Source organism: Tasmannia lanceolata, unplaced genomic scaffold (genome assembly GCF_043159265.1).
Source record: "Tasmannia lanceolata isolate RefF3 unplaced genomic scaffold, GAP_Taslan_0.1 ptg000002l, whole genome shotgun sequence".
Taxonomy (NCBI): domain Eukaryota; kingdom Viridiplantae; phylum Streptophyta; class Magnoliopsida; order Canellales; family Winteraceae; genus Tasmannia; species Tasmannia lanceolata.
This window is the reverse complement of record NW_027518679.1, coordinates 32,199,431-32,320,210: the sequence shown is the minus strand read 5'-3', so window position 1 is coordinate 32,320,210 and position 120,780 is coordinate 32,199,431. Positions and strand designations below refer to the sequence as shown.

At 38.9% G+C, this 120,780-nt stretch overlaps 10 protein-coding genes, 1 long non-coding RNA gene and 1 pseudogene across 13 annotated transcripts; 5 read left to right on the top strand and 7 right to left on the bottom strand.

Moving 5' to 3' along the window:
- Positions 1 to 1,406: 1,406 nt before the first annotated feature.
- On the bottom strand, positions 1,407 to 2,226 carry LOC143884223 (glutaredoxin-C1-like). Its single transcript, XM_077387673.1, has one exon. The coding sequence runs from the start codon at positions 1,957 to 1,959 to the stop codon at positions 1,648 to 1,650; it is 312 nt and encodes a 103-aa protein (XP_077243788.1). The 5' UTR covers positions 1,960 to 2,226; the 3' UTR covers positions 1,407 to 1,647.
- A 12,715-nt stretch (positions 2,227 to 14,941) lies between these two features.
- LOC143884217 (glutaredoxin-C1-like) lies at positions 14,942 to 15,420 on the top strand. Its single transcript, XM_077387662.1, has one exon. It carries the CDS (start codon positions 14,942 to 14,944, stop codon positions 15,251 to 15,253), a length of 312 nt encoding a protein of 103 aa, XP_077243777.1. The 3' UTR covers positions 15,254 to 15,420.
- Positions 15,421 to 23,681: 8,261 nt separating this feature from the next.
- On the bottom strand, positions 23,682 to 24,404 carry LOC143884207 (putative calcium-binding protein CML23 pseudogene; annotated as a pseudogene).
- Positions 24,405 to 28,759: 4,355 nt separating this feature from the next.
- On the bottom strand, positions 28,760 to 32,090 carry LOC143890626 (uncharacterized). The gene is made up of 4 exons (XM_077395328.1): positions 30,906 to 32,090; positions 30,202 to 30,792; positions 29,900 to 30,036; positions 28,760 to 29,654 (listed from the first exon to the last, which is right to left on the bottom strand). The coding sequence occupies exons 1-4, from the start codon at positions 32,088 to 32,090 to the stop codon at positions 28,760 to 28,762; spliced, it is 2,808 nt and encodes a 935-aa protein (XP_077251443.1).
- A 5,925-nt stretch (positions 32,091 to 38,015) lies between these two features.
- Positions 38,016 to 59,096, top strand: LOC143869958 (putative chromatin-remodeling complex ATPase chain). The gene is made up of 25 exons (XM_077376499.1): positions 38,016 to 38,402; positions 40,863 to 40,994; positions 41,087 to 41,193; positions 44,423 to 44,535; positions 46,578 to 46,675; positions 46,820 to 46,999; positions 47,096 to 47,317; positions 47,968 to 48,102; positions 48,205 to 48,487; positions 49,131 to 49,204; positions 54,761 to 54,981; positions 55,070 to 55,157; positions 55,256 to 55,349; positions 55,466 to 55,654; positions 55,844 to 55,875; positions 55,967 to 56,043; positions 56,136 to 56,225; positions 56,315 to 56,384; positions 56,549 to 56,606; positions 56,693 to 56,751; positions 56,826 to 56,991; positions 57,132 to 57,310; positions 57,424 to 57,639; positions 58,140 to 58,247; positions 58,719 to 59,096. The coding sequence occupies exons 1-25, from the start codon at positions 38,166 to 38,168 to the stop codon at positions 58,734 to 58,736; spliced, it is 3,246 nt and encodes a 1,081-aa protein (XP_077232614.1). The 5' UTR covers positions 38,016 to 38,165; the 3' UTR covers positions 58,737 to 59,096.
- A 4,543-nt stretch (positions 59,097 to 63,639) lies between these two features.
- LOC143869950 (oxoglutarate-dependent flavonoid 7-O-demethylase 1-like) lies at positions 63,640 to 66,594 on the top strand. The gene is made up of 4 exons (XM_077376492.1): positions 63,640 to 63,986; positions 64,468 to 64,715; positions 65,333 to 65,657; positions 66,165 to 66,594. Exons 1-4 carry the CDS (start codon positions 63,735 to 63,737, stop codon positions 66,420 to 66,422), a joined length of 1,083 nt encoding a protein of 360 aa, XP_077232607.1. The 5' UTR covers positions 63,640 to 63,734; the 3' UTR covers positions 66,423 to 66,594.
- A 1,617-nt stretch (positions 66,595 to 68,211) lies between these two features.
- Positions 68,212 to 68,793, bottom strand: LOC143890619 (uncharacterized). The gene has a single exon (XM_077395323.1). The coding sequence runs from the start codon at positions 68,791 to 68,793 to the stop codon at positions 68,212 to 68,214; it is 582 nt and encodes a 193-aa protein (XP_077251438.1).
- A 2,520-nt stretch (positions 68,794 to 71,313) lies between these two features.
- LOC143884200 (ABC transporter B family member 11-like) lies at positions 71,314 to 79,718 on the bottom strand. The gene is made up of 12 exons (XM_077387642.1): positions 79,590 to 79,718; positions 78,877 to 78,931; positions 77,714 to 77,889; positions 77,296 to 77,517; positions 76,962 to 77,200; positions 75,303 to 75,828; positions 74,922 to 75,195; positions 74,168 to 74,825; positions 73,594 to 73,826; positions 72,491 to 72,741; positions 72,132 to 72,395; positions 71,314 to 72,022 (listed from the first exon to the last, which is right to left on the bottom strand). The coding sequence occupies exons 1-12, from the start codon at positions 79,716 to 79,718 to the stop codon at positions 71,372 to 71,374; spliced, it is 3,678 nt and encodes a 1,225-aa protein (XP_077243757.1). The 3' UTR covers positions 71,314 to 71,371.
- An 8,247-nt stretch (positions 79,719 to 87,965) lies between these two features.
- LOC143884187 (bidirectional sugar transporter SWEET14-like) lies at positions 87,966 to 94,520 on the bottom strand. Of its 2 annotated transcripts, none has more exons than XM_077387619.1 (6): positions 94,404 to 94,520; positions 93,640 to 93,676; positions 93,308 to 93,518; positions 90,397 to 90,558; positions 90,187 to 90,306; positions 87,966 to 88,557 (listed from the first exon to the last, which is right to left on the bottom strand). In XM_077387619.1, exons 1-6 carry the CDS (start codon positions 94,453 to 94,455, stop codon positions 88,333 to 88,335), a joined length of 807 nt encoding a protein of 268 aa, XP_077243734.1. In that variant the 5' UTR covers positions 94,456 to 94,520; the 3' UTR covers positions 87,966 to 88,332. The 2 variants fall into 2 exon arrangements, with proteins under 2 accessions (XP_077243734.1, XP_077243742.1); XM_077387627.1 differs by having other exon boundaries at positions 93,308 to 93,503; positions 94,404 to 94,519.
- Positions 94,521 to 99,694: 5,174 nt separating this feature from the next.
- LOC143884182 (uncharacterized) lies at positions 99,695 to 100,382 on the top strand. Its single transcript, XR_013252768.1, has 2 exons — positions 99,695 to 100,223; positions 100,259 to 100,382. It is a non-coding gene; the product is annotated as an uncharacterized LOC143884182 (long non-coding RNA).
- A 1,983-nt stretch (positions 100,383 to 102,365) lies between these two features.
- On the top strand, positions 102,366 to 110,434 carry LOC143890610 (putative aspartic protease At2g35615). Its single transcript, XM_077395319.1, has 3 exons — positions 102,366 to 102,562; positions 103,430 to 103,508; positions 109,103 to 110,434. Exons 1-3 carry the CDS (start codon positions 102,366 to 102,368, stop codon positions 110,432 to 110,434), a joined length of 1,608 nt encoding a protein of 535 aa, XP_077251434.1.
- A 1,021-nt stretch (positions 110,435 to 111,455) lies between these two features.
- LOC143884170 (CASP-like protein 1D1) lies at positions 111,456 to 115,693 on the bottom strand. 2 transcript variants are annotated; one of them, XM_077387601.1, is made up of 4 exons: positions 115,517 to 115,693; positions 115,357 to 115,441; positions 113,345 to 113,471; positions 111,456 to 111,875 (listed from the first exon to the last, which is right to left on the bottom strand). In XM_077387601.1, exons 1-4 carry the CDS (start codon positions 115,584 to 115,586, stop codon positions 111,654 to 111,656), a joined length of 504 nt encoding a protein of 167 aa, XP_077243716.1. In that variant the 5' UTR covers positions 115,587 to 115,693; the 3' UTR covers positions 111,456 to 111,653. The 2 variants fall into 2 exon arrangements, with proteins under 2 accessions (XP_077243716.1, XP_077243707.1); XM_077387592.1 differs by having other exon boundaries at positions 115,357 to 115,693.
- Positions 115,694 to 120,780: the final 5,087 nt, after the last annotated feature.

Here is a 120,780-nt window from a genome sequence, read left to right as displayed (position 1 = left end):
TGTAGATAATTAGCCTGGTACAGCCTTTTTAGGATGTGAATTATATAGTTAGAATCAATGAAATGCAAGCGTACCTTTCGTAGTATCAATGAAAATATTTGTCATCTTTCAAAAAAAAATTATATTTAGAATGGTTTATGAGAAATTATATGGTGCCTGATCGGGCACCAACACTAACGGGGCATCTGCCCTTATATTTGATCCAACAACAGCCTCTTAAAAAGTTGAAAAGGTTGGGCGGCTGTTCGATCAAATATCAAGGGTGGATGCTCCGCTAGTGTATGTGCCCGATCAGGCGCAGAGTATAAAATCTCATAGTATATAATCATGATCTGACTATGGAATTGCAAGTCAGTTCTGACGTTATGTTTCTTGAAATGATAAAGACTTGGGATTCTTCGATACCAAAATCTCTACTTCAAAATCATGTCTCTTAAGTTCTAATTATCATATTTAAATCAAACCTTATGTAATAATGTGATTCTATATTATACTAACGAGAAATTATATGGTGACCGACCATCAAGTCCCTTGTAGGTGGTACGATGGAAGTTACCATCCTCGATATTTGATCCGACACCAGCTTCCTAAAACGTGGTCTGCTGTTGAATCAAATATCCAGGGTGGTACCGCTAGCACGGTACATGATGGCGGGCACAATATAAAAACTCAAACATGCATACAAGTAGGAAACATGAAACTATATATATCTAGAACGGAGTTTTTTCTTTTTTTTTTCTTTGTTTGAAATGGTGGGATTTCATTAGAAAGGGAAGCACACAGATTTCATTAGAGAGGCAAGCACACGACCATGATAGTTGAGGTAGCAAGAAGGGAAAGAGTGGAAAAACACAACTAAGAGTCTAAGACTACAAATCTCAAGGCAGAAGAAAATAAAATGTCTCTAGTGTAGATCTAAACTACTGAAAGAGAGTGTGCTTGGTAAAAATTAATAGGGGGTCGTATCTCATTTCCTTTGTCCCTACTCTTTTTGCAAACACCTGCCGTTTGGATACAAGGATTTTGTAATCCAGGATTGTAAAGTTCTGGCTTATACGAGCTAAAACATGTATTTTATAAGAAAAAAACTGGATTATACAATTTCAGGATTGTTAAATCTAAGTTTTAGCTTATAAAATCCAGGATTTAGCTCGTAAAATCCAGGATTATAAAATCTTTGTATCTAATAGGCCGCAGCTTGGCATTGTATTCATTCGTATCATGCTACAGGCTACTGTATTTTGTTGACTTTTCCTTTGTGTGAAAATGAGAAAGTCTTATGATAAGACGGTAATTAGACTGCGTGGCACCTTATAGGGGCCTACTTCATTTGCCATCCCTACCTCTACTTCACTCTTTGAAAATACTAGTTAACGAAGAAGATAAAATAGTAAACAAATAAAAAATGTAAGCAAAGACTAACTTCCTTGTAATTTTATTCCTTTCCTCGGATAAAGCCCAAAACCTCTATACACATAACCTTATTCTTCTAACATCGTATGAGAGCATGTTCCGAATTTTATTACACTAGGATAGATTCGGGCTTATTCTTCTAACATGATATCAGAGCGCGGCCTTCGATTTTACTACATGCGGATTGCTCGAAGCTTATTTTTTAACATAGTATCAGAGCAAATTCCCATGTTACTACACCCAGATAGCTCCGGCCGCTCTAAGCAGTTCAACTAAGGCGCCTTTAACATGGAGCGACATGACCTCATTGTTAGAGCCTATCAGTTCATTGCCGATGTACACGACGGGTACAGGCGAACTACGTCCCATCAAACCGGCGAGCGCCTTAGCCATTTCCTTCCCTTTTGGTACCTCATCGAGCTCGTAAATCGCCGGGTTCACCCCGAGTTCGTAGAAAAGCCTCTTGATGGCATGGCACATGCAGCATGTGCTCATGCTGAAAATCACAACAGCGTTCTGCGAGGCCAATCTCAACACCCTATCCATCCCGACAAATTGCACTAGGTTTTTTTTTTTCTAGAAAAAAGTTGTAGGAATAGAAGAATTCCAATAGAAAGAAACTAATCAAAATGCAGAATGGTTAAGTAAAATCACTAAGTGGGCAATCAAGAAATAAAAGGAGCAGAGAAAGACTTGTTTGTTTCCTTGACTTGAAAGTACTTAGTCTTTGAAGGATGGAACTATGAGAAAGATGAAGTGGGTTTTGAATACAAAGAAGGGTTTGGTGTGTTGAAATTGAGCTTCTACAATGGCATATTTATACATGCCTTTGAGGGTGGTGGATTGCATTTTATATTAAAGGAGAATTAAAATGGATAAAGTTCAGTATCAAAATGTCCCCTCATCAATTCTTCATGATGTTGATTGAAGGAAAATTCGAAGACGGAATACTTTGCTTTGTAAGGACCAAAAGATGTCATCCAAAATCGAGTCTAGGGTTTTCCTTGCAGCTCTTTTTCTCCCCTGGTATATACACTGAAATTTAGTGTATGTTAATGTTATAATAATATTTTTAAAAGGAAATTTCTAAAAAAACACTTATTGGGATTTAGGGGTGGCAAAATTGGCCGAACTGAACCGCAACCGAGCTGAAACCGAACCGAAAATTCTGTTTCGGTTTGGTTAAACCAATCCGATTAAAATTTTGGTAGATTCAAATTTCGGTTCGGTAGAACCAAACTGATGATCGGTTCGGCTCGGTTTCGGTTTGGGGCTTTAGTTTGGTTTCGTACGGTTTGGACATATATATGTTCGGTTCGGAGTGTAAGCATGTTCGGTTCCATTCAGTTTGGGGGTGAAACCAAACCGAAACCGAACCGTTGCCACCCCTAATTGGGATCCACTTGTTTCTCATTTATGTGATCAGATCCATTGATCCGAATGGCAACCATAAGTCTGGCCTAATTCATTTGAGAAGACATTGATTGGATGATCCTGGGCCCTTGATCCATAAGCCTCACTTAGGCCCAATAAGAGTGCATATACAACAACGTAGGTATGTTTGGGCAATCAGATGCTTACATGTACGGAATATCAGAAGCCCACATGCACCTGCAAGTGGAGGAACCGTACTGAAAAGATGGAATCCATATCTCTCGGGAATAGTAGTCTTATCCAGAATCATCCAAAGAAAAGCGACGTGGATTTGAAAAATGTAGAAGATCGTTAGAAAGGTAGAAAAGGGAATGAGGAAACAAGAAAATGTAATCTTTCCACGTTCTCTAAACGTGGATTAATAAACCTTGTTTAGTAGTCTCCACACTCCTACACTCGGTAGTCCTCTCAATGTGTCTAAATATATAAGCATGATACTAGCTAGGGGAGTGATATATTGGCCCCCTTTTCGTCCACGGGCCACCCCATTTAGTGTATTTATGACTCTCTTTTTACACTATAAGGGGATGGCACGAGGAAGAAAAAGGGGTCAATGTATCTTTTGCATGATAGAAACTAGTTATTTGGTGGGCCCGAAAAACATCGTCCATATGATAATTAACTATCTTAGCAATTTAATCTTGAATGATTAAAGACAATATTTAAATCCGTTGATCAAATGATTAGGATGATTCGACGGTTTTGTTTGGTGCATGAATGTAGATGCTTCGACCGTCGACACGGGGTGGACCCCACCCGATTACTAATTCCCAATCACCTCGGTTACAAGTGCGGATTAGGGCAAGAAAAAATCTTTTAAGACGGGACGAGCATCATTTTTGTTATGAAAAACGATATCCCACGCGTTGGGTTTCAGGTCCACGAATATTATTGGCCGTCACAATCCAGGCAACTTGGCTCCAATCTTATCAGATTATTATAGACCTCTGATCAAGCATGAAAAAAAAAATAAAAAAAAATCCTTTAAGACGTCTTGAAGCTATTGATTTTTGCAAAGCTCAATCTCGCGAATGAGATCTACATTCGACGTTGAACCTAGTCCGAATTGGTCATCTAGCGACGGCCCATCAAATTAATCAACCATCCTCATCACCAAGAAAATGTGTCATTGGTCGTGTTTGTTATGTCTTAGGGTAAATCACCAACTTTGGTAGTCCTTAGAAGAACACCTAGAATGTTTTAGCCTAATTAGAATTCTTAACATCTCCTTGGATATAATGTAAGTATTCAAGTGATTGAAATATTTTTCTACCTTTAGAGGGCCTTCTTCTCTCACACTCGTGGAGTATCTCAAAAGGCAAAAGGAGAGGGAGACTCAGTGTCAGCTTTTATAAGGCAGAGGGAATAAAAAAAAGAGAGGGTTCCACCAATTTGTAGAAGAGATGTGTACCTCACTCCTCGCCTAATCTCTTGTATGCTACGATCCGACCTCGCATTCCTCTTTAATTCTACCAAACTAAAAGTTGGAATTCCTTATCCATTCATGTACATCTCACTCCTTAAATGTGTATATACTATGCTTACTTGTATATAAATGCCTATGTGCGTGTAACATATGTACCATACATACATGTAGGATCACCATACATACATGTAGGAAAATGGGATTCTAATCTATGGTCCTTGACGCAATCTTGAAAGTTCAGTTGCTTCTAATTTTAACCTAAGTATGGAAAAGAAGGGTTCCATCATTTTATTTTATTTTTACAAAATAATCCTTATTATCTAAACCGCAAATTTCGATCAGATGATGAAATCAGTGATAAGTGTTGAAGTATAAATGATTAAATAACACCAACTCTGCTTAAGCTTTTGGAGTAATTGGTTATTTCACATGGTATCAGAGCTATTGCATTAGCACGGGTCTTCCTGTGTTCTAAACATAACAACTCCTTGATTTTAAAAATCCACGTGTATGAGCAGCCCAAAAGTGGGGCCACATGTGCTGCATTACGGCAAACCAAAAAAGGAGGGGTCATAAATAATTAAATAACACCAACTCTAACAGCTTAATTAGCTTTTGGAGTAATTGGTTGTTTCACAATTAAGAGATAGACTAACCATGAAATATTTTCAGTTTGGTCAAACCTATCTCATCCCCTCTTTGTAACTCATTCTATTTATACTTAATAAAATTGGTTTATAGTCAATGCTTCCCCCTTCCCTCCCTCCTTATAAGCAATAAGACTGTTGCTTTCAACTTGATGTAAAATGGGTGTAATTAAAATAAATTTCAGACCTTTTTTTTTTTTTTTACACCCATTTTACGTTGAAGGAAACAAAAACTAGAATATGTTCCTTGGCTATTAATGTCTGTCTCTCGGTTTCGGCTATTAGCGAGACGAGTCGTCTTGCCATAGTTGGAGTTAACAAGGCGAGTTTTGGAGATTTTTTACTATTCCCACCTTGATCTTCATTTTTTTTTCATTGTATTCTTTCCTAGCTCATTTGTACTTTTATGCTAATTGAACTAGGAGTTTTCTGCTCATTGATAATTTAATTTGCACCATTTTAAAAGAAGAAGAAGAAAAAGAATACAATAAGATTGATATGATTCGAATGGATTCATATGCATACAATTATGTGCATCCATTTTTAGGGCAGTGATAAATCGACCCCTTTTAACTTAAAATGTTAGGGCGTGTGAATAAAGTTTTCATCTGCCGTTAAACACCGTACAAGTGTACAACTCACAGGCCCTAACTTTTTCTGTTCAAAGGGATCTATTTAAGATATATGGGTATATGGGGTTCGATTTATCACTCGACCCCATTTTTATTGAAATAGTGAAATTTTATTAAAAAGGCGGGGCCTTGGTATAGGCAATCAGTCATGGGTACAAAGGGAACAAGAAGAGTAGCAAACCATTACAAATAAGCTATACATTGGTTGTCCTTTTTCTAAGCTACATGGCAAATTTTCATGCACTAAATGCCATTTTATCATAAATTCGTTTTCCAATTTTGACGTTTTCATGAAAGGAGAAAAGGACAGAACTGCATGCATCCACAAGATTCGATCCATAACAAAAGGCCCACCAAAAGATAGATATTAGCCTTCTAGATTTTTCTAGAGATGATGGAAAGACCCCTTTGATCTATCATACACTAAACATATCTGTAAAATGAAATTTTACTTGAAATTTCGATATATCATGATAGAATGGCTTTAAAATTAAATTTATTAGAGATCTTATATGATGTGTAGCCTTATACTCCCTCTGATCTATCGAGGTTTCTATAATGGGCTTTCCTTCTATCCACCGGAGGGTTATGATCATCCTTTGGAAATGATTTTTGGAGCACAACCTATTTACGCTTTCGCACAGCAATAAAAGAGGATTGTTGGGAAGTTGCCTTATTTCCCACTCGGGTGAGTTACTTGGGTGGAAGGCAAAGGCAATTTGGAAAGTGTATTTTTTAGGTTTTTAGAAAACCTATGTATAAAAAGTAAAGAGGGTGATTTCTCTTTGTGCGGCAAAACAAGAGAGGGAGAGAGAGAGAGAGAGAGAAGGAAGGAGATAGTTGGTTCTTCTTTGGGTTTTTTCTTGAGTTCCTCTTGGAGTTTCTTCTAGGGCTTTTCTCTTGTGGGTTTCTCTTGGGTTACTCTTGCACGGTCTTGGGTTTGAGAGAGCAAGGAAAGGGTTGCGGCTTTGAGAGTTTGTGATTAATCTATTGTAATCCTTGTATATTGTTTTTCTTTTAGTGGAAGATCGTGTTTCTCACATGTGGAGTAGGCTTGGCCGAACCACGTAAAATCTTGGTGTTCATCTCTTGTGGCTTGGTTTATTTTACTTTCTGTTAAATTTGTGCACGATTGGATCGAATTGCCCGGCGGATTTTCTCAACATGAGGAATCATAAATACAGTAGAGGGGACTGTCCCGGGGAAGAAAAGGGGGTGAACATATCCTTCCCATTGTATTTACTCTTCCTAATCAACTATATTAAAGGTTGCATAAGTGTTTAATAAGGTAATAAGTACAATTATCAAATTAATTAATGCAGATTTGCTAGGGACCATCACAGAAGGCATTTTGCAGCAGGGCTGTTGCTTGTGAGAGCAGCCACACATGCTTAGATTTTGTATTACTCATTTAATTCATCTGAGTTGGCTGCTCTCACATGCAACAGCCCAACCGAAAAATGCCATCTGTGGTGGTGCCTAGCAAATCCCTAATTAATATTGTTGGCGTATTAGTTTTTCCATGGAATATTAGTTTATCAAGAGGTGGGAGAGGAACAAGGTGGGAGAGGGTGAGAAGTGGCTGAAAATCAGGGAAAAGAAAAAACTCCCCTCAAAATAGAGTTTTTGTTTTTCTTATTTTTCAGCTACTTTGCACCCTCTTCCCACTCAGTGCCCTCATTCTCTCCCTCCCCCACTCTCCTCAACACTTGGTATGTTAATATTCCACGAAAAAAAAAAATCATGGTTCCCAAACATGGCCTTAGTTAATTACTATCTAAAACATTTGATAATAGGAGAATTCCAACACAATGAATAAAGACTCCGAGCAATACCAAATGGTTCAGAATTTCCGTACAGTAATTTGAAATGCCTCTAGTAATAGTGGTTCAAAGATATCAATGCAAATGTATAATAGGAGATTCTATATGGTGTGAGCCTGTATAGTTCAGTATTTTTTCAAACGGTCTAGACCACAGGATGATCCAAACCGTCCATTTGATGGGCAACAACGTAGATAGGCTGTGTCCCAAAAATCATTAATTTCTATAGGATGGTCCTAACCATCCGATCTATAGAGGTTTGGACGGTTTTGGTTCACCCCTATGTCTGTATAATAGTATTTAAAATGCCTTTATTTATTTATTTTATAATTTATGGATGCAAAGTTGGCAAGAAGGGATTGACCCGGGAGTCATATATGGTATTTGCTTTTAGGAACTTATTCTGGGTAACTCCATAAGAATAAGAAAATCACTAATTTTGGAAACTCGCACTCTAGAAAGATTTTCTGAAGTCTTTTACACTTGCTCTATCGTTTATATAGTAATGTTCATAAGCTATACATTGGTTGCCTAGGCTACGCTGTGTTTCTTTCCCCAGTGACCAAACCCCAAACCATACCCTTGGGGCCGTTTGGATACGCGGATTTTAGAATCCATGTTTCTAGTTTGAGAACAGTGTAAAAGAGGGTTCATGATCAAGTAGTTGTATGCTGTGCTGACAGCGTTTCTTAGATTTTAAGTGAGAAATTCAGGTTTTAAAAATCTCTCCTGCATCCTGAGATTTCTAAAACCTGAAAATATGGGAGGATCTGCTGCTCTCTTGCTGATGGAAAGAAAGGTGAGAAGTCAAAAACGATGGCTGATCCGCTTCTTCTCTTGTCTCTTACCTATAATTTTGAAGAAATCCCAGATTCTAAAATCCGCATATCCAAACAGCCCCTTAATGTTCATTGAAAAACATGAAATCGCTTCAACGTCAACAGTTGTCAAAAGAAAAGTCCCATGTTTTTTGCAAAAATCCCTTGATTTTTTAATCTTTTTTCACTTCTTTTTCATGAGTTGGATTTGAATCTTATTACAGGAAAAGGGGAGTCCATTGGATAAACCCTATCCCCTTTCTCCACCTCAGCAGATGCTCCTCGGATATATACAAGCTAGGGCTGCAACTCGGGTCGGGCGGGTTGGGTTTTGGAGAACCCAACCCTACCCGAGAAATATCTCGGGTCGGGTCGGGTCGGGTCAGGTTTTTTTTCGGAAAACCCACGATTCCCAAACCCGGCCCTACCCATGATAAATCTCGGGTCGGATTTTTTCACGTTGACGCAATTTTTTAAGGAAAATTCTTGTTTGGCAAGGCAACTCAACTCATAGAAGTAGAAATTACACTCACATTACACTTGAATCAAACAATGATGTAATTACACTCACATGACACTTGAATCAAACAATGCTGTAATTAAACAATGTTGTAATTACAATCAAACAATGCTGAATCAAACACTTGAATCAACTCAACTACAGTCACATACAATAACAGTGGGTGCGTGGGTTTTCACTTTTAACTTTTAACTAACAATAGAAAAAAATGTACATACTATAACTTAAGTAACTCGGGTCGGGTCGGGTCGGGCCCCTTCAAACCCGGCTTGACCCGAGATTCATGCAGGCTTTTGAATGCTCAACCCGGCTCGACCCGAAACCCATGAAACCTGAACCCAACCCAGGCTATTTTCGGGTCGGGTAAAACCCGGCTCGAGTTGCAGCCCTAATACAAGCCTATATCAAAATAAAGTGCAATAAAAGTACTAAAATAATGAAAGGACGTCAATGTGAGGAATAAGTGAATAAGTATGGTTTTTAATTTCGGCCGAAATACTGAAATTTCCATGACACCGAAACTGAAATTTATACCGAAATTTCAACCAAAACTGAAATTTCAGACCTTGGAAATAACTTTGTGATTCCAAAATCAGTGCATGTTACCATCCCAGAAGGCATTTCGCGGGCTGGCTGTTGCATGAGAGAACAGAAACCTCATAGGCGTGAAATGCCTTGTGGGATTGTCCCTAGAAAGAATAAGCTTGAGGAGCAAAAATTTACAATATTTACAGGGAATTGATATCCGCACTCCATTGTTTCAATAACATCACTCTAGTCAATATTTAAAGAGTTGAGCAGCCTTTCTAAACACCTCTAAAAATTATATATTTACATATAAATTTCGGCCACTGATATTGGCACAACCATGCTTAATAATTGCACAAACTCAGCTTGTCTTTTCTACTTTAATGGCTTCTCCAAATTGATTATTGATTTTGATAGGGTTGCAACTTGGGTCAGGTTTGACCCAACCCGCATCGACCCGACCCAACCCAAAAATAACATGGGTCGGGTTTAGAAATCATGGATCTTGGGTAGGGTCGGGTTTTAAATTGGAAAAGCCGACTCAATCTTAGGTAGGGCCGGGTTTAAAGAAAAAAAACCCGAAACCCGCATCGACCTGGCCCAAAAATAACATGGGTCGGGTTTAGAAATCATGGATCTTGGGTAGGGTCGGGTTTTAAATTGGAAAACCCGACTCAATCTTGGGTAGGGCCGAGTTTAAAGAAAAAAAACCCGACCTGACTCATATGGGTGCACTGTGACTTTCTGAAATATCTCTTGAATAACATAGAAAATTATTTTCCAATATATTGATACAATTGTTTTGATTGAGGTGACATTGTCTATTATGTGAAAATAGTGTCCTTAAAGTTATATACTTGATGACATAAATTTAGAAATTTTTGGTGTGAAGATTTTTTTTTTTTTTCATACAATCTCTAAAATTAGTCACTATCCTATGCTAAAAAATAAAAAACCCGACTCGACCCGAGAAACTATCTTGGGTAGGGTCGGGTTCAGGAATCTCGGGTTTTCACCTGACCCGACTCGAGATAATTCTCGGGTAGGGTAGGGTTTTGGAAAACCCGACCTGACCCGAGATAATTCTTGGGTAGCGTAGGGTTTTTGAAAACCCGACCCGAGTTGCACCCCTAGATTTTGAGTCTAATAATTGGTTTTGGTCTTCCGTTTTTCCTGTTCTTGAAAAAAACATAGATAAAAAATAATAGATAAATAGATTACAAGGCGAAATAAAGAGATGGGTGTTAATAACAATATAAGAGGTGTGAAGATCAAAATACATAGACAACATAGTAGCCTGTGATGGAACTGATACCCACACTCCCTTAATTTATAGTAGCACTCCTACCGTTCAAAATGATAATAATAATAATAATAGCACTCCTCTTACCCTCTTCTACAAGTAAAGGCCATTAAAATTCCCAAAAGACTACTAGTTGCTATTAAGGAGTGTGATTATCAAAATAAGAACGTATCATTATTAAAAGAAAAAGTCTAAGCTAAGTGCATTTCACTCATATTATAATAGAAGATGTTACGGTCGTCGTATACTTCAGCATGTCCGTACCATAAAACTATGGGAAAATGACCAAATAGAAACAGTTTCTTCTGACTATGACATTTCAAGAGGGCTATTTTCTAAATCACCAATCAAGAGTGCATATGACTAAAATGCCCTTGACTCTCTCTCTCTCTCTCTCTCTCTCTCTCTCTCTCTCCCTATCAAATCACCTATTTGAAATGATTACATTTAGGGGAAAACAAATCCCAAAACCCACCTTTTTCCCTCTTCTTCTTCTTCCTCCCACCTACCCAAAAAACGTACGTATGAAAAACCCAAAAACCTCCATTTTTGAAACCCAAAAACCTCCATTGTTAGATGCGAAAAGCTCCATTCTATTGCTAAAAACCTCATATTTAGATGTAAAAGCCTTCCTAACCCTTCATTGCATTGCACAACACCTCCATTTTCAAGAAATATTGGAAAAAAACGTTATTGGATTTGGAAATCTGAAAAATCTTCACTAGAAACCACCATTCCATTGCAGAAAGCTTCCATTGAATGGAAAGGTGTGTATTTTTACCCCTCTCCCTTCTCTTTCCATTATAAGGCATGTTTATAAACTTGAATGAAAGTTTTTCATGTTAAACTACTGTCTTTCATTGCAGAAAGCCTTCAATCACTATTTAATCTTATTTAAATTACTTTAAACATTTTATAATCATTGTTATTTTACTGTAATCCACTAATTTCTTAAGTTAAACCACTATTTCACTACCATAAACCAGTACTGAAGTGGGTGTTTATAAGTGGTTTATATAGGTTCTTTGGGTAAGATTCCTCCGTAGTGATTTATAATCGTAAGTAGTGGTTTATTAAGGGTTACCAGTGGTTTAGAGTGTTTATAATTGTGTTTATAAATGATTTATACAGGGTAAGAAGCAGTTTATAGTGTTTATAAGGTGTTTATATAGGCTTATCAGTGGTTTAGAGTGTTTACAAGTGGTTTATATAGGGTAAACAGTGGTTTATATAGGGTAAACAGTGGTTTATATAAGTTTATCAATGGTTTAGACTGTTTATAAGTGGTTTATGTAGGCTTATCAGTGGTTTAGAGTGTTTATACATGGTTTATACAGGGTAAGAAGTAGTTTATAATGTTTATAAGTGGTTTATATAGGTTTATCAGTAGTTTAGAGTTTTTACAACTGGTTTATATAAAGTAAACAGTGATTTATATAGGCCTATCAGTGGTTTATACTGTTTATAAGTGGTTTATGTAGGCTTATCAGTGGTTTAGAGTGTTTATACATGGTTTATACAGGGTAAGAAGTAGTTTATAGTGTTTATAAGTGGTTTATATAGGTTTATCAGTGGTTTAGAGTTTTTACAACTGGTTTATATAAGGTAAACGGTGGTTTATATAGGCCTATCAGTGGTTTAGACTGTTTATAGGTGGTTTATGTAGGCTTATCAGTGGTTTAGAGTGTTTATACATGGTTTATACAGGGTAAGAAGTGGTTTATATAGACTTACCAGTGGTTTTAGAGTGGCTTATCAGTGGTTTATAGTGTTTATAAGTGGTTTATAGTGTTTATAAGTGGTTTATATAACCCTATCAGTGGTTTAAAGTGTTTATAAGTGGTTTATATAGACTTACAAGTGGTTTTAGAGTGTTTATAAGTTGTTTATTTAGGATTACCAATGGTTTAGAGTGTTTATAAGTGGTTTATATTGGCTTAACAGTGGTTTATAGAATTTATAAGTGGTTTATATAGGGTAAGCAGTGGTTCATATTTCCTTGTCATGACTTAGTAGTGGTCTAGAGTGTTTAAAAGTGGCCCAAATTGTCTTAGTAGTGGTTTATGTTGTTTTATGGAGATTTAGTAGTGGTTGAAGTTGTGCATAATTCTAAAATGGCTGCTTTACTTGTTAATTGGAATGATTTTTTTTCAATTGGTTATTTTGACAATAGTTTAATTTTGTGTAAACAGAAGAACGGTAGAACAAAGAGCTTCTTTTATCTTACACGTCGACGGCTTTGTAAAGGAAGCGGTATCATTTCAATACGTCGGCGGGAAGAAGTTGCCCGTAATTGTGGGTCGAAAAAAAATTGTGAAAAAATTGGAAGTAATTAAGGATTTAAACCAAACTTTAGAGCTCTAAACCATACAAATCTAAGAAATTAGGGGTTCAAACAAAAATTTACGACTTTAAACCATATATTTCTAAAAAACATAACCAAACTTTAGGGCTTTAAACCATAGATTTCTAAAAAAAATTAGGGTTTTAGTTGCTGATTTTCCAAACTGAAAGAGAGAGAGTACCAACTCTAACTTATTGGTTTGAGTCTAAACTGATTTGGGAAAATTATAGAGTTTTCTAAACTGATTTTCCAAAATATACGATTTTCTCAACTAATTTGGTAAAATATAGGGTTTTCTAAACTAAATTTCTAAACCAAACTTGAAGGTTTAAACCAAAAATCTGTGAAAAATTTGGAGAAAATTAGGGGTTTAAACCAAACTTTAGGGCTTTAAACCATAGATTTCTAAAAAAATTAGGGGTTTAAACAACTGAGAGGGAGAGACTACCAACCTGTGAGAGGAGGTTCACTCAGAATAAGAGGATACCGGAGAGAGGTGCACGAATCTGCAGGGCATTGTGACCCTCTAATGAACGATTGGGATCATCCCATGAGAGAAAGAGGGCATTGTGGCCCTCTAATGGACGGTTGGGATCATCCCATGAGAGAGAGAGGGGCATTGTGACCCTCTAATAGACGGTTGGGATCATCCCATGAGAGAGAGGGGGGCATTGTGGCCCTTTAATGGACGGTTGGGATCATGCCATGAGAGATAGGGGGCATTGGGGCCCTCTAATGGACGGTTGGGATCATCCCACGAGAGAGAGAGAGAGAGAGAGAGAGAGAGAGAGAGAGGGGCATTGTGGCCCTCTAATGGACTGTTGGGATTATCCCATGAGAGAGAAAGAGAGAGGAATTGTGGCCCTCTAATAGACGGTTGGGATCATCCCATGAGAGAGAGAGGGGGGCATTGTGGCCCTTTAATAGACGGTTGGGATCATCCCATGAGAGAGTGGGGGGCATTGGGGCCCTCTAATGGACGGTTGGGATCATCCCACGAGAGAGAGAGAGAGAGAGAGAGAGAGAGAGAGAGAGAGCCCTCTAATGGACTGTTGGGATCATCCCATGAGAGAGAAAGAGAGAGGAATTGTGACCCTCTAATTGATGGTTGGGATCATCCCATGAGAGAGAAGAGAGAGAGAGAGAGAGAGAGAGGTGACGGTATTTTAAAATGAGGGTATTTTTTACTAAGGGTATTTTTGTCACATAAGCATCCAAACCAGTCAACATCACTTCTATTTAGTGATTTAGAAAACACCACTCTTGAAATGTCATAGTCAGAAGAAACCGTTTCTATTTGGTCATTTTCCCTAAAACTATTTATACTGTTGCAATATTTTATTCAAATTCCCAAGTTGGGCCGCAATCAAGAAATGATACGAGTAATTTGGGTATGCACCTAAATATCAATCGAACATTACCTTCTTCTATTGTCCCATTAAAATAATGCAATCCACCATACCCACAAGCACCTATAAATAACTCTCCCTTCCACCTCGACTTCATCACACCAAAGCCTTAGTGTATTCAAAGTCTCAAACAAGCTTACTATCTCCTCCAAATCCCATACTTCCCACACTTTCCACAAAGAAATATAAGGTTGATCTCACTCTCCCAAATTTTTACTTGAATTTCTCCACAACCCATCAAAGGATTTGTATTCTCTTCCTATTTTCCTCTTCTTCAGCTCATCTTTCATTGTAGAGCTCTAGCTACTTGTTCATCCCTATTTACATAGCTAACTTACTTTCCATAGGAAAAAACCTCCAATCCAACATATTCTATCCAAATTCAAGTAGATTTTGCTCGTTTTCAATCAGTGTCGAGCTTTTTCTTGAATTTCTTCACAACCCATTTTAGGATTTTTATTTTCTTCATATCTCCTCTTCTTTCGCACTTTTTCATTGTAGAGCTTTTGCTACTTGTTCATCTCTATTTACATTGCTAACGGAAAAAACTCCAATTATATTCTATCCAAAATCATCTGTATTTCAAAGAATTTGAGTTCGATTTCTTGTAAGGGCGTCAAGAACACCACCTTCGATTTTTAGTGATGGAGAGGGTGTTGAGATTGGCCTCCCAAAATGCGGCAGTGATTTTTAGCACGAGCTCTTGTTGCATGTGCCATGCCATCAAGAGGCTCTTCTGCGAGCTCGGGGTTAACCTGGCCATCTATGAGCTTGACGAGGATAACAAAGGAAGGGAAATGGAGAAGGCACTCAATAGTCTACTAGGTCATAGCCCATCTGTGCCCGTCGTGTTCATAGAAGGTAAGCTTATAGGCTCTACCGACAAAGTTATGTCTCTCCACCTCAGCTGCGATCTCATTCCGCTTCTCAAAAAAGCGGGTGCTATCTGGTTGTAGAAAGAATGCTCTGATACCATGTTAGAAGAATAAGTTTATGTGTAGAAGATGTATAGAAGTTGGACGGTATCAACACCTGTTGCATCTTTTAAAGGAAAGAAAGTGGCTTGTGTTCGAAAACAGGGATGGAGCGTGAAAGATTTTCATAATGATTGGTAGCCATTATATCCACCACGTTCCGATGCGTTGGGAAGGATGATCAACCGATGACTAACTGTCACCGTAATTGTCGCTACTACTTGAAATACAACTCTCAACACTGATTTCAGAATGAAGAGAATGAAGATAACTGTCAATGCAACTATTAACGGGATTATTCCAACTATATTTAATATCATACATGTAACAATCATAATAGCGATTGTCACTCTTTGACCCACTATTCAGATAACTAGAATTCAGGTTACCATAATTGAGTCCTTTATGTGTCCCCTTTCCTAATTGTGATCTAAAAAAAGTGAGATTTTGAATCTTCTAAGGGTTGTTTAATAAATAATATACATTGTTGTCTCCTCAATCTCTTCACCATGGAAAACAGATTACTATAACGTTCCATTAAAAAATTAAAAAAATAAAAATAAAGGGAAATGATATTCCCCCCACCTTTTTCATCATTTTCACCCCTTCTTGTTTGTCATTTCCTAAAAATGGTTGTATGCCTCATCTTCAATTTTCAGGAGAAGACAAACAAAAGGGAGTGGATTTGCTAAGAAAGGGGGCTCCCTGTAGGCTCTGTTTCTTTCAGTGTAAAACAGACATAAAACAAATTTTATGCACATTTTAAGGCCGCATTTCTTTGAACACTAAATGGGAGTAAAACAAATTTAATGCGCATTTTAAGTGAAAAATGGATGTAAAACAAATGTTTTACACCCATTTTATGTTGAGGCTCCGTTTCTTTCTATGCAAGATGAGTGTAAACAAATTTTACGCCCATTTTTACACTTAAAAAAGAGTATAAATTTGGTTTTACTCTCATTTTACATTGACAGAAATGCAGATTATGGGTTGAAAAGTATAGAAAAAGGAGTGTATCTATCAAAGATGGTGAACATATCAGCTCAGGGCAGTAATAAGTGTAATTCTCTTTGGTGTTGTTATGTCATCTATCATTTTGCCCTTTCCGATTCTTTTTTATGGGACCACGAGTTGCAAACAAGACGAACAAGGATATAAATGTTAGAATCAACTAGTGGTATATAAAGGTAGTGTGTATGGTATAATGTTTTCAAGAATATATTAAGATTTCACAATAAAATTTTTGGTCTCTTAAAATCCCCACACCGTACATTAGCTAAAATCAGTGTTTAAAAACACGGATGCTGGTTAAAACACAACCAGAGAAAAACCTAGTCGACTCGGCATGATGCGGTCGAGTACTCGGTTGACGCGGCTGAGTACTCTGTTGATTCAGTCATAACTCAGGAGAGTTAAAGGAGTTTTGATTGACTTTGTAGGGAAAAATGTGGACACGAACAAGAATGCGGCCGAGGTAAAAGGGAGTTAACTCGGTAGAGTCTACTATAATGCGGGGGAGTTTCAAGACTATGGCTAAATCTATGTTTGTCTTCCCAATTTCATCGAAATGACCTCAATATTAATACTCTTTATTTTAGATAAGGGTTTGAGAGTGTGTGTGTGTGTGTGTGTGTGAGAGAGAGAGAGAGAGAGAGAGAGAGCTCCTTTTTATTCCTCCATATCCCTTATTGCGAAAAGGGAAAATGTCAGCTTTTTCAATGGTATTCTCTTCATCTTTAGTCTTTACTCTGCCACCTTTTCTTCCTGGGGCCACCCCCTTATAGTGTAGAAAGATGAGAAATTTAGAATTTTCACTAATTTAGTATGATAATAATGAAACACTAACTAGTGCTTATATGGAGCACTTTAGGGGATAAACAACGAAATTTAGAAATCATCCTAATCATAGTATAAATGGAATATTTTTCAGGCATGATCAGTGAAAAATATGGATCCTCTGCCATTGAAGATGTTATGCTCCTTCCTAAAGATGGGTCCCGCTTGTGAACAATAAAGTGATTGGAAAGGTTGGCTTTGTTGGGGTAGAAATCTGCACACAAATCCGACGGTTGAGGATCAAAGGGAGTGATAGCCCTAGATCTTATAACCATCACGTGAACTTTAACTCTGAACGTGTACTTCGCACGTGTAACCCATCCTGCCCCACAAGTGTTCTTCTCCCTAGGATGATTATGAGTAGACCTGGCAAAAAGTGACCCGGACCCACGGGTCCACCTGCCCCGCCCGTAAATTACGGGTCAAGGTCACCAATCAGTGACCCATTTGAAATTGACCCACGGGTCCACCCGACCTGTCAAAACTGGGCCGGGCCGGGTGGACCTACGGGTGCCCGTAGAGAAGTGCAGAAGGTTTTATTTTGGCACTTTTGACCTTTTTTTCCGTAATTGTCATAATTCTTTTTCTATGTAGTTTTATCCGTAATTGTCATATTTTAGAACATTCTTTCAGTTTTTTTTTGGTAATTTTTCTACTTTGCTTCCATTTTTCCGTAATTTCTCATTTAAAATTTAGTACACCATGATTATTAATTATTGCTATTATTTATTGCTAGCCACCTTTTCACAAATAGTACTTCTGCTGATCTTTGCAGTTTGCATCACATCGACAATAAGACAAATCTCTTAAACAGTCAACATAAATGGTTGGCGAAGGTGGCTAACAAATCCCTATACAAACAAAAAAACATCTTGAAAAATATGTCAAAAATCCGGGTGACCTGCGGGTCGACCCGGACCGTACGGGCCGGGTGTAGGTCCAAGCTTAGTGACCCGTAAAATTTTCCGGGCCCGTTTGACCCGGACCCGTACGGGCTAGGTCAAACCCAGCCCGGCCCGCCTGTTTGCCAGGTATAATTAAGAGTCATGACCCTTTGATTTTGTGAGGGTTTTCGTACCATTGTTTCTAGAATTAATGTCTCACAGGATTAAGATGATTCTATGAATGATTTTTAGGCCACAGCCTATCTATTGCGCGGACCAACAAATAAATGGTTTAGATCATTAAAATAGGCAGGGCCCATTTATTTCCCCAGTGATTTTATATGGTGCCCAAGTATGACTTCTTAAGAGACTATTGATGGATCAAATATCAAAAGTGGTACTTCTGAGGTACCGCCTACATTGGACTTCATGCTAGGGCACCATATAATGATACGTGCTAAATACAGATTCCCCAAAAAAACGGCTGTAAATCTTCTCCAAATAAATCTCCCAAGCTTTAGGCTTTTAAATATTTAATTTGAGTCCTTTAGAGTTGTGTTTGTTACTTTGTTATATGGAATCGTAGCTGTTATCACTTTTCCTAATTTTTCACTTTGTTAGTTATCTTTCGGGTCGTGCTATTACATGGGATGTAGCTCTTCTATTTAAAGGGCCTCTTTATCAATAATAAAGGGAAGAGAATTTACAGTAAAAGAGAAACTATGTTTCTAAGAGAGTTATGGTTCCTCTCAATTTGAGCCATTAGGAGGTTCGGTTGCCTCGAATCAACCTCTTTCCCCCTCATTTCTATTTTCTTTTTGTTTATTTCCGTTACGGCCGATTAGGCACGTAACATATAATTTCTCCGTACCAACACTATAATTTCTTCCAAAATTGTGATAAATTGGATGGGTCTTCATGGCATGCTTAACACTAATTTCTTCCAAAATTGTGATAAATTGGATGGGTCTTCACGGCATGCTTAATTAACAGACAAATTAATTAAGACAAGGAAGAACACTTAACCCTCCCAAGAAAGCACACAAGGATCTGAGGTGAGGTTGATCTCCAATTAAGAAACTCTTATATCAATTAACCCCATGCCAATGATAAGAAAAATTCTGAATAAGAGCTCTCATGACAATCCATTCAGAGAGAGAGAGAGAGAGAGAGAGAGAGAGAGAGAGAGAGAGAGAGAGAGAGAGAGAGAGAGAGAGAGAGAGACCAGGGGGCGGGGGGCGGTTGGGGGTCTGCTATTCACCATTTATTTTGCAAAGTAACGACTAATCGGGCCTCATGGCACTGTTTCTATGTTAGACAAAGTTATGGGAAACTGTTGTAATCAGGTGAAGACGTATATTAGGTTAGTTTTCTCTTAAAATGAGCTATTAACGTAGTAGCTAGGAGCTGAAGTTTCAAAGAGGGCCATGTGGACTAAGTTGTGTATGCTCATTCCCCATTGAAGGGAAGGAAATGGGACCCACAGTAATTTAAGGAGGACCCACATTTTCCGAATGGGAATGAAGCTAACAACCACAACAACATAACGGATCCCACCTTTGAATGATCTGAATCGTCCATCTGATAGGTCTTGCTTTGGATCTACTATAGTCCGAAAATTAGGCCAATCATGCAATCTTAACTTCCGTGTGTGAACTATTGCACTACATATAGAGTTCTCAATCATGAGTTCATGACAAAATGGTGCACACCAAGTCATCAAAGGCCTGTTTGGATGCACAAAGGAATATATATCCCCGTATTTTTCAAAAAAGTACCAACAGAGATTTTATATGATGTGTGGGTATTTTTCAAAATGTACGGTACGGCCCATTCCATAAGACGATCCAAACCTTCCATTTTGTGACCCAACCAATGGAAGGTTTGGATCATCCTATGGAATGGGCCTTACCACCCTTTTTGAAAAATACGGGTTTATACAGCCCACACATCATATAAAATCTCCCGGCCAATTTTCCTCCCTTATCTGTGTAGGGCATGAACTTGGAAGGTCTAGCCTTGTGGCACCCTATGATGTGTGGACGTTTGAAATCTCTGTTCAAAATTTTATATGCATAGCCATCCATTCATATATGGATCTTTTTTTTTGTCGGTTAGTAAGCTGGGATTGAGTTGAGGAACAAACCCTTGACACTATAGATAATCTCTTTATATTCTATTGTCATAGCCCAAAAAGTAGAGAGAAAAGTTTCCCTCCCACACAACACATACCTCATGAATTTAACCCAACCCACATGGTGTAAAGTTATTAATAACCAAACCCTCATGGTATAAGGTTATTAGTATCCAACCGTTCAAGGTGAAGGCAAAATTTGTCTATATAATTAAAAACGCAAATTAACCATGGAACACATTGAAGAAACTCCTTGCACTTTGTATTTTTCTGTCTAATTGAAATTCAAATGGAAGCTCCATTTGGTTACAAATTCATGCCATATGATGAAGAATTATTCACTTACCTCCAGATTTTTGTCTATGAAGTCCCTCTGCCGTCGAATGCGGTAACGGCGGCTGAAGTCTATAAGGTCGAACCTTGGAAGTTGCTTTCAGGTAGGCATATTTGATCTAGAGATGTGCTAGCAACTTTCGTATAAAGGCATTTTGAGGCTGGTTGTTGCATGAGAGCAACCACACAGGCTCATTTTAAGTACATTTGGTCTTATTCATTTAGTCATCTGAGGTGGCTGCTCTCACATGCAACAGCCACAGCCAGACTCGAAATGCCTGTCGGCGAAAGTGGTTAGCAAATCTCACTCACCTTGTCTTATATTATTTAACCGACTGTTAAAACCTATTACAATTCCCAAAAAGGTCAGCTCCAATTAAAAAAGTAAAGACAATGTGAGTTCTTCTCATTATCATAACGTGGTAGTCTAAATATCAATTAAAAAGGTCAAGACAATGTGAGTTCTTCTCATTATCAAAACATGGTAGTCCAAATATCAGTTTTTAGGGGCCATTAGGATCTGCGGATTTTAGAACTTTGATTTCGTTCAAATTGTAGTCGGGAGACGAGAGGATCGGAGGAGACCCGCTGTCGTTTTCTGTTTTCTCGCCCTTCTTTCTGTCGGAAAGAGAGCCGGAGGTCATTCTTCTCTCATCTCCCAACTACGATTTTGAGGAAATCCAATATTCTAAAATCCGCGTATCCAAACAGCCCCATATTGATTTCTTTTATTTTTCTCGGCGACTGTGAATGTGATTTTTAAGGGGAAGCGATATATCTGGCCCCTTTTCTTCCTGAGGCGACCCCTCTACTTTATTTATGGAACTCTTTTTACACTACAACGGGGTGGCCCGGGGAAGACCAAGAGGATGAATATATCATTTCCTAAGGATCAATATTGTGGGCCAGCCGAAACCATAGAACAATGGCTATTAGACTCCAAACCAAGATCATACACCCCCAATAAATAATTCTTGCAAATATAAACATTATTTTTGAAAATGAAGAAAATATCTCGTTTGCAATTTGTGCACATACACAGGTGTAAAAGCTAACTATGTTGATCGGAAGAGGACAAAGTGGTATCATTTGTTTGGAAAGAGAATGACATTTGGTAAGAAGAGGGTGAACCGATCTGTTGGATGTGGACATTGGAAGGTTACAAATGAAACCCGGGAAATCACCAACTCTGAAGGAAGTGTTATAGGATTCAAGACACCTCTAGTGTTCGAATGAAAGTAGATCAAACGTCGAAGAGAGAGTCTAGATGGAATATGCACGAATACACTCTGTCCAACAAGGTAAACTTGGATTTCGGCTTTGATTTGAGAGTCAATGTCTGTCAAATAGGAGATTTTATACTTAGTATTTTCTAAAAAGTAATGGAGGGCTCACTTCGTAAGATGATCCAAACCGTTCAATTGTCGGGCCACAACGTAAATAAGTTTCACCCCAAAAATCATCTCCACAGGATTATCCAATCCTCCAATCTATAGAAGTTTCAATTATCTGCAGTCCCTCTACAGATCAGAGGGTTAGGACTTAGGATCATCCTATGCAGATGATTTATGTGGCGGCCTAACAAATGAATGGTTTGTATCATCCTACGGAGTAGGGTCTGGATCATATACTTTATGGAAAAGTGAGCCCATAGGAATGGCCTAGCAAGTCCAATAAAATCAGGGAAATGTTATCAGGACTATTGTATTTTGATGATGGCACCCCTCACTTTATTAAAAGTACAGTACGGCCCACACGATAGGATGATCCCAACCGTCCATTAGATGGGCCACAACCTAAATTGGTTGTGCCCCAAAAGTTATTTCCATAGGTTGATCCTAACCCTCCATTCTGAATGTTAGAGGGTTGATCCTAACCCTCTATAACCCTCTAACACTCAGATCAGAGGGTTATGGTCAACCTATGGAAATAATTTTTTGGGGCACAACCTATTTAGGCTGTGGCTCATCTAATGGACGGTTTGGATCATCCTATGGTGCGAGCCATACTGTACTTTTAATAAATAGAGGAGTGTCATCATCAAAATACAATAGCAGTGCTTATAACATATTCAGCACTCCTGTATGAAGAGCATGAAAAGCTTCTAAAAAAAAAAAAAAAATTTAAATTCCAATTTTGTGAGTGTTTACTGTTATAAAATCTTATCTGCTCTAACTAAACCCTAATTAACACTGTTAAATTAAATTAAAATGCTTATTTTTTTGTGCAGTGTGATGAGTGGGCCCTCTGTGTAATCAAGGAGAGTAACAGGGGCCTACAAGGAGAAGGCCCATCTAACCTCCCCGTGGACCCATTTTGGGAACAGACATTAACTGGTCGTCCTAATGAAGAACAGTCATCTAATCAGTGGCCAATAGCATCTGCATCAAATTCTTTCGCACTTGGATCAATTCTAGATGCCGACATGGTTGATACATCACCATTACATTTGTATGGATCAACCTCAACATTGATCGATGATTTTTCTCATATAGACCATGATCCCATTCCAGATAGGGATATGATCGACGAATATCTGGCCGGCGAGGGACCCTTTTAAAAGAACCCATCATGGTTCTACCTCTAATATTTAGTTGCCGATGTTATTTCTAATCAGATGAAGTTCTTGATAGATTCTGGGTTATAAAAAGATTAGATGAAGTTCTTGTTTTATCCTCAGTCTTGTGAGCATCTTTTGGCCTAAGTTTTTTTAAATTTTGTTTTTTGTTTTATCTAGACCGGGGCATTGTGGTCATCCAATTCTCCAATGGGTTCAAATATTGAGCAAAAAGCTAAAAAACGGGGACTGTTTAGAACTAAAACCATGAGGAGTCGACTCAATTCAAACTGAGTTCAGTGCTTTAACAATTTCATGTGGGTAATTTTCTAATGAAAACTCCGCTATAGAGTTTTTGTCGACTCGTGAATGAGTACACCGAGTTGACTCTGACTTGGCGCTCACTTTTGAGTCCAGTCAAGTTTTTGAATCATGGAAGTTTCTACAATTTACAAAGGAAACCTTGTGTCATAAGGAAAACAATCAAAGAAAATCAAGGCAAACTGAGTTTTATATACCCACAAACAAGAAGTAACTCTTTGGGATTTGTTATTCTCTATTTGGAAGAGCTGTGAAGAAGAAGCAAGAAACTCCAATGTAAGAGCAAGAAACTTCTTGAGCAAAAATTCACTTTTTTTAATTTCACAACAGATCTAAAACAATGTAAATGGAAACCAAAAAATCATGGCATTTTAATTACAAGTATCTATAGAACAAAAGTTCACATATCAATTACAATATTTTGATCACGAAATCAAGCTCTAGTCATCATTTGTATGAACTCTTCGAAATTCACACCACCATCTCCATTCCTATCAACTCCCTCTATCATCTTCTTACACTCACCTACTGATGTTTTCTCCCTCATTGAACATAAAACATGGTGGAGCTCATGTGCAGAGATCAACCCATTTTTGTCCCTATCAAATATAGTAAAAGCATTCCTCAAATCCTCAATACATTTCCCAGAATCACTCTCCGACCTATTCACAACCATAAATTCTTCCAAATTTATATACCCATCTCCATCCAAATCCGCGGCTTTCATCATTAATTCCACCTCCTCCTTAGAACATGAACTACCTAGGCATTGTAGCATCGATTCGAGCTCCGAAAATGATATCTTTTCATCGCCATTTGTATCGAATTTTTCGAATACTTTTCGGAGGTCGCCGGAATCTTGGGTTCTGAGTGCTAAGGAAGAGGATTCCGGCCTAGATTTTGGGCTCTTTTCTAATGATTTCTCCTTCTTCTTGAACAAATTCGTACCCATTTTTTGAAATTTTTTTTTTTCTAACTCTATTGAGAGATTTCGGAATGGTGACGAAGAAATGAAACTGAGTGTTGAAATAGAGAGAGATTGTTGTTCCAGAAAGGTCTAGATTTCTAGTCTAGAATAGTCTGGGATTGGGATAAGGGATAAGATCATTTTATAGAAGCAGAGGATGCCACGTGGCTTCAAGCGTGTAACACGTGTCCGTAGATGGTAGATTACTGACAACGTATATAAGGACTTATCATATCCATACACGTGTATAAGTTGCAATCTAAATAGTTTATTTTTCGCCACGTTTCTTGGTTGGTTGGATTCCCTTCTTTGGGGAGTGAATTTTACTGGACGAATGATAGAATGAAGGGCGCACTTGCAAAAATCACCTTCAAGGACGCCCTTATTGGTTGATTTCTTCAAAGTCAACAAGGTTTCTACTTTTTTAGGCGCGTCACACTTTGCAGAAATATAGGGGTGCCGATGTTAGACTGAAGGACGCCCTTGTAAAAATGGGGTGAAAAGGGGCTCTCATTGGCTGCGCGTCTACCATTTTGTTAAGGAAACCCTTTTGATTATGTATACTCTCCCATTCGATCTGAACCATCCTATTTGGAGGGTTTTCATTCGAGGTGGGCCCTCGACTTTTAATCTTTGAAAAAGGGAAATGTTTTCAGCACTACTGTATTTTGATGGGGGCACTCCTCACTTTATTAAAAGTACGGTATGGCCCACACCCTAGGATGATCCAAACCGTCCATTAGATGGGCCATAGCCTAAATCGGTTGTGCTCCAAAAATTAATCCATGGGTTGATTCTAACCCTCCGATAGGTTAGAATCAACCCTCTAACTTTCAGATCGGAGGGTTAGGATCAGCCTATAGCCTATAGAAATGATTTTTGGGGCACAACCTATTTAGGCTGTGGCCCATCTAATGGACGGTTTGGATAATCCTATGGTGCGGGCCATACCTTACTTTTAATAATCAAAATAAAGTAGTGCTGATAACATTTCCCTTGAAAAGTCATGCTTATCATAAACGTAATATTTTTCATGCATGGTTTTTCATCCTAGGGTTGCAACTTTGGCCGGATTGGTTAAGCTTTTGCTAAAAAAATATAAATTAGAATCAACCCAATTTTAAGGTAAAACCTCTCCCCGAATTCCCAAAAATCAACCCGAGTTGAACCCCTTATTTCACATTGGGTCGAGCAAACAATTTGGATCCTCATGTCATTGAAGATGTTACGCTTCTTCCTAAAAGTATGCACGCAAATCGGACCGTCCAACATGAAAGGATATCGGTGCCTAGAGGTGATAGCCCTAGATCGTAACAACCGTGATGTGAATTTAATTTGAACTAGTACTTGGCATGTGTATCCAATCGTGCCCCAAAAGGGCCAAAACTGTTCTCCGTGGGATTATTACAATCCTTCCATTTGTGGTGGTTTTTGTATTGTTGTTTTTTGAATTCATTTATCAGGGTTAGGATGATTACGTGGGTGGGGATGAAGAAATAAACGGTTTAGATCATTAAAATAGGTGGGGTCATGTTCAATAAGTTTTGTATGCTCATTCCCCATTGGAGGCAAGGAAATGGGACCCACACCCATTCACGGAGGGTCCACAGTTTCCGAATTGGTAATAAACTAATGATTTTCATCTTGAGGCACGCCCACGCCCACGCCCACGCCCACAACAACATAGTGGATCCCACCTTTGAATGATCTGAATCATCCATTTGATAGGTCTTGCTTTGGATTCACTATAGTCCAAAAATTAGGCTAATCATGCAATCTTAACTTCAGAATGTGAACTATTTTCTATATAATACAATTACCTAAAAAGCTTATGCTGTTAGTCTTATCTAATCATTTATACTTTAAAACTTTGCTCTGATACCATGTGAAACCTCCATTTACACTTTTAACATATAGTTTTTTATGGTATGTGTTCAATGAGGAAAAAGTTAGTATTATTGGATGTTAGGATGAGCAATTGGCTTAATTTTTTTTTTCATAGGAGATCCAAACCAAAGCAAGATTTTTCAAATGAACGGTTCAAATCATTAAGAGAAAGGTGTTATATATTATAAATTATTATATTACTAATAATGTAATTGGTATTATTAATTATATTATATTACAATAATATATTTTGAAGGGAAAAGGCAAAAATTTTTTAGACTTGTGCAAGTTCCCTCCATTAATTTGAAGGGAAAAATCAAAGTCTTGAAAATTGTGCAAAGTTTCTTCCATCTTTTTCATTTGAAATCTTTTCAAATGCTTTGGTATAAATTATTTGAAATTTAGTGAATCCGACATGGAGATTTGGATTTCAAACCCCTTCACTCCTTCATCTATAAATAGGAGATGGTTTCACTCACCTCATTCAAGTTCTTTTGAGCTCTTTCTCTTTGAGAGAGCACCATGAAAGAACTTCAAGTAATAAGAAGAAGAAGAAGAAATAAAAAGACGGTTAAGGCCTAACGGCTATAACTGTCATTTAAACAAAAACGTTTTAATTGCCGAAACAGTTTTCTGTTAAATGACTATATTTGAAGAGATACGCCTCTTCTTTAAAAGGGTGCGAGTCTCTTCATGAGAGGGTCTCTTAGCACCGATTCAGAGTCTATAAAAAGACTCGATCCGAGTTTGCTAAAAATTTTACTTCTTCAATTGTTCACTTCTCTCTTTCATATAAGTTTAAACAATTTTTTTTCTGAGTGGGTTATGATTCGTGAGAATACAGGAAGTGCAGCCCTGTTAAAATTCTCAGTTGGGCATTGTATCCTAGAGATAGAATTTCAAGGGTCCATCTGCATCTATACGTGGAAAATTACTATCTTAAAGATAGGTTTCTGGAAGTGCCCTGCCCAATTAAGTCTTTTGTTCTGTCTTATTTCTACAACAAAAGGTTCAGTCCTTAATGGGAGGAGACTCGTCCATTGGAGTTCAAACAAAAATTTCAATCCTCGGAGGTTGGCATCCATAGCAGCCAAGATATTGTTTGGTTGTTGCATGCTTGGCATCATCAAGGATTTCCCGAGCTAGCCAAGAAAATGCACTTTTGATAACTATATTATTTTTTATAAGCCCAGGGTATTAGGGGTGCAACTCGAATCAGGTTCAACCCGGAAAAAAAAAATCAGGTCGGGTTCGGGTTGAGTGTTCCCAACCCGGGTTGAGTTCAAGTCGAGTCCGGGTTGAGGGTTTGGGCAACCCTACCCGTGTGAAACCCGGCATTTTTTTTTTAGTAACGCTTAAAAACTCGGTTTGGGTTGGGTTGAACTCGGGTTGGGTTCGGGCTGGAAAAAAGAGTTCCTCGAGTCAGGTCGAGTTTGGGTTGGAAAAAAGGGTTCCTAACCGACCCGAGTTGCACCCCTAAAGGTATCCTCACCCCATTTACAACATGACTATTCCCTACGGATGCGTGCAATCACCCGTAAACCGAGCATCGGGTAAGCTCGGGGGGTGTCGATTTATGGTGTTTAGTTGCCAATTTAGCATCACGATCCCTAAAGATTACCAGACAAGATTCATAGGTAATTATTGCATGTTTGATGAAGTAGCATCCATGTTCCTTCCTTGTACCTTCAATGCCAAATTTCTCAAAAGTTGTTGAATTCGTCACCGAAAATTTTGCCTTTTCTCTCTCTTTCTTTCTTTTCCCTCTCTTCTTTCTTTTCTTTCTATATTGGTAATGACACCCCCTCCCACTACTCTACGAGGTTGGCAACAAACCACTACTTCTCACTATTTTATTTTTTTTGAAATGGCAAGATGAATTCATTAAAAAGGAAGGGGACCGAGGTGGGCCTCAACCAAAATTACAAGAAAATAAAACAACAATAACAAGAAAGACAAATCTCAGGAAGGAAGGAAGTCAAACCACTCCAACTCCAACCTCCTAACCCCACTTCTAGCCAAGGAGTCCGCCTCCCCATTAGCAGATCGCCGAACATGATTGAAAACAATAGATGAGCCTGCAATTAAATCATCTATTTCATCAAAAATAGAAGAAAATCTCCAAGGAGGCGACACCAACCCCTTCAACCATTTAATCACATTCAAAGAATCTCCCTCCACAATAGTGATATCCATGCTATCTCTCTCAAGCCTTTTTATGCCATGATAAACCGCCCTCACCTCGGCCTCCGAGGCATCACAAACTCCAAGAGGGCCGGCAAAAGCCCATATAACTTCACCACAAGCATCCCGACACAACCCACCAACACCGGCCGGGCCCGGGTTCCCAATATTCGACCCATCAAAGTTAATTTTGAACATTTCAATAGGCGGAGCCTCCCATCTCTGAACAATCGGATGCCGGATCTTCCTACTAAAGCAAACAATCCTCCAACCCTCCCATAAGTCAAAGGCCGATACAAAACGGAAAGCCGGTAAACTTCTCGCCCATGAAATAGTGAGCGCAATAATTTTCATATATATCCAATACGGAGATTTTGCAACCCCTTCAAAGACACGGGAGTTTCTCTCTTTCCATATCACCCACCATGTTGCAAGAAGACACAAATTCCACAATACTTTGCCCTTCTTCTTCCATAGCACAAAGGTCCAAAGAAGAATCAACTCTGGAATAGAAAATGGAAAAATCCAACATATGACGCGTAAAGGAGCAATGCATGAAGAGATGATCCACAGATTCACCATCTTTCAAGCAGAGGGGGCAATGGTCAACAAGCATCATACCGCGCTTCCGGAGGAAGTTAATCGTTTGAATCCGATCACGACATACCGCCCATCCGAAAAAACCAACTCTAGGCGGGCAATGAAATTTCCATACCTCGGCTGAAATGGAGGATACACTGCAAGGCAACAAGCTGAAATATAAAGATTTGACAGAGAAAAAACCAGACGATTCCGCAATCCATACTCTTTTATCCATACCGCTTCTCTTAATGTAGCAACCATCTAAAAGCTTAAGAAATTGGGCAACCGACTCTAGCTCCCGATCAAAGAAATTCCTTCTAAACCTAGGGGACCAAACTAAACTACCCCCTTCTCGAGAAAAGCATTCAGAAACAAAACTCTCTTTCTCAGCGGCTACACGATATAAATTTGGGAATAAACTCATAAGAGGCTCCTCAGCACACCACACATCCCTCCAAAATTTTATTCGATCCCCCGAATACACTCTAAATCTAACCCTCAAAAGAAAAGCAAATGACATTTTCAAAATGTCACGCCAAACAGTCAAACCTTGTTTCTTGAAATGGTTTTTAGATTCCCACTTTCCCGGCTTGCACCCATATTTACTCCCAATTACCCTAACCCACAACTGAGAATTTTTCTCCTCGAACCTCCATAACCATTTTCCTAACAAGGCATGATTAAATTCTTTCACTCTCCTAATACCAAAACCACCATTCTTAACAGGTAAGCACACACTTTTCTAACTGACCAAAGAAATACCCTTTTTCCTTTCATTGCCTCCCCATAAAAATCTACGTTGGATTTGTTCAATACGCGATACAACGCTGACCGGGCATTTAAACAAAGACAAAAAATATATATGGGAATATTGGCCAACACCGCCTTAACCAACACAAGCCTTCCCCCTCTAGAAACAAGATTTCTTTTCCATGATTCCAACCTCCTTTCAATTCTCTCTACAACAGGATCCCACAAAGATTTTTTTGGTCTCCCCACCCCCAATGGGAGTCCCAGGTATGAGGAAGGCAATTGATCAAGCTGACAACCCAGAGTCTTAGCCAATTCAAGCGCCTCATCCTGCGGGATGTTTAGGGTATATAATCTAGATTTATGAAAATTGGATCTCTGCCTCGTAATCAACTCATAACATCTAAGGGAAGATTTTTAATTCATCGCTTGGATCATGTTTGGTTCACAAAACAGGATCGTATCATCAGCAAATTGAAGATGAGACACTTCTACCTGCTGGCTTCCAATCTTAAAACCATTGAATAAGCCCAACCCACTCCCTTTATTCATCAATCTGCTAAGAGTCTCCGCCACGATGACAAAAAGAAAAGGGGATAAGGGGTCACCCTGCCTAAGTCCTCGAGATGACTTAAAAAATCCTTTAGGGGACCCATTAATCAGAATGGAAAACCAAGCCGAAGAGACACAACCCCTCATCCATTCTCTCCATTTACTTCCAAACCCCATTCTTCCAAGCAAGTAATCTAAGCAATCCCATTCCACCCTATCATAAGTCTTCTCCATATCCAATTTGCACATAAAACCTCCCATGCCATTTCTAAGATAAAAGTCAATGGCCTCATTCGCAACTAATGAGCAGTCAAGAATCTGCCTATTAGCCACAAAAGCACTTTGGCAATCTGAGATAATGGATGGAAGCACCATCTTTAACCGATCCGCTAGAACCTTTGCCAAAACTTTGTATAAACATCCCACTAAGCTTATTGGACGGTACTCCGAAATTTTAGAGGCACCAGGAACCTTATGGATAAGGGCAATGAAAGTAGCCCCAGTGCCTTTATCCAATGCTAACCCATGATAGAACTCCTCAAAAAATTTCAGGATATCCCCTTTTACATACGACCAACAGGATTGGAAGAAAGCTAAACAAAAACCATCAGGACCAGGGGCCTTATCCTTACTAATAGAGAAAACACCTTTTCAACCTCCTCTTCTTCAAAGGGACTCTCTAATGCAACCCTCTGAGCCATATTCAGCCCACTAAACTCCAGATCTTCTGGAAGAGGTCTCATGATACCCTCAGACGAGTACAGGGACGTATAAAAATCCAAGATCACTCTAGTAACCTCATCCTTCCCTGACACTCTGATTCCATTGTCAACCAAAGACTCGATCCTATTTCTCCGTCTTCTGGCACTGGCCATAGCATGAAAATAAGCCGTATTTTTGTCCCCCTCCTTTAACCATCTCACTCTCGATTTCTGCCTCCACGTTATCTCCTCATGAAGCAGCAGTCCTTTATGCTCTTCTTTAACCCTACCCAATTCCTCCCTCGAAATTACGGACCCTAATCCAGATTCTTCCAACACATTTAAATCACCAATTCTATTTTCTAGCCAAACTTTTCTACTCGAATCAGCTTGACCTCTTTCAGCTACCCATTCCTTTAACTTTTTCTTTACATACCTAAGCTTCTGCCCAATAACCACATCCGCTGGACCCTCACACTTATGCGCTACCCACCAACCACCCAATCTTTCCTCCATGAGGGGAATTTGAAGCCACGAAATCTCAAACCTAAAAGGAGGAGGTCCCCAAGACTCCATTCTAGGATCCAAGAGAAGAGGACAATGATCAGATACCGAGTGAACAAGAGTCTTTTGGAGAACCTCAAGAGCCAAATTCAGCCAACCAGGACAAATAAGAAATCGATCAAGCCTACTAAGACTTTCACCTCTGCTCCAAGTAAACCTAACTCCAGATAATGGAAGGTCAATAATATTATGCTTTGAAATGAAAGTTGCAAAAGCAGCCATGTTTTGATTTGCTCTCTGACATCCTAACCTTTCACAAACAAACCTAATTTCATTAAAATCACCCCCTATACACCAAGGATAGGACCACCTATCCCTAACTCCGTTTAGCTCTTCCCAAAACAACCTCTTATCCGCCCAAAGAGAATGACCATACACCCCAGAAAATAAGCATACAGCCGCATCTTCCACCCTACGAAGGACAATAGATATTGAAAACCTACCCTTCCATTCCTCGGACCTAACCCAATTAGATTCGTCCCAAGCTATGAAAATGCCCCCCGAAGCACCAATAGCTTCAACAAAAGAGAAACCCCAATGCGAACCAACACCAAGACTTTTTACCATACTCCTATCAATAACCTCCAATTTGGTTTCTTGTATACAGATAAGATCCGGTTTTGACTTTTTAACTAACCCTTTAACTTGAGCCCTCTTTGCCAGAGATCCCAATCCATTAATTCCAAGATAGTATCTTCATAAGGAAACTAATTTAACTGATTTCCTCCCCTTCCTCGCACTCTTTTTCCTTCCAGAAAGACAAATGCTTGACTCTTCCTCAACTGAATCCCACCATAATTCACCTCGGATTTCAATCTAGCCAACTCCCTGAATTTTCTCTTTGATGATTCATCAGAATAACTCATCGAATTATCAGACACCATAGTATCCCTCATCTCTGAAGCTCTAATCATGTCTCTAAACTCGGGCATAGGACCAGGGTAAATCAAGCCAAGCTTGTGACTAACATTAACCGTATGATTCACCGACTCCTCTACAGCTTCCAACCCAGAACTCCCCCCCTCCAAACTCATGGTCCCCTGCTCCAAGATAGGATCCACGGAATCAGAGAAAACAGAATCAATATCATCCAAAGACATTCGCCTTATATCATATGCTACATCATGGACTGGCGATGTATGGACATAAGAGTCTGTACCAGGACCATTGGTCCTTTTACAGCCAAGAGAACTAATAGCAGCTTTATTGCACATGGATGTATCCTGCATTTCAACACCAGAATAAAAACAATCATTACCCATAACATAATTAGAAGAGTTCATACCTTCGATAGGCCGGACGCAGGGGCTGCCAACCCCCAACTCCAGATGCGGTAAATGGCGAAAATCCATTAATGGATATTCCACCACTGTAAAAGATGATAAATTGTGTTTCAAACCCCCCGTGGACATTACTCCCCAACGAGCAGAAATAGAAGCCATATATCGATTCAACCCTCCAAAAGAATCAATTGAATCCATACAGAAACCAAAATTTCCAAAGCATATTTTGGCCAAATTAGCAAAAGCGTAATCCTCTTTAGGGTATCCATCAACCACCTCCAAACAGAAAGAATCACACACTCTATAAGAAAGCCCAATCGAATTAGAACGATAAAGGATGCGAAATAACGTCTGATTATCATTCAAACTACCGCGGCCACACGGACCAATAACCACAACTCCTTCCTTAGGGGCCATCCTAATGTCGTCATCTATCATCACTTCTTCGGCTTCATCATTCCACTCCTCTGCATTATCAAAGTCGAAATGGGCAGCCACTTCCGACAACCTCAATCTGTAGAGATGATTCTCCGTGCTGCAACCTCTAGACAGAGAGCCAACAAATCGGCTCTCCTCCAAAGGTGAGATCAAGGAGAAAGAAGGACTTAACATATCTCCACCATCCCCTTCCTTTAGGATACAACTATAATCTGATTCTGGAGATAAGAGATTATCATTTGAGGAAAAGGAAGGGGATTTTGTTAAGGTCCACACGTTTAAACACCCACCAAAAACCTCACATATGGATCGAGGCCCAAGACCAGCTACACTATCAATGTGGGCCAAGGCCCTATATCCATTGCCTGTCATAGGAGACTTGGGAGTCAAGGCTCCAGAATAGCTGTTTTCCTCGCTACTATAGGTTCTTGGGGAAAGCGCTGCCAAAATATCGTTGTAGCAATTAATAGATGCAGAGGGGTTCACAACTTCTGATGCTGTATTATTTACACCACACAAGCTGCGCCACCTGTACTCCACAGGCGAAACCTCATTCTGAAATTCAAAGATTTCACCAACTGGATTAGGGCTATCATGCGCCACATGCAACTCGCTTAAACAGGGCACTCTATCATGCGCCACCTCCCTCGCCGCTACCATACCCGGAATAGGAAAAACCTCTACCTCCTCCGCCCCTGCTTGGAATAAATTACCAGGCCAAACCTGTATAGGAGGCCGATGAACATCGTGGGAAGAAAGAGCCTCCTCCAAATCTCCTCCCTCACAGCCACCCATATGCTCCTCCACCATCAAAAGACCAGGTTCCTCTTGCAAAAGATCCTCAGCAGGAGGCAGGCTCCTAGATCCAAGCTCGCTACCAGATTCATTTGATGCTTCAGAGTCACGATCCGAACTGAGTTCTCCTTCTTCCACAACCTTTTGAACATGCACCCAACTAACAGTCCCATCCATTGAAACCTGGATGGATAACTCCTTACCCAGTACCCCTTCAGAAGATATCTGAAACCTAGCTTTGGAGTACCCGCTACCAGCTAGGCATGATGAATCAAGCTTTACAACTCTCCCAATTTTTTCCCCAATTCTCCTAAAGTTTTCTTCGCACCACGCCTCAGGCGGAACTCCTTCAACACTCCACCAGTTACAATTCCCCTCTTTTGGAAATTTCTTATTCCACAGAAGAAGTTCTAAGAATGGAGAATCCATATCACCTTTCCATGAAGCCATAAGGTGTGATCGGTCAAAACCTAGTGCAGGCGTAATCAGCACCTCAAGCTCGCCAATTCTATATACCACCACCTCACAAGTATAGCTAATTTTACGAATAAGCCAACTCTCCAGCGCCTTCAGATTACCAGACCAACCCGGTTTAATCTTCCCCCAAATACCAAGATCAGCGTTGCTTATAGATTGCAGAGGAACCACCTCCAAATTGAACACCGCTCCATCAGAGACAGCTGGGTTAATCTTCCCAGATAACACACCCACCAGATATTCCACCACACTATTAGGAGCAACAATACCATCTCTTGCCTGGTAAGGGAAATTGAAGTCTAGGTTAGACCAAGGTTTGTGACAACCCCAGCAAACCACTCTTTTCTTGAAGTTCTTAAACCCACACCGACAACATCTCCAGTCATCCAAACCCCTCTCTATACGCCTCCGCTTCACCCTATCAATTCTCCTAGCCCTCTTTCCTCTTGAGATAAGCCACCCAGAATCAGTCTCCAAATTCCTAGCATCAGGAACTTCTTCAGAGAACCCAACATGCTTGCCACAATAACCACCTAAAGGAATCAGATTAGCTCCAGAGGCAAAACCCAAATCATCACCAAGAACTGAGTTTTCATCCAAGATTCTTCTACCCGAGACCCCACCACCACCAAGCGGAACCAGATTAGCACCCGTAACCACCCGTGGAGGCACCATAATTCACAGAGCTTGTTTTCTGAGTTGCCAAAATTACCAAGAAGGAGATGATTGGAGAACTGCTCTTGGCCCTGATGAAATCAACGAAGAAGATGACCACGCTTCACTGCAACAGCTTTCAGCTCTATGTCGATTGTAGAAAGCTCAGAGCCAAAGTGCTTTGGATCTAGGGTTTGATGGTGGAAATGAAGGTAGAAGATGAGAATGGAGAGGGCTGATGGAAGAGATTGGGCTTCAGGTTAGACCTAGTGAGAATGGGGTTTAGATATTGGTAATAATCGGAGTTCTGTAGGGGGGACGACCGGATTCCGGCAAGGTCGCCGGAATCAATGGAGGTTGGAAGTGAACAGGGCAATGAAAGGGGGTTTTGTTGGTGTTGATGGGAGAGATGAAAAGGGGTATTGAAGATGGGGATGGGGACAAAGAGATGAAGATCTTGGGGGAGATGGTGATGTTGGTGAGAGACTCCGGAGGTCAGGGCTCCGGCGAAGGTGGACGGAAATGGTGGCCGTGGCTCTTCACCCTTTACGAGGTAAATTCTAAGGGGATCAAATGTTTGTCTCCTCCCTATTGACTACTCATACCACTAATCTACAAGGTAACTTACCTGCACCCAAACATAGCGTAGGTAGGATACTAAGAACACTTTAAATAGGATCTGGCAGACAAGGGATCCGAACAGATCACTCAAACATAGGTGTTTGGTTCTGATGATTGGTTCTTCCATATTAATATCATAGCATAATTACAAGGTTTTAGATATATAGCAATTAATTAAAGGCATGTTTGGATGCACATAATATAGAAGTCGAAGCAAAGTAATGTAGCTTTCCATTTCTTTACTTTCCTTTTTCATCTTGATTTAAGGAGGAAAGTTGAAGGGTGCATCTGGAAAACTTACAGCTAACAAGGACTGCCACGTGAATAGTAAGACAACCAAGCAATGTTAGGTCTTAGATTCACAACGCCTTTTTCTAATCCCTAATCCATTTCCCTTTCGGTTGATCTAAGATCATGGTTTTAAATTTCGTCCGAAATCCGAAATTACAAGACCAAAACCGAAACGTTCCGAAACCGAAATTGGTGAAACGTACCAAATTTCAGAAATTTCTTCAATTTCGACGAAATTTGAAAAAATATATTATTTTTTATTCCTTTCCCAAATTTCAGTTGAAATCACCGAAATTTCAGCCCAAAAAATCGACATTTCGTGTCTTTACTGAATTTCCGCCGAAATTTTAGGATTTTGGCTGAGATTTCGGTTTCGGCTAGGTCCGAAATTTATGCCGAAACCGAAATTTGAAACCATGTCTAAGATCAATAATTGCCCACGTAAGGTCTTACGTTAAGAACCTAAGAATTTAGGGAGGCCAAGATCATCAAGGGCAAAATAAGCTATATATTAAGTTCTAGGAGTGAAAATTTGCTTTTGGCCACATTTTGCTTGAGGGCCATGCCACTCACTTCCTAACCTCTTATTCTGAAGACTAGTAAAAAAGAACAAATTATAGTATGAAATATTTACTTAAGTAAAAATTTCAATAAACCAACATAACAACTAATTTCGTGTCTAAACTACTTAAACTTGGACTAACCAGTTAATAAACTATTTCGAATAAGAAAAACAACTCATGGACTCACAGTGAAGGAGACCCAAATCCAACCTCGCATCTTATCAGGAGGGCCTCATAGAGTGCAACAACTTTGTGTGGCTGATAATGTCATCATTCTCTCTTGCTTGAAATTGCTCGACCCCTTGAATATATAGATTGATCCTCAATTCTTCAATTAAACTTCTTGCTACAGTACAATCATCATCAATAATAGTGCAACTTGGGTCGATTTTTGAGAATTTTAGTTGAGATTTTACCATAAAAATCAAGTTGGGTTTGAGTTGATTCTAATTAGTTGCTAACCAAGCCCGACCCAAATTGTACCCTGAATAGTTAATAATAAGATGCTTTGTCGAATAGATATCATCTCTTGTAGATGTTCTACAACATCTTGACATCATTTTGAACCTGGATTAAACTCCAAGAACATCATCCGAAAAATTGTGGCCATCCGATCCATTATTGGCCATCGAACTCGGGAAAACTTCGCTCCATCACTCCAACAAAAACTACCTTGATCTATCATAAGGTGTGTTCGTGAGACTTTCCATTCTTTTCTGATTAATTGGGCAGAAACAGATTAATGAGAATCTTTGAAAGCGAATCAATTGCTGAGAGGAATTTCATTATTTAGTCGAAAAAGAAGGTGAAATTTTGAAAATAGACCCTGCTGGTCGCGTAGCCGAATTAGGGGTGCAACTCCGGTCGGGTTCAACCTGAAAAAAGATTGGGTCGGGTTCGAGTTCGGGTTGGGGTTGACTTTTCCCAACCCAGATTGGGTTTGGGTTGAGGGTTTGGCAATATGACCCGAGTGAAGCCGAATTTTTTATTTTGTATTTTTTTAAGCTTAAAAACTCGGGTCGGGTCGGGTCGGGTTCAGGTTGGGAAAATGGGTTCCTCGGGTAGGGTTGGATTGAACCATGTTGGGTTGGATATCGGGTCGGGTCGGGTTCGGGTTGGAAAAATGGGTTCCTCACGTCGGGTCGGGTTGGCCTCAACTTGATCCAACCCGACCCGAGTTGCACCTATACCTCCACACCTCTCTCTCTCACAACTTTTGGGAGATTTTGCCCTCAAGGCGTGTGAGCTGGGTTCGAACCCATGACCCACAAGGCGTGACCCTTGGGCTGCAACCACCAGGGTGCCACGAGGCTTGACCTTCCATGTTCCTACCTTACACAGATCAGGGCGGGAGAATGGTGCCCTAAGCCCCTAACCGAATAATTTCGCGGGAACTCCCCCTTTCACCCGAAACAGGAAAAAACAGGCCCATTACATTAACACACATTCGATCTTTTACGTCATTTCCCATTTATTATCTTTTCTGTCACCTTTTCTTATTCCAGACTAAGAAAAAATCCATGGCGAAAGCTGTGAATTCAGAAATTTCTTCAGAAGAAGCTCGATCGAACGGATCTGTATCTTCTGAAGAAGAGGAGATTAATCAGGAGGAGGAAGACGAGGACGAGCTCGAAGCGGTTGCGAGGCCTGCAGATCCAGATGAAGAAGAAGAAGAAGAAGAAGCTGCGGAGGAGGAGAATTCATCTACGGATGATGATGATGCCAAGGGCGATGCAAATAACGAGGACGATGAGGAGGTAACGAATTGCAAGTTTTTGATTTTGTGCATTTGGTGCAGTGATTTGTGTTTTCTGCGCTCTTAGGGTTTATTTAGGTTTCGTTTTTTTTAGGGTTTCTAGGGCATTTGTTGAATATTTCTGGGTGATGGAGGTAACGAATTGGAGATTTTGTGCATTTGGTGCAGTGGTTTGTGTTTTCTGCTCGGTTAGGGTTTGTTTAGGTTTTGTCGTTTGGGCGATACAAAAACCGAGGATTGTGAGGAGGTAGCAAATTGTGAATTTTGATTTGTGCATTTGATGCAGTGGTTTGAGTTTTCTCCTGCTATTAGGGTTTGATTAGGTTTCGTTTATTATTTTGGGGGGTTTTAGGGTTTTTTTTTTGTTGGTCGTGAGTGTAAGGGTTTTTGTTGAGGCATTTGATGAAGATTTCTTAGGGTTTTCGTTTATTTCGAGTGCTGAAGAGGTAACAAAAAAATCAAAAATAATGTTGGGGCATTTTGATGTAGTGGTCTGTGTTTACTGCGCGGTTAGGGTTTGTTTAGGTCTGGTGTTTTAAGGGTTTATGGGGCTTGTTTGTTGGTCGTGAGAGTTAGGGTTTTTGCTGTGGCATTTTGATATGTGCATATTAGTGGTTTTAGTTGTGTGTAGTTATTAGGTATTGTTACGTAACATGGCGTTATTGTGGTAGTGGTGTACGGTTACTAAGTAGCGGTGTTAGGTTATGTAGTGGAGGCAGTTAGGGTGGTTTTCAAGTGTCATGTGTTTGTATTTAAAATACTATCATTTAATGGAATGGAGGAGAAGAGAAATTTACAGCAGAAACAGAAACGTTGTTTCTAGGAGAGTCACGGCTCCTCTCGAATTGAGCCGTTAGGATGTTCGGTTGCCTCGAATCAAAGCGCTTGGGATATTTTGGATTCCATGCGTGATGATTTCTTGCAGATCAAAGCGCTTGTTTTGGAATTGATGGAAGAAAACCAACGATTTGAGGAAGGTCTGGACAAAATCAGCATTGCGATCCAAGAAATGCACCGTGAAGATGAAAAGTTATATTTTGAAAATGTCGATCTTTTGGTGGAGAAGAACACGATAATTGATGGAGACGAAGATACTTTAGTTGAACAACATGCCAAGGATCATATTGATTCTGCTCAACCACTACGATGCGACTCAGGAAGAATCGTATTTCTTTTCAACTTTCATCACAATGAATTTTGAAGACGAGGTCCAAATGAATCGTGACCTTTAAGATTTGGTATCTCGGTGGAATAAAGATTTTGTCAAACAAATTCAACTTGAGGACAAGGTTGTTTTAAGGATTTTAGGCACATAACACATTTCATGGAGATTTCTAAGTTCTATTTCTTCGAGTTCTGAGGAGGTAATGTATTGCGAATTTTGATTTTGATTTTGGTGCATTTGATGCATTGGTTTGTGTTTTCTGCACGGTTAGGGTTTGTTTAGGTTTGGTTAAGGTTTCTAGGGTTTGTTGGTTGGTCGTGAGGGTTAGGGTTTTTGTTGCGGTATTTGATGAAGATTTCTGAGTTTTGTTTTGAGTGATGTGTTAACGAGGCTTTTGTTTTGGTGGTGGTTGTGCTGCTAATTGGCATCATTCTTTTACTTTATCCTTTTTCTTTCTATATTTATTTATTTACTTTTTTGTGCTGATAGTGCTATTGAATGAATTATGCATTATTTGTGGCTTCTCTTGGCTCTGTTTTTTTTTCTTGATTTTATTTGAAGCAGCAAAGGGGTTATTGATGCTGTAAACACAGTAGTACTTTTCTTTCAGTCGTATTATCTCTTTATTATTTTCATCTATTATGTTATATTTTGCACTTTTGAGGGTAATGATAAATTCATTTATTTCTTTGGCGGTTTGGCTGTGAAGATCGTGAAATTGAGGTGTCATGTTTGATTGGTTGATCTTACCATATCCCAGAAAAGATGGGAAAAGAGGAAGATGAATGATATGGGGAAACCCAGCCTTGCATATATGGGAGGGTAATGAGTTCCAATGGCCTGAATTGACAGTTATAATCTAGGAAATAATTGGATCCACCTGTGTTATGTGTGGCTACTCACCTGAGATCAGATGGGAACCTATATTCTAGATCTGCATGGTAACCCATGTGCCTTTTTAGAGTAGCATTTTTTATTGCCTTCATTATCATTGGGTTATTATTTTGTATCAGTGTACAATATTATTAAAGATGCTTCTTACCACTCTCTTGTGGCTATTCAGCTGTTTTTGTTGCATTTCTTTCACACCCAGTTATGCAGGTTTTTTTTTTTTTTTGCGTTGCAGCTTTCATTCATCTTCTCTGTGAAGCTTAACCTCTTTATATCTTTTATTGTTTCCCTTTAGGTTTTTTTTGCACCACTTATATCTGTGATTTTATAACAATAGACAGGATAAGTAGTTGCCGCTTATATAAAATTACCTGCAGTTACATTGTCTTCTTAATATTCTCCTAGGACGAAGGTCCATCATCAAATCCAGAAATTGGGAAGCGTGAAAGGGCCAGGTTGAAAGAGATGCAAAGGTTGAAGAAACAAAAGATTCAGGAAATCTTGGATGCACAAAATGCTGCCATTAATGCTGACATGGTGTGTGTCTGATGGATATGAAACACTTTCACTTCACTTCTATATTCAATTTGATATTTTCTTTGTGAAAATAACAGTTTTATTTTCACCAGAACAACAAAGGGAAGGGACGCTTGAACTATCTCTTGCAGCAGACAGAGATCTTTGCTCATTTTGCCAAAGGTAGTCCAGCTTCAAAGGAGAAGAAACCAAGGGGAAGGTAATCTTGCTTACTTTTCATGAGTAGGTCCGTATGGTGCAGTTTCATAGCATGGTATTAATGAAGCAAACACTGATTTTTGTTATAGAAACAATGAAGCAAACACCAATTTGGGTTTTAGAATTAAAAAAAGTGCCCCATATATGGTATCCATACACCCCTAATTTGTTATGGGTACTCGTATTTAAGTATTTAACTTAAAATTCTTCTCAATCAGCAAAGTTTAAAATAAAGTGAGGACCGCCAATATCAAAGCGAGGGAGTTCTGATTTCTTCTACCTTTTGTTTTATATCATGCTCATCTTGTTACTATTTTAACATGATTGCGTCAATTTTGTACTATAACTAAGAGGTTTGAATCTTCGATCACATTTTCTTTTGTGCCTATCTTGATATGGCCATCCTTAATTTGTTTAGTGGTTACTTTTGTTTGAATTTAGTTATTCGTGGTTCTAATAGCAGTTAATATTATCACATGTACCGCTCATCCTTTATTATTTATCCTCCAACATGGATTTTATGGATGTTAATTGCATGGTCCAGTTGACTGGTTGGACCAAATTAGATTATTAGAGCGGATTAGTTTGAATTAGCTTATAACTTGTGGTGGGCATAACTTCATTAGTATTAGAGGCTAGCATTCTCACAAGGCCACTACAACCAAAGGACAACGCATGAAAAGTCTTTGGGCTAAGGGCACTCTCTTTTTTAAGATCAGGGGCTTAGAGCACTGCCTTCTTAAATCCCGAGTCTAGGGCCTTACTTTCTTGTATGCAGATTTTTAAGAGGGAATCCACGATACTCTTATTAGTTGTTTTTCTTGAATGGCAAAAAATTTTATTAAAAGGAGGAGCCCTGCAACTGAGCTGGACAAACCCGTTAGATACATTCTGGTTGATTTTCTGGTCGCAACTCAGAACAATTTGTTCTCGATCTGGATGGGAATAGAGCGCTTGACAATGCACCTTTATCAGAAGCTTTCATGCCCTATAACCAAGTTCCAATGAACAAGATAAATTGACTTTTTTGATAATCCCATGCGACGGACCCAATAATACAAAAGTTTTTTTTCATTCCAGTCGTGTGTGGGCAATCTGACTATCTCCCACCACTCAGAATGACTAATCTCTGCCAGTTTATCCGACCATCGTAATATATCCTTGAACGGACTTCCCATCTTGGCGCGCGCCAGTTTGAGCAAGATCCTCCGGATTTGAAGACAGGGGCACCATTACTATCACCTCGAAGAGGTCAATGGCGTACAGATACAGCCCCAAAGATAATCCGGAAGCCCAATGAAGCCAAGATATGAGAGTTTGGGGTGAATTCGCTACCGGGTTCCTGAACTGAAGTAGAATATGAGCCATCAATTGTCTGATTTCTTCTCTCAAACTGAGGAGTAGCAGTTTGATGCCGCCTGTGGATATTTTGATCTCTCCCAGACCAGATCTTATCACATCTCTCACATCCGGCTCGACATCTGAAATTTTTATATTTACACTTCGAGCACCATCAGTCACCTTGATTTCTAGCCTTTCGGCCATTAAGTGCTTTTTTCATACCGAGCTGTTTCTCATCTCCACACTTTTTCCCATATATCTTCATCCTTTTCCCTACCTCATTTGTAGGATCTGATCCATCACCTCACCAATGATCTTGCCTTCTTCCAGATGTTCTTCGTTGATCTCCAATCGTAAAGGAGTAGGAATCACCATCACGGTCAACAATTTTTCTTAAACCAAAGAGAAAAATCTATTGTGGCTGATGGAGGGGCTTTGCTCTGCACACAGGGCGATTGACATGAACCCTATGACCCACTTTATTTACTTATAACCTATGGCTCGCTATCACCTAACCTCACTTATTTTTCCTTCTATCTCATTGGTTCCTTTGGGGGTCTACCTCTTACTCATGTAAAACCCTTTTTTTATCCTATTGGAGCTCTTTTGAGTGCCCACCACCCATCCCATCTCCCATAATATATAAACCCAAAACTCTCTCTCTCTCTCTCTCTCTCTCTCTCTCTCTCTCTCCCTTACCAACATCTCTTTCTTGGTCCACTTCTTCCCCCTTCTCTTCTTTCCATTCTACCCTCGCCTCCTCTATTGCTCTTTTTCTCATTTTATCCCTTCATACATCCTACATTCATTTTCTTTCCTTTCAACTTTCACCATTCCTGGTTGGGTTTATAATCCATTTCCCTTTCTCCCCTTTCTCCCTTCTTATTTTCTACATTTATTTGTCCCCTCTCATTCACTCTTTCCAGTTGGGTTTATAAAGCATTCTCTTTTTGCCCCTCCCCAAAAAAAAACTCCCTTTTCTTGATTTTGATATTTTTTGGGATCTTGATATTCTTTTCTTTTCTTGGTCTTGGTCTTTTTTGGATCTTGATTTTTATTGATCTGGATCATTCTTTCTCTTCACGATCTTGATCTTCCACTACGCAATAGTTATTCTTTGCTTGGGATTTGAGTAACCGAATCGTTGGTATATAAAGTTGTGATATCATCAATATCACGTGGAAACTGCAAGAAATACAATACAGTACAAGATTTGGGGGAAAATTCGAACTTAAATGTTCTTGATGAGAATGACTTGAATCATGGAATTCTAATGGTGAAAGTTCAGTAGAAATGTCAACAATATTTTCTGGTGGCGACCATAAAAAAAACAATATTTCAGGTGGCTTAATTTACAATGACAATACACCGACAAGTATAACACAACCATTTGTGAAGGCATTTTGTTGATTCTAACAATTGTAGTTGGCTTGCCATTTTATCAGGACAAGACATTCTTGTTGATTTTGTTGTAAAATAGCCTAATGTGCATTTAAATATTATTAGTTCAATTTAATTGTGAAAAGAACAGAGGGTTAATTGTGTCTTAGATGCTAGTTTGTTTGGTTATGTGGCTATTCGGGTTTGGTTTATGTGTTTATTGGACTGTATGATTATATTCTGGATGTCCTGCTTTTGTGATTTTTCTCCCTTGATTTGGGATGTGCAATCTTATGGAGTTGTTACTTTTTTGCTGTCTGCTGCATACATTGTAATCATTGTATTGGAAATGAAATTGGACCGGTAATGCAATATGTCGTGGGTTCTAACATGGTTATTTTGCTGCCATCATAGCAGTTTTTTGAAATGGACAATGATATGAGCTTTACTTGTTTGCTTCTAATGTTTAGTGATGTAACAAATTTCTATTTTTTCCACAATCTGTGTAGGGGTCGTCATGCGTCGAAGCTGACAGAAGAGGAAGAAGATGAAGAATACCTCAAGGAGGAAGAAGATGAGTTTTCTGCTCTAGGAAGTACACGATTGGTGGCACAACCATCTTGTAAGGGTTTTGCTTTGTGAATGGTTTTGTCTCTCTTGTATTGATCTCTTGTATTGATCTTCCTCTTAGGTTGGCAAGTGAGTTTAATCCATTGTCATATGCCATTTGCTCGAAAATGATGGGATTTTGCATTATATTCCTTGTGGCTGCCATGTTGGAAAGTGCCTACAACTTAGGCTGTGTTTAATTCTAATGGATATGGGATATAATTTATGTCTGGAAAATATTTGCTTGTTTCATTACCGTTTGGCAGTCCTTGCCTAGCTTGTGCTGCAGGCAGTGTTTTAAAAGACGTGGTTCTCATGAGCCTTGAAGTGCGCCTTGAGATTAGGCGTAGCCTTGATACCTTGAGGCAACCAAAAGGCGTTTGTGAGGCATAGACACAAAATAACAGTTTTACTATTCAGCTTATCAAAGGCGTAAGCTGCATAGTTCAACTGTTATTTTGTGTATTTTGAATGATTAAAACTATCATTTTGTGTTAATTTCGTTGTCTTTCGAAACTTAAAACACTAGTTGGGTTATGCTTGGTGTCAATGTGAACATTTTTCTAGAGAATTTATCTCCCCATTTTTTTTAATGGCAAAATTTATTTTTTTATTAAAACTAAAGACCAAGGTGGTCAAGGTATAACATAAGCCCACAAAGAAACAAATAAAACATCACTCTCAAGTACGAAAATAAGGGGAAACTATAATCCTAAGTAGCAAGAAAAACGAAGAGCTCCAATCGCTGCCTTTCAACTCCAGTCCGAGCAAGCCTGTGCTTCACTATTAGCAGACCTCTATACATGATCAAAGCAAAACCTTTGACCCTCAATGTGTTCTTGAATTTCTTCGAGGGCATCAACAAATCTTCAAGGATAGCCTGATTACGTTGAGTGAATCTCCTTTGACTGTGATATCCTTGAAGACTCTAAAATCAATAGACGTATCCCTTGTAGAATCGGCTTCACCTACACAATGTTATTCACTTTGGCCAATAGGAGTGATGCAGATAATAGGCCAATAAGTGGCATATTAGGAATTTTATTTATATGTTATTTAGTTTCTAGGATTTATATTTTCATGTTTTTAGTTGTTAGGACTTTTATTTTCCATGGAATTTTATTTCCATCCCATTGCCTATATATAGGCCTCATTGTATTAAGAATTATTAACTTTGATGATTTATTAAATAAAGATTGATTGAGAGCTTCTCCCTCAAAAAATTAAAAAAAATAAAAAAATAAAATAAAAATCCTAATATGCCACTTATTGGCCTATTATCTGCATCAAGGAGTATAGAAGTCCCACATGGTGGTACCATAATCGTCCCTAAGGACACCATCCACACCTGCTGGACCATGATTATCTTGGCAAGACCCGCCAAAATCAGAGCCAACTGCGTAACTGCTTTTATGCTATTTTAAAGTGTTTTGGACTGGTTTGGATCACCCTGGTTGTTTTGGCGTGTCCCGTCTACATTCATATTAGTGCTCTTTGATATCTAAGTGCCATCTAACGAAATTCAAAAAGGTGCTAAGCCTCTGTTGGTGGATCTACTAATATGAGGAATCAAAACAATAATCAGTTTGAGAGGGTTTCATCAATGCCTTGCTAACTAACTATGACCAGGAAATTCGCAATATTTGACAATAAAGTTGGATCATTTTTTAAAACCTGGCGATTTGATAGGAAAGAATTTAGATGTTATATTCTTTGAGGACTCGTAAAGAAAGTTGCAACTAGGAAGTGACTAGTTATGGTTTTAAGACTAAAAAAGAGGTTGGAAAGGGAAGATGAGGGATTTATCACAAGTGCTGTATTTGCTATGGGTTTTGATATTTAAGCAAGCTGTATTGATCTTGGTAGGGGTCCAGCCAAACCCCATCTTACCCATAAAAAAATGCTATATTGATCTATAAATGAAGAAGTATGTACCATATACTCTTAAATCGTAAAGACTTCCTTTTAATGAAACATTTTATATTTCTTTCTGAATTCCATGTGAACATTTTGGTCTTTAGATGGAGACTTATATTTATTGTGCTTTCTTTACAGGCATACAAGGGAAAATGAGGGATTACCAACTAGCAGGGTTGAACTGGTTGATACGTTTGTATGAAAATGGCATTAATGGGATTCTTGCTGATGAGATGGTATGCATTGAAACATATTTCCAGTTTGTACCATTTTTCCTATTCCTCAGTCCTTTCTGGGTTTCATCACAAATGCTATATATGCCAAGTATCCTTTGATATTTAAGCAGGCTATATCGATGGTGACTTGGTAATTCTGTCCAGGGTCTGGGGAAAACATTGCAAACCATTTCCTTACTGGGTTACTTGCATGAGTTCAGAGGGATTACTGGCCCCCACATGGTGGTGGCACCAAAATCTACTCTTGGCAACTGGATCAAGGAGATTCGCCGCTTTTGCCCAATTCTGCGTGCCGTAAAGTTTCTAGGAAATCCAGATGAAAGGGTCAGATTGATGACCACACTTGCAATAACCTGCTTTTCTGTTCTTAGTTATGCTTGTATTATATTGCAATGCTAATGTTTGACACTAATTATGCAGAGGCATATACGTGAGAATCTATTGGTGGCAGGGAAATTTGATGTATGTGTGACTAGTTTTGAAATGGCAATCAAAGAAAAAACTTCCTTGCGCCGCTTTAGCTGGCGCTATGTTATTATTGATGAGGCCCATCGGATCAAGAATGAGAATTCTCTTCTTTCGAAGACAATGCGACTTTACAGCACCAATTACCGCCTTCTTATTACCGGGACGCCCCTTCAGGTATATATTGTATACTGTCTGGCACAATACTTCAGTTCAGAATGGGTTTTCTCTTGGTTAGTTGTATTCTACATCTGAAACTATGGTCACTGGTTGCTTTATTATCGGCCATGTACTCTATTTTCTCCAAAGGTAGTTAATTACAAGGAAGCAGGATTCTTCCCTGGGAGCCTTCGATTCCCGCTTCGATTCCTGTTTCGATTCCCGCTTTCGATTCCCGCTTTGCAACCTTGAGTAGGATTCTTCCCTGGGAGCCTTCGATTCCCGCTTTCGATTCCCTTTTTGATTCCCGCTTTCAATTCCCGCTCTGGCAACCATGGTTAATTATCTATCTAGTTACACACCAAACCAAGTCAGTATTTCATTCACCTTTCTTGCTGTTTGTTTTTTCTATTAAAATCCTGAAGGGACACGGAATCGAGCTCAGAGGTTAAAAATAGATACCTCAACTTGGTATCACATCTTCTTCCGTTCAGTATACAGCTGTACTTTTGACAAAGTGTTTCATCTCTCAAGCTTGTCTTGCATCATCTTAGTCTAAGCAGTACCTGATGGACTTGTTCGACTCTATCTATATTTAAATAATAAGCTATCTCTAATTAAAGCTTTCTGCTAGGTTAAAATTTTGCTACAATCCTTTTTATGTGCAGAACAATCTCCATGAACTGTGGTCTCTTCTTAATTTTCTACTCCCAGAGATATTTAGTTCTGCTGAAACCTTTGATGAATGGTTTCAAATATCTGGTGAAAATGATCAGCAGGAGGTTGTTCAACAGCTTCATAAGGTAAACTTGAAAATTGAAAACTTTTTACGTATATCATATCTGGGTACTAATTTGACCAATGTCAGTGATGAGTCTAACAATGTTTATGTTTGTATCTTGAAGGTCCTCCGACCATTTCTCCTCCGTAGGTTGAAGTCCGATGTTGAAAAAGGCTTGCCTCCCAAAAAAGAAACTATACTTAAGGTCGGAATGTCCCAGTTGCAGAAGCAGTTTTATCGGGCTTTGCTTCAGAAAGATCTGGAGGTTGTTAATGCTGGTGGAGAACGGAAACGTCTTCTAAATATAGCCATGCAGCTGCGAAAATGTTGTAATCATCCATATCTTTTCCAAGGTGCTGAACCTGGCCCTCCTTACACCACAGGAGAGCATCTTATCACAAATGCAGGTAGAACCCACACACCCACGCTGAGAGAGAGAGAGAGAGAGAGAGAGAGAGAGAGAGAGAGAGAGAGAGAGAGAGAGAGAGAGAGAGAGAGAATGGTTTCTGCACACAAGTGTAGATAAGTTATCTACACACTAGCTTAAAATACAGTGGGGGCCCACATTGTTTTGGTGATCCAAAGCATTCACTTGATGGGCCCTCACATAGATAGGGTGTGCCCAAAAAATCAGCTTCATAGGATCATCCTAACCCTTCGAACCATAAGGCAAAAAATGGACAGATTTGCGAAGGTTTATACACGTCCATTTTACCTCCACAAATCGTAGGGTTGGGATGATCCTATGGAGCTGATTTTTTGTGGACACCCTATCTATGTGAGGGCCCATCAAATGAATGCTTTGGATCACCCAAACAATGTGGGCCCCCACTGTATTTTAAGCTAGTGTGTAGATAACTTATCTACACTTGTGTGTAGAAACCGTTTTCTCATATATATATATATATATATATATATATATATATATATATATATATATATATATATATATATATTTGAATGGCAAGAAACCACCTCTTATATTGCTTATAGGATTAATTGATCCTTACTGATTTATGCTTTACGATGAATCTGTCCTATTTTTTGCAGGTAAACTGGTTCTTCTGGATAAGTTGCTACCGAAGCTTAAACAGCGTGACTCAAGAGTTCTAATATTTTCACAGGTTAACATTACGTTTGATTTTTTACAGATCAACACATTTTAACTTAGATTCCCTTGGTTTCTTGTTTATAATGATAAAAAAGGTAGAAAAGGAAGAAACATGTGTGAATACTATTAGGATCAAATTTGTTCAAAGCGAAATCAGTAGTGCTTAGTTGAAAGTAATAGTTGGTTGTACACTTTTTTTTCTTCTTCTTTTGTGGAGCCTATCTTGGAAACAAGAAAAGGTGCAACCCTTAGGTTTTTTGGAGCATGAAAATGGTTTCTAATTCAATATGGGCAGCAACATGTATTCCGAAAAAAATAAAACGTGACATCTTGATTGTGGGAAATGGTCATAGGTAGCGGGAAAATAGATCCGTAAAAGAAAATCAACTAATGAAGATAAATTAGTTCTCAAGCAAATGTTTCCTAATGAATGTATCTAAAAAAATAAAGCTAACAAAGGCTCAAAACAATACCTAAAAGGTAAGGGAAATGGTCATAGGTAGCGGGAAAATAGATGTTATTGTGGGTAAGGTTTTTGGGAATGGTTAATGCAAAGTGTGTGGGAAAATAGATGGCAAAGGTTAAGGAATGTATAAGGGAAGAGGGATGGTGAGAAGGATAAAAGGAGGATGGAAATATACGGGGGAAATAGAAAGAGAATAGGGAGGATATGGTAGTACTTGGGATTAGCGTGTCGGGCCTTGGTCATCCAGTCGGAGGTAGTAGTCAAGAAATGAGAGAAAGAAAGGGTTGATGCACCTTTAAAGAGGGAAGAGACCAAAGGGAGAGAAGAGCAAGAAAGGAAAGAGGAGGGAGGGTTGATGCTCCCTTAGCCCTGATGTGAAAGAAAGAGGGGGGGGGGGGGGGGGGGGGGGGGTGTTTGAAAGCTAGCTGGGAGAAAGTAGGGGAAAGCAGGAGAGGGGAAGTGGGCGGCTGCACACCTGCCGGAAGGGGAAGGAGAAGAGAATGGGAAAGAAGAAGAAAGTGGGGAAAGATGGAGCTGCTCCAGGGATCATTTTCCAAAGATCTTCAAAATGCAAGGGTTTAGATTTTAGAGGGTGTGAATTTAGATTTTATTAAAGAGGAGGCATGGGTTAAGTGGTGGGCAAAAGGGGTAGCCAATAGGAGATAAGGATGAATTTTAAGTTTGTGGTGGGCCAGGGTGGAGGGCCAATAAGGTCATAAGGGTTGGCTTAGGGGCTTTAAGTGATGGTCCTTGGTATATGTGCAATAAGATATAGGGGCCCTTTAATTGGGCTTTGGTTTAGGGTAGTGTGCCATAAGTAATAAATAAAGTGGGCCATATGGTTGATGTGGACATCCCCCACATCTAGGATTAATAAATCAAGGATTAAAAATACTAGACAAAGCTTCAAATAAAGAACGTAAAGCAGGTCCACATAACTGTTCTAATCCATAATTATGAAAATGCCTTGATTTCATGGCCAATGGTCTCAATTCCTATAGGCCATGTGAACTTCCTTTCCCCTGCAGTTTCAGAGCCCCTATTGTTTTGAATTAATTGCTTTTAATATGTTCAATATGTATTATTGTCTTATTCCCATTTTGCATTTACTAGTTTTATGATTCTGTAATGAAAATTCAGTTTGTTCTTGTTTATGGTTTGATATTTTCATATGTGGTTTTTTATTTTCTAGTTTAGATGATGAGACGTTCTAGATGAGTCATGAGGGAGAGAAAGAAGTAGGAGAAAGAAAGCAAGGAAGAGAGGGAAAGTGGGCAGTTGCACACCAGCTGTAAGGGGAGGGAGAAGAGGGGAAAAGAAGGAAAAAAGAAGAAAGAGCGGAAGAAGAGAAAGGGTAGATAGAAAGAAGGAGGGAGAGAGAAGGGGTGGTTCCTTGAGATTGGGGGGGGCCTCCCAACGATCTTCCAAAAGCTAGGAGTTAGATTTAGATTTTATATAAGAAGGGGCATGTGCTAAGTGGTAGGCCAAGGGGGTAAGCTAATATGAAATAAGGTTGGTTTTTAAAAGTTTAAGTCGCAAGATATGGTAGAGAACCAATAAGGTCATGAGGTTGGGTTAGGGGCTTTAAGTGGTGGGCCACGGTAGAGGGCCAATAGGATATAAGGGCTCTTTAAGTGGCTTGGGCTTGGGCTTAGGGTAGTGGTCTATGGGTAATATAAAACACTAGACAAAGCTCAACATAAAGACAATAAAATATGTCAAAATACTAGACCTTCCCCCTTGGTACTTTTGTCTGGGATTTACTTTTATCTCCTATGTTGTTTCTTTCTCCATGCGCTCTCTTCCTTTCTGTTCCTTTGTATTTGACCATCTCGGTCTTTCTTTTTTAATATCATTGCCAGCTATCCAAAAAAAGAAAAGAAAAAGAGGACAATAAAACAGTTCCACATAGTTACTCTGATCTTAGGACTATCAGAGCTGGAAATCAGTGGAAGTTCCTAAAAATATCTTGATTTTGTGGCCATTGGTCTCAGTTCTAGTAAATATTGTGAACTTCCTCACCATGCAATACTCGAGCCCAGATTGTTTCAACCTAGTTGCTTTTAAGAAGTGCACTATGCACTATTGTCTTATCATGTTCCTATATCATATTTACTAGTTTTATGATTAATTTTTTCTATAATTAAGAATATGTTTTTCTTGTTTATGTTTTTATTTTTTTAGGTTAGATGTTTAGATTGGTGGACATTCTAGACGAGTTGTAAAGGAGAGAAGCGAGGAAGTAGGAGAAAGAAAAGAAAGAGGAGGGGGAAGTGGGCAGCTGCACAACAGCTGTGAGGAGGGGGGGAATCGAGCGAGAAGAGAAGAGGAAAGAAGAGAAATGGAGAGAGAAAGATGGAGAATGAAGGGGCCGCTCCTTGGTTTTTATTTATTACTACCACTATTATTATTATTATTATTATTATTAGAGAAAAGTGTTTCTGCGCTGCAGCGCAGGGTGTTCCCTGCTCTGTAGTTGTGTTATAAAGCCTCCCATTGGTTCGTTTAACGGGTCCACCTTTGCGGGCCCACAAAAAGTGACGAATGGGAGGCGTTATAAACAACTACAGCGCAGGGAACTCCTGCAGTGCAGGAAAACTTTCCTCTTATTATTATTAGTATTAATATTAGTGATTTGCTATGGACCATCACAGAAGGCATTTCGCAGAACGGCTGTTGCGTGAGAGAGCATCCACATAGGGTCATATTTTTATCTTATTCTTTAATTTCGTCTGAGGTGGCTGCTCTCTCATGCAACAGCAATGGTCCTTAGAAAATCCATTATTATTACTATTATTATAAGGGAAATGTTATCAGCGCTACTGTATTTTGATGAGGGCACTCCTGACTTTATTAAAAGTACGGTATGGCCCGCATCATACGATGATCCAAACCGTCCATTAGATGGGCCACAGTCTAAATAGGTTTTGCCCCAAGAATCATTCCCATAGGTTAATCCTAACCCTCCGATCTATAGAGGTTAGGATCAACCCTCTAACATTCAGATCGGAGGGTTAGGATCAACCTATGGAAATGATTTTTGGGGCACAACCTATTTAGGCTGCCATCTAATGGATACCGTACTTTTAATAAAGTGAGGAGTGCCTCATCAAAATCCAGTAGTGCTGATAACATTTCTCTATTATCATCATCATACCGTACTTTTAATAAAGTGAGGAGTGCCGTCATCAAAATCCAGTAGTGCTGATAACATTTCCCTATCATTATTATTATTATTATTCTTATGATTATTATTATTATTTTATTTTATTTTGGGGGGGGGGGGGGGTGTTCTGCTTTTCCAACCAACTCCGAAAAGCGCGGGTTTAGAGTTTCGGTCTTAAGATTTTATATAAGAGGGTGCATGGGAGTGGCGGCTCAAGGGTGGTAGCCAATAGGAAATATGGATGAGTTCTAAATGGTTAAGGGGGCAAGCTTGCACACTTGCACACCAGTTGTGAGGGGAGGGAGAAGAGAAGGAAACAAGATGAGATAGAGGAAGAAGAGAAAGGGGGACATAAAGTAAGAGGGAGAACGAAGGTGGCTCCTCGGGGGTGCGTTTCTTTTCCAACAATCGTCCAAAAGGTAGGGTTTAGAGGGTGAATATCTAGATTTTATATAAGATAGGGCATGTGTTAAGCATGGTTTTAAATTTCGGCCGATGTCCGAAATTTCGGTTGGGACCGAAATCTGAAAATTTTGGATTTTGGTTTTTGGTTTGGATTTCAGCCGAAATTTGGTCATTTTGACAAAAAAATTACAATTTCGGCCAAAATGACCGAAATTTTGAAAAAAAATTCGGTTTCGGTATCATTAAAAAAAAAAAACCGGTTTCAGTAGGGACCAACTCAACTCAGCCTTTGTCCCAAACTAGTTGGGGTCGGCTAATGAATCCTTTAGAAAATTTTCATGAAGAAGGTGAAACGATCTCCCCCGTTTAATTTGACCAAGTCTAATCCTAACTATAGTTTGGTTCATCTACATGGATCATTTTCTTACCTTCTCTCCTATCCAAGGTCATGTTCTCTGTCATGTTTCTAGCCATCAAGTCTTTCCTCACTGTTTCTACCCAAGTTTTTGTTTTTCGGTCTGCCCAACTCTTTTTACTCCATCAACTTGGCATGAGTCACTTTTCTCACTGGAACATCCAAAGGCCTACGTTGGATTTGCCCAAACCATCTTAAGAGGCGCTCTCTCATCTTCTCCTCAATTGGTGCCACCTAGGGGTGCAACTCGGGTCGGGTTGGGTCAGGTTGAGGCCAACCCGAACCCGACCCGACCCAAGTTTCAACCCGACCCAACCCGAGGAACCCTTTTTGCCAACCCGAACCCGACCCGACCCAACTTCAACCCGACCCAACCCGAGATTTTTAGCTTAAAAAATTAAAAAAATTATTAAAAATGTCGGGTTCACTCGGGTCGGGTTACCCAAGCCCTCAACCCGAACCCGACTCGAACTCAACTTGGGTTGAGAAAACCCAACCCGAACCCGAACCCAACCCAACCCGATTTTTTCCCGGGTTGAACCCATCGGGTTCGGTTTGAGCCCGCCCAAGATGCACCCCTAGTGCCAGCCCCCCCTTTTACGGATGCTTGTGTGGAAATTTAAATCCATGGTGTGAAGTGGTGGGTCAAGGGTTGCCAATAGGAATTAAGTGTGAGTTTTAAAAGTTTAACTGGTGGGCCATAGTGGAGGACCGGTAAGGTTATAATGTTGAGTATCTTTAAGTGGTGGGAAGGATTAGGGTAGTGGGCCATGGGCAATAATAAGTAAACCCGGTCATCAGGTTGACGTGGACATTCTCCAGATCTAGGATAAATAAATCATTAACTAAAACCCTATACAAAGCTCGGCATAAAGAAAATAAAACATGTCCACATAATTACTCTAATCCTAAGACTAATCACACCTAGAAATCAGTCGAAGTTTGCAATTCCATGATTTCATGATAAACTGTCTCAATTCTAGTAAGCCATGTGAACCTCCTCACCCTGCAATACCCATATTGCATTTATTAGTTTTATGGTTCACTTTTTCTGTAATGAAGAATCTCATTTTTCTTGTTTATGGTTTTGATTTTTTGTTTTGATTTTTGAATTTAGATGACTAGACTGCTGGACATTTTGGAAGACTATCTAATGTACCGCGGATATCTGTACTGTCGGATCGATGGAAATACCGGTGGAGAAGACCGTGATGCTTACATTGATGCCTTCAATCAGCCGGGAAGTGACAAGTTCATATTCTTGCTTTCAACCAGAGCAGGTGGCCTGGGTATCAACCTTGCCACCGCCGATGTTGTCATTATTTATGACAGTGATTGGTACGCCAATTAACACATGTTTTTAGTGACTTCAAATTGGTTTTTTTAATTTTTCCAGGCCTCATGTAGTTTTTTTTTTCTCTCCCAGGAACCCACAGGTAGATTTGCAAGCACAGGACCGTGCCCATAGGATTGGCCAGAAAAAGGAAGTTCAAGTGTTCCGTTTTTGCACCGAGGTACAAAGACCACTTTATGGTCTACATGAGCATCACAATGTAAATTTCGGTATATAATCTGTCAAATCATTTTTTGTTTTTAACTTTAACAAATGCAGTACACCATAGAGGAAAAAGTGATTGAGAGGGCATATAAGAAGCTAGCACTAGATGCTTTAGTCATTCAGCAAGGTCGATTAGCAGAGCAGAAAAGTAAGCGGATATTTTTTATTAGCTTTCTTAGTGTTCCTTTCCTGTTTGGTACAAGTTGATTTTTGAAAAATGAGATTAGCTCCTCATTTATACTTTCATGATGTCCATTTGTGCAGCTGTTAATAAAGATGAACTGTTGCAAATGGTGAGGTTTGGTGCTGAGATGGTTTTCAGTTCAAAGGACAGCACAATTACAGACGAGGATATTGACAGAATTATAGCTAAAGGAGAGGAGGCAACGGCTGAGCTTGATGCAAAAATGAAAAAATTTACTGAAGATGCCATCAAATTTAAAATGGATGACAGTATGTGGATATATGTTACAGATTTAGAAGTTCTTACCTGGTTACTTTTGTTACCTTATGTTATCCTTCTAGTAAAATAGGTTTTAACTATGACTGATTTACATAACATTCAAAAAAAATAAAAATGATCTACTGTTTTTTGTTCATTAATCATGTCCCTGCTTAACACATTATCTGGTTGTGATGCAGCTGCTGAATTGTATGACTTTGATGAGGAGAAGGTATGAGACAATTCATTATCTACACTTTCTACTGTTTAACTGAGATATAATTGCTTACAAGCTTCTTATTCTTTGACATATTTGAGTGAAGGATGACAACAAGTTTGACTTCAAGAAAATTGTTAGTGAAAACTGGATTGAGCCACCAAAACGAGAACGGAAACGCAAGTAAGACCAGATTTTCGGTTAAAAGCTTTGCAACTGATTGTTAATGTTTCTTTATTCTTTTAATACCTGACCTTTTCCTCTCTTTAATATAGTTATTCTGAGTCTGATTACTTCAAGCAAGCAATGCGCCAAGGGGGTCCAGCAAAACCAAGAGAGCCACGAATTCCTCGCATGCCTCAGTTGTAAGTCTCTTTTGGCACTGGTTATTTGTCTGCTCATGGTTTGTGATTAATATTTTTAAAGCCTGATTTCCATCCTCTTTCATTTTCAGGCATGATTTCCAGTTTTTCAACAACCAAAGGTTAAATGAGCTATATGAAAAGGAAGTACGCTATCTCATGGTGTGTGCCATCTAAAAGCTTTCCTTTTACTTTCCATACTTGTTTGTTCACACCTTCCTCCATATCTGCCTAGAATATCTACCCCTGTCCTGCCGGTTGCCTATAAACTCCATAGTTTTTAATTTCGATGATTTAATTTCTCTTCCAATTCCATGTCTGTTCAGCAAACGCATCAAAAGAATCAGTTAAAAGACACAATTGGAGACGGGGATGAACCGGAAGGTATTAACTCACACTGAAAGTTCTCTTTCTATAGAATTTTCTCCAAGTCAAATGGAATTGACTAATAAATGAAATTGATTATGCAGAGCTGGGAGACCCACTGACTTCGGAGGAACGGGAAGAAAAGGAGCAGTTATTGGAAGAGGCGAGCGACTTGTTTAATTATTGAAATAAAATCCGTTTTTGGGTGTTTCTTATAGTTTGACTCGCAAATTTCAGGGCTTTTCGACGTGGACTAGGAGGGACTTTAATACTTTCATTCGAGCATGTGAGAAGTACGGTCGGAATGACATAAAGGGTATTGCTTCTGAAATGGAAGGCAAGACAGAAGCTGAAGTTGAAAGATATGCCAAAGTCTTCAGGGAAAGATATAAGGAGTTAAATGGTAGGTTCTAGTTTTTATGCTGGCAAGTGCATATGAATTGAAGAGAAATTTTCCTGTGGTAGAATCTTGGTGTCCTAAGGATTATTGGTTTTTATATTGCTATTACATCCTGAGAATGTTTTTGTTTGGCATTTTTCCAGATTATGACAGGATAATCAAGAACATTGAGAAAGGAGAGGCAAGAATTTCTCGGAAAGATGAGATAATGAAAGCAATTGGTAAAAAATTGGATCGTTACAAGAATCCATGGTTAGAACTGAAAATCCAGTATGGGCAGAACAAGGGGAAGTTGTACAATGAAGAATGTGATCGTTTTATGGTGAGATTTATTGATATTTCTAAAATTTCCTGCATTTTTTGCTAGTTCAAATAGTTTTGCTTTTACTAATTCACATGAGCTGACTAACTGTTTTACTTAACTGTCCTCTACAGTTATGCATGGTCCACAGACTTGGTTATGGCAATTGGGATGAGCTAAAGGCAGCTTTCCGCACATCACCCTTGTTCCGTTTTGATTGGTTTGTGAAGTCCCGCACTACTCAGGAACTTGCACGTCGTTGTGATACTCTTATTCGCTTGGTGGAGAGAGAAAATCAGGAGTTTGACGAGAGGGAGAAACAAGCACGGAAAGATAAGAAGCTTGCCAAGGTTGGATTTTTCTACGCACATTTTTCATGCATTTTTTATTTTTTCTGTAGTCAACATTGATATTTGAAAAGAAAGAAATTACAAGCCAGTCACAGACCAATGATTCTGGCCAAGGGTTCGAATGACAGTCACTAAATCCTAAATCTACTGAAAGGTTCCATATTTGAAGGAGATAACTGTGCTGCCGTAGGACTTTAGGCTTCCTTCTGGTCGAAGGACTCATTACTTTAGGGAACACCAGTGACCAAAACCACCCATTCTTTTCTGCTGTATATACACGTGTTACATGCCAATATTGTCGACAATATATAGCTTACATGGATGGGAGTTGAGAACATAGGTGACAGTTTGTCATGTAGTGGCCACCTAACTGTATTCTACTAAGCAGATTCCTTTTGTTCATACATTCTCTATTGTTATCATTTTGTATTATTAAGGTGCTGTGGGTATTGACGGTCATACCCTTTAACCTCATGCGCTTTTTCTTTTATGATTTTCAGAATCTGGCACCGACAAAGCGAGCCATGACAAAACCACCAGCTGTGGAGTCCCCACTATTGACTTTAAAGAAACGGAAGCAATCGAGCATGGATGACTTTCTAAGCTCGGTAAGCCCATTGGCTTTATTCTGCTCAATATCGCATGATTCTAAACTAGCCCTTTTCAATGTTTGTTTGGTTAAGCCCATTGGCTGTACTGCATTCATACTCGACTTTGCCCTTTTTACCGTTTTTGAATCCAAAACGTTGAAACTTAAATATAAATTTTCACAAGGGCTCCCTTTCTTTCAACATAAAATGGAAGTAAAACAAATTTTATATGAATATATTTGCCACCCATCTCATTTATATGAATATATTTTATTTAGAATATGCCATTAAAAAAAAATATTTTATTTAGAATTTTTTCATTGGTTTTTAAAACTCATAATAAATTCTACAAACATATAGAAAATAAAACTAAAGGAAGAGTTCTTCATAAGAAAGATAGGTGGCAAAGACAAAAGCAATTGGGTAATTGTGTGGTCCTAGGTTGGATTGAGGTAAGAGATGTTGATCATTTCGCTCTTGCTGTTACAGGGAAGGAAGAGGAAATGATTTTACTGCAACTTTTTTACATTTACAATTCACTGGAAGAGCCCATGCAACTTTCAAGATGTCTGAGGAGGAGATTAGATCATATTGGAGCTGAAAAGCCCGGTTGTACTATAGTCCGAGGCGTGAGATGCTATTGTATTTAGCTGGTTTTGCTTCACTTACAATCCCGGCTACAACTATTCATGTATAAAAGTAATTTTAATACGATATTTGAGCTCACTTCCCCATCATTTTGTTGAATTTGGGGTAAGATTTACACAAGATCATTTAACGAACACTGATAAAATAGATTATTGTAATGGCCATTGATTTTCAGATTATCTAGAACTGATGGATTATTGATTTCTTGGTTGATTTCAACATCAAGAATTACAAGTACATAGTCAAATTTCATCATATACAGTAGTCTACGATTTCTTGGTTGATTTCAACATCATTCTCATCGTTGTAATAGATGCCTCCTCATTTCCACCCTCATCATCATACTCATCAACTAGCTAGCACAAGATGAGGATGTGCTGCATCTTAACTTTTAGCTTTACCTGCATCAAAACTGTTACTTATTAAATCAAAACTGTAAGTAGAATATATACTTGACTAACAAGAATTATAAAATTTACCCATTTTGAGAAGTCTTTCCCTTGTTAGATACCTGGTGAGAAATTGATCCTAAGCTACTCCCAAAAAGAATAACCTTAAATTAAACATCATTTCTCTCTTATACAAACAGCAAGTTCAATAGGGATAGCAGGTCTTGCCCTTTTAACTATCCATTCATCCTGATTGTGAAGCAACCAATTACTCCAAAAGCTTAACCTGTTAGAGTTGGTGTTATTTAATCATTTTTACTTTACACTCCCCCTCACTTGTGACCCCTCTTTTGGGTTGGCCGTAGACAGATTTTTAATATCAAGGAGTTGTTGGGTTTGAACTTTCAACCCAAAACCTGCTATGAGGTAACTCTATACCATGATGAGGAATGCAATTTTCATTAATCTTAATTGATTACCTAATATCCTTATCAGTGCTAATATAGAGCACTTAATGCATAAACATGGTACAGGTTTAAGATAAGAAAAGAAAAAGATAATCTCAATCGAACTCGTCGGCCAATCAAGCCTAACTACCTCAACCTACCACCCAATCAAATCAATTATCAGATCTCTTCTCCGATCTACCTGCTTAATCTACCACCACAATGATCTGACCGTGCGTTCTCACATATTCTAACGGTTATAGTCTATATGACCTACCAAGATTGAATCTATGCTTCCTCATCAGGCTTCTCTCTTGTAGAATGGTAATTGATAGAATTTAGGAACTGTAACAACGTTTAACAACTAATTAGAAAAACATAAATAACCAGAGGGAAGTGTATTATTATTGAAAGTTTGAAATAAGGGGGTGCGAATACCATTCCTGGGAAAATGCCTAGGACATGCCAAGGTAGTGGAATCACCAACAAGGGGGATCTGAACTCAGTTGGTTGCTAGCAAAATTAGAAGCTCATATGAGACTCTAGCTCAATGGCCAAGGCTTTGTTCTTTGACCTATAGGTCGGGGTTTCAATCCCAGCTTACCTACGCAAATATAAAATAAAATTAGAAGCCCATATGAGACTCCACATTGGATGGATCATATTAGATGTTGTAAAGCTTAGTATCCCCTCAACTTAGGGGCAAGATGGATTCTAATGGGCTTTCCAGCAAATGATCAAATCAAATAAGGTTCTTTAGAACTTTGGGATTTTAGACCCTATATGAGCCAAGGTACGAATGGAAGCCGATACCGATGGGACTTATAGAGTTATAGCTAATAGAAGGGAGGGAGGCCATAAAGAATGCAGATGAGACTTGTATCTAATTAGGGGATGGATGGCCATACACTACTAAGGGGAGTAATTGGGGGATGGATGACCAATACAATACTGATGGGAGATTAGACTACAGCTTGGCTTGCAAGAACAGGATGGAACCGAGTAGGGGTTAGACAAATTAATTGTTGGATTGGTGATATAAAATCACTTGGTATCAACTTCTTTATGAAGGCATTCTTGGAATGTGTTTTATTAAGTCCACTAAAGAGGGCTTTTATCTTTAATTTGGGTTTTATTCCAAAAGAAAGGGGATTAGGGCTTTTCTCTACAAGAAAAGAGGGTTTTTTTTTCTCTCCACGGGTGTTCTTCTCTTGCAAGAGCTTGATACAAGATTATCGGGTTTCTTTTGTGGTGTTTTCCGGTGGTAGATTGGCCGGTGGGTTTTGGCCGCTACATTAATCCCTACCATGTGGCATTATGAATTTTGACACATGATACGGTGGCCTACCATATCAACATCATCATTGCGCAACGTGTCGTCCACGTATCCTTAAGGCCCATCATACACTTGTATTCGCAGCAAGTTATATGGCATCCCAACGGTGTCAATGTGGTCCACATATTAACTTAGTTTCTATCTCTCAACACAATTACTATGTTGAGGTACAAAGCCTCAATCAACCTTTATTTCCTTTGTTGGTTTGGTTTGGTTTGGTGTGGTGTGTTGGGGTGTCAATGGATCCAGACGGTCTGATGGACCATCCAAATCTGAACTTTAATGAACGGGATATAAGCATACCAAGAGGGTCCATGGGCATGTTTCGGATTCCCAATCATATGATTCGAAATTTTTTGGATCGGATCCAGGCATGCTGCGAAAGTCCTTAGGGACAGTCACGATCTGAAATCATCTTATAGAAATACCCTCAAAATCATTACAACATCAATGTTAAGTGGGGGTATTCTCGTCAAATAGTCATATTCTTTTAGTAGTTACCGGTTTCCATTTGTATTGAACGAAATCTCCTTTTCGAAATAAATCTCCTCTTCCTTCCCGTGTAAGTATGCCTTCCCCATTTGTGGAACGAACATCTCATCTTCCTATCGGTAAGCATAACCCATCTACGCCATTGACATTAATTAATGTTCTGTCCCTAGTCATTGATCTCACCCTCGCTATCGCTAGTCATTGCTCTCACCCTCATCATCGCTGCACCCTTACCTTCCCAGCATCCGAGCAGTATGCACGAAAAACTCCTGCTAAGTTTTTAGTTTCTATTATCTTCTTAGAATACTGGATAGTGGATACATATTTTTCCCTGTTTTTAGTCACTTCTTTGAAGTCGATCACTGATGTTCATTATGGTGGACTGACATTCTAATTCTTTTTAAAAAAAATTAATTGTGTACTAAGCTTAGTAGGACATAATAGGACACTCCAATGGACGGTCATATTTAAAATGGATCGTGATCATGACGTGGAAAGTAGGATCAGAAGAACAATCTGAATCTGATCCGACCGATAAGGAATTTGAATGGATCGTGACCGTGACATAGCTGGATCTGATCCGAAGTGGATCCTTTGACACCCCGAGAGAGAGAGAGAGAGAGAGAGAGAGAGAGAGAGAGAGAGAGAGAGAGAGAGAGAGAGAGAGAGAGAGAGAGAGAGAGAGAGAGAGAGTTGTTTGGTCGAAAAATTTTCTGCTCAGAGGAATTCTAAGTAAGAATCGGGAGATACATTTATGAGCTCGTTACCCTAGTGATCATTGTTTAGATATGATCTTAATAATCAACCTTAGGATAGACACAATATATGCATGTGACTAAGGATATAAAGACAGTAGAATCACGTGAGCTAAAATTTATGAGTTCACTACCCAAATTATCATTGTTTAGATAAAATCTTATTGGTTAACCTTGGTTCGACATAGCATACATAATGGGGGTGAAACTCGGATTGATTCTTAGGAATTCGGGTTTAGTTTCTACCATAAAATTGGGTTGGGTTCGGGTTGATTCCAATTCATTTTGTAATCAAAACTCAACCTGACATGGCCCAAGCTGCACCCATAATATGATTTTGGTCACTGATTTTGTTGGGACCCAGGTAGATCTCACCCTTTAAAGCTAGCTGTTAGCTAGGGGGGAGGTGCCCAAGTCCATTTAAGCCCTTATGCATCCATTCACTTTTCCGGTGTGTGATTTTTGCTTCCACGTGGAACACACAACAATCTCCCCATCCACATAGAAGCAATTTGAAAGCTATCGATCTTTCTCCATCCTCGAGGGTACACCAGGGTTACAATGCCCCAGTTTTGATACCATCTGTTGGGACCTATGTAGAACTCGCCCTTAAAAGCTAGCCATTAAGGGTGGATCCCAAAGAGGCTACCTAGATGATCTGGTCCCACACCACATGCACAACCTCGATCTTTTTTTTCTTTTTTTTTTTGTTTGTAGGTTGGTAAGTTGGGATTGAATTGCCGACCTCAAGGTCAGCATGGAGCTAGGGGCTCAACCCTCCCACCCTCATCTATGAGATTAACGTCCCCAAAACTAGATTTGTAGGAGATTAGCATATTAAACACTCCTACCGACATACACATTCACCATATGTGCAATGGAGATGTTGGTCCCAAAAATTTCCACCTACTACAATTCAAATTTAATAATATCGTCAAATGACAGTCTGTTTTTTGTACATGTGTGGTTCGCTTTGCTCCAGTAGTCCACCCTCACTTGAAAATCGTATTATCGTACCTTGTTCTCTTCACATGTTTCATGTTACGAAATGGAAAAGGCAAAATCCATTAATGCTTATATGTACATGGAATTTGCTAGGGAATTTTGCAGAAAGGCATTTCGCAGCTGACTTTTTGCAGGAGAGAACAGCTACTCAGGGTCACCTTTCTACATGTTTGTCTTATTCATTAAATTCATCTGAGGTGGCTGTTCTTTTGTCCAAAAGTCAGCCACGAAATGCCTTTGGGCGAAATTACCTAGCAAATACCTACATACATTCATATCTAAATACCTCGTGAGTCACATTTCTCATTTATTTTCCTCTATAAATTACTAGAGGGTGGAGCTTCATTGTATATAATATTTCATTTTCAGCCATCCTCTCTACCATTGTGCTTTCTTTGAGTTCTTTTTACGTTTGAGCTAGCTTTTGCAACTCCATGGAATCGCATACACCGGTGGTTCTAGCAGGTTCATTGCCAGTGCCTAATGTTCAAAAAATGGCCAGCCAACACATGGTCACGATTCCACCACGATATGTACGTCCAGATCAGGACCCTCCATTTGTCTCAGAGAGTATTTCTCTTCCAATGATTCCGGTCATAGACATGCAGAGCTTGCTTCATGGAGAATCAACGGCTCTCGAATTGGAGAGATTGCACTCCACTAGCAAAGAATGGGGTTTCTTCCAGGTCCTTTGCTCACCATTTTTTCTTCTTCCTTTTCTTCTACTTCCTCCTCTTCTTCTTCTTCTTCTCCTATAATCACGTTGGATTGGTGATATAAAATCATTTGGGATTAACTTCTTTACGAAGGGCATTCTTGAAATGTCTTTTAAGTCCACTAAAGAGGGCTTTTTATCTTTAGTTGGGGCTTTATTCCAAAGTGTGTGTTAAGGCGCGCTTTTTCTCTACAAGAAAAGTTTTTTTCTCCAAAGGGTTCTTCTTCTTCTTCTTCTCTTGCACGAGCTTGAATCCAAGGTTGTTGGGTTCCTTTTATACTGTTTCTCTGGTTCTGAAGAGATTGTAAAGAGGGGAGTTGGGTTTTTGCTTGGGTTACCGTAGGCTATTTGTTACTATTCTCTCTGTGTGTGTGTGTGAATCCAATCATGGGTCAAGCTAGAAGTCCATAGATTAGAACCCAGTGTTAACCATTTCAATTAATGTGTTGCAGTTGGTAAACCATGGAGTGAGCTCTACATTAGTTGAGAAAATGAAGTCTGAGATTCAAGCTTTCTTTAAACTTCCATTGGAGGAGAAGAACAAACTTGCGCAGCAACAAGGAGACACCGAGGGATACGGGCAATCCTTCGTTGTATCGGAAGGACAGAAGCTCGATTGGGCAGACATGTTCCTTCTCATCACACTCCCAACCTATCTAAGGAAGCCTCATCTATTTGAAAACCTCCCTCCCTCTTTCAGGTCTGATCAATAGCTTGTTCTGTGATCAATTAGTTTCTATTGCATGGGTTGTGCTGATGATGTGGCTCTATCTCAATTTGTTACACTTTTCAATAGTTACAAAGTCCAGATTTGGGTATAATTTGTAAGACAGACGTTGGGTAGATTTTTGAAATATTTGGGAAGACCCCAGAAAAATTTAGAAAAATATGTTTGTTTTTCCGTTTTCAAAGTGTTTTCCTTTTTTCAATATTGAATAGTTAACACAAGTCATAAATGTGTCTTAGTCACTTAATTCATGTTCTCCCCAGGAAAAGTGGGGCTGCAAAATTACTTTTGTGAAATTGCCTAGGCACATGTGTTTTCTAGATTAGGATATGAGTTCATATTTCATTACAGTTTTTTGGTTATTTGGAATATTTCGCTGTGATAAACAAATATTATATTATTCATCAAAATTATGTCCAATTTAGAACATTTGGTTTTAATCCTAAAAATACAAGAATTTTTTTTTAATTATTTGGGTTTTGTTAAAGTTTATAAAACAAGGCATATAAAAAAAATTTGGGATTTTTTCAAAAAAAAAAAAAAAATCAATTATTGCTAAGAGTTTGTAACTAATGATCCTTCTAATGTAGAGATACCTTGGAGGATTACATAGCAGAAATGGAAAAGCTTGCCATGACTCTCTTGGAGCAGTTCGCAAGAGCACTAGGAATGGATGTTGAAGAGATGAGAGAGCTTTTTGAAGATGGGTATCATGGAATGAGGATGAATTACTATCCTCCCTGTCCTAAACCAGAGCTGGTCATGGGCTTTACCTCTCACTCCGATTCTATTGGACTTACTATCCTCCTTCAAGTTAACGAAACCGACGGTCTTCAGATAAAGCATCAAGGGACATGGATTCCGATTAAACCCCTCCCAAATGCCTTCATTGTCAATGTAGGAGACATGTTAGAGGTAAATTTCTTAGGCAAACCTTTTTTTTTACTATAAATGATTCAGTTTTTCATACTCCACTGCTAAAGTTCAACATAAATGAATATGTTGTATGTGGCCCAATTAAGTACTCGGTTGATGCGGTCATAACACGGGAGAGTCAAAAGGTTTCCTGATAACATTGTGAGGCAAAACTAGGGTGCAACTTGGGTCAGGTTGGGCTGAGGTTTTGTTAGATCAACCCGAATCCGACCTGATTTTATGGTAAAAGCTGAACCCGAATTCCTAAAAATCAACCCGAGTGGCAAACCTAGGCGGAATGTGGCTTCGGACATGGTAAAAAGGAATTGACTCGGGCGAGTTGATGGTGATGTGTGGAAGTTTTGAAACTATGGATGGATCCACACAGCCAAATTCCAATGTGATTGTTCCTCTATTAATTTTGATTGATTATGAACAAACCCCCCTCAATCAATTGGGAAGGTACGTAGCCTATTTTGATGGTTGAATTTACCTTTGGATTTGCAGATTTTAAGCAATGGCGTCTACCCTAGCATTGAACATAGGGCAATAACGAATTCTATGCAAGAGAGGATCTCCCTCGGTATGTTCTACAGCCCAAAACTAAAGGGAGAGATCGGGCCGGCACACAGTCTGATCAACGCACAAAACCCGCCATTGTTCAAACGGATAGTGGTGGAACAGTACTTCAGAAGCTTCTTGTCTCGGCCAATCAAAGGCAAATCATTCCTTGACACCTTGAGGCTCAATAATGGAGAGACATGAGTAGTATTTGAATACATCCATGAACACATATAACACGTAATAAACTATGTGTTTGTCTAAAGCTCATAATATGAATTTAGCTTTGATGGCCATGTTGTAACCTTGCATGTTTAGGCATATGAAAAAGTCTTGTATCCATTCACAACCAATGTTATTAATCTCTCTCTCTCTCTCTCTCTCTCTCTCTCTCTCTCTCTCTCTCTCTCTCTCTCTCTCACACACACACACACACACACACACACACACACACACACCACACACATGATCTTCTATGTGGTAATTGTTTTGAGGCTTTCTCTCAAATCTCTGAGATGGGTCTTTGCTCATTGTATACGTTTTTTGTCGGGCATCTTTGTTAACCAAATGGGATGATTACTTAGCAAAAAGAGAAGTCGCTTTCTTAGCAATAAAAAGTAAACATGATTGAAGTTAGGTCACCTTTCCTTTTCTTTAATTCAATACACTCGTAGAATAACTAAAATCGCATTAAAAGCCAATTATGTGGGGGTTAAATGGCCAATATTTAATTTTCTTTTGGATGGAAATTGTAGAGATGAACAAGGTACTAGTAATAAAGGGTTAAGATTTCCACTTGAGGTTACATGAAATGTTTTTCAATGAAAAATTCCCCACTAATTGCTTCCATGATAGAAACACACATTGAATGTAGAAAGACGTGAAAAACTCTTCAAGTTCCTGTCAGTCAGTTTAATTGGTGAGCAGCAGACGAGATAATTTCAATTCAAGAGAAACATATCCAAGGAGGGTAGCCAATCTCAGAAATACTTTATCCAAGGATTTCTGTAACCAGAGGTTCACAGCCCCAAAAGGCACCCTCAATCTCATCCTCCCTCTCTCTCTCTCTATGACTTATGATATTGAAATTATTGTCAGCTTAATACAGAATTGTAGATAAGGCTACAACAGTCCATTTTGATCTCAGAATTGTCTAAACATGATGTGCATTGGATGTATAAGTAAACTACCAAATATACTCAAAACTTGTACAACCTCTAGTTCAGTCTTACCCTCTTGCAATTTTAACAGTAAGTAGGAAATACACACACACAAAAGACAAACTCCAAGCCAGCAAAGGTAAAATAAGACACTATTTTACAGAACCTGCCATTCCAATGTCTTGAGTTCAAAATCACTTTCCTATTTCCTCCTCTCCTCTTTACTTTATAATTTCGATTCCTTTTGTTCCTCCTCAGCTTTGCCATGCCTCCACCACCTACTTTGTGTGCAAAATCACTCGCCCTGCCTTTCCTTCTTCATTTTCTCTGTTTGCGATTCCTCTCCTTCTTGTTCCTCCTCTTCTTCATGCTTTCTCTTCTTTTTCTTCTTTTCTTTTGTCTCCTCTTGCAAGAGAGAGCCAGTATCAAAACTGAGGGGTATTTTCATATTTTTTCCAATTTTCGGGAAAATGGAAAGGAATTTCGGGAATCTCAAATCTAAGGTATGATTGAGAGATCAGGGATCATCTGGGCTTATAAAAATTTAAAAAATGCTCTACAAGCAAGGACTTTTGACCTGAAATTGGTACTTCTACCTATTAGAGTTCGATTTTGAATTCAAGGCTCGATTTCAGGAATTTAGAAATTGATTTTGGAATTTAGGAATTCGGAATCAGGCATCTAAGAGTCGGTATCAGGAATTTTTTTTTGTTTTTGAAATGGCATATTTTATAAAAGATACAAAAGGGACACCCGAAAGGGAATACCCAAAGATACAGAACAAAAAATAAAAAATAAAAACTAATTACAAAATGACTAGGCCATCAAATAGATCAATTCATCGAGATGCATACCACCCCTCTTCTAGCCAAAGCGTCCGCCTTCTCGTCAACAGACCTTCTAACATGAATCAACTCAATATCTGATTCCGCCAATATATCTTCCATTTTGTCAAAAAGATCCAAAAATCTCCAAGGTGGAGCCACCCCACTCCTCAACCACCAGATAACATTAAACGAATCCCCTTCAACAATTACACTCTTCAGACGGTCCCTACTCACCTTTTTTATGCTATTGAAGGCCGCTTGGACTTCCGCCTCCGTAGCGCCAGTCACACCTAAAGGGCCCCCAAAAGACCAAAGAACCTTGCCGGCATTATCACGACATAAACCTCCCACCCCGGCTGGACCAGGATTCCCAAAGCAAGCACCATCAAAGTTTATTTTTAACACTCCTTGAGGCGGTAGTTCCCATCTCTGCACAACTTTATTAGCCCACTCACTACTCAAGCACACCACCCCCCATCCTTCCCAAAGATCAAACGCTGAGACAAACCGGAAAGATGAATGGCATCTCGTCAAATTAATAACCAAAGCAATTATCCGCATATAAAGATAATGAAGAGCCTTGGACATTCCCTCAAACACCCGCGCATTTCTCTCCTTCCATACCACCCACCAAGTGGCAAGCAAGCATACTTCCCACAAAATTTTCCCTTTTTTCTTCCAAGGCACGAAGCTCCATTGTTGCAACAACAATTCAATAGATCTAGGAAAAATCCAGCTGATCCCAAATCTCAGAAACATGCGACCCCATATAGACCGGGTGAACGAACAATGCATAAATAGATGATCCGCAGATTCCCCATCCGCAAGACATAGGGGGCAATGATCCGCAGATTCCCCATCCGCAAGACATAGGGGGCAATGATCAACAAGCCACATACCACGGTTTCTCAGAAAGTTAATGGTTTGAATCCTGTCACGACATGTGGCCCAACCAAAGATACTAACCCGCGGCGGACAATGAAATTTCGACACCTTTGCTAAAAAAGAGGGAGTCTGGCAGGGCATCAGGCTCGTATAGAAAGATCTGACAGAAAGAAACCCAGAAGAATCTGCAGTCCATATTCTCTTATCCATCCCCTTTCTTTTAATGTAGCCATTATCCAAAAGCCTCATAAGTCTAGCCGCAGAATCTAACTCCCAAGCAAAGAACCTTCTTCTATAAGTCGGGCACCATTCCCAAACACCATCCCTACTAACCATACACTCACTCACCATAGCTTCTTTATTCACAGCAACCCAAAAAATTTCCTGGGAACAACAACATGAGCGGGCTATCACCACACCATAAATCACTCCAAAACTTAACTCTATCCCCTCCATAAACCCTAAATCTAATATTCAGGTTGAATAGGGGGGACATTTTTAAAATATCTCTCCACACCGTTAGCCCCTTTGACTTAAAATTATCGAAAGACTCCCACCCTCCGGGTTGACAACCATACTTACTACAAATAACCCTAACCCACAAATGAGATCTTTCTTCGCCAAATCTCCATAACCACTTTCCAAGCAAAGAGTGGTTAAACTCCCTAAATCTTCTAATACCCAAACCACCCACCTTGATGGGCACACAAACAACCTTCCAACTCACCAGAGAGATTCCTTTTTTGTCCTCATTACCTCCCCACAAAAATCTACATTGGATCATTTCAATCCTCAACGAGACATTGACAGGACACATGAATTTTTATGATTTTAAGGATCGATTTCAGGGATCTTCGTTAAATTTCATGATTTTTATTTGATTTTGGGAGTTAAGGGCCGAGCCAAAATGAGGTGTCTACACCTTTCTCCACGGGGAGATGTGTAGAAGAAAAAAAAAAGTTTCTCTTGATGATTTGAAACGGTTCATTCGTATTGAAGATGAAGCTCAAACCCGTTCTCAAATTGAGTTGCTTGAGAAGTTGAAAGCTACTTGATAGAGGCAAAGCCAGAAAATAATAAAGACATGTATGATGAGAAAAAGAAAAAGTACAAACCAAAGAAGAAGTGGAACCAGAAGAACCTTAATGTGCAGAAAAAGGAATTTAAGAAGAAAGGTCGATGCTTAAATTGTGTAAGCATGGCACTACGGTAAGGATTGTAGGGCACCACTAAAGGACAAAGAACTAAAGAAGTCAGTTAATGTTATCATTGGAAATGAAGCGATTTCATATTCTGTCGCGCTGTAATCTCTCATTTGGAGGGTACTTCAGGTATTATGGATTGGTGGCTCGACATTGGTGCTACTTGTGCACTAACAAATCACTATTTTCTTCTTATATGATGTCAAAGGAGAAAGTGACTATGGCGGATCATTCTATGGCTGGTGTGCTCGGTTCTAGAATTGTTGTTCTGACACTTGCGTCTGAGAAGACTCTTAGTCTGAAGAATGTCAAGCATGTTCCAACCATTGCCAAGAATTTGGTGTCTGACAGCCTTCTACGCGATGCTGGTATACGTCGGTAAGGATATTCTTTCTGATAACAATGTGTATTTTGAAAATGCCTAACACACTGATGGGAAGTACAAAATGAGCGTTGTATCTTCAGCTATTAATGAAATTATTGGTTTTGATTATTCTTCTGAGTTGTGGCACAATAGGCTTGGTCATGTTAAGTATAGGAAGCTGCACAACATGAAGAATTTGGGATTTTGGTGAGGACCGAACTGAAACGTACCGAAACCGAAATTCCTGAAATTTACCAAATTTCGTTTGAAATTTTGGGAATTTCGAGAATTTCATCATAATTTGTGTTAAAATAATAATATTTTATTCCGTTACAGAATTTCAAACGAAATTACCGAAATTTCAGTAGTTTCGGGTCGAAATTTCGTCCCAAAAAATAGCCATTTCGAGATCTAATACCAAATTTCTCCCGAAATTTCGGGCTTTCGGCTAAAATTTCAGTTTTGGATAAGTCCGAAATTTTAGCCGAAACCGAAATTTAAAACCATGCTTACAAGTAAGAAAATAAACCAAATAAGACAAACTAGGAAGGAACAACAGTACAAGTAAAGCAGAGATGGATGTCAACACTATCCCTCTATATACATTCAATCACTATGACTTCTCCTCCTTGACTGCATGTTTTGTTTCAAGGAGAGCATATAGAAAAACTTGAGCCTACTGTTACTCAAAACATTACAAGACTTGTTAGTAGAATCACACGACAGAAGAATTCCTATGAAGTGCTAATAAAGAGGCATAAATTCCACCCCTCATCTTAATCAAGTTTTCATGTCTTCCTTTCTCTGCAATCACCCCATCCTTCACCACTGCAATTGTATCAACTCCCTTAATGGTCGAAAGCCGATGAGCCACAACTATTGTTGTCCTAGTCACTTTCACCCTGTCTAGTGCTTCTTGGACCACACGCTCGGACTCTGCGTCTAAAGCACTTGTTGCCTCATCAAGGAGAAGGATCTTGGGGTCCTTCAATATTGCTCTTGCAATGGCTATACGTTGCTTTTGGCCGCCCGATAATTGCACCCCTCTCTCACCTACATTGGTATCATATCCCTGTGGCAAGGCTGATATAAAGCGGTGAGCATTGGCTGCCTCCGCGGCTCCAATTATCTCATCTTCATTCGCCTTCTCTTGCTTTCCATAAGCTATGTTGTCGCGGATTGTTTCGTTAAACAGTATGGGCTCTTGGCTTACCAATCCCATCTGTTGTCTCAACCATGTTAACCTCAAATTTTGAATTTCCTTTCCATCAAGCAATATACGGCCGGAATCAGGATCATAGAACCTCTGTAGTAAGGCAATTACTGTCGATTTTCCACATCCACTTTCTCCAACAAGTGCCACAGTCTGCAAGAAAGTGACAAAATTCTCAAAAAAAAAAAAAATTAGTGAATCAAATGGGTAAAAAAAAGATAATACAGGTTGTTTATCTTTTCTTTGAGTGCTATTGGTATACCTTTCTAGAGGGAATTCTCAAACACAAGTCTCTGAAGATATGAACATCTGGGCGAATTGGATACCTGAACTTCACATGTTGGAACTCAATGTCCCCCCTCACTTTGCGTAATCGTCCACCCTTGGTGTTGCTCGAGTCAATCTTGGATTCTCTGTCGAGAATTGCAAAAATAGATGCAGCTGAATACTTAGCTTTGCTTCCATCTGGAGCCAGTGCGCTGGCCTGTGAAACTGCTATTGCTGCCATTGTCAAAACAAGGAAAACCTGCCATTGATAAACCATCACACAAATTCAATAAGCATTGGAAACCACCTCTTAAAATCCAAAGAAAATGTCTCCTTCACATCTTTTCAACTTACTCTGAAAACTTGGGAAAATGTCGCCTTCCCGTCACCCACAAAAACAGCTCCAGTATAGAAACTGATAGCATAGGTGGAGAAGAGCACAAAGAAAGAGAAACCAAACCCGAAACCACTTATGATTCCTTGACGGACTCCACGTTTCATTGGGGCATCGCATTTCTTCTTGTAAAGATCCATCACCTTTTGTTCTGCGCAGAAAGATGCAACTGTTCGAATACTACCTACTGCGTCACTCGCCACTTGACTGGCTTCTTCATACATCACCTGCAACAAAAACTGCTGAGTTGGGGGTCTTGAATTCAAACCGGCTGGGGTCCGAAATATTGTGTGTGACCTCTGGGGTTCGGGCCCGGCCTGTTTTTAAGTGATTTTGGCCCGATAAGAGTAAGTTTTGGCCGCTTTATATAAAGGGGTTTTAGGGCTTATTTTCGTGTCTTGTCTTAGAGAAGAGGGTTGAGAGATCAAAAGGGGGAAAAGGGTGTCTTTGTGTGATTGCTTGCGTTTGTCTATTTTTTTTTGCTTGGCCATTCAAATCGCAGATTGCTATTGAGGGTTTTCTTCACAACAAAAAACATTTCTTGTCTAACGTGCTCTGCATACTTTGTGTGAAACCACCAACTACTCTAAAAGCTTAAGATGTTAGAGTTGGTGTTATTTAATCCTTTATACCAACACTCCCCCTTACGTGGTGCCCCTCTTTTGGGGTTGGCAGTACACATGAATTTTTAATATCAAGGAGTTGTTGGGTTTTGAACCCAGGACTTGCCGTGAGGCAATAGCTGTGATACCATGTGAAGCAACCGATTACTCCAAAATCTTAAGCTGTAAGAGTTGGTGTTATCTAATAATTTATACTTCAACATTGTGTGGATCAAAACCCAGGACTTGCCGTGAGGCAATAGCTATGATACCATGTGAAGCAACCGATTACTCAAAATCTTGAACTGTTAGAGTTGGTGTTATCTAATAATTTATACTTCAACATTGTGTGGATCTTTTTAAGACTAGGTCCTACTGTCCAGTTAAATTATCAGGTTTCTGGCTGTTTTCAGGCAGAACAAAGACAAGAAGGCAACATCAAACTCCAGTAGAAGGGGCACCAACCTTAGTATCTGCAGTGAACCCTTTGAGAAATAATGTCTGAACATATCCTTGCAAACCCACCATAGGTATTAAAGCTAGAATTACAAGTGCCAATCGCCAGTTAGCTAACATGGCTATAGTGAGCCCCGCAATGATCGCCGCTATATTCTGGACCATTAGTGCCAAGGCATCCCCTACAAGATTTCGTAAAGTCGAAGCGTTGGATGATAACCTTGCACCAATTGCCCCACTGAAATAAAAAAAATAGTTTCAGGGTTAGAGATGTTGGGTGATTGTGGGAAACAGGTATTAGTGTGAAACAACAAATTACTCCAAAAGCTTAAGCTGTTACTTGGCGTTAATTAATCATTTATACTTCAACAATCCCCCTCACGTGTAGGCCCTCTTTTTTGGGGGGCTAGCCATACACATGGATTTTTAATATCAAGGAGTTGTTGGGTTTTGAACTCAGGACCTGCTGTGAGGCCATAGGTGTGATACCATGCAAAGCAACCAATTACTCCAAAAGCTTAAGCTGTTAGAGTTGGTGTTATTAATAATTTATACTTAACAATTAGTGTGCTAACAAACCTTGAATTTATCGGCTCATCAAACCAGCCAATTTCTTGGTGAACCACCCTCTCGAATGACGAGGAACAGATACGTCGGATGAGCTTACCACCAGCAACTCCAAACAGATACTGTTGCATTGTTATTGCAATAAGAGCAATCATCCCTAGACCCATGAACTTCAGAGCCAAAATACTGCAATCTTTTTGTAGCTTGTGTTGAGGTTCATAGAAGGTTGTGAGGGAGCTTGAAAGGAAGGTTCCGAAAAAAGGAAAGATCATACCATGTGTGGATGCTGCAACAGTTCCTAACAACAGAACTGGTAGCTCTGGCTTGTTCAAGTAGGCTAGCCGTCCAAGCGATACCTCCTGTTGGATTTCATCATGCTCATCACCTTTCTCTCCTACTTGGCCACCCTCCAAAAATTCTGAGGTACGAGGCAGAGGGGATATTGAGACGTGATTAGTTCTTCCCCAACTGGAAGACTCTCTTTCTCTGGGTCTCATTGGAGAGAAATTCTGGTTTGGAGAATTTCCCACAACGTTAGATCTATAAAAATTCCAATAATCCTTATATGGGTCCATGGGGGACATTTCTCTGGCATGATTATTCAACTCTTGAAGGCTTATAAGATGGGAGTAAGCTCCATCAGGATACTTGATCAACTCTGAATGAGAACCTGATGAACATAACAAATATCAAATAACTATAGCTTTAGTTTTTTTTTTTTACTTAAACTCTGCATTTGTAGTAATATGGAAATGCAAGACAATACCTTGCTCCACAATTTTTCCTTGATGCACTACTGCTATCATATCAGCATTCCTCACTGTACTCAAACGATGGGCAACAACCAAGACCGTCCGGTTTACCATGCTACTCACTAGTGCCTCCTGAACTGTGTACTCAGACTCAGAATCTAACGCACTTGTTGCTTCATCAAGAAGAAGGATCTTGGGGTTTTTCAGAATTGCTCTCGCAATTGCAATCCTTTGTTTCTGTCCACCAGACAGTTGGGTCCCATGCTCTCCAACCATCGTGTCAAGCCCCTGCAGAACACACACACAACCAAATTACCCATTCAATTATTAAAACACGGATACACTTTTAAATGAGAAACAATAAATTCAACCATATATGTAAGTACTACTATTACTTCTGGAAGCTTGTCTATGAACCTTGCGGCATTAGCAAGCTCAATTGCTGATTTTATTTCTTCAAGTGTTGCACCCTCCTTTCCATACGCAATGTTATCTCTTATACTAGTCATAAATAAAATGGGCTCTTGGCTAACAAGTCCAATTTTCTCTCTGATCCACCCAAGCCGCAATTTCTTCAAGTTGATACCATCTATGAGCACATGACCAGCTTGGGGATCATAGAATCTTTCTACTAGGCTGATCACTGTTGATTTTCCACTGCCACTCTCTCCAACTAGAGCTGCAGTTGCACCACTTGGAACATGCAGAGAAAAGCCAGAAAATACTTGAACATCTGGCCTTGCTGGATAGCTGAAGTACACTTTATTTAGTTTGATGTCACCCTTAATGTTTTTCAATACAATACCCTTCTTGTTGTACGCATCGATCTCTGGTTTGCGTTCGATTGTCTCAAACATCTTATATGCTGCAGCCCTACCTGCCGCGAATGCCTTCACAGAAGGGGACGCCTGCCCAAGAGACCTATTACACCGCCAGAAAACAAAGATATGGTGAGAAAAAGAATGAAAAGATCTAGTGTATTCCATAACATAGAGCTCTGAAATCCATGATCTTTTGGCCCAACAAAGATGTGAACCCGGACCAGGGTATTGGCTGCAGAAGAGTCTTCTTGAATTGGTATTGATATTGAGTTGGGTGTCTTGAATTCAAACCCGTCTGGGGTCTGAAATATAATGTGCGACCTGGATGCGGTCCTTTTATTGTTCTGGGGTAAAGCTTCTGGCCACTCGGCCCGGCCCATTTTTAAGTGAGTTTGGACCGATAATAGTAAGTATTGGCCCGCTCTATACAAAGGCATTTTAGGTCTTATTTTCGTGTTCTTGTCTTTGAAGAGGGTTGAGAGCTAAAAATGGGGGAAAAGGGTGTGCTACAGTTTCTTGTGGGTTAGGTGAGAGATACCGATCTGTTCTTGTAATCTCTTGTTCTTATAGTGGGTTTTCTCGTTGCCTCTGCCTTGGATGTAGGCTTTGCCGAACCACGTAAATCTTTGTGTCTTTGTGGGTTTGCTTGTGTTTGGTTCTTTCATTTTGCTTTGCCATTGAAATCGAAGATTGCTATTGAGGGATTTTTCACAACAATATATGTAAAACCACCAATTACTCCAAAAGCTTAAGCTGTTAGAGTTGGTGTTATTCAATCAATAATACTGCAACACTCCCCCTCACGTGTGGCCCCTCTTTTTTGGGTTGGCCGTACACGTGAATTTTTAATATCAACGAGTTGTATACCATGTAAAACCGCCAATTACTCCAAAAGCTTAAGCTGTTAGAGTTGGTGTTATTTAATCATTTATATTTCAACAATATCAAGAGGGTGAGCCTTGGAGCAACGGTAAGGTTGCTCCATTGTGACCTGGTGGTCACAGGTTCGAATCACGGAAACAGCCTCTCCGCAAAGTAGGGCTAAGGCTGTGTAAATCTAGCCCTCCCCAGACCCCGAAATGGCGGGAACCTCATGCACTGGGCCTCCCTTTTTATACTTCAACAATATCAATAGCAAATTTGCATTCCGAAACATCTATTGCACATATACCATGTATGTGTACTAGCTATCATGAATTCGTGAGTACTAGCTATCATGAATTTGTGACTTACGTTCCGCCAATTGCGATTGCTATCATGATATTGAACACTTGTCCACCATTGTAGCTATTTCGAATGATCAACTTGGAGCCATACCACACAGCTAATCCAAAGCTGCAAAATACAATCAATAGAGCAATGCTGATACCTAAGCCAGTGACCAACCCTTGTTGGACAGTGGATTTGTATGCGGTTCTGAGAGACTCGTTATACTTTGTTATGGCTTTCTTCTCACCGGTAAATGACACAACCTTGAAATTTACAAAAAATAAGGAATCAGAATATAGAATCAAATACAACACACTAATAATCACCCAATGATTTTAAACAGAGTAAATGTCTGTACCGTTCTAATGGATCCGATTGTTTGTTCTACAATATTTCCTGCCTCGGCATATGCCTTATGTCCACGGCTTGACATTTTCGATATGAATATTGACAAGACTGAGGCAGTGATAGCCATAGGAGGAATGCAAGACAGCATTATTAGTGAGAGAAGCCATCCTTTTACAAATGCTATCACAAATCCCCCCAAGAAAGTTGAAATCAATTGAATAAATTTTCCAACCTGAGAGGAAGACAAAGTGTTTAAATATAATGGTATAGGCATGTATATATAGTATACTACCATCGACAAGGAGTTTAACACAACTAGTTTTTTTGAATATTTTTTCAAGTGTAGCAACATAGCTATTAAGTTCAAAGAGATCCTTTTTTTTTTGTCTTCCCCAGCCTAAACTCTTCATAACTGAATCACAACTCACCTTTTCTCCCATGGCATCTTGAATGAGTATAGTATCACCAGACATTCTTCCAATGATCTCTCCAGTTGAAGTTTCTGTGTCGAAGAATGCAATATCTTGCCTAAGAATAGTTCTCAAGTAGAGACCACGAATGCGCGCCGCCTGTCTTTCCCCTGTCACCATCCAGCTCGACACCTCTGCCATGGGAATCAATGAAGTGATTAGAATGTATGTTGGTATTAGCACATCACCATATAAGGAATCATCCATTGGGATGAACCTTTCAAACCTTTTTTTACGGTGGTAATGTGCTACTCCATAGTCAACTACCCATTTTGATGCAGTTGATCAAATGGTTATCATTGATGATTAACTTGGTTTTCGGGACAATGGAGATCCAAGGTAGGGGCTAGTAGGTGGTAGGTACCTAACCAATACGCCAAAAGGTCCATAGCTGATGGAATGCGTTAGGTTAGGCCCTCTAAACCTGTCCCATACCAGGCTGGGTCCCATCCAGTCCCACACCTAGGTGGGCCCCTGCTGAGGACCGTAACAATCTCCAACTGCGCATGAATCATGTTGATTAGAGATGATGGTAATCACCTGTCCAACATAGGTTTTAGATCATTGGAGATCTAAGGTGTGACCCACTACGTGGATGGATCCACTTTTTTTGGGGAGTTGATATTTGCACACCATTCTCTTGATGGATACACATCTGTTTCTCTATCCTTTCATTGGCTGTTATAACTCATCTCTCAAGTGCAACTGTGTTGTTTGTATGCAATCAGTTCACAACTTCATGGAGCCAAAAAAAGGATACAGAATTGCGTCCAACCCTATTGATGATCCAAACCATTTATCTACTAGGCCCAACTTTTGGATGTGCATTCCCTTCAAAATCCTCCCAGAATTTCTAAGCTTTTCATTTGTGATCTGTAGATGGACAATTAAAAATATAAAGTAGGATATCTGTGTCCAGTGATCCAATCTCCAACAATTCAAAGAGCTAGGATCATCTAATTGGGGGGAATTCAAGGAATGGCCCATCCAAAGCAGGCCTCAGTATGAATGGTTTGAATCACAGAAAAGCTTGGCCCTACTTGTACCTTCTCAGGTACTACTTTTCCAAGAAAAAATATGTGCCCAAATTCAAAAACTAAAAAACAGACATTAGCTCTTACGCAGGAATGCAGCAACAGCTGAACCAATGGCCAAGTAAAAAAATTTAACAGCCACCTGAAACAAACAACAAAACCCAAATTCATATCAATGATCATACACAATACCCTCTGAATATCATCACCCCCCAAATTCATATCAATGATCATACACAATACCCTCTGAATATCATCACCACAGTACAGATATAGAATGACTACGGGGTTCTTTGGGTACCTCCTAAAAATTATTTGCATACAATCTTATATGCATATAATGTGGTGATAATAGTTCTATATCTTAGTTACTGATTCCAAGGTGGCTTTAATACCCCATTTGCAAATAAGGTTAACTTAAGATAGTCTTAATTTTCAAATCACTAATGTTCTAGTTAATGACATTACCCAGATGCCACAATATCATTTTTCTATTCATTTTCTTTCTGTCTTGCTTTAATGGTTTAGTTGATTGGGTCATTTCCTTAGCTTTTCTGTTGTTTGCATTCAATCTCTCCTTAATAAATCCTTGCTTGCTTAAAAAAAAACCCAAAAAACCCTTCACTTTTTAGGGGCCATCTCTAAGTTTTGTTGCACTGAAATTGCAATTTGGGTAGTGTCAATAATCAACTCACAGAGCAATATAAGAAAATTTACGAATCCTTTTTCACATCACAAGTGAAATATGATGAGAAAAAAAAAAGATCAGAGCTTAAGAAGCAATAATCAAATATAGTTACCTTGCCAACTTGATGAGCAACATCAACTTTGTTTGAGTCACCAAAAGTGTTGAGAAGCTGACCAGATATAACTGTCATGAGAGGCATACAAAGCCCATTGGCAATGGCACCAATAGTCCCAACAACCATTAACAAAATATCCAAATTGTCAGCAAATGAAAAGAGTTTCATAAATGAAACCCTCTCATCTCCTTTACTTACAACTTCATCTTTCTTTGTACCCTCTTTCATCTCTCACCTCACCCCTCTCTCTCTCTCTCTCCGCTCCACACTTCTCTCTCACAACTTTTGTATTCTCTTATTTTAGACCAGTTGGTACTCTTCTAATGATCATTAGAAAGGATGACGATATAACCCAGAAAAAAACAGCAAAGCAATGAAAACCCAGAGAGTAAAAGGAGATAGAAACTAGAGAAAGAGAGTATCAAAAGAGGCGGCCAACATATAATTTCTCTCAAAAGAGATAGAAACTAAGAAAAATGAAACTTCTAGTGTGAGACAAAACCGTTTCCAATTTTTTAAATCCACATGAGTACGGACATATGAGAACTCTTCATTTCCCACGTTAGAAGTAACCTTTATATTGCTTATATTGGTTGTACTCTGATAAGCAACTGAGCTTAGTGACTTCTATTAAGCAGATGTGAGAGTTTTATTCACCAAAAACTCTAATTAAGATAGCCTTTTAGAGGGACTAACATCGAAAAACTTGTTTTTGTTCCAAAATGACAAAATAATCCCTATTGGAAGATAGAAAGCAACCCCCGGAGAGGGAACAAAGACAGCATAGAAACAAAGCCCAGCTCACCCATCAAAAAAAAAAAAATCCCTATTGGATTATAATGTAGGATATTTTATATGGTGGGCCACTAAGTGAAACAACAAACTACTCCAGATGCTTGAGCTATTAGAGATGGCTTTATTTAATCTTTTATACTAAACACTCCCCATCACGTGTGGCCCCTTTTTTTTAGGGTTGTCCTACACTTGGCACACGTGGCCTCTCTTTTTGGGTTGGCCATTACATGTTGATCTTTAATATCAAGGAGTTTTAAAACGAGGGCCTTTGCTCTTATACCATGTGAAACAACCAATTACTCCAAAAGCTTAAGCTGTTGGAGATGGCGTTAATTAATCTTTTATACTTTGCACACACTGTAAATAGGTTGTGCCCCAAAAATCATTTGCTTATGATCTATAGAGGTTTTCATAATGTGAAAATCCTCTATAGCTCGGAGGGCTAGGTTTTTTCCTAAGGAAATGATTTTTTGAGGCACAACCGATTTATGTGGCACAACAAATGGATGGTTTGGATCATCCTATTGGGTGGACCGTACAATATTTTTGTTTGAAAAATGCTACGCGGCCCACGACACACACCATATAAAAACTCTATATTGTAGTATGTGCTTTATTATAACTTCAATTAAAAAAAGGAGATATTTTTGTCATTAGAAAATTGCATTAGTTTTCGTGTTTAAGGGCCTGTTTGGATTGCAAGAATAACTTCAATGGAAAAAAATTTCTTCTCTCCAGGAATTACAAGGAAATGATATGATTATGGCTAATCTAGAGAGATATTATCATAAATTGAAGGTCCCTCTTAAGTAAAAATTGTATAGGGTTCGTTCCAAATATCATTTTGTGTGTAAAAAAGTTACGAAATTTTATAAATATTTTTCCTTTCCAAACTTTACTAGGAAAGTCCTACAATCCAAACATGGCCTAAGGGAAACTATTGCCTGAGATGAGTTTTTGTACGGTGTGTGTGTGTGACCGTAGTCCATTATTTTTCAAAAAGACTACAGCCCAAAATCATTTCCATTGGATGATCCTAACCCTACAATCTATAGAGGTTTCCATAATGTGCAGTGCCTTATAGACCGGATGATTAGGATCATCCTATGGAAATGATTTATGAGGCACAGCCTATTTACTTTATGGCCCACCAAATGAACGGTTTGGATCATCCATGAAGTGGGCCGTACAGTGCTTTTTAAAATGATTTTGGGGATGTAAAATCCTTCAACCCTTCTCATTCTCTTTGTTTTTTAGACCGGAAAAATGGGCGGAAAAGAATTGGTTGGAGCAACTCCATTTCTTTCCCAGAATTCATCACATCACCTCCAAATTAATCCTGCTAAAATCAAAAGAAATAAGCAAAAGGGGTCAGTTTTATAGAACAAAATTCGATTCTCAAAATCTAAAACAAACATGGAGGCCGTGATGTAGTAGGCTCTTGATTTGGTGAACTGCAAACATGAGCTTACTTGATGGATGATCGAGATCAAGCACCCATGTCATTTATCAATAACTTCTATTAACTAACTATAATCCAATTTCTACCCAATTAACCCACTTCTGTTTGTATTTTCTTAGAAAAGATTACAACGCCTGAAACAAATTGTACAAATGCCACCTTCTTTAAAGTTTAAACTCGATCTTACTATCATCTAGGAACTCATTCTTTAAACTCGATCTTACTATCATCTAGAACTTCTCTAGTAGTTTTTTAAGCTCCATTTTATTCCTATCAATGAGCGTGGTGCACATCTCGGGACCCCTACCAGATATTGAATAAAGAAAGATGATACAATACAAGGAAGAAGATGATGCCCCCAAACCTTTGAACAATGGCTAAGGAAGGGGCAGAACAACAAGGACATGATGCCCTTGAAATCAAAACTAAAAACATGCACAACAAGAAACAAAACACAAGTAACTCTAGTAATTGCCATACATCCCAAATAGTAACCGCAGTTACTTTGTTCCATTAAAATATTTATATAGACAAATTACCCTCAACCTTCTCTCACACACTGACACACACACAAACATTGCACACAATTTTTTACGCTAAAAAAGGGTGGCCCATGAAAGTAAATGGGTCAAATATATCATTTTCCTTGTTTAGATCTTTGAACAAGGTAGGCCCATTGTAACATCACATCTTGTATTTCAAGAAAGAATCACGAACGTGGACCCACTTTGTTCTAAGATCCAAACTATTCGTTTGTGGGGCCCTAATATGAATAGGCCTTGCCCCTAAAATAATCTCCACATGGTGGCCCTTTCGATAGATAGAGAATTATATATGGTGCCGTCCGTCAATAGATTGGAAGGCTAGGAACATCCACTAGAGATGGTTTTTGGGGTATAACCTATTTACATTGAGGCCAAACAAATGAATGGTTTAGATCTTCGAACAAGGATCACAAACACCATATAATATATCCTATATTATGCGATATAATAGGTGGGCCCCACATTGTTCGAAGGCCTTTCCGCAACAAAAAAAAATGTGCACATACGCGCAGACACCATGTACAGTGGGGCCTGCCAATTATATGTGCACCTAATTACGGATACCATATAGGATCCAAACCATTCACTTGTTGGGACTCAATGTAAATAGGTTGTGACCCAAAAATCATCTCCACAGGATAATCCTAACACTCCGATCTGCAGAGGAACGGCACAGTATATAATTCTCTACGGATATAGAAAGAGTTAGATCATCCTATGCCATATATAATTCTCTACAAGGATAGAAATAGTTAGGATCATCCTATAAGATGATTTTTGGGGCATGGCTGATTCACGTTTGGGCCCAGCAAATGAATGGTTTGGATCTTTGAACAAAGTCCCAAGTGATCTTATAAAAAATATACATCTATGCGCTTATTGTACATTTGAAAAATCACCCAGGCTCACTCTGTTCAAAAGATCTACAAACTGTTCATTTGCTCTGGCTCGACAAAAATCAGCCTTGCCCCAAAAATCATCTATATAGGATAATCCTAACTCTTTCGATCTGAAGAGAATTATATATGGCAGCGTTCGTCTACAGACATCCTATGGAGATGATTTTTGGGTCACAACCTATTTAAGTTAAGGCAAACAAGAGAATGGTTTGGATCCTATATGGCATCCATAATTAGGAACACATATAATAGGTGGGCTCCACTGTATATGGCATTTGCGTGTATGTGCACATATTTTGTTGCAGAAAGGCCTTCGAACAAGGTAGAGCCCGCCTATTATAACACATAAAATAGGAGATATTATGCATTCGTGATCCTTGTTTGAAGATCTAAACCATCCATTTGTTTCGATGGCGATAGTATATGGCATTCATGATCCATCTTTGAAGACCTAAACCATTCATTTGTTTGGCCTCGATGTAAATAGGCTATGTCCCCAAAATAATCTCTATTATCCTAGCCCTCCAATCTGTGCACCGACGACAGCATATATAATTCTGTACATAGGGGTTAGGATCAGCCTGTGGAGATGATTTTAGAGGCAATTCCTATTTACATTAGGGTCCAATAAATGAATGGTTTGGATCTTCGAACAATGTCAGCTCACGTGGCTTTTTCTTGAAATATACATTATATGATGTACGTTCAAAAGCGTACGTATTTATTTTAAATACAAGAGCCCACCTTGTTCAAAGATCTAAACAAGGAAAATGTTATATTTGACCCCTTTTCTTTCATGGGTCACCCTTTTTTCGCTTAAAAAGAGTAGTGGGTGGCATGAGAAAGAAAAAGGGGTTGTATATATATATTACTTCTCCTGAACTATTCACTTATTGACCCTTAAAAGAGTGGAGAGTGTGTGCAATGGTCGCGTGTGTGAGAGAAAGAGGGGAGGGGGGGTGTAATTTGGTCTTTTTGAAAATTCTAATGGCAAATATGAAATAGGGATTATTCAGCAATATTTTGCTAGGTGGGGAGTAATTGGAAAAAAAATCCCTAAAATTAATGGGAGGATCTCTGAAAGTCCGCCTATTGCACTACTCTGCTGTGAACTGAGGGGCATGGTTTGATCCTACTTCTTGGATACATGCATAAACTGGCATCTTTAATTAATGGGAGGATCTTTGAAAGTCCGCCTATTGCACTACTCTGCTGTGAACTGATGGGCATGGTTTGATCCTATTTCTTGGATACATGCATAAACTGGCATCTTTAAATAGCTTTTCTGAGCTAATTCTTGTAGCTGGTTTTACACATGCCTGCCAATGATATCAAACATACATAATTAAGACCAAAATCCACAAATTTCAAAGAAATAGATGGAATACTATTTACCATGCAAAAGAAACATAAAATTCACTACATCTTCGCAAAAAGAGGATATTCCCATTTTGAATGATCCAATTAACCCAAAAAAAAATAGACCATGATTGTTTTACAAGACAGCCTCAATCATTCCGGAAAGATCGTCTAGACCTATTCTTCAGTTAGACCAATATCAACCATTCACCAAAAAGTGAATGTGCTAATTTTGGGCGACACACTTAATCCCAGCTTACACTTAGTCCCAGATGGGGATCGTAGACGTCCGTTGTAGGTTTATCCTAGAAGGGGCAGCATTAAGAGCCGTAGGGATACTTTTATTGTTCGTAGGGATATTTTATTGTTCATAGGAGTATTTTAAGGTTTTATTTGGGATTATTAGGGTTATTTGGTCTTTTATTAATTTTAGGAGTATTATAGTCTTTTATTATTGTTGGTTGCCTATATATAGGCCAAATTACAAACTTTATGTTTACTTTTGATTTTTTTAAATGGATTATGTTTACTTTTAATGATTAATTGATTTGATTACAAATTTCTCCCCTAAATTTCTATCTTTTTATTCTTTTTCTCCTTTCTTTTTTCAATTCCTTTTCTTCTCCTTTTATCTTTTTTTTTGAAGAAGATTTCTTCTCCTTTTATCTTCCTACCTACATCACCTATAAATGAGGATATAAAGTACAAAGTTCAAAATTTTGACTATTAATCAATTAAGATATAGGAAAAATAAACTTGGTAAAAAAGAAACTTATTTCAGGGATAAGAAGATTTATTAAGTCGTATAAAATGCCAAATTTATGTCTGCAAACTATTCAAAAAGGAAAGCAATATATCCGGGAATACCAGAAAAAGGGAAAAATTACACATCTGAATCTAAAAAAGAGATAGTAGTCATTCAAGTTTCAACCCAGTTTGATTTATTGAAACCATGGTTTTAAATTTCGACCGAAATCCGAAATTTCGGACCAAAATTTCGGATACCGGTGGGACCGAAACCGAAAATTTCCGAAATTCAATTTTTCGCCATTTACAAAATTTCGGTAATTTCGGTCCGAAATTTCGGTTTAATGACATTATTTATTGAAAAAAAAAGTGTTATTAAATTTCGGTCCAAAATTTCAGAATTTCGGTCCGAAATTTTGAAATTTGGGTCCGGAATTTGGAACCAAATTACCAAATTTCGGTGAAATCCGAAATTTTGGTTTTTGGTGGGGTCCAAAACGGTTACCGAAATAGAAATTTTAAACCATGATTGAAACTAAGGCTCTGTTTCTTTCGAGGTAAAATGGCGTCAAAAATTTTTGATACCCATTTTTAAGTGAAGGTAAAATTTGTTTAAGCACAATTTATGTCAAAAGAAATGAAGCCTAGAAGAAAAAAAACCCAATATGTAAATCATTTTTCCCTGAAAAAAAAAAGTGATGATTAATTAATGGATAAAAGAGATTGAAGCATAAATAAAATACTCATTTTTCTAATTAAATTCCATCACCAATGCATGGCAGAGTCAGAAATCTAACAAAAGAACAGTTCATGGTAATGTAAAGAGGAAAAACCAAATTAACCCATTTTAATTAATCAGAAACAATGAAAATAAGACAATTTCCATGTTAATAAGCACATCAATTCATTGCATAAAGATGAATGACCAAAAAAAGAGAACCCAGTCGCTCATCAGCAGTCTAAATTAAAAATATTTAAAAGGGATATGAAGGGAGGAGCAACCTTAGTGGTGGCATTCACCAATTGGACAATCACTTGATAATCCAGTCATTGGATGTGAAACTCATAAGTAAACATTAAAAAGGAAAAAAAAGAAAGTAGTAGTAGAAGAAGAATCTGGTATACCTGAATCAAACCCTGATCAGGAACCATTTACTCAACCTGAACCCGAACTCGACCGTAGTTCCAACCCGATGAGGTTCAACCCGGCAGAATCCGAGGAACCCTTTTTCCCAGCCCGACCCCGACCTGACCCAAGTTCCAACCCGACTCAACCCAAGTTTTTAAGCTTTCACAGCTAAAAAAATGTCGGATTTCACTTGGGTCGGGTTGCCTGAGCCCCCAATCCAACCCCGACCTCGACCCGAACGCAACCCAGGTTAGGAAAACTCCGAAAGTTACCCAACCCAGCCCGACTTTTTTTGGGGTTGAACCTGACCTAGTCATCAGATTCGATAATAAAAAGAAGAACAAAATGACATTTTAAGATCTGCAAATTTGAGAAAATAAAAACTCCAATACAAAAACTGGAGTAGGTTTGTCTTCCACAAAATGTCACGTACAGATCTCAACGGTACAGGCAACTACAATGAAAACATTCCTTGTACAAATGAAAATTTAGACATTTTCCCTCGCCCCCCTGCCTCTATCCTTGCTAAAGCATGGAGAACAGTTAGTTGTTATAAAATAAGCAATTATCAACTATTTGTTTGATGAATTTTCTCATATCATTTTCCTTTAATGAAATAAAGGGAAATGATTTGATGACTTGAAATAAAGGGACGATCTCTGCCTATGCACCATCTATGTGCACCAAAAGGAATTTTCTCATATCATGGCGTCCAAGTAGAGACCGTCTCAATATCGGCATCATGCACTTTACTGCCGGCACTCATTGTATCTCACATTACTCAAGAGTATAACTATTTGTATACAATTTTATATGGAGATCTTTCTTCTCAGATATTTTCTCGGCGAAAACAATACGATTTTGTTTTTTGTTTTTTGTTTTTGATTAGTAATCGGGGTTAGGCAGACCCCAAGACCAGAGAACAGAGAAAAGGAAAAGAAAAGGATATTACAATCTATAATAGAGGGTTTCTTCATCATCCTCTTTGACATAGTCATAAAGAGGATGAGGGAGGGACACCCTTTGAATACAAGAGCCTTTTAAAGGGCAATCAGCTTTTGAAAGCAAATCAGCCCTCCAGATGTGAGACAATACGATTTTGTTAGCAATCAATGAGCTCACTTTAGATACCACATTGCACAAGAATAGTATTGACAAGTATTATAGGTAGAACAAATAAGTATTAAAGGTAGATAATCTAATGGGTCTCATCATAGATCTCACATAATGGCTGGTATGTTCGAATGTCTATCAATTCTATTAGTAACTCTGATGGTCCTGTCACGACTGCTCAAATTTTTACGAACTTGTCTTGGCCTAATTAGGTTAGTTCGCATTCTTGACACCAATCACTGCAAAAATATGTAAGTTCTATTCGGCTCATCAGAGGATTTTTAATACTTCCATCAATCACATGATGTACAGTAAAAAAAGAAGTAAGAGAATTAGAACATTGACAATACCACCGTCTTTCAAAGCGACATAAAATGATGTAAAACCCAATAAGAAGGAGTGTGGATATCAATAAGTAACAAAGATCTTCCCAATTATAAACATATGGATCATCTAATCAACAATCCAACATTTTAAGTCTCTTTTTAGGCAAATTATATAAATCGACTATATTTACATGCATAGGATTTCCATTTCCTTAGCATGCATAGTGCATGCATAACTCAACACTAGAAAGGCAATAGGGATCTTCACAAGATAAGGAGAAGCTCTAGAGCTTGAGAGGGAAGCTCTCGTTGTTTCACTCTTGTGCATTTAACTTGTGTACGATGAACTTTCCCAATGACACACATTATGGCCTACCAAATTCACTTTCTAAGGTAGGCTTGTCATATATTTCCATGCTTTCCCTCTTGCACTCAGAGGGATGCACCTCTAAACTTTTCATTGGATTCAAATTAACATCTGGAGCCTGTTCGGGCAGCTTTGGCTCTAGACAGGCCTTCTTCCCGTCTTTGTAGATGATGTATAGTCCCATTTCAGCAATCCCGAATATGAATCCCAAAACATTTGGTAACTATCCAAAGTAGCATGACATAATTAGAGGGAGATATAAGCATGTCCAGAGGAATATAAGAATTTAATTAACTCGCATTTGTCTCCTAATCTATCTACCTATAATATGGGATTTGCTATGGAATTTCGTGGCTGACTTTCACACGCTGTTGAAAAGTGAGCATGTGTCGTAATTCTCTCGTGCGAAAGTCAGGAGCAAAATGCCTTTCCATGAAATTCCCTTGCAGATCCCCTATAATATATACTGACCATGTTTCTTTCCATTTTTGTTTGTTCTTTCCAGGAATATTTTTTATTTGAAAACCTTTTCCATGAAGAATTTTTAATGGAATATTTTCTATTGTTGATTTTTTTACACATGGCACAGGTGGAGCCTACCATTTTACACCTCATGTTTTGATATGGTACGGCCCACAATCTTCACCCAAACCCTGGTAGAGATCAGAATTTTGCAACAATGAGTGGGCCCACCCCAGCCAAATCCATGGTGGGGCCCATCATTTTTATAACATGTTTTGATAGGACGGGTCCCACCAACTCCACTCAAACCCATGCATAAGGTATAGTCCACCATTTTACCTCATGTTTTGATGGGACGGGGTCCCTTGATTTCCACCCAAGCCCATGCATATGGTGGATTTTTTTTCAACTCATGCATAGTACGAGTGGGGCCCACCATTTTACACCTCATGTTTTGATATGTTAAGGTCCACCGTCTCTACCCAAACGCACATAGTGGGCATATTACACCCATGAGTGGGTCCACCATCTCCATTCAAATCTTGTATGGGTCGGGGCCCACCATTTAAAACTCCACTCAAACGCATGCATTGAGTGGACCCACCATTTTCCTCATATTTTGATGGGGTGGGTCCCACAATCTCCACCCAGGCCAATGCATAGGGTGGGGCCCTGTTTACCCCGTTTAGATTGGGTGGGGATCATAATTCTACAGTTTACACCCATGCATAGCATGGGGCAAAGGATGCTAGAAATATATACTAACATTGTTTCTTTCAATTGTCATTCATCTCTTTACAAGAATTTTTTTTGGGACAATGTTTCCCCCTAGAAAGTCGGTTTTGCCTCACCATCACAATCTCCAACAAACCCATGCATCGGGTGAACCCGCCATTTTACCTTTGTTTTCTAGGGGTGGGTCTTAAGAGATCTCCATCAAAACCATGCATAGGGTCGGGCCCACCATTTACACCTCATATCTTAACCTAGTGGGGCTTACTATTTCACACCTCATGTTTTGATGGGTGGGGCCCACAATTTTGCACCCATACAGAGCGTGGACCAAGAATGCTAGTGTATGTAGGATTTCAATTATATGCAAGCGATTAGCCCTAACCAAGGGTAAACATTATCTACATTATTGGTAATTCTCAACAAAGTGCATTTATTGTTCTTTTAAATATTTAGTCATTCTCAACATTATTGGTCATATTTTTGTGTGCCCTTATAAACGAACTTTGTTGAGATGGACCAAAGGGGGTACCCTTGTAGCTTGTTCTTATAAGGGCACCCTTCATTTTATGATTCATCTAATTACATTAGGATACTAATATGATTTACGTAATCTCTTAAAAGAGTCTAGATTAGTGATTCTACGTTAGGAACTTACTACTACAAAGAGGTCTTCTACAAGGAAGCCGTAAGGGATCCAAGTTGCAGCGCTAAGAGTGAGGAAGAAAGGAAGTGATAATGGCATGAACTCCACACTCCTAGTTCGTATCACTAGCCTCTGCAACACATTAATATTGGAGTCAAGTAGGTTTATATATTATAGGGGAATATATTAATATGTAAATTTAAATCACATTTCTAAGATTACCATGATACTTAGACGAGAGGCTAAGGCGCTAATTGAGAAACCAGCACAGACCCAACCGAGAACGGCCACTCGCTTGGGTCTTTCTGTCAAGAAGAGGGTGGAGAGCAAAACTGACCCGAACACCCCCACATTCATCACCAACACCATCTTCAACGTAAAGATCTACAAAAAGCTACATTTGTTGGATTTTTCATGCATGCTTGCTTGTGTGTTTTTGCCATTTTCATTTTCTATTTAGTTGAATTTTAAAATATTATGGAACAATGCATAAATCAGAGCTGATTGGTTATTTAGCAGGGTGGATTCACATGGGTTAGTTGGAAAATCTAGGAGCTATATGTTGGAAAAATTCTTTCACTGGAAAATAAATTTCCCAGTGTTTGGTTAACTCATTTTCCAAGGAAAATTTAATCCAAAATAAAAAAAGTTTTCCCTTGTTTTAAGGAAAATTGTAAAATATTGAAGATCTCCACTAATCTTTGCTTATCTTACAAACAAGCCTAATGAGTGTTTATATAGAACACTCAAGAGGATAAACATAGAAACTAGTATCACAAGATTTATGGAAAGAGATTTGACAAAATATGAGAAGATAATCTTAATACCTAATCTAGCCTGCCTGCATAATCTTCCCCAATTAATCCAAATCAAATCTTGGAAGATATGATTTTATTCTACCTAACAAGCCATAGTTGCCTAATCTAACCTATTGGTGAGATCTCACATATTCTAACATGCGCCCTCAAACGTATATGGATTGAAAATTGATATACGTTTGATTACAATGAATATCCAAAAACAAAAAGTAAAAATTTGCCAATTTTGTTGCACGTTGTCACGATTGATGTCTGCTTGATATATGTTGCCAATATTGGTGAAGATGATGGATGATGGCCGCCTATTGTTGAAGAATGTGTCGCATTAAAAAGGTGAGCCGCAAAAAGCTTCAATGAACTGAATTGGACTCAAGCCTGAATGGGCGAGTCATTAGGCCGATTAGAATATCGAACCTTCTGAAAATGGGTCACAATGGACCAATGACGGAATGGGCAAGAAATGCGTCACACTGGACGAATGCCGGAATTGGCAAGAAATGGCCTCTATGGGCAAAAGAAAGGCTCAATGGGCAGACTTCACGGGTCAGCTTGAGATACCGATCCTTATGAAAGAGATAAATTGCTCTCTAAGGCACGAACCTCAAGGAGAGAAGCCCCTCAACTGAGTAGAGCTCCTATTTCGGACACGCACCACAAAGAGGTACCTCAACCGAAATAGGCGAAAGACAAAAATATAAAGAAAGAGATTAAAGAAATAGAAGAGAAAGCGACAAATAGTGGCTAGGAATTGTGGCAATAATTATCGATGAAAAATTGGACATTGGGAAAAAGTGTACAAATATCAAATATGTGTTTTGAAAATGGAAATCTTTTTTTTTTTTGAAGGTGTTGACAGCAAAATAAGGAGACCGTGTAATTGGCACAAGATGATAAGAGGGGTGCATTAAAAAAGATGAAGGGTTATTGAAGGCAACCACGAAAGTCTTGAAAATTAGATGAGAATGCGAATGCGAATGCAAGGAGATTGAACAAGAATGCTAAGGATGCAAGGAGATTGAAACTGATGAAGCTGGTAAGGAAGGCAGTACTAGTGGTGTTGAGAAAGAGAATGTGGGAGCGATGGTGGCCGGACGAACAGACGGCTAGATCGGCCGTCCGCCGGAGAGAGCAACTATTTGTCTTGTGGTCACTCCAAGATCGGTGGCTTTGATACCATGTAAAATATTGAAGATTTCCACTAATCTTTGCTTATCTTACAATCTAGCCTAATGAGTGTTTATATACAACACTCAAGAGGATAAATATAGAAACTAGCATCACAAGATTTATGGAAAGAGATTTGACAAGATATGAGAAAATAATCTCAATACCTAATCTAGCCTGCCTGCATAATTTCCCAAATTAATCCAAATCAAATATTGGAAGATGTGATTTTATTCTACCTAATCAAACTATAGTTGCCTAATCTAACCTATTGGTGAGATCTCCCATATTCTAACGTTGAAAACCTACTGGACACTGGAATTTTCATTTTCATAGAATATTTTTTTCATAATTTTCTTTTCACTAGATCCAAATTGCTAATCTAAAATATTTCTTGTGGATTTTCTTCTTCTTTTTCATGTCTACGGTACCCGTATTGTTAAGACGTACAGTATTTCAAACACGGACTTGAACAAAACTCGGCCAAGGTAGAAGGGAATTATTAAAAAATTTCTAAATTTTTTTATACCTTGTTTAAAACTTTAAAAATTACAAATAATTTGAAAAAATAAATTTGACGAATAATCCATCAATATAATATTTTTAAATCCCATGAAAATTTGGAAACAAAATTTAAGCATGTATCCTAATCTTAAGGGTGCAAACTTGGGTCGGGTCGGGTTCAGCTTTTGCTTTAAAATGATTTGGAATCAACCTGAACCCGGACCGATTTTAAGGCCCGAGTTGCACCCCTACCTAATCTAGCAAAGGCGTACACTTAGCCATCATTCCATGCTGTTTATTGTCTTATTAAAAAATAAGTACACATAGCAGATATATGCATAATGTTGGGAGTGGGGTAGAACTCACCCAAGTCCTTATAAGCCCATCCGCATCTCTCTTCACTTTTTCAAGGTGGGATCTTTACTTTTGTGTGGTAACCCCAACACATAATAAATAGAAAAAATGCAAGCGTGGTTTTATGATTTTTTCGAACTATTTTTGAAACTTAAAGTGCTAGATGGATGATCCTAACTAGTTGATTAATTGGATGAACTTTGAAGAGTGGAAATAGATTTTTGTAAATATGGTTAATCAAATATCAACATTGAATGGATAAAAGGCCCTTGAGAGAGAGAGAGAGAGAGTACCTTGGCTCTTTTTGGTGCATATACCATGTAGATTATTATATAGGCTGTTTCAATGGTACATCCTACACTGTTGACGATAAGGAGTGTATTCTCATTATTCTTTTGAGTGGCATAATACATCCATAACATGGCACTAAACAATGCTACTACATAAGGTATCGATTCAAACCCTTCTGTCGATTTCCTCTTATAAAACCTGTAAATGGTTGGCCTGAAAAAACAATCATCATTTCTTACATATATAATTTGTTCTCAAATCATATTCAATATTTCCCATTCTATCAATACCAAACCTGTAAACCCTATATTATTGCCACAAATTGAGAGCTTACACTGGAGCCAAGTACACCATGAACGATATAATGCTACCTGAAGCACGAAAACCGACCAAAAAAATAGTAAGATTAACAAAGGAGTTAATGGAGGACAGACATTAGATGAGATTTTATACGACGTGTGCATATAAAGTCATATCTTTCAAAAAGTATTGTGGGACCCACTTTGTAAGATGATCCAAACCGTTCATTTGTTGGGCCACAACATAAATAGGCTGTACCCCATAAATCATTTCCGTAGGATGATCCTAACCCACCGATCCATAGAGGGACTGCACATTATAGAAACTCATATAGATCGGAGGTTTAGGATCATCCCATGGAGATGATTTGAGGGGTATGGCCCATTTAAGTTGTGGCCCAACAAATGAACGGTTTGAATCATACTCTGAGGGGGCCCACGTTACTTTTTGAAAGATAATGCACTACACAGGCACACACAATATAAAATTTCAATATCATATTAACTGTGACCCTCTTTGTTTACTATCAATATCGGGTCTTTTTTCTTAATTAAGATTATTTGCAAATGGGACATTGAGGCCACTTTGGAAGCCATTAACTAAAATAAATATACAAGAATTATATTCACTACGCATATAAGACTGCAGGCATTAAGGGTATCAAAAGAGGCCTAAAAGAAGCAATCCAATTGGATTTTGGGTGCAATTTTTGGGTAAACTTGCTATAAAGTTTGCACCCAAATTGCACCCAAATTCAATTGGGTTGCACACAAGGAGGAAAGATATTGATCTTGATACCTAGAAGGCCCAAGACAAAAGCTGGGGACTGATGAACCGCGTCGGCCCCCATTTTTGGTGAAGAACTGTGATACCAAAATGATTGGAGAAGCTCTGTGATACTAAAACGAGCTTGTGAGAATCTGTCTGCATTGTCTTGATTTATATAAGCTGAGATAAGAGGTTGAGATAATCTCTTTTTGTATCTCTCTCTGAAAATGATTGATGCGAGATAGAACAGAAAGAAGGCAAGGGATGTTAACATTAGGAGCCAACATTTTCAAAGGTTGTGTGTTCCACTTGTTCCCTTTTCTTTTCCCTTTTAGTTTGGATAATTGATGCTAACAGAACCCGAACTATTGACGGTTGGGATTGTCCGATGAGAACCCACCATATAAACAGCAGTAATAAGTACTTTTTCTCCTTAAACATGAGTGGTTAAAAACTATAATTACACAAGTTATTTGAAATTAGGAGTGCATAATTGGTGTGAGTTTCGGCTATTCGATATCCAAATCAAGGGTTATCAAATGGACGGCTCAGATCATTGAAAGAAGGTAAGGGATGTGACATTAGGAAAAATGGGTTCAACTTTTACGTTTGGTATGAGGCCAACTAGCCGTATTATTCAAACAGCTTCAATTGGAAAACCAATTTTATAATTCGTCCACTTACCACCTGGGGGACCATGGAAATCGGTAGTCCTCTGCGTTCATTGGCCACCGATTACAATTGTAATGTATATTACTTTGCTTAGGAGCTGTTTGTTTTAGACTTTGAGAATCGATTTTGAGCCAAAACTGATTATTGGGGTCAAAGTTAGATACAAATTGGAGTCCAAAAATCCTTTCTGGACTTAAAAGACGATTCTCAAAATGGAAACAAAGAGGGTCTTATTCTCATTGGGGCTGCTCTCCATATTAGAATAACAAGTTAGGCTTGGTATAAAACAATCCAACAATCCCAATGGATAGGCTATACTATACAGGGAGGGTAGCCAACCCCAAGAATAGCATATCCAATGATTTCTGTCCTTGTGGAGGATAGCCCCATTAGTGGGATCCATGGGACCTACGATATAAGGGGTTATCTCATTTCACGTCAGCTAGGTCCGGTCCCTTGATAAATGCGCCCCTTTTCATTACTATGGACACCGGGCTACAGTGTAGCTATGACTGCAAAGGGGCTGATGTACTTCACATTTAAGGAATGAAGTGACCTGATTGCCGCGTACAATGCAGCTGGGTGTCCCAAGCGATGAAAAGGAGCGCAATTATCATTTCCCTTAAAGAAGAAAGATGACTAATTTCGTAATCCTCGCCGACCTTTGAAATCCTATCCCAAATTATAGGCCGTCCTTCTCATGAGTGCAACAAATGGGACCTGTTGGGCTGTTCTTTTAGGCTTTGTTCACTTGTTTTCCGGGAAAAGGAAAAGAAAAGGTTTCCCAGGAATCTGACGTGGCATTAGGAAAAGAAATCCAGGGAAATTGTACCGGAAAAGGTTTCCCGCGCCTGTTCATTTGCGCATGAACTGTGCAGGAAAAGGTTTCCCAAGAAACTGCTTGCCCACCTTTTTCACTAGTTTTCCTGGGAAAGCAAATCCCACCAAAATAAAGGAAAAAGGAATCTCACACTTGTGAGAAAAGACTCATTTCCACATCATTTTTTCCAATTTCCATGTCATATGTGACATTTTCCACCTAGGCTCCTCCAAAATCCCGTGAAAACAAGTGAAACATGTGAATTTTAGCTTTCTCAGAAAAAGAAGGGGTTGTTTTCCCGGGATTTGGTCTCCTAGGAACGCGAGTGAAGAGAGCCTTATGGAGATATGAATCCTGGAATCCTTGGATAAGTTGTTCTTGAGATTTGCTACTCGAGGTAGATTGAGCAAGAAGGTTAGATGAGGACCATATCTAAAGAGATTAGGATAGTAAGTTAGATTACTATGTCTTTTATGTCAATCATAATCTCTACTTATTTATCTCTTAAATACTCTAGATAAGCACTATTAAGGTTAATTGCTAATCAGCCAAGTTTAATAAAATCTCCATTATTTCACATATATGGTATCATGCATTGAGCATGTCGATCCAAGAGCACTATTTCATCTATTCACGATCTGATCTACTCTAACAGCTCCCATCACTCTCACTTGAGCTAGAACATGCCTTTTTTCGAAGAACAAAATACTTGGGTTAGACAGGAAACAGTCTAGTGCAAGAAAGATGGTAAGATACCCAAAAAAGCAAAGTACCAAATAACCCGTTGGGAATTGTAACAAGAAAATTGCTATAAAAAAAAAAAAAAACGCTTGTTAGGCTCTTGCCTAAAAGCCACTTTTTGGACCTACATGTGACAAGTGACTGTGACCGGACCGATCATCTGTTATTCTTTATTCATCCAGCATTATTTAGGGTTTATCCAAGAAAAACCATATTATTGATTTGGGAAATGTTGTCAGCATTGCCATTAGGGCTGCAACTCGAGCCGGGTTCTACCCGACCCGCATCGACCCGACCTGAAAATAGCCTGGGTTGGGTTCAAGTTTCATGGGTTTCAGGTCGAGCCGGGTTTGAAGGGGCCTGACCCGACCCGACCCGACCCGAGTTACATAAGTTATAGTATGTACATTTTTTTCTATTGTTAGTTAAAAGTTAAAAGTGAAAACCCACGCACCCACTGTTACTGTATGTGAGTGTAATTTCTGCTTCTATGAGTTGAGTTGATTCAAGTGTTTGATTCAGCATTGTTTGATTGTAATTACAACATTGTTTGATTACAACATTGTTTGATTCAAGTGTGATGTGAGTGTAATTACATCATTGTTTGATTCAAGTGTGATGTGAGTGTAATTTCTGCTTCTATGAGTTGAGTTGCCTTGCCAAACAAGAATTTTCCTTAAAAAATTGCGTCAACGTGAAAAAACCGGACCCAACCCGAACCGACCTGAGATTTATCATGGGTAAGACCGGGTTTGGGAATCGTGGGTTTTCCGAAAAAAAAAACCCGACCCGAGATATTTCTCGGGTAGAGTTGGGTTCTCCAAAACCCGACCCGCCCGACCCGAGTTGCAGCCCTAATTGCCATATTTTGCTATATGCAAAAACCCTGTTGTCTTATCTTCTTTAATTGGCTCTGAGAGCTTTTTGGTAAATGTAATTACCTTTTGACAGCTCTTTAAATACTAAAAGACAAGATGGTTTGTCAAAATATCAAATAATGGTTGCTTTGATATCATTTCTCTATTGTTTTCTGTAGACTTATTATTTACTCATGGGATTTCTATTCGGCATCAGACCAAGTGGGTATACGGAGTCAGGGGTGCAACTCGGGCCAGGTTGGGTCGGGTTGTATCCAACCCGAGTCCGACCAGAGGAACCATTTACTCAACCCGAACCCAACCTGACGCGATTTCCAACCCGACCCAACCTGAGTTTTTAAGCTTACAAAAAGAAAATAATAAAAGAGAAATGATATCACCACTACTGTATTTTGATGATTGCACTCCTCACATTATTAAAAACTACAGAATGGCCCGCCTCATAGGATGATCCAAACCGTCCATTAGATGGGCCACAGCCTAAATAGGTTGTGCCCCTAAAATTATTTCCATAGGTTGATCCTAACCCTCCGATCTATAGAGGGACTGAATATTAGAGGGTTGATCCTAAAGAGAAACAAAACAATTGGTCTCCTTCCTCTCTCGTCTCCCAACTACGATCTTGAGGAAATCCAAGATTCTATCCAAACGGCCCATGAATGGCCAAAATCATAAGACAAAGGAACGGTCTTGATTTCACATAAATACTCTCTCACCTTCCACTGATTCAACCCTCCAAAATTTCAATGGGATTTGATCTTGCAAGCAACAGTTCAAATAAACAATTGATTAGGATCCCTTGCTAGCCAATTGCAAGTAAATCTGCACATTTGATTTTACAACAACAAACATAGATAATTACTGAAATCTGAGCTAACTTTCTTTGATAACAAAATCCCAATCAAAGAACCAGTAAAAAAAACAATTTGAGAACTCAATCAATTTGTAACCAGTAATGAAATTCGAGAATAATAGCGATATACTTGCCAATTCAATCATAAAATTAAAACACTGTAAATTAAAAATAAAAGAAATCCCATGAGCACAAGTTTTTTAAGACTGTTGTAGCATTTGATATCAGAGAAACCCATAAGGTAACTGTAAGGAACCGTGCAAATTCAGCTTACATGATTTGCATGCAAAGCATCTAATAATACAATTCTTTTTAACTTATGAGAAGTCATAAAGACACAAATATCATAATTACCTTAGAGTAGAACCCAAATTTATGTCCTAGTAAAAGATACGGAGCAATCAATCATCCAGAGGGAAATAATAAAATTATAGAGAACGGAGAGCTATTTAGTGTTTTTAAATTCTTAAAGAACCCAATGAAATTACAGATTACTTTGCTAATCCTACTGCTATGATGGACCCACCTTCATTTGGAGGGACCCACCTTGGAGATAAGATGAGAACCATTCCAATCAAACAATCTGCATTATTCAATTACAGGACTTGAATGCAGATCATCACTCACTCAATTTTCATTAGAGTAATTTACACATCTTATCGCCTACATGGTAGGGCCCTCCATAGGAAGGGTTCAGATCATACTGATCACTGTGGACTGTGGGGATGTGAAGATATCATCAAATAAAAGCATATAAGCTTCTCTTTTGAGGAAGGGCCATGGCCACTTGCCAAGAATCATCGCTGAGAACAGTGAAATATGGCTTAGACAATCAGGAAAACTGATGAATTTCAATGAAAGTTGAAAATTTTTACCAAGGGAGGCCAATTCTATATACATACAACACACCCTCTAAATTTACTATTTTTTGTGACAATCTTGAGAGCTTCTCATTCCGAATCTGTTAAATCATAATTTTGATCAAATCACACATCAATTTACTGATAAATTTAGTCTGGGTGAAGTAGTTCTATCTGTGTAAGAATTTTTCCATAAATTTGCTGAAGCATTGTCATTGTTTCACATTCTGTGACTATTAGAGATAAAAAAGAAATTCCCATGATGTTTCTCTTTATTCTCTTGTGGAGTCTCATCTAAGTTCTTTTCACTCTTCAATAGAATATGTTCCAGTAAAAAACTATCTGTCGTTAGTTAAGCAGAATATGGCATACACAAGGGAATGTCCCCAATTAATGGCAACACCGTCAGTGGAGCAGAATCTGATCCTTGCTCAACCAGTTCTTTAGAGGTCCCTCAAAAGAAATGGACATAGACAGGGTCCTCTATATAAGAAGAAAAACTTTGCTTTATCAAGGCGGCCAGAGTAGGCTGAGTGGTGGCACAAGCACGGCTACAATGACTACCACAGATGGGAGGAGTAGGCCGGGCCGCTTTGCTTGGGCTATGCCACCCATCTACGAAGGCCAGATTAACAAACCAACAAATGACAAAGAAAGGAGATATGGAGGCATCTCAGTGCCCTACGAGGAGACTGACTCAAAAGTCATAGACAACAAAGAGGCTGAAAGGAGGTATGGTGGAATCTCAATGCCCTACAAGGAGACTACGTCAAAAGTCATAGACAGCACAGAGGCTGAAAGGAGGTATAGAGGCATCTCAGTGCCCTACAAGGAGACTAACTCAAAAGTCATAGACAGCACAGAGGCTGCAACGAGGTATGGTGGCATCTCAGTGCCCTACAAGGAGACTCGCTCAGGAGTCATAGACAGCACAGAGGCTGCAACGAGGTATGGTGGCATGCTTGTCTGAATAGAGGCATTAAGTTATATACTAAGTTGTTTCAATAACAACTTAGTATACACTGGGTATGATGGCGACTTAGCAACTTAGTATACACTAGCAGCTTTGCAACTTAGTATTCACTGGGTTTCTCTGAGACTTCTAATGATGGTTTATGTAAATATTTCATACTGCAAGACATAATTTTATGTTCTCATACTAGTAAAGCAGAATTTTTTCTCCAACTGTGATAGCTTTTGACCATGAACATACGAGACCAATGGATCCAGTCCCAAAAAAAAAATCTATGATTGGCATCAATAAAAAGTATAACTGCTATCACATTTTAACAGTTCCCTTCAATTATCAAAGGCCAGGAACCATGTGCAGCAAACCATCTCAAACCCCATAATAGGGCTCATTCAATTGGCTTATTTGCATCACAAATGCCGGGTTATCCTCAAAAAATTTAGGATTGCTTGCCCAATTTGAGTCCTGGAATAGACCACCAATGCCCGCATGCTCCATATTGCCTTTTCGATAGAGGCATGGAAAGCACTATTATTTCTATACTCAAACAGGAAAATGCAGCACCACCATTTTGAATTAGATTTTCACTTGTCACTGTACTTACAGAGGTATAACTGATCATGACTGTTGTACATTCAAAGTGAGTTATGCATAGAAGTTTTCAACCAATCAGGTATTGTTTGTGCTGATCAGGCTCCTCCAAGCTCCTATCAGGGATTGTTCGGTCAAAATTTAAAACCATGCATTTACAGTATTGAATTTGGGCTGAGAGCAAGGCTGAGAGCAAGGCTCTCTGTCCAAACGGAATTCACATATGATGAAATTTGGTTTCTCATGGCGTCCCATTAATGGGTGTTGGTTTAGTAGTAAGCATGGTTTTAAATTTTGACCAAAATCCGAAATTTCAGATTTTGTTGAGAAACGAAACCAAAATTTGGAATACTCGAAACGATACTTTATTCCTGCCGAAATTTCGGTCGAAGTTTTGTTTTTTTTTTTTCGAAATTTCGAAATTTCAGCCCAAAATCTCCATCTTTTTAATTATTTAATTTTTGCCAGGAATTTCGGTAATTTCAGCTGAAATTTGGTATTAAATATAATATTAATTTTAATTGGTTACCATTTTTTTTAAAATAATATTAATTGGTGTATGGCCGAAATTTCGGTTTTTCTTTTTTTGATAGGCAAGGACCCCTACCAGATACAGATACTAGAGAGAAAAAAAGAACATTACAATCTTATTTACAGGGCTCCATTCGAGTCCTAGAAAACAATATCAGAAAGAATATCTAATACTTAGATGAGACAAAATCAGTCTTCCCAAGTTTATTATGGGCAGACTCGTCTTCCGTTGATTGTTGCTAGCATATGCTTTTTTGGTAGGTAATCTGGGATCGAACCTGATATTGGATATGTTTACTTTCTCTTATTCTTTGCTGCCTCAAAATATACATAGAGAGAGAAGGGGTTTCTTAATGCAAAGAGCTGAGAGAAATAGTTCTGTCCTAATGCTAAGAGCATTTTACTTGTCCTATATCAGTATTCTCTTTAGAGGAAGGGCCATGATCACTTGCCAAGAATCATTGCTGAAAACAGTGAAATATGGCTTAAACAATCAGGAAAACTGATGGATTTCAATGAAAGTTGAAATTTTTTACCAAGGGAGGCCAATTCTAAATACATAGAACACACCCTCTAAATTTACTATTTTTTGCGACAATCTTGAGAGTTTCTCATTCCGAATCTGTTAAATCATATGATCAAATCACACATCAATCTACTTATAAATTTAGTCTGGGTGAAGTAGTTCTATCTGTATAAGAATTTTTCCATAAATTTACTGAAGCATTGTCATTGATTCACATTCCATGACTATTAGAGATAAAAAGGAAATTCCCATTATGTTTCTCTTTATTCTCTTGGGGAGTCTCATCTAAGTTCTTTTCACTTTTCAATAGAATATGTTCCAGTAAAAGACTATCTGTCATTAGTTAAGCAGAATATGGCATACACAAGGGAATGTCCCCAATTAATGGCAACACCCTCAGTGGAGTAGAATCTGATCCTTGCTCAACCAGTTCTTTAGATGGCCCTCAAAAGAAATTGACATAGACAGGGTCCTCTATATAAGGAGAAGAAATTTTTTGCTTTATCAAGGCGGCCAGAGTAGCCCGAGTGGTGGCACAAGCACGGCTACAATGACTACCACAGATGGGAAGAGTAGGCCGGGCCGCTTTGCTTGGGCTTTGCCACCCAGCTACGAAGGCCAGATTAGCAAACCAACAAATGACAAACAAACCATAGACAGCAGAGAGCCTGAAAGGAGGTATGGTGGCATAGTGCCCAAGAAGGAGACTAACTCAAAAGCCATAGACAGCACAGAGGCTGAAAGGAGGTATGGTGGCATCTCAATGCCCAACTAGGAGACTACCTCAAAAGTCATAGACAGCACAGAGGCTGAAAGGAGGTATGGTGGCATCTCAGTGCCCAAGAAGGAGACTCGCTCAGTACTCATAGACAGCACAGAGGCTGCAAGGATGTATGGTGGCATGCTTGTCTGAACAGAGGCATCAAGTTATATAGTAAGTTGTGTCAATAGCAACTCAGTATACACTGGGTATGATGGCGACTTAGCGACTTAGTATACACTAGCAGCTTAGCAACTTAGTATACACTGGGGTTTCTGTAAGACTTTTATATATGTGATGGTTTCTGTAAAAATTTCATACTGCAAGACATAATTTTATGTTCTCATACTAGTAAATCAGAATTGTTTCTGCAATTGTGATAGCTTTTGACCATGAATATATGAGACCAATGGATCCAGTCCCAAAAAAAAAAAAAAACCTTTATAAGTTCCCTGGAGTGCTCATCTATGACAGCTATATCTCTGGTTGGCATCAATAAAAAGTATAATAAACTGCTATCACATTTTAGCAGTTGCCTTCATTTATCAAAGGCCAGGAACCATGGGAAGCAAACCATCTCAAACCCCACAATAGTGCTCCTTCTTTTGCCTTATTTGCATCACAAATGCCGGATGATCCTGAGAAATTTAGGATTACTTGCCCAATTTGAGTCCTGGAATAGACCACCAATGCCCGCAAGCCCCATATTGCCTTTTTGATAGAGGCATGGAAATCACTATTATGTGTATACTCAAGCAGGAAAATGCAGCACCACCATTTTCAATTAGATTTTCACTTGTCACTGTACTTATACTGGTATAACTGATCCAATCATGACTGTTGTACATTCAAAGCGAGCTATGCATTGAAGCTTTCAACCAATCAGGTATTGATTGCGCTGATCAGGCGCCTCCAAGCTCCTATCAGGGATTGGTTGGTCAAAATTTAAAACAATGCATTTACAGTATCGAATTTGGGAGGCCCATTTGAAATCAAGCAGTTTTGTCCCATCATCAACCCTCTCGAGGCTCCCTAAAAATACGTTATGCCTCGTAGTCTTATGCTTCATTCTCAATATAGCTTAGAACAATTAGTATAATTGGGTTTCTCTGCATATGTGCTTTCCATGATAGATGCGATTGAATGAATAACATACATTTCTTCTTCTAACTGTTTTTGTTTATCTTTAGATGTCAATGCTACTACCCACATAGATGCCTGAGTGCAAGGCTGAGAGCAAGGCTCTGTCCAAACGAAATTCACATATGATGAAATTTGGTTTCTTATGGAGTCCCATTAATGGGTGTTGGTTTAGTAGTAAGCATGGTTTTAAATTTCGACCTAAATCCGAAATTTAGAATCGGATTTCAGATTTTGTTCAGCACCGAAACCGAAATTTGGAATACCAGAAACGGTACTTTATTTCGGCCGAAATTTTGTTTTTTTTTTTTCTCAAATTTTGAAATTTCAGCCCAAAAATCTCCATTTTTTTAATTATTTAATTTTTGCCCGAAATTTCGGTAATTTCAGCCGAAATTTGGTATTAAATATAATATTAATATTAATTGGTGTATCTGATTTCGGCCGAAATTTTGGTTTCGGTGACGGCCGAAATTTGTTATTAAATATAATAATAATATTGATTTAAAGATTTGTTGTTTACTCATAAATGGCTCATTGTAAGAATCTCTTTTCCGTGACTGTTTGTTCATCTAAATTGTTCAGGGGTGTTGGCTTAGTAGTAAGTATTTTTGGATGGATTTTTTAGATTTGATGTTCTCTAGGAAATTGTAGCACTCTCTTTTCCTTAACTCACAATCGGCTCTCAAAATCCATAACAACAATATTCAATTTCGGACTAACAATCGTTTCTCAAGATTCAAAACAAAAAGGATCAATGCAAATTGGAGTCAAATAATCAGTTCAGACTCACAATCTGTTCTAGAGATCCAAAACAAACAGGGTCTTAGTAAAAGCAAACCTCTTAATCCTCAGCCATGGATTCCAAGGTTGAACCGGTTAATAAATGTAGAAAAATTAAAGGCCTCATGAAGGGGAACAGAATATCAGGCCAAAATTGGTTTCAATCCAAAGCCAGAAAAAAAATAAACAGTTGGTTTGCAATAAACATTTGGAATTAGCAATATAAATAAAACATAGATAATGTACATGCAATGAAACTGACCATGAATCATGAAATTCTAGCATTGGCCACCATAAACTCTGTTTTAGATTCTCTGAAATCCAAAATCTATCAAGGACCATGTGATTCAAGACTAAATGGTTAGGACTTGGACTAAGAGAACATTTCCTTATTCACAGTTGGATGTAAGCACCCCAACTAGTTTGGGACAAAGGCTTAGTTGAGTTGGAAGTAAGCACTTTTTTGCTTTTTTATAGAAGTGGTCTGGCAGTTGGGAACCTTGTTTTAGATTAGTACTTTTTCTTTCCATTGTGCACTATTCAGAATTTCAGATTCAATGCGTATTCATGGTTATGCATGAAGGTTTTAATTGCAATGGCCCATTATAGTGGGCTGCTTGACTACTTTGAAATATTCAGGATCATGACATTCTATAACATGGAGTCTATAGAGTCATGTGGTTCCCCACATTATTGTTTACTATATGAAGTCTGAACTATTTTTTGTTCTTTGATTTCATCTGTGACCTATTGGTAAACTTATCTGAGTTTTTCGAATAGATGGTTTTGAAACAATGTTTATCTGCAAGCTGATAAGGGAATTGCAAAAACTCTCTTTTGAATAAGGTTGGCTCAAGTCATCAATTTCTGTGATTAAAAAAAAGGGTGGCCCAGTGCACGAGGCTCCCACCATTGCGAGGTCTGGGGAGGGCTAGATGTACGCAACCCTGATTTGCAGAGAGGGTGTTTCGGTGATTTTCTGTGCTTAAAAGAGGTGGAAACTTTTAAATATATTTTTCCTTCCAAACTTTCCCAAAAATCGCAGCTATCCAAATAGGGCGTAAGAGAAGTTTATTGCCCATCCTTGAACACAAAGCAAAGGGAGGCCCAATGCACGAGGCTCCCGCCATTGTGGGGTCTGGGGAGGCTAGATGTAGGCAGCCTTACCCCTGCTTTGCAGAGAGGCTGTTTCCGTAACTCGAACCCGTGACCACTATGTCACAATCGAGCAACCTTACCGTTGCGCCAAGGCTCGCCCTTCCTCTGTCACAATGGACCAACCTTACCGTGACCACCAGGGGGAGAATATCATTTCCCTTTTGCTAACCCATCTTGTCTTTTAGTATTTAAAGAGCTGTCAAAAGGTCATTACATTTCCAAAATAGCTCTCACGAGCCAATTAAAGAAGCAAAGACAACTGGGTTTGTGCAGTATCAAATAAGGTTTTGCTGATAACATTTCCCTTTTTATATTATATTAGTTATTTGGTATGCAGAAAAAGATCAAATCTTGTGATATGATAGATTTAGTATTTAGGCTAGATTAGGATACTAATCTAGATTAGGACAAATTTACTCCTATCATAGTAAAGAAACCCAAATTTCTTTAACAATAAATAAGGTAAGAAACAGCAATATCTAATAGAAATGAGACTTCAAATCGGACCAATAGAATTAGAACAGGGGAGTCTACAATCCTTAGCTGACCACCCTTCTGCCTGTTTCTTAACCTACCCAAAACACTATCAGCAGAGAACCTCTACCCAAATAAACCAACACCCATTGAATATGTTACAGATTTACAGCCATGGTTTTAAATTTCGACCGAAACCCAAATTCGGGAGATCGAAACCGAAATTGGTATACCCGAAACATTACAAAATGGCCAAATTTTCGATAATTTTGGCTGAAATTACGTATGAGATAAAATAATATTTTAATAGATTTCGTCGGATTTTGGCAGAAATTTCGGTTTCGGTAAGGACCGAAACGCATTCGGAAACCGAAATTTGAAACCATGCTTATAGCACATGCACCCACTCCGAGTACCCTTCCAAAATTGCCCAAGAGTCCTTTAACCCATTATTGATTCTTTCTTTAAGAAATTTAATTTCAATTGGTTAACTACTTAACTTCATCTACATTCTTATGGGCTCCATTTTACATTTTTTTTCTTCCACGTGTACACCTACTTATTAATTCTCTACAACGCATGACCAAAAGATAAATGATTAAGATCATCCATTCATGTAGGCCACATTTTACTTTTTGGGAAGTGACATATTCGTCCCACTTTATTACTCAGGACAGCCCTTCCATTGGTTTTTTTTTTTTTTTTTTTGAAATGGTAGAATGATTTCATTAGATAAGGGAGCGGGCCGAGGAGGACTACTCCCGAAATTACAAGAGAAACAATAAAAATAAAGATACAAAAAAAAAAAACTCTCAAGGAGGGAGGAAGTCAAACCACTCCAATGTCATACGACTAACCCCACCCCTAGCCAGAGAATCTGCCTCCCCATTGACAGATCTCTGCACATGATTGAAAACAATAGCAAAACCCGAGATTAGATCATCTATTTCATCAAAGATAGACGAAAATCTCCAAGGAAACAACACCGCCCCCTTCAACCATCGAATTACATTGAGTGAATCACCCTCCACAATAATGAAGGGTGATTGTGGTTTTAAACAATAGCAGAGCCCTTCCAGTGTATTTATAACCATGGTTTTAAATTTCGACCGAAATCCGAAATTTCGAATTTCGTTGGAGACCGACACTGAAATCACTAATACCCGAAACAGTATTTTAATTGTCTGATATTTTGGAATTTCGGTCAAAATTTCATTTTTCCCTGAAATTTCACCCAAAACCTTGTTTTCTCTAACTAAATTAAGAGGAAAGTGTTTCTGGTCCGGCTTACTAGAGATCATTCTCTAGTCCGCCACCCAAAAACACATGGGTCCCACATATTTTGGTGATGCAAAGCATTCATTTGATGGGCCCTGACATAGAGACGGTGTCCACAAGAAATTAGCTTCATAGGATCATCCCAACCCTATGATTTGTGGAGCTTAAAATGGACGGCTATAAACCGCCACAAATCTGTCCATTTTTTAACTCCACAAATCGAAGGGTTAAGAAGATCCTATGAAGCTGAATTTTTGTGGACATCCTATCTATGATGAGGCCTATCAAATGAATGCTTAGATCACCACAAAATATGTGGGACCCATGTGTTTTTGGGTGGTGGACTAGAGAATGATCTCTAGTCGGCCGGACTAGAAACACTTTCCTCCTAAATTAATATTGGGAGATGATATTTTCACTCCCTTGCATTATGCATGCGCTCCCCTTATAACTTGATTTGACGTGAAAAGTGGGCAACTTTAACGCTTTTTTACGTCAAAATCACGTTATAAGGGGGCACATGCGTAATGCAGGGGCGTGAAAATATCACCGCCCTTAATATTCAGCCCTTAATATTCAACCAAAATTACCGAATTTTCGGCTGAAATTTTATATCAAATAAAATATTGTTTTTTTTTTCGCCGGATTTCAGCTGAAATTTTGAAATTTCGATCGAAATTTCGATTTGATCAAGGGTCTAGGATAATCTAATCAAACTTATGGATCCCATATTTCTTAGGTGGGACACAGGTGAGGCCCAGTGAACATAAACCATTTATTTGTTTGGGCCCTGGTGTAGATAGATAGGACTTGCTTCCAAATTGGTCTCCATAAGATGATCTGAATCATTAGGATTATAAAGGGTTAAAAACAGCCTTAACAAATCAGAGGGTTATGATCATCCTGTAGAGAAGATTTTATGGCACTAAATGAAAGGGCCTAGCAAGTAAATGATTTAGATCACTGAAATAAGCAGGCCCCACTATATTTTTTTTCCCTCAAATCCTCCACCATCTATCTAACTATAATATGGGATTTGGTAGGGACTTTCGCATGAAGGCATTTCGTGGGTGGAGTTGCATGAGAGAGCACCCAGTATGGCAATGGAGCTTTTTCACTATGGCAATGGAGTTTTCACGTTGGAAGGAAGAAAGCTTAGGGAAGAAGAAAGAAAAAGGTCAAATGAGTAGGTGAATAACATAGGGATTAGAACCACAAAAAGTGGTGGGAAAAAGGAAGATGGGTATATTTGTCCTAAAAGTCATATTCTCTCACTGACAACCCATTTTTTTATAAAAATTGAAATGTCTACCCTTTGTTCACAATTTAACCAAAATTTTGCATTTTTTAATAATATTTCATTTTTTCTTTTGTTAATATCCCTTTGATACAAAAAATGGAAATAAATGATTTTGTCTTTTGTTAATATCCCTTTGATACAAACAAATCCATTTGTTTTGGAAATAAATTGATTTTGTCTTTGTTAATATATCCCTTTGATACAAAAAAATCCATTTATTCTTCGAAACTTTGCACAATCCGATTCAAACAGAATCTGTGTTCTTATTTTCTGGCAAAAATGGAACACTAATGGGTTAGTGTGGGCCCACTGTAATCTATGAAAAATACTGGACTTAACGAAAACACTATATAAATTCTAACTTATTCATGCATTTGCTTTCCATTTCGTGCAGCCATGGCTTCCTCCTCCACCTCTCTCACCACTCTCTTTATCATCTCACTCTTCCTTCTCTCTCCAAGAACCCATCAACAATGTCACTAGTTATAGATTACGTCTCATCCACCGTGATTCCTTACTCTCTCCTTTCTACAACCCAAATGCCACCAAACTAGATCGCACCAAGGCGGCTATCTGCCGCTCGTATAGCCGCCACCACCACCTCCAGTCTGGGAAATCCTCAGCCAACCCAGATGTTATCGAAGCCCCAATATCCTTGACCGAAGGTGATTATATCATTGGTTTTCAAATGGGCACCCCCCCTGAACCCGTCTTCGCGTCTATAGACACAGGTAGTTCACTAATTTGGATTCAATGTCTCCCTTGTATTAATTGTTACCACCAGGTCCAGCCCATTTTTGACTCATCAAAATCTTCCACCTATATAAAACGTAGTTGTGATTCAGAAATTTGCAAGAACTTTGAATCATCATCATGCGATACTTCCACAAACCTCTGTAAGTATGAAGTGTCATATCTCGATGGGTCTGGTACGAGGGGTGATCTTTCTACAGAGAAATTCATATTTGTAGACACTGAGGTCGATACTTATCCACGCGAAATCAACTTTGGTTGTGGCAGAAATAATACTGGAAACTTCGAACAAGGGGCAACTGGGATTGTGGGTTTAGACCAGAATTCATTTTCACTTCCTAACCAGCTCGGTGTGACTGCTTTCGTTTATTGTTTGGTCCCTACGAAAGATTGGACACATGGAAGCGAAATAATTTTGGGCGTTGGGGCAAGCTTTTTCATTGATAAAGCAAAAGCCACCCCAATGTTAAATGTAAAGGGTAACGAAGATATGTACCTTGTTAGCCTTGACGGAATTAGTGTTGGAATGGACCGGCTTCCGATACCGGCGGATACTTTTCATGAAACAGGAGATGGAACAGGAGGTTTATTAATCGATTCGGGGACAACACTTACATTCCTTAAGTATGCGGGGCATAGTGCTTTGGTCTCAGCATTGGCTAATCAGACAGAAGGTGGAAGTCTTGAGCAGGTTGAAGATCCAGGTAAATTCTATCCCTTGTGTTACTATGCGAATTTTGATGACTTGTATCTTGCCCCGGAAATCACATTTCATTTCTCCGGCGGCTTCGATTTCGTATTGTCGACATTGAACACTTACACCGAATCGGAGAAAGGAATATGGTGTCTTGCTATGATGCCTACTACAAAGCATTCCGTCTTGGGAAACATTGCTCAGCAAAACGTCTTGGTTGGGTTTGATCTTGCGAACCGACTGATTTCCTTTTCTCCTACTGAGTGTAAAAATAACTAGTTCGTATCTTCTTTTTGTTTTGTACTTGTTCTGACTGGGTAATAGTATAGGTGTTTTCACTGACAGATGCATATGCAAATAAAGCTTTCTCAAGTCTCTCTGTGTAATTCGTTTTTAATGAAGATTTTCATATTGCTTGTGTATTATTTGGGAGGTTGAATTGCAGGTTTCGTTGCATTGTTTCTGTGCCCTCAATCTGTTTGACACAGCAAGAATTAGACTGTAGAGGGCCCGCCAGGATAGTTGTAGTGAATGGTGGGGATGGGGTTAGAATTAGGATGATCTCAAAGAATGTTGGGGTTAGGTGGGGAGACTTTGGGGCAAGGTGTTTTATATAATATCAACCAACCCTTGCCCAGCCCAAAGTAGGATTACCTCAATCCTAACCCAGCCCAACCCAACTGGAGCGCAGGTCAAGTGGGTTAACCCTGACTTAACCCTCCTCTAAATCTATCAACCCTAACCCAACCCGTCTTACCCAATTTTCCAAATCTGCTCTGTTAATTGGGTTAGCTTGGGTTCGAGTTGGCCCAGATTAAAAATATCAATAGTACCAGAGAAAAAAAAAATCACAATCCAAAGATTTTGAAAATAACGATAAAATTAGAGAGACAGGGTTGGGTTACAGGTCGAGCCAACACAACCCAAGCCACAATCGGATTGAACACGTTGGGTCCGAGTTGAGCCCAGCCCAAGTTGCAAACCTAATTGAGTCTGGCCCATTGACACCCCTCCCCAATTTCGAGCATTGAGGAGTCGTTACAAAAAGGGTTGTAAATGTTGGAAAAGGGAGATATCATTTCCTCATTTAAATAAAGTAACTTATTACAATAAGTGAGGGAAATGATATTTTAAACCCTTCCTAAAAATTATTGTGTTTCCACCCCTTTTGTTAGCCATGTAGTGAAAATGACTCAAGCCTTTTGTGCTCGCATTTTGTAACAAGCCAATATCCATCCGTAGATTAACTGTGATTTGGACAACTATTGCCCAAATATTAGAAAACCTCACATCCTTTTCCATCCATTTTCTAATAGTAATTATATGATCAATACAAGTGAAATGATGTGCATACAGTGATATTTTGGTACAAGATAAATGTATTTCAAGGAATTCACACATCTAACAATAAGATAAATGTTGTCTACATGTATAATCACACATGGATACACACATTGCAAGTCAAAGAGAGAGAGATGATCAGAAAATGAGGCCGGATTTAACAACTCCGGCGGTAAAGAGAGTAAGTCGAGAGTGCCACAAGCAAGACGAGGATGATCGATGCAAAAAGGGATACAGCAACCGAACTTCCAATATGTCGACAAAACTTGTCGTAAATATTGCAGATTTTTAACCAATACACATGAGAATTGCCCTTTAATCCAACATAAGCAATGGAAGCCGCCGCCCCAGTTGCCGAAGCAACTATCCCGGCCATCAACTGTACTAGATGGAATGATATAAATTAAGTAAACTAATAAAAAATGAAGAGTAATTGAGTTTACAATTAAAAACTGATTAGATGTAGTAATTGCGAAATCAAACGGTGTCCAAATTTGATGGCATTTAGGCCCTGTTCGTTTGAGATTGTGACAACCGATTGTAAGCCCCAAACCTATAATCAGACTCAAATTTAAATGTAATTTTGAGTCCAGTAGTAGGTTTTTGGCTCACAATCGGTTCTCACAATTTCAAACAAACAGGACCTTAGTGTGACCCACCGGCAACTAGAAACTTGAGGAGGTGGTGACTCACCCTCTTATCTTTCTTATAAGATAAAATTTGACGTTTATTTGGGCAAAAGCAGGGTTAACCACTGTTTTAAAACTTGGATTTGGCCAAGGTAAACGTGGGCCGGCTCAGGCTAGTCAATGATTGATGATGTCAATTTTTTTCAAACTCAGGCGAGTCAAAAGGGCTTTACTAAGCTTGGTAGGGAAAAAATCGAAATCTCACAAGCACTTGGTTCATGCAATACTATTGCAACCATGATTTTAAAGTTCAACTGAAATCCGAAATTTCGGGTTCCGGTCGAGATTGACACCAAAATCACAAATACTCGAAATAGCTAGGACTTTATTTCGACCAAAATTTCGGTCGAAATTTCCTTTTTCTGAAATTTTGTCCTAGAGTTTAGGAATTTCGACCAAAAATCTCAATTTTTTAATTTTTTTTATTAATTTCCCAAAATTTAAGTAAAATTTTATTTTAAACGACGGATTTCGGCCAAAATTTTGGTTTCGGTGAGGTCCGAAACCAAAATCTTAAACCACGATTGCAACATAGGAGAAAAAAGAAGGGATATTTTACAATAATATCTGTTTTGTAAAGTATTTTCCAATTGGTCACTAGAAAGAATGAATGGCCAAAAGTATAACTATTTAGAATGAGCTTATTTAGGGATCAAATCAAAGGCAAGCTTGAGGAAGGTCTAAGCATGGTTCGAAATTTCGAAAATTTTGGAAATTTCATCTAAATTTATAATAAAGTATTAATTTTTTATTCTGTTAAAGAATCTCGTCCAAAAAAACCGGGATTTCACAAGTTAATACCAAATTTCGCCTGAAATTTAGGGATTTTGGCTGAAATTTCAGTTTCGGATAAGTCCGAAATTTTAGCCGAAATCGAAATTTAAAACCATGGGTAGAAGGGGCTCTTCAAATGTCATTTCTTGGTTTCAAGGCAAGAGCATTGATCTATGGAGATTAGCTAACTTTATTTTCTTTTGTTCATGTCCCTTGGATTACCAATGATCTAGCGGATTAGTTGGCTAAATCCGAGGCAGGAAGGGACTTAGTTTACCTCAAGTCCCTCAATTAATGTCCCAGAGTATATTTTTAAAAAGGATTTATTAGTAAAAATCCAAAAAATGAAGAAAATAACCCTTGTTAATCTTTTTTTATAACATACCGCATCAAGGATAGCAAATAGAAACAAGATCTTAGTTGAAGCAGAGGGTTTGGAGATGGCGAAGGCAGAACACATGAGCGAGAGAAGACTATATAAACCAGCCACACTAAGTCCCACCACAAAGTATCTGCTCACATGATTAAAAACCAACATTCATGCTGAGATTCAATTAACTAAGAAGAAATCGATCCCGAATAAAATAATAATCAATATTACAAAAAGAATTAGCAACTTAATTCACAACTTTATGGTAATAAAATGTAAAAAATGGAAATAAAAGTTGAACAATAATGATCAAATGTTTGACAAATGCTATGATTTGCCAACACATAAACAAGTGTCATGGGTCGACACGAACGTAAGTGTCGCGGGTCGACACGAATATGCAGTGTCAGACATGGCAAAACCCCAAATATTAGATACAGAGACATGGCTAAACATAAAGTACAGATAATCATGATTTGCGGACACAGATTCATGTGTTGAGTTTGGACATGAATACGAGGTGTCTGAAATGACAACCCCTAAAAATCTAGAAACGATTACACACTCATACCCATACATACATATAAAATTACCGATTATTATCATAATTTGCAACAATATAAATACAATATTCCTTTAACAAATAATAAATCTTAGGATTAATCAGTTGTAATCTAAAGCAAATATGAGATAATCAAATAAGAACACATTCATCGATTTAAGCTTTTCTCTTTAGTCTCCAATATACAATGAGAAAAGTAGACTAATATGATACAATGAATATAATATGAGTAATACTAGACTCGCAAGCGCCCTTGCAAAAATGGGGGCAAAGGTCGTCCCCATTGGTCAAATTTAAGATGTCATAGAAAATTAAAATTATAACCGTATTTAATGCAATTTGACCATTGGGGGCACACTTTGCCCTCTTTTTCGCAAGGGCGCCTATGAATCCAGCATTCCTCATATAATATTGGAATAAGTCTTTGTTTAGGATTTTAAGTTTAAGGGAGAGGATATAACAACAAATATTAATTAAAAAAGAAATAAAAGAAGAGATAAAAGAAGAATTCATAATAAAAGAAGAGTTAATAATAAAAGAGGTAAACATAATATTCAAGTATAAAACTGAATGTCACACTTGACATGCTAAAAAAATGTGTCGACACGCCCACATTAAGTCTAGCACTTCTAACAGTATATTTAAAAGTATCGAAAGGAGTGTTGTCGACGCGTTTCATGTCAGACAAAACAAGACACGTGTGTCAGCAATAAATTCAAAGTGTCAGCTAAATCATAGGACAAACGTAACAAATCATCAGTAGGTTAGAATCTTATCACCTTCCTATATTTATAAATCATAGGAGAAACATAACAAATCATCAGTAGGTGAGAATCGTATCACCTTCCTATATTTATAAAACATGTATAATATATGCTAAACATCTGTTGCAATTCATTTTTTCCTATGAGAAAATTATTGAGAATATTTTCTATGAAAATTTTTATTGGATTTTTTCATTAAAAATAATTCTTTTAGTATTTCGTAAACTCATTTTCCATAGAAATTGTTTACCATAAATATAAAAAAATTGTGTTTCCAAGGAACGTTAAAAACCCACTAGACCTTGTATTTTTTTCCATGGAATATTATTTTCTATGGAGTGGGGACCAGCATTTTACAAATATGCTAAGTATGGGTGGGTGGTGCCCACTATTTTTATCAGGTGTAAAATGCAAAACAAGGTAAGTTAGTCACATTATCATAATATGGTCGTGAGGATGTGAGTTCCATAGGATGATCCTAGCCCTCCGATCTATACAGAAACTCCATAATCAAACCGCTATAGATTGATTTTTGGGGCACAACTTCTATTTACATTGTGGCCCATCAAATGTACAGTCTGGGTCATCATATGGCTGCACAGTCCATTTTGAAAAATACGGGGCGAATTCATCCTAGAAGGGGGTGAATTTATTACCATCCTTCTATTTTCAATCATATATTTCTGTAAATAAGAGCTTACATGAAAGCCGGGGAGTAATTGAATTTGGCGGGCAGAGGAATGGGTATGAATTCCGTTTGCTTGCTTGTGACCATGACTACCACGGCTGTAATAGTGGACGCGAAAAGTAAGATTCTTAGAGAAAAATCTACCACGAAAAGATTGATCGGCGGTGGGGTACCCGGCACTTGAGATTCCGATTCCGGCACGGTCTTGCCGGATTCTTGAGAAGGCTTATCGGTGGACTCCATGATCTTTGGCCCGAGAGAGAGAAACAACCAATTAATCGAAAAGCTTAAGATGTTAGAGTTGGTGTCATTTAATTATATCTCAATATGAATATATAGGGGTTTAGAGAGAGAGACAGACAGAGAGAGAGAAGGGAGTATGAAGTGAAGGTTGATTGGAGAGAGAGAGAGAGAGAAAGAGAAGGTTGATTGGAGTGGCCGTTCCGTTTCCTATTTAAGTTTGAACATTGAAATATCCGTATTCGATTTTTTAAGAGCGTTCTCTTCTCTAAAGTTGGACGGACATTCTATGAGTTGGCTTTTCTTGTGGTTGATTCAAGCGGCTCCTATTCTGTTTTTATCGCACTTACTGGCGCAATAGGAAATGCACGTGCTTCTTTGAGTGTTTTCGGGAGTGCCACTCCATGCACGATATTCTAGGGGTCCAACTCAGGTCGGGTTCAAACCAGAAAAAAACAAAAAGTCGGGTCGGGTCGGGTCGGGTCGAGTTTGGGTCGGGTTCGGGTTCGGGTTGAGTTTTGCCATCTCGGGTTGAATTCGGGTCAGGTCGGGTTGACGGTTTGGGCAACCCGACCCGAGTGAAACCTGACATTTTTTATGAAATTTGTTTTTTGTAAACTTAAAAACATGGGTTGAGATGGATTGAACTGGGATCGGGTCGGATCAGGTTGAACCTTGTCGGGTTGAAAATCGGGACGGGTCGGGTTGGAAAATAGGGTTCCTCGGGTTGGTCTCAACCCGACCCAACACGACCCGAGTTGCACCCACTCCATGTTGATAATTACGGTTTAGCTTTTCTAGTGGAACCCTAATTGGGGCTTGATAGGTAAGGGCTTAAGATTATCTATGACATTTGGCCATACTAAGTGTTAAAGTACAGAAGATTAAATAATGCCTTCTCCAATAGATTAAGTTTTTGGCGTAACTGGTCATTTCACATGGTACCTGAGTTCAAAACTCCTTGATATTAAAATTCCACATGTAATGGAACCCAAAAGAGGGGCCACATGTGCCATGAGTAGGCCTACCCTAAAAACAGTGGCTACACGTGAGGGGAAATGTTGTAGTGTAAAAGATTAAATAGTACTTCTGCAGCAGCTTAAGCTTTTGGAGTTGATAGCTAGGTTCATAGTAATGATTGTCATTTGAGCATTTAATGATCACATAAATAAAGCAAAAGTCATTTTTAGGAAGAAGCGTGAAAGTTACTTTCATTTTAAGGGATTTGCTAGGCAATTTTGCAGAAAGCCATTTAGTGGCTCACTTTTGCAGGAGAGAAGAACAGCCATCTCATACGAATTAGTTGAATAAGACAAAATTTTCTAAAAAGTGAGCCGCAAAATGGCTTTCCGCAAAATTGCCCATCAAGTCCCTCGTTTTAATATTCTTAAACAAACAACAATTCAATGTTATCCCTGCATAATTTTCCAACTAAAATGATTGTTTTATTGCGTAAGATACTGAAATGACTAACACTCCATCCCCAAGACGTCACAGTAGAGGAGGCAAATTATAAGGTCCCCCATCCAAAGGAAAAACTTGTCTCTAAGAAGCAAAGCACAAAGTCTCTCTTAGAACCAACCCTATAAAGGAAACCTCTGACTCTAAAACTGAAGATGATGGCTCTGACATAGGAGAAGTCACCTTCCGTTAGAGGAAGACAACCACACCCACTATGAGAACAAACCATCAGAAGTTGAGGAAAAGCCAGAGAAATAGGATGCGGGGTTAGGAGATGACAACCCTCCTCCCACTAAGGACAAACCATCAGAACCAGAGGACAAACCACTGAGACCAAACCACCAGAAGTTGAGGAAGAGCTAGAAAATCAGGAAGCTGAGTCGGAAGATGATAGGCCCACCTCCAACATTTAGGACATCAAGTTCACTCAAGCTATCATTGGCCATGGGTTTGCACATAGGTCTCTAGTATTATTGGATCATTTGAGTCCTTTGTTTTCCCTATCTAGACTTTAGTGTGTCTCAAAGATAGGGATGCTGGTTTTAATACTTAAATGTATCATCTTTCTTCGCGGGTCCCCGCCAAAAACTAGCTTACCTAACAAAAATATAAAAAGACTGTATCTACACATTTTTGTGATGTGGTAATTGTTTAACTAACATAGCGGAAGAATGCGAAAAGAGGCGAAGATCATCGTCTTCAACTCGATAGAAGAAGAACATCGTCCGTCTTCTTTCATAAAATATCCTTCAATCCACAAGGAAATAAGATAAAACCTTGAATCCACAAGGAAGAGAAAAACTTAAACGAGTTTATTCCATTGAAAAGATCTCTCAAAATACATCACACGACTACATTTATAGATTTTTCATGTTTCCTAATTTCACCCAACTAAAATACTAAAATGTTGCTAATTAATCCTAATCTAATACGGGATTCTAACTTATCTTTAATTAGAAGTTCTAACTGGAAAACAAATCTACAGAGATCTTCCTACATCAGATTCTACTTAAAGAAACTCGTCCTCAAGTTTAGATAAAAATGAAAAGAACGGACTTAAACTTAGGCTTGTTACGAAATAGATCTCTGATGACGAGTAGCCCGCTTCAACTTCGAATTGCATTCCTTTCCATTTGATCAAGTATTTCCATCGGCCTAGTAATTTGGCATGTGTGAGCTGGTGGTAGCACTTGATTCAATTAGAAATCAGGCCCTCGAAAAAAATCTTCAATCTGAGGTACTTGAGAGAGAAAGTATCCTTCACTATACTCGGCATGAACGACGTTGTCATCATAAAGAGGGAGTGAATTTCTGTCTGTAATTCTTGACCCGTGCACTGCAGCTAAGAATTTAATCATTCTCCGTCGAGTGATCTGAACTCTCCAAACTTTCTGGATGACGTTGGCAGCATATTTTGTGCAGAAGTAATCAACTTGAGCGATCGTTTGTCGCCACCAACTCTGAATTTTGATTGCAGAACTGACATACATCTTAAATTCTATTTTGGCCTGGTACATGCGCCATGTCTTTTGGATTAGAAGACACGCGACTTTTCTCCTTGCACGATCTTTAGCTTTCTAGGCTTTCTCGCTTCTCAATTTAACTTGAATTTTCAAAGACTCTTGATACGTAACCGACATGAATTCTTTGATAAACGGATCACGAATTTCATACCAACAATTGAAGGGGGGAATCTTTTGGCCCGGTACATGCACCATGCCTTTTGGATTAGAAGACACGCGACTTTTCTCCTTGCACGAGCTTTAGCTTTCTGGGCTTTCTCGAGTCTCAATTTAGCTTGAATTTTCAAAGACTCTTGATACGTAACCGGCACGAATTCTTTGATAAACAGATCACGAATTTCATACCAACAACTGAAGGGTAATTTCCCCAACTGGTATCGCTCTAGTTCCATCTTTTTCAAGAAAGATTTGGCATGGAGGCCTATGGTCGCTCTGACATACTTAATAGTATCTTTGTCACTCATGCCGTATTTCTCTCGACAATCTTCAATTGCGTCAATTCATTCTAAACATCCAGCTTCGCAATCACCATATCTAAAGAAAGGTGGGACTAATTGTAGATCCATGGGAGATAAAGAAAGAAGGAAAACTAGGAAAATGGTGTAGGGTTTGTTGAAAAAGGACAAAAAAAAAACTTGATTTTTGAAGGGAAGATGGTTATATAATAGTAAACTATGTGGTGGGTTAATGGGTGGAAGTTAACAACGAATGGTGGTGGTAAGGTTCTTGGCTATGTTAAATATGGATGTAAGATGCTGTTGGGTTGAATCAGTGAGATGAAATGAGTTGAGGGGTGCTTTGCAGCAGATTTACGGGAAATTTGGGATGGCTATGAAGTGGGAATAAACAAGCTAGAGGTCTCGATTTTGGTTTTAGAAAAGTATATGCAGTTTGGTAGCTTACAGTTACGAGGGTTTGGGTTGATTTGGGGGCTGAGAATTATGGGTTTTGGGGCTGGGCTTGAATTCTTGAAAGGATGTTGAAAGGGGAGAAAAGGGTTAGCATGTAGGAGCCAAGAAGCGTGGTGGTTTTCATGAAGTAGGGCTGCAACTCGAGCTAGGTTTTACCCGACCCGCATCGACCCGACCCGAAAATAGCCTGGGTTGGGTTCAGGTTTCATGGGTTTCGGGTCAAGCCGGGTTGAGCATTCAAAAGCCCGCATGAATCTCAGATCGAGCCGGGTTTGAAGGGGCCCGACCCGACCCGACCCGACCCGAGTTACATAAGTTATAGTATGTACATTTTTTTTCTATTGTTAGTTAAAAGTTAAAAGTGAAAACCCATGCACCCACTGTTATTGTATGTGAGTGTAATTTCTGTTTCTATGAGTTGAGTTGATTCAAGTGTTTGATTCAGCATTGTTTGATTGTAATTACAACATTGTTTGATTACAGCATTGTTTGATTCAAGTGTAATGTGAGTGTAATTACATCATTGTTTGATTCAAGTGTAATGTGAGTGTAATTTCTGCTTCTATGAGTTGAGTTGTCTTGCCAAACAAGAATTTTCCTTAAAAAATTGCATCAACATGAAAAAATCCGACCTGACCCGAGATTTATCATGGGTAGGGCCGGGTTTGGGAATCGTGGGTTTTCCGAAAAAAAACCCAACCCGAGATATTTCTCGGGTAGGGTTGGGTTCTCCAAAACCCGACCCCCCCCCCCCCGAGTTGCAGCCCTACAGTTTTGGATGGAATTAGTAGATGGGTGTGCGGCTACGGTTTTGGAAAGGTGGCAAAAAAATAAGATTTTCAATGTGCCACTGTGGCCGAAGCAGGCAGTAACACACGGTCCTAAATAATAGGCATTTTTTATGCGTGTGAGCTAGCTTTTCCGGAAGCAATAAAATAGGACTGGCAGTTTAGACTTCGGAATGCAAACTCACCGGAAAAAAGAGCCTATAAGCTTGGCCATTTATTTTTGGTGGTGGCTGAGAAATAACAGACTTGGGCTTTGATTAGGCTAGGATCGGTTTGGAAAGGTCTATTGAAATGGCGTGAAGCAAGGTGGTGGGCGGCGGTTGGAAGATGGCGGGGGCCGCAGCTAGTTTTAGGCACCAAAAGTTCAAACAGCTGGACTTTGGGATAGAATTGATAAGGGAAAACGAACAAGGAGGAAGCTTACCAAGGATCAGTTTGAATGGAAGGAATCCCAAAGACAAATGAATTTTGGACTGGTGGTATTGCAACTCTCGTCTGGATGGAGGGGCTGTTT

What these genes read in the sequence shown, in the direction of transcription:
- LOC143869958 (XM_077376499.1), top strand. Translation starts at nt 38,166, where the DNA reads ATGGCGAAAGCTGTGAATTCAGAAATTTCTTCAGAAGAAGCTCGATCG. An exon ending in ATAACGAGGACGATGAGGAG is followed by an intron (nt 38,403 to 40,862) that starts GTAACGAATTGC and finishes ATATTCTCCTAG; the next exon opens with GACGAAGGTCCATCATCAAA. An exon ending in ATGACTTTGATGAGGAGAAG is followed by an intron (nt 55,876 to 55,966) that starts GTATGAGACAAT and finishes ATTTGAGTGAAG; the next exon opens with GATGACAACAAGTTTGACTT.
- LOC143884170 (XM_077387592.1), bottom strand. Translation starts at nt 115,586, where the DNA reads ATGGAGTCCACCGATAAGCCTTCTCAAGAATCCGGCAAGACCGTGCCG. An exon ending in AATTACTCCCCGGCTTTCAT is followed by an intron (nt 113,472 to 115,356) that starts GTAAGCTCTTAT and finishes TCATGTGAGCAG; the next exon opens with ATACTTTGTGGTGGGACTTA. An exon ending in TATTTGCTATCCTTGATGCG is followed by an intron (nt 111,876 to 113,344) that starts GTATGTTATAAA and finishes CATCTAGTACAG; the next exon opens with TTGATGGCCGGGATAGTTGC.
- LOC143884223 (XM_077387673.1), bottom strand. Translation starts at nt 1,959, where the DNA reads ATGGATAGGGTGTTGAGATTGGCCTCGCAGAACGCTGTTGTGATTTTC.
- LOC143890626 (XM_077395328.1), bottom strand. Translation starts at nt 32,090, where the DNA reads ATGGTAAAAAGTCTTGGTGTTGGTTCGCATTGGGGTTTCTCTTTTGTT. An exon ending in TTAAGATTGGAAGCCAGCAG is followed by an intron (nt 30,037 to 30,201) that starts GTAGAAGTGTCT and finishes AACATCCCGCAG; the next exon opens with GATGAGGCGCTTGAATTGGC. An exon ending in GTAGAGAGAATTGAAAGGAG is followed by an intron (nt 29,655 to 29,899) that starts GTTGGAATCATG and finishes TTTTGGTATTAG; the next exon opens with GAGAGTGAAAGAATTTAATC.
- LOC143884187 (XM_077387619.1), bottom strand. Translation starts at nt 94,455, where the DNA reads ATGGGGGCCGACGCGGTTCATCAGTCCCCAGCTTTTGTCTTGGGCCTT. An exon ending in CCTCTCGTCTAAGTATCATG is followed by an intron (nt 90,307 to 90,396) that starts GTAATCTTAGAA and finishes AATGTGTTGCAG; the next exon opens with AGGCTAGTGATACGAACTAG. An exon ending in TAGAAGACCTCTTTGTAGTA is followed by an intron (nt 88,558 to 90,186) that starts GTAAGTTCCTAA and finishes TACTTTGGATAG; the next exon opens with TTACCAAATGTTTTGGGATT.
- LOC143890619 (XM_077395323.1), bottom strand. Translation starts at nt 68,793, where the DNA reads ATGTCCAAGGCTCTTCATTATCTTTATATGCGGATAATTGCTTTGGTT.
- LOC143890610 (XM_077395319.1), top strand. Translation starts at nt 102,366, where the DNA reads ATGACTACCACAGATGGGAAGAGTAGGCCGGGCCGCTTTGCTTGGGCT. An exon ending in AGCACAGAGGCTGAAAGGAG is followed by an intron (nt 102,563 to 103,429) that starts GTATGGTGGCAT and finishes GTACATTCAAAG; the next exon opens with CGAGCTATGCATTGAAGCTT. An exon ending in CAAGCTCCTATCAGGGATTG is followed by an intron (nt 103,509 to 109,102) that starts GTTGGTCAAAAT and finishes CATTTCGTGCAG; the next exon opens with CCATGGCTTCCTCCTCCACC.
- LOC143884217 (XM_077387662.1), top strand. Translation starts at nt 14,942, where the DNA reads ATGGAGAGGGTGTTGAGATTGGCCTCCCAAAATGCGGCAGTGATTTTT.
- LOC143869950 (XM_077376492.1), top strand. Translation starts at nt 63,735, where the DNA reads ATGGAATCGCATACACCGGTGGTTCTAGCAGGTTCATTGCCAGTGCCT. An exon ending in AAGAATGGGGTTTCTTCCAG is followed by an intron (nt 63,987 to 64,467) that starts GTCCTTTGCTCA and finishes AATGTGTTGCAG; the next exon opens with TTGGTAAACCATGGAGTGAG. An exon ending in ATGTAGGAGACATGTTAGAG is followed by an intron (nt 65,658 to 66,164) that starts GTAAATTTCTTA and finishes TTGGATTTGCAG; the next exon opens with ATTTTAAGCAATGGCGTCTA.
- LOC143884200 (XM_077387642.1), bottom strand. Translation starts at nt 79,718, where the DNA reads ATGGTTGTTGGGACTATTGGTGCCATTGCCAATGGGCTTTGTATGCCT. An exon ending in GATGAGCCGATAAATTCAAG is followed by an intron (nt 73,827 to 74,167) that starts GTTTGTTAGCAC and finishes TTTTTATTTCAG; the next exon opens with TGGGGCAATTGGTGCAAGGT. An exon ending in CACTGCAGATACTAAGGTTG is followed by an intron (nt 72,742 to 73,593) that starts GTGCCCCTTCTA and finishes TGTATGAAGAAG; the next exon opens with CCAGTCAAGTGGCGAGTGAC.